The 121,201-nt window shown below is 39.7% G+C and overlaps 3 protein-coding genes across 5 annotated transcripts in view; 2 read left to right on the forward strand and 1 right to left on the reverse strand.

Annotated features, from left to right (window-relative positions):
• LOC108708850 (transmembrane and immunoglobulin domain-containing protein 1) overlaps positions 1 to 4,681 on the reverse strand; it is a 10,632-nt gene extending 5,951 nt beyond the window's left edge. Inside the window, 3 exon segments of the mRNA XM_041583328.1 lie at positions 98 to 376; positions 2,558 to 2,632; positions 4,051 to 4,681. Of these exon segments, the coding sequence (XP_041439262.1) occupies positions 98 to 376; positions 2,558 to 2,615 (337 nt within the window). The 5' untranslated portion in view covers positions 2,616 to 2,632; positions 4,051 to 4,681.
• Positions 4,682 to 17,142: 12,461 nt separating this feature from the next.
• Positions 17,143 to 57,082, forward strand: cpd.S (carboxypeptidase D S homeolog). Its single transcript, XM_041583329.1, has 21 exons — positions 17,143 to 18,026; positions 21,425 to 21,669; positions 31,410 to 31,552; positions 34,993 to 35,162; positions 35,931 to 36,292; positions 36,423 to 36,614; positions 37,797 to 37,964; positions 39,897 to 40,006; positions 40,710 to 40,812; positions 41,017 to 41,159; positions 42,106 to 42,275; positions 43,705 to 44,022; positions 47,668 to 47,863; positions 49,358 to 49,493; positions 50,717 to 50,866; positions 51,132 to 51,227; positions 51,322 to 51,386; positions 51,518 to 51,649; positions 53,505 to 53,690; positions 55,010 to 55,109; positions 56,470 to 57,082. Exons 1-21 carry the CDS (start codon positions 17,410 to 17,412, stop codon positions 56,694 to 56,696), a joined length of 4,029 nt encoding a protein of 1,342 aa, XP_041439263.1. The 5' UTR covers positions 17,143 to 17,409; the 3' UTR covers positions 56,697 to 57,082.
• A 10,455-nt stretch (positions 57,083 to 67,537) lies between these two features.
• On the forward strand, positions 67,538 to 114,699 carry gosr1.S (golgi SNAP receptor complex member 1 S homeolog). Of its 3 annotated transcripts, none has more exons than XM_018248797.2 (9): positions 67,538 to 67,654; positions 71,123 to 71,243; positions 74,937 to 75,024; positions 76,851 to 76,958; positions 80,179 to 80,270; positions 84,156 to 84,230; positions 101,700 to 101,729; positions 110,653 to 110,735; positions 113,188 to 114,699. In XM_018248797.2, the coding sequence occupies exons 1-9, from the start codon at positions 67,624 to 67,626 to the stop codon at positions 113,310 to 113,312; spliced, it is 753 nt and encodes a 250-aa protein (XP_018104286.1). In that variant the 5' UTR covers positions 67,538 to 67,623; the 3' UTR covers positions 113,313 to 114,699. The 3 variants fall into 3 exon arrangements, with proteins under 3 accessions (XP_018104286.1, XP_018104287.1, XP_018104288.1); XM_018248798.2 differs by having other exon boundaries at positions 71,123 to 71,237; XM_018248799.2 differs by lacking the exon at positions 67,538 to 67,654 and adding an exon at positions 67,698 to 67,818.
• Positions 114,700 to 121,201: the final 6,502 nt, after the last annotated feature.

Raw genomic sequence — 121,201 nt, forward strand, 5'->3', positions numbered from 1 at the left:
GTGTTGCTCCCTCTTTTTACATTTGAATGTGGCTCATGGTTAAAAAGGTTGGGGACCCCTGGTGTACAGCCACCTTCAGTTTGATGAAACAACTTACATCTGACATCCAGCATGACAGATAATTTGACTGTATTGTCCCGCTTCAGCAAGCATATAAAGCTGACTCCATTGTCCTCAGTAGATAGTGGGTAAACGCAGACTTGGCTGATATTCACGTTGTCGTTAGAGGAGACATCCACTTGACGTGTTCCCCGGTACCAAATCAATTCCTCATCCCCAGTGTTATCAAAAACTTCACACTTTAGACTTGCCGTTTCACTGATATTGAGTTGCAGAAGAGAACTTGTATTTTTGCCATTTAGTTCCAGGCGCACCGCTATGGAAACAAATATTATAAAGGGATTATAGTGTCTACATTGTAAAACTGTTCATATAGAGGCAAAGCTTTAGAAAGGAATGACATATTAACAGTAATAACATATTAATACTATATAATATTGATTCATATAAAAACACTTGTTCCTCTCTGCCAGACTGCACCGTGATTTTGGATATTATTTGCTCCACTGTGTCACACTAAGGGGCACATTTACTTAGCTCGAGTGAAGGATTAGAATAAAAAATACTTTGAATTTCGAATGTTTTTTTTAGGCTACTTCGACCTTCGAATCGAACGATTCGAACTAAAAGTCGTTAGACTATTCGACCATTCGATAGTCAAAGTACTGTCTCTTTAAAAAAAAACTTTGACCGCCTACTTCGCCAACTAAAACCTACCGAGGTCCCCATAGGCTTTCTAACCAATTTCTGATCGAAGGTAAATCATTCGATCGATGGATTAAAATCCTTCGAATCGTTCGATTCAAAGGATTTAATCGTTCGAACGAACGGTTATTCCTTAGATTGTTCGATTGAACGAATTGCGCTAAATCCTTTGACTTCGATATTCGAAGTCTAAGGGGCCCATTTACTTAGTTCGAGTGAAGGAATAGAGGAAAAAAGTTCGAATTTCGAATGGTCGAATATGGCTACTTCGACCATCAAATGGGCTACTTCGACCTTCGACTACGACCTTTGACTTCGAATCGAATGATTCAAACTAAAAATCGTTCGACTATTGGACCATTTGATAGTCGAAGTACTGTCTCTTTAAAAAATTCTTCGACCCCCTAGTTCGCCACCTAAGACCTACCGAGGCCAATGTTAGCCTATGGGGAAGGTCCCCATAGGCTTCCTAACAATTTCCTGATCGAAGGAATATCCTTCGATCGATGGATTAAAATTGAATCGTTCGATCGTAGGAAGAGTGGTAAATCCTTCGACTTCGATATTCGAAGTCGAAGGATTTTACTTAGACGGTCGAATATCGAGGGTTAATTAACCCTCGATATTCGACCAATAGTAAATGTGCCCCTATGTAAAAATAATGATCTATGATATTCTTTGCCATATTGAAAATATCATATAAATATGAAATAAACCAAGTAGAATTGTTTTGTGCCCAGTAAAGATTAATTTTATCTTAATTAGGATCAAGTACAAGCTACTGTTTTATTATTACAGAGAAAAATTGAATTATTCAATTAAAATGGAGTCTTTGGTAGATGGCTTTCCTGTAATTCATAGCTGTCTGGATAATTAGGTTGCCAGATAAGAGATACCATACCTGTATCACATATACAGTATTCCAGTAGCAGATACAGAAGTCCCTTAAATTAGTTTGGCCGAGGACCCCCTTATATCTGTCATTTTATTAAAGGGATACTGTCATGGGAAAAAAAAAAAATATTCAAAATGAATCAGTTAATAGAGCTGCTCCAGCAGAATTCTGCACTGAAATCCATTTCTCAAAAGAGCAAACAGATTAAAAATATTCAATTTTGAAATCTGACATGGGGCTAGACATATTGTCAATTTCCCAGCTGCCCCAAGTCATGTGACTTGTGCTCTGATATACTTCAATGACTCTTTACTGCTGTACTGCAAGTTGGAGTGATATCACCCCCTCCCTTTTCCCCCCAGCAGCCAAACAAAAGAACAATGGGAAGGTAACCAGATAGCAGCTCCCTAACAAAAGATAACAGCTGCCTGGTAGATCTAAAAACAACACTCAATAGTAAAATCCAGGTCCCACTTAGACACATTCAGTTACATTGAGAAGGAAAAACAGCAGCCTGCCAGAAAGCATTTCTCTCCTAAAGTGCAGGCACAAGTCACATGACTGGGGGCAGCTGGGAAATTGACAAAATGTCTAGCCCCATGTCAGATTTCAAAATTGAATATAAAAAAAATCTGTTTGCTCTTTTGAGAAATGGATTTCAGTGCAGAATTCTGCTGGAGTAGCTCTATTAACTGATGTGTTTTGAAAAAAACATGTTTTCCGATGACAGGATCCCTTTAAGGACTATAAAACATTACTGTATCAGCCATTGTTACTATAGTATAACAAAGAAGTATCAGGGAAAGCAAACATTCTTCCCATATGTCACCCTAACTTCTCTTTAGGATGCTCCCGCCCACTGCTCCAGCCTCCCCCAAAGTGGGAACCCAGACTTACCTGTCACAAGGTGCATAACAAGTAGGGGTCCAAGGACCAAACACCAGCAGAGATTCATTATAAGAACAAGGTCAACTGGAAAAGAAAATCATTGGACAGTTTAATCCGAACTTGAAAAGAGAGTGAAAATAGAATAACACAAAGCAACAATACATACAGTAACAGATCTGGCCAGATATTGATGCTGCTTTTTATACAATGGAAAAATTGAATTAAAACAAATACATAAGCCAGTAGTATACTGTTTTATATTCTACCTACAATTCAACAATAATCATAAGCCCATTTTGTATTCCACTTACATCTCAATAATAAACAAAAAACAAAGTCCATGTGTAGCCAATAGACATTAAGGGGCCGATTCACTAAGCTCGAGTGAAGGATTCGAATGAAAAAAATTCGAATTTCGAAGTATTTTTTGGGTACTTCGACCATCGAATTGGTTAAATTCGTTCGAATTCAAACGAAATCGAACGATTCGAACGAAAAATCGTTCGACTATTCGACCATTCGATAGTCGAAGTACTTTCCCTTTAAAAAAAACTTCGACCCCCTACTTCGGCAGCTAAAAGCTACCGAAGTCAATGTTAGCCTATGGGGAAGGTCCCCATAGGCTTGCCTGTGATTTTTTGATCGAAGGATTTTCCTTCGATTGTTGGATTAAAATCCTTCGAATCGTTCGATTCGAAGGATTTAATCGTTCGATCGAACGAAAAATCCTTTGATCGATCAATCGCAGGATTTGCGCAAAATCGTTCGACTTCGATATTCGAAGTCGAACGATTTTAGTTCACAGTCGAATATCGAGGGTTAATTAACCCTCGATATTCGACTCTTGATGAATCGGCCCCTAAGGGGCCGATTCATGAAGCTCGAGTGAAGGATTCGAATTAAAAAAACTTCGAATTTCGAAGTGTTTTTTGGCCTACTTCGACCATCGAATGGGCTACTTCGACCTTCGACTACGAATCGAACGATTCGAAGTAAAAATCGTTCGACTATTTGACCATTCGATAGTCGAAGTACTGCCTCTTTAAAAAAAACTTCGACCCCCTACTTCGGCAGCTAAAAGCTACCGAAGTCAATGTTAGCCTATGGGGAAGGTCCCCATAGGCTTGCCTAAGTTTTTTTGATCGAAGGATATTCCTTCGATCGTTGGATTAAAATCCTTCGAATCGTTCGATCGAAGGAATAATCCTTCGATCGTTCGATCGTAGGATTTGCGCTAAATCCTTCGACTTCGATATTCGAAGTCGAAGGATTTTAGTTCCTAGTCGAATATCGAGGGTTAATTAACCCTCGATATTCGACCCTTCATACATCTGCCCCTTAATGAAAGCAGGTTTATGTGAATAGCAAAGTCCAACTCATAGTGGAACATATTATACATCCTGAAAATAAATATTCAGTTGGCAGCTACATTGAAGATGGAATTATTTTTGCTCCACTTTACTCAAAGGAAGGGTAGATTATCTAAGAGATGTTATTCTTACCTTCAGTGGTTCCTTCTTGGCTTGGACTGGCACAGTCTATGAGAAATGAGAGTTTGTAAGTGTGAACTGCAATCGTTTTACATTTAAATTCTCCCTGAATGTTGGGTTCAATGCCAGAGATGTCACAGTTCAAGGTCTACAATGTTTTATGGACACTGAGTAAATATAAAACTGTACTTGAGAAAGGCATTCGTCTTTGCTGAATAGAGACAAACCAGTTCTTGGATTGTTTAATGGCCTGGGGAGAGGCACTAAGTGACCGTGAATGGCGTTGTTTTCTGCATTTCTGTGCCATTCACCCCTTTGGCTTTTGGGTGGGAATGTTCTCTTTCTTTATATTCTTCTTGTGTCTCTGTATAGTCAAGACAATAATAGATTTCTTACTGGCGAAGTCCAATAAACTGAAGGCCAGAGCTTTTATTTCTATCTCCTATAACTATTAGGCAAATTTCCATGGATGCCTTTGTAACTGCAATTGACTCTAAACTAAGGGTGGCCATACCGAGTTGGCAGATTATTGGCCCTTGTGTGGGGCCCTCCGACGGGCTTCCTCGATCGATACCTGCCCGAAAATTGGCCAGTTGTCGATCAGGCAGGGTTAAAAATCCCATTGGATCGTGGCCGCATCTGCCACCTGTATTGCTTAAATTATGATCCGATCATTGGGCCCTAGGGTCCGCGATAGCATCATCCCGACATCACCCACCTCAATGTGGGCATATCAGGGAGAGATCCGCTCGTTTGGATCACTATTATCCAAAGGATTTTGTAGCTATTACATTCTATGGATATAACTTATACTCATATTTATTCTAGGCCCCAAGTAGCAGTGCAATAAAGTAGATTGAAATGGTTGTGGGTATGTTTAGGTAGAGACAGATGGTCAGATGGCACACTGAGGGGCACATTTACATATGGTCGAATATCGAGGGTTAATTAACCCTCGATATTTGACTGCCGAAGGTATTTTCAATACCACAACCAATTCGAACGTTCGATTGAACGATTTTTCTTCGACCAAAAAAAGCTTGCAAAGCCTATGGGGACCTTCCCTATAGGCTAACATTGAGGTTCGGTAGGTTTTAGATGGCGAAGTAGGGGGTCGAAGTTTTTTTTTAAAGAGACAGTACTTCGACTATCGAATGGTCGAATAGTCGAACAATTTTTAGTTCGAATCGTTCGATTCAAAGTCGTAGTCGGTCGAAGTAGCCAATTCCATGGTTGAAGTAAAGTTAAGAAAGTTTTAGTGTTTGGACAGATAATTCGAATGATAATTTAGAATACGTAGAGAATATAAGTGATTTGTAAAAACAACTGCTATTGAAAGCAGAATTTGCTTAACTCCTAGTTGTTATTATTTAAACAATGTTGTAAAACTGTTAGTTCCCCAGCAGCAAAGTCAGGTCTGTTAATCAGCTCCTTGTCTTACATCGTATCAACAGTCTGAGAATAGAAAGGGACAGACACTGCTTTCAGTAGCAATATATATATATATCTACAAATAACCTAAAAACCATGGAGTATGTGTAATGAATGTATATTTTATAAGTTGCAATGTTTTACTTTTATTAGGCAAAAAATTTTTGGGGCGGAGGGGGTTGATATTCCCTTTAAGGCATGATTGTAAAAGGACCAGAAGTAAAAAAAAAAATGTATGCTTTATATCACTCCTTTCATGGCAAATGATTTGGGTTATATATATATATATATATATATATATATATATATATAATAGATAGTTATGGGTCATGTTATACAGAATGCTGAGTGTTTGCAAAATTCGGAGTGCTCGACCCTTCAAGAAAACCCTATGCAGGGTATCAGGTGCTTACTCTGGTTGACCCTTTCCTGCCCACAGGGTCCAGCATACAATGTAGAAAGTAATCCAGCAGCACACTGATTTTTGATGTGATAAGTGATATTATTTATTCAGCCCATATACATACAAGGTAAGGGCAACATTTCGGACCGCACTGGGCCCTTTGTCAAGCATACAGAATGCTCAGGACCTGGGGTTTTCCGGATAATGGATCTTTCTGTACCTTACATCTACTAGAAAATCATGTAAACATGAAATAAACCCAATAGGCTGGTTTTGCCTCCAATAAGGATTAATTATATCTTAGTTGGGATCAAGTACAAGCTACTGTTTTATTATTACACAGAAAAAGGTAATCATTTTTAATAATTTGGATTATTTAGATAAAATAATCCAAATTTGTAATATAATCCATAATCTATGGGGGACAGCCTTCCAGAAATTCATATCTTTCTGGATAACAGGTTTCTGGATAATGGACAATGTTCTTGCGTGCTTTCTGCTGTATTTAGTAGAATGTCAGTTTTATAATAAAAAAACATTGTAACTGAGAAGCTTTGCTTAGACTTTTACGTACACTTTTTCATAGAAACAATATTGTGGGCACTTTGGACTTTACAGTAGTTTCAGACGGAATTGCCACATAAATGTCTATTTCTGAGAATATGCATTTTTATTAGAGATTCAAATCAGATGAACAGACTGTACAGAGGGAAAAGCCCCACCTTATATGTGTTGTTTGAAAAAAAAAAAAAAAAAGTCACTGTCCTGTTAAAGAGGGTTTCTGGGTGGTGTAAATGAACAGGAGCCTGAGGGGTGGGAAACAAAAGTGTCTGTTGGGTACAGCGAGGCTGAATGCATTACACTATATATACAGTATATATATACATATATCTATATCATCATGAAGAGAGTGCAACTCCTGGGTTGTGTGTGTATATATATATCTATTTATGATCAATGAAGGAAAAGTCCACACTCATGGGTCTTGTGAAAACAAACTACTTATTCCTATAAATAAACACGAAGTAGTTTGTTTTCACAAGACCCATGAGTGCGGACTTTTCTTTCATTGATTGTACAATTCTTTGTTCCAGCACCTGGGCAGTAACCAATGCTCTTTGTGCACCAGGCCCACTTTTCTTTATATCTATTTATGTATATATTCATGTTGCTTAGCCGTGCTGTGTACTTTCCTGAGAAAGACAATGTAATACATTCAGCTAATGGCAAGTGTTGAGGATTTTACTGCAGTAACGGAACTATAATCGCAGGGGCCCGGGTGCAGGTAGAGCAGACTGGTCCCCAGGCCCGGACAGACAATCTGTGGGTTCTGGCAAAAGCCAGAGGGGCTGCTATAAGGTCCCATAGAAAGTCAGTATTTAGTGGGCTGGTGGGGGCTGTTTGAGCCTCTATGTGGGCTGATTGGGCCTCTGTGTACCTGAAATGCCAGGGCCTACTTTAATTCTCAGTCCGGACCTGCTGGTCCCCCACACCCCTCCGCATTTTCCAGTGCTCCTTTGCATCGACGCAAGTGTCCGGGGGGTCCCAAGGTGGTGGGAGAACCCCCTGCTCCACTGGAAGTTCAGCCCTTGATTTTCTCTTATCTTTACTTCTATACAGGACTGTGGCATGTGGATGGTGAAGGGTTATTATTATATAAATATACAGTGCAAATGTTTTCATGCTCTACTGCAACAGCCCCTGTGGTTACTAAATGATGGAATTGTTGGGTGCCAGTTGGGCTTTGCTAAGAAGTTAATTTTCTGCAAATCATTTCTCACACTTGCCATTAACTAAGAACCAAGTTATTGCATCCAGACTTGTTTTGGTTTGTTTTTGTTTGTTTGTTGAGCCCTTCCTCCCCCTGGAAAATGTCCTCCTGGTGCCTATGCAAATGACTTGCGTGGGGACAGGGGTGTCACTGCAGAGGAGGCAGACCCTGCGATTTCAGGGGGGCCCGGGAGTGTAGGTGGGCCCATCAAGGCCATAATTCATGAGCAATTTCAATACAATGTATCTTGGTAGAACAACTCTACTTACCAATGTTTTGGGGCCCTAAATTGAGCCCAGTAACACCTGGTTATATAATTGTATGGGGGGTGGCAAACTGTGGATATTGGCAAATGCCAGGGGGCCTGCTGTAAGATGCCATAGACAGTCACTATTTATTGGGCCTGGGAGGAACTGTTTGGGCATACCTCCCAACTGTCCCTTTTTCAGAGGGACAGTCCCTCTTTTTTGACAGCTCAACCCGCAGTCCCTCATTTGTACTGGAAAGTCCCTCTTTTCTCTGCACTGAACAGCCAGAAAAAGAAACAAAGTTTCTCACTTAATTGGCTTTTAGCAGAGAGCACAGAACAGCTAAAAGGTGCAAATAAGATACTTTGTAACAATTTTGAGACACAAAAACACAGTTTAGATAAGGAGAAATATTTTCAAACTTTCATAACCTGCCAAGTTTTGTAAAATGAACATGGTAATTAGGGGGTGTGGCCACAGAAGGCGGCGTGGTCAAAAATATCGCTGCGCTACGTGCGGAAAAATATTTTGTCCCTCTTTTTACTTCCAAAATTTTGGGAGGTATGGCTTGGGTCTCTGTGTACTTAAAATGCCAGCGCCTATTCTGAATCTCAGTCAGACTTGTTTATGCCCAGGAAAATGGAGGGACCCCTCACTGGGGGTACAGATAGATTTTGGGGGTTTTGATGTGTGGCTTTGTATCTACACACCTTCCAAATGGACAGCAGGACAGTCAACCAGCAGTCCCGCATTTGTACTGAAAAGTCCCGGCTTTCTCTGCACTGAACAGCCAGAAAAAGAGAAAAAGAGAGAGCCCAGAACAGCCATCAGGTGCAACTAAGATACTTTGTAACAATTTTTAGATAAGAAAATAAGTACTGTAATTGTAACAATTTAGATAAGGGTACACTGCTACCCACCCTTCCTTACTACCCGGTAGTCTTCCCACTCCACAAATCCACTGGCACCCACACACCAGCCTGAGGTTATCACATAAAAAAAAATCCTGTTGAACTTGCCATTTTTACATTATCTATAAAATTGCCACTGCATTAATTCAGTTATGTGTTATGAGTCTATTATACATGAAGGGGCAGATGTATCAAGGGTCGAATTTCGAGGGGTTAAATCCCTCGAAATTCGACTAGGGAATAGAATCGAATAGGGAATTCGGGCAAATTTACACGCTGGCGAATAGTCGAATGGGCGAATAGTCGCACGATCGAATATTCGATCGAAGGATTTTCATTTGATCAAATGATCGATCGAATGCCTTTTTATTCGATCAAAAACTTAGAAAACAAGCCTATGGGACTTTCCCATAGGCTTTTAAAGCAATTCAGTAGGTTTAATCTGGCAAAGTAGGCAGTCGAATGATTTTTAAAAGAGACAGTACTTCGACTATCGAATGGGCGAATATTCGCAGCGTTTTTGCGCTCGATCTATTCGAATCATTCTACTCAGGCGAATTTACGCCAATTCGATAGTCGAGGAGCACAAAAAACGATGCGAAATTCGAGCTTTTTTCCCTCTATTCATTCACCCGAGCTTGGTGAATGTGCCCCGAAATGTCTAATACATTCACCCGGCTATGTGTCATCATAATGCTAATATTTTATTGTCTCTCGCCGGGGGGAGCAGAACATTTTGCTCAGTGGGCTCTGATTGGCTGTTGAGAAGCTAAGCTTAGGGCTCGTCACTAATTATCCAGCAGAAAATGAGCTTCCCTGGCTGTAATATAAGCTGATGCTACAGGTTTGCTGATTATTCAATTCTGATGCTAATTGCACTGGTTTCTGTGCTGCCATGTAGTAATTATGTGTATTAATGACTAATCAGCCTTATATTGTGACATTTCTATTCTATGTGTACTGTATATTGTGAGTGGCTCCCTAAGCTCAGTAAGTGACAGCAGCACAGAGCATGTGAATCAGTGAATCAGCAGAAAAGAAGATGGGGAGCTACTGGGGCATTTCTAGCTACTTCTTTAGTTAGGCTTTAGTTGTCCTTTAAAGTAAGAGGAGCAAGAGGGAAGTTCTGGGCAGGCAAGAGAACTGCAATGTATACAGTAAGGACAGGGAACAGGCTGGATCAATACCAGTCAAACAGGACAGTACTAAATCAAAAGACAGAAACAAGCTGCTGTGTAGCCAAGGGGGCAGCCATTCAAGCACAGGATACATAGTAGATAACAGATAAGTACTATTATAGTTTATATAAACAAGCTGCTGTGTAGCCATGGGCGCAGCCATTCAAGCACAGGATACACAGTAGATAACAGATAAGTAGTATTATAGTTGATATAAACAAGCTGCTGTGTAGCCATGGGGGGGCAGCCATTCAAGTACAGGATACACAGTAGATAACAGATAAGTACTACTATAGTTTATATAAACAAGCTGCTGTGTAGCCATGGGGGCCGCCATTCAAGCACAGGATACACAGTAGATAACAGATAAGTACTACTATAGTTTATATAAACAAGCTGCTGTGTAGCCATGGGGGCAGCCATTCAAGTACAGGATACACAGTAGATAACAGATAAGTACTACTATAGTTTATATAAACAAGCTGCTGTGTAGCCATGGGGGCCGCCATTCAAGCACAGGATACACAGTAGATAACAGATAAGTACTACTATAGTTCATATAAACAAGCTGCTGTGTAGCAATGGTGGAAATTGAAAAAAGTCTATATGGCACAGGTTAAATAGTGGATAACATATAATACCATTATGTTCTACAGATCTTATCTGCTGTGTAACCTGAGCCTTTTCTCCTTTGAATGGCTGTCCCATTGCTACACAGCAGCTTATTTAAATAAATGATAGTGTTTCTAAAGCACAAACACCAGTTTTACTCATAGGCCTATGAGTAAGTGCCCCAGTAGGCACAAACGCGTTAGACGTTCATCTGTATTGTATCCTAATAAATGGATTTGAACATTTAACCACTTTTTTGGTTTATTGCCTTTGAAAAAAACACACTCTTTGTTTTGGTATTTTATACATGCACCCATAGACTGGGATGAACTGTGAGTATTTTTTCGTCTCTGTAATATACCCATTTATTAACTTCATTATTATTTTTGTGGTAGTGCCACAAATTGGCTTTTTGCACCTTTTTTCCATATGCTGTTTGCACTGACAGACACAGCATGTACCTATCAGAGCAAACACAGAACAGATTTCAGTGTGAAATTACGCAAACTATGGGAAAGATCCGAGAGGCCTAGAAAATCCAGCAATCAGCTCAGCCCTGTAACTTTTATTAGAAATGTTGGCATTTTATTAATGATCTGTTAACATAACTACTAAGCCTTTAAAGTGAGTTTGCACTCCCAGTACTTCCCGTGTTTCCTGCTCTACACTCCTAGTGCTCTCCATAATCCATATTACACATAATTTAAGTAAACCATGAACCTATCCTTTAGCCAGTAGTGGCCAATAACATCAGCTTTAAACTATAACATAAACTAAATAAACTATTGTAACCTTGAAAACACAAATAATATCTTCATAAGAATAATTCATTAAGAGTAATGAAGTGATTCAGAGTTGGACTGGCCCACAGGGATACCAGGAAAACTCCCGGTGGGCCAAGGTGTCAGTGGCCCCTCTTGCTGCTAAACTTTTGGCCTATTTCATGGCCTTTCCCTATTCTATGAGAACAAAGAGACTAAATAATTATATACCACCCAACATTTTGGAAGTAAAAAGAGGGACAAAAATTTTTTTCCCGCACGTAGCGCAGCAATTTTTTGACCACACCCCTTTCTGTGGCCACACCCCTAATTACCATGTTTGTTTTACAAAATTTTGGCAGGTTATGAAAGTTTGAAAATATTTCTCCTTATCTAAACTTTGTTTTTGTGTCTCAAAATTGTTACAAAGTATCTTATTTGCACCTGTTAGCTGTTCTGGGCTCTCTGCTAAAAGCCAATTAAGTGAGAAACTTTGTTTCTTTTTCTGGCTGTTCAGTGCAGAGAAAAGAGGGACTTTCCAGTACAAATGAGGGACTGCGGGTTGAGCTGTCAAAAGAGGGACCGTCCCTCTGAAAAAGGGACAGTTGGGAGGTATGTTTTGGAATAATAGATTATAGTATGTAAAGAAAACAAACTAGCAGAATAGAGGTTGATTGAGGAGATAAAGAATATTAGTACTGAGAGTGGGCCCCTGGTCTAAGGTTTTTGGGTGGGCCCCTGGTGTCCCAGTCCGACACTGAAGTAATTACTTTGTAGGCACACAAAAGGAAACTGAAAAGTTATGTCGCCCTCTAGTGTTAAATAAAGAAAATGCACAGTGTACTTTTCTTATAAAAGAAAAATGAAAGTCCTAAATCTGTTCTATTGTCTAAAATAGTTAAATATTAAGTAATATTCAAATAGTTACTTAATCTTTTATCTTTTCCAGTGAATTATATTCTGACACTCTGAATTAGAAGTGGTGTTTATATCTGCATCAAGAGATCACAGTGCTACGCAATATGTTGGCGCTATATAAATACATGTTAATAATAATAATTAAGCGTAAATACTAAAGCAAAGAAAATAATTTTTATATGGTCTCCCTGCACAAACCCCAGTCCAAGGGTTACCAGTAACGGAAAAAATCACTAAAGTAAGGAGGCCACTAACAATAAGTATAGTAGCAAGAGTAATTGTAAAATTTAAAGATAGTTTATTAGGACATGTATAGCCTAACACAAAATGTGAATTGTGCCAAAGGAATGGACGGCACTCCACGTGAAGAGGGAAAAAAATCTTTATTGCAAGCTCTGCAGGGATCAAACGGCCCTACCCGTTTCGGGATACAATCCCTTAACAATAGGCATACAGCATAGTGACCCCTGCTGGTTTCACATAATATTACTGTTAAAATGATTTATTTTCATCTTTATAATAAAACCAACATCCAAAAGGTAAGAACCTCAATAGTACTTTAAAATAACATGCTGTAATGCGAATTGTTAAATGGCTAATATATAGTTAATTTGGCCACTAGGTGGCAGTAAGTTTCAATACTGATACGTTTCTATAAAAATCATATGAACGTATAAAAGAGTTGCTGCATGCTAAATAATTACCTCCAAAAGCCCCTCAAACTGCTTAATACCGCTTAAAATGTGAAATACAGAACTTAAAATGAGGAACTTGATGGATGTGGGAGTTTTATGGGTTATGAAGAGGTCTCAGCAATAAACTTGAACTGTTTATGAAAAAATCTTAATACCTCGTGTCTCAAGATTACACCCTGATGTGCCAGATTTCAGCCTTTTTCAGCAGGATTCAGATTCATCTCAGATCAAGTGCCTGGCCGAACTGAATCTGAATCCTTAAAATCATGTGACTTTTCATCCCACAAATAAGGAAATATCTGGAAATACTAGTAAGTCACCCATGGATACAGGCACAGATAGAATCTTTTATTTTAGTAACCTGTCTGATTAAATGATCCATTGCCATGGTACAAAAACAGCCCCATGCTGAAGAGCTAATTACTGTTTGTCCTGCTAACAAACCTGCAATCAGAGGACTCTTTGTGTGGGAGTTGAAACAATAACCTTCCTGTCCTGACCCAAAACCAGCCCTGTGGCCAAAAGTGTACAAAACAGGACAGTGAGAATCACAATGGCTAAATCCAGCAGTTAGTAGCCTGTTGAAATAATGTTAAAGGAGAAGTAAACCCCTTATTAAAAAAAAAACCTACCCCCCTACCCTACATAGACCAGCCTAGCCTAGATGCTACCTCGGGCAAATGCCCCTAACTTTTTACTTACCCCTTAGTGCAGATTCTGGTTATTGGAGTTCACGGCAGCCATCTTTTCTTCTTCAGTTTTCATCAGGAAGTAAGTTCCGTATCAGCGCATCCTCAGTTAGAGCAGTCTTTGGGTTTTTGTCAACTGCGCATGCGCTGAAAGTCACGAAAATTGCCGAAGCGCCAGAAGAAGACCCAATGTAGGGTTTCTTCTGCGCCTTTGGTGATATAATATGTTATTGTACGGTTATTGTACTACAGTAAACATGGTCAGACTGAGCTGGCTGGACACCGGGAAAAAAATCCTTGTGGGCCCCTTGGACCTGCTACTCACTCAATTGCTACTCTGGTGTAAATTGCTGCTCTTGATGTAAAGGCAAAAATAATAAAATCCCATTTTTACTTTCCTTAATGAAAAAGACATCTATCTCCAATGTGTACCAGTGCTGGGCATGCTGTATATCAGTGTCGGACTGGGCCACCAGGATACCAGGATAACTCCCGGGGGGCCCAGGGGTCAGTGGGCCTTTTGCTTCTAACCATTTGGCCTATTTCATGGTCATTCCCTATTTCTTTATGGGGCCTAATAATGGAAGAATAGAGTATAGTATGTAGAGATAAAAGAGTAGGAGAAAAAAAGGTTGAATGAGGAGAGGAGGAATAATAGTTTGTAAAGTGGGCCTATAGCCTAAGGGTTTCTGGTGGGCACCTGGCATCCCAGTCTAACACTGCTGTATATAAAGGCTTAAATAGCCAAATGTCGGCGTCTCCATTGCCTTATGGTTCCGGGTTCTTCCATGATGCAGCATCCGGTCTCCAAGTTCCGTATTACCTCAAGCTGGCGGAAGTGCGGTACTATTTTGCCCTAAGCATTTATGTCCCTGACGAAGCTGTGTAAGCAGCGAAACGCGTAGGGTTGCAAAGGTGGAAGGTGGTGTGTAGTGTTGTCATCTGGCCGCCAGTATTTTACTAATGGTTCATCCCAATGATATTAATAGGGAATAAAGATAAATATATAGGAAGGTCAGTGATCCCAATGTTATTAATAGGGAATAAAGATAAATATATAGGAAGGTCAGTGATCCCAATGATATTAATAGGGAATAAAGATAAATATATAGGAAGGTCAGTGATCCCAATGTTATTAATAGGGAATAAAGATAAATATATAGGAAGGTCAGTGATCCCAATGTTATTAATAGGGAATAAAGATAAATATATAGGAAGGTCAGTGATCCCAATGTTATTAATAGGGAATAAAGATAAATATATAGGAAGGTCAGTGATCCCAATGTTATAAATAGGGGAATAAAGATAAATATATAGGAAGGTCAGTGATCCCAATGTTATTAATAGGGAATAAAGATAAATATATAGGAAGGTCAGTGATCCCAATGTTATTAATAGGGAATAAAGATAAATATATAGGAAGGTCAGTGATCCCAATGTTATTAATAGGGAATAAAGATAAATATATAGGAAGGTCAGTGATCCCAATGTTATTAATAGGGAATAAAGATAAATATATAGGAAGGTCAGTGATCCCAATGTTATTAATAGGGAATAAAGATAAATATATAGGAAGGTCAGTGATCCCAATGTTATTAATAGGGAATAAAGATAAATATATAGGAAGGCCAGGTTTTTTTTTTGAGAAAAGGTGACAACCCTAGTGGTGTGAGTAGCTCCCACTTTTCCCAACGTAGATTTAGATAGGCAGGTTTTGCACGGAGGGAAGGTTGGAAGCGAGGGAAGGGAAATATCGGCTACTTTCGTTATTTTACATAATTACAATGCGTGAATAATATGGATACCAAAGCCTGAACACTAAGGGACAGATTTATCAAGGGTCGAATTTCGAAGTAGAAAGTACTTCGAAATTCGACCATCGAATTGAAATACTTCGACTTCGAATATCGAAGTTTTATTATTTTTCAGCAAAATTGGCCATCCCGTGATCGAAGGATTTAATCATTCGATCGAATGATTTTACGATTCTAAAGACTTAGAAAAATGTTGTAGAAGGTCCCCATAGGCTAACATAGGACTTCGGCAGGTTTAAGATGGCGAAGTATTGAAGTTGACGTTTTTTAAAGAGACAGTACTTCCATTTCCGAAGTCGTAGGATTTTACTTCGAATCAAAGTCGTAGTATACTATTCGATGGTCGAAGTATCCAAAAAATTACTTCGAAATTCGAAGTTTTTTTCTTCACAAATTCACTTCGACCCTTAGTAAATCTGCCCCTAAATATTAGAACCACCGCTGTTCCACTATGCAGGTTTTAAAGTAGGTGTTATTCTAAGGACCTGGTCCTGCACGGCTATGATATGAACAAGCAGTGAGTCGTTGTTGGTATGGGCAGTATTTTTAAATTGGAATATTGATGAAATGGTTTTAGTTACATTGGTACAACTGCTCTCTGAACTAGTTCACTTGTTAGAACAGGAGGGAACTGTGTGTTTTGAATACATTTTGTCCTAGTTTCTTTCAGTTTTGCTTCAGCACATCTGTAAATATATTTGATATTCCCTCAAGCGATGTCAGAGCCTCTCCTGCCAATATTCCAACAACAAGTTGCTTTGTGACAGACTTGGAAAGATCAATCAAACAAAATAAAGACTTGGAAAGATCACCACAGGAGTGCGCGAGGCATTGTGGGAAATGGAGTCCTACGTTTGATCAGTAAGATTTCTTTAAAGGGATACTGTCATGGGAAAAAAAAATTTTTCCAAAATGAATCAGTTAATAGGGCTGCTCCAGCAAAATTCTGCACTGAAATCCATTTCTCAAAAGAGCAAACAGATTTTTTTATATTCAATTTTGAAATCTGACATGGGGCTAGACATTTTGTCAATTTCCCAGCTGCCCCTGGTCATGTGACTTGTGCCTGCACTTTAGCAGAGAAATGCTTTCTGGCAGGCTGCTGTTTTTCCTTCTCAATGTAACTGAATGTGTCTCAGTGGGACATGGGTTTTTACTATTGAGTGTTGTTCTTAGATCTACCAGGCAGCTGTTATCTTGTGTTAGGGAGCTGCTATCTGGTTACCTTCCCATTGTTCTGTTGTTTGGCAGCTGGGGGGGGGGAAAGGAGGGGGTGATATCACTCCAACTTGCAGTACAGCAGTAAAGAGTGACTGAAGTTTATCAGAGCACAAGTCACATGACTGGGGGCAGCTGGGAAATTGACAAAATGTCTAGCCCCATGTCAGATTTCAAAATTGAATATAAAAAAATCAGTTTGCTCTTTTGAGAAATGGATTTCAGTGCAGAATTCTGCTGGTGCAGCACTATTAACTGATTCGTTTTGAAAAAAAAATGTTTTTTCCCATGACAGTATCACTTTAATAATGAGCTAATTAACTGCATGAACTCGTTGGCGACAAAGGAGACTTTTTACTCCACGCAGTTTCCAGCAGATGGCGGTCCTATTATTAGCAAGGCATTGGTCAGGAATGGACAGCTATTTTTTTTTTCGTGCGGGGGGGGCGGAGATTATAAAGTAAAGCGTGCGTCTCTGTTGTTATCCACACACCGGAAATGGATTGGTAGAACTTTGACTGGAACGCAGGTCTGGCTCTAGACGCAGGACGGAAACGGGGCATGGAATATAGAACGCAGTGCGACGGGTGCACTGGGAAGACAGGAAGTGGGGCACAACTAAGGCAATGCGAATGTCAGCGCGGTTGCTAGGCGCAGAGCGGAAGTGAGGCTTGTGGAGCAGGTGTGCGGTATTTGCCGCTGGTTAGTGTGAGTACAGCAGTATGGATAACCCGGCTTTTCCCTGCCTGTGCGCTCTGTTGTTGTTGTTGGGGACCCTGTGCCCGGTGTGTCCCTCCGCCACTAAGAAAGACATGTTGGATTACTCGGAGACGCACGACCATTATTATAACTATAAACAACTGACTGATCTTCTCCGAGCCCTTGAACAGGCGCACCCGGAACTCGCCAGCTTGGGCAGCCTGGGCCGCTCGGTGGAGGGGAGAGAGTTGTGGTACATGAGACTCACTGTAGAACCCCACGCGGTGCCCCCGGAGCGGCCGAAGTTTAAGTACGTGGGGAACATGCACGGGGATGAGACGGTGTCCCGCCAGGTGCTCATTTACCTCACACAATACCTGTTGGCTCAGTACGGCCGGGACGAGCGCGTCACTCACCTGCTCAACGGCACCGACGTGTACATCGTGCCCAGCCTCAACCCCGACGGCTTCGAGAAGTCCCAGCCAGGAGACTGCGGGGGGGACAAGGGAGGCAGGAACAACGCCAACAACAAAGACCTCAACCGAAGCTTCCCCGACCAATTCTCCCCGGACAGTGACCCGCCAGATGCCTCCCTGGTGCCCGAGGTAACTGCCATGATCAGCTGGATCCGGAGCAACAGGTAAACAACCTCTAGTCTCCTCTACCTGTTCAACCTTTCAGTTGGTCTACATTATTCATTGTCTTACGTTTCTGCATTATTCTGCCAAGCTGTAATATTCCGCTGAAAATGTTATCCCACTGTTGGGGGTCACTGACCCTGGCAAAAAAAAAAAGGCTAGTATTGTGAGCAGGGCCGCCATTAGAAATCACTGGGCCCCGTACAACAACATTAGCGCCCCACCCCATCCTGCCCACACTAGCGCCCAAGCCCCACCCCATCTCGCCCACTCCAACCAAGCCCCACCTCATCTCGCCCACTCCAACCAAGCCCCTCCCCATCTTACCCACACTAGTGCCCCACCCCATCCCGCCCACTCCAACCAAGCCCCACCCCATCCCAACCACTCCACCCAAGCCCCACCCCATCCCGCCCAAAGACCACACAGACATCAGCGCTAAAAAAGTAACCCCCACACACAAGTTATAAAAAGCCATTGATGGTCAGGGCCCCCTTATAAGTTAAAAAAAAAAAACATTGGCGCCAAGGTCTCCCTTACAAGTTAAAAAAAAAATTGTGCCCCCAAAAATTTAAAAACAAACAAAAAACATTGGTGCCACGGCCCCCCTCACAAGTTAAAAAAAAAAAAAACATTGGTGGCAGGGGCCTATAGAATATTAAAATAATACATTGGTGGCCAGGGGATTAAAAAAAACCCACATTGGTGTTCAGTAGAATTGAACTTGTGGCTTCAGCACTTCAACTTTGCCTCCTTTCGTGACTTTGGGTCTTTTCACAGCTTCAGGCCCCCCTTCATGTCCGGGACACTTGTCCCCCCTGATTGTGAGGCTTCATCTGTATTGTTAATTATCTATCCTTTCCTTTAGATCAGTGATCCCCCCCCCCCAAGAGCAAGCAATGTAGTATTCACCAACTCATTGAATATTGCTGGCATTGCAAATTTACCGGCAATGTAGTTGCTGGTAAATTTGTAATACCCTTAAAAAAAAAAAAGCTATTGGCCTTCCCCCAATTCGCTCAAAACTTTCCTTTTTTTCCAGCCTTCTGGCCATCGTCCAACGTTGCTCCCCCCTTTTGTGGCACAGTACGTAGCTCCTCCTTTTGCATCACGGACTGCCCCTTTTGTTCCCGCCCCCAACACTCTGGTAAAAACTTTCTAAAAAGGTGGCAACCCTAGTCACAGCTCATAATTGGCATCAGTGTTCCCTCTAAATGTGGCCGTACACAATGAGATCCGCTCGTTTGGCGATGTTGCCAAACGTGCGTATATGCCCACAGTGCGGTGGATGATAGCGGGCTGATCTGATGGTGTGCCCTAGAGCCCAATGACCGGATCAGAATGAAGGCAATACTGGCGGTTGGATCGCAGGACGGCATCAATGAACAGATGCGGCCGCGATCCGACTGGATTTTTTTACTCTGCCCGATCGACATCTGGCTGACTTTTGGTCAGATATTAACCAGGGAAGCCCGTCAGATGGCCCCACACATGGCCCAATAAGCTGCAGACTCGGTCTGTGAGGAGCTTTTATCGGCCTGTGTATGGGGGCCTCAAGGTGTGCGCTCATGCACGCAGATTGAAAGTTTACACACTATATTTTTGCACACACAGCCAAGACAGAATTACAGGGAACATTGGCATCAGCAGGAACTTTTTTTTTCATGCTTAGGTTGCCCTATGGCTTTTTTAACATTTGTGGCTTACGAATAAAAAAGGTTGGGGACTATACATCCTTCAGTCTGACTTTCATCGGCACTACCTTATCACTAGGGTCATAAATCCCTAGCACCCCACATAGCCGCTGCACAACAAATAAGCAAATGTTTTGCAAAACTGCAGGATATAAAACACTAATGGAAAATTGTACTGGAATGCTGCTCTGTCTCTCATACAGCGACACTGCAGGGCTAAGGCTGGACAAGGATGGATAGTAATAAAGTAAGTAATGGCATGTGAGATCTTTGTGTCTGGCACAACATGTTCATTCTTGCATATATAATATACCTATTGATTATGTAAAGACTATAACATTTCTGCCAGCAGCTAACCGGTTGGGTTGCAGATTAACTAGAAAGTCCAAGATGGTAAAAATACAAGTTGTGGGCTAATCTTTTGGGTGTTGGTTTGTCTGATTAGACCCACACAAGATTCTAGACAGGGTTTACCCGGCAACTACATAGTCTTAAAGGCTGAATGGATCTGTGATCAGTATGGAAGGCCACCTCCCATTAAGTCAATTTTAAGCAAATAATTCTATTTTTTTTTTTTTTTAAAAATGATCTCCTTTTTCTCTGTAATAACTTTCCAATATACAGTTGCTTGGTTCCATTTGTATAGAGCTGGAGTTGCCAACCTTTTTTACACATGAGCCACGTGTGTCAATTGTAAAAATAAGTCTTTCTGAGGACGGCTCGCGTTTAAGAGCCGAAACGTTGAAATAAACACATATTCTATTTTCACAATCTAAGACCTATGAGTGCAGACTTTTGTTGCATATAGAGAGAGAGAGAGAGAGCGTGTGTGTGTGTGTGAGAGTGACTAGAGTGGTAGCCGAAACGTTAGTTGTTTTTTGATCCAAAAAACACTTGAAAATGTATTTTAAGACCTGTGAGTGCAAGCTTCATCCGTTGCTGTATGTCTACTTATTGGGCTTTTTGCACCCAGGTAAAATCGACCATGTGACAAGCTGTGCTGGCTTCCACAACCATATATATATATATATATATATATATATATATATATATATATATATATATATATATATATATATATATATATATATATATATATATATATAATCAAAACAGGGGGGTTGTGGGAGCACTCTAAAGGCTTTAAAGTATATATATATAAGTATAATAAATGCTATTGCATATGTACCCAAAACAGGGGTTATTTTGTTACAAAGTTATGATCATAAAATTGATAAGCCACCATACCACGTCAATGTAAACCCCGAATGGCGGTCCCTAACTTATTTTATTTTTTATGTGCATTCTAGCATTACCTGTAATCAATGTCCGTTGAACGCTGTTTTTTCACTGAGGGCTAAAACAACCCCCTGTTTTGATCTTGTGTGTGTGTGTATATATATATATATATAGATAGATAGATAGATATCTCTCATTTCAAAAAAGAACTGCACTCACAGGACTTGATTATAGTGCGAAATAATTTTTTTTGTTTATTTCAACGTTTCGGCTCCTAACTCAAGCCGTCTTCAGGAAGACTTCCTGTGAACTGTGATTTGGTATTATGTTGGTAAACATCAACAGAATAGCAACAATACCCAGGGAGGGATATAAAGCACAAAGAGATGCAGTATTGCCTTTTTTTTTTTAAACTTTCCAGTGTAATTGTTTTCTGAAAGTATGCCTTGACTTCACATCTGTTTCAGGTTTGTTCTGTCTGGCAACCTTCATGGTGGCTCTGTGGTTGCAAGTTACCCTTATGATGATTCACGCCAACATAGTATCCCTGGCCACTACAGCAGATCATCTGATGACAAAGTTTTTAAGTACCTGGCAAAAGCCTTTGCTGAAAACCATCCTATAATGAAGACTGGCCATCCAAAGTGTGAGGGAGAAGATGAGTTTTTTCAAGATGGCATAACCAATGGTGCTCAGTGGTATGACGTTTCAGGTAAATATAGTGACAGTAAGTAACATGATTTTTGTGATTTAGTTTTTATTTCTAAATTACGCTGTTTACACTGCAAGTAATTCACTCTACAATATAAAATGTCATTCCTGAAACAAGTGTATTTTTTAGTTGTACTATTGGTGTGTAGGTGCATCTCAGGCCTTTTGCCTGGTCATGTGCTTTCAGAAAGAGCCAGCACTTTAGGATGTAACTGCTTTCTGGCAGGCTGTTGTTTCTGCTACTCAATGTAACTGAAGGAGTCTCAGTGGGACCTGGATTTTACTATTGAGTGTTGTTCTTAGATCTACCAGGCAGCTGTTATCTTGTGTTAGGGAGCTGCTATCTGGTTACCTTCCCATTGTTCTGTTGTTAGGCTGCTGGGGGAAAGGGAGGGGGTGATATCACTCCAACTTGCAGTAAAGAGTGACTGAAGTTTATCAGAGCACAAGTCACATGACTGGGGGCAGCTGGGAGACTGACAATATGTGTAGCCCAATGTCAGATTTCAAAATGAAATATAAAAAAATCTGTTTGCTCTTTTGAGAAATGGATTTCAGTTCAGGTTTCTGCTGGAGCAGCACTATTAACTGATTATTAAATAGATTTACAGCAGTTAAACTGAGACAATCTGAAATACATTTATGCATAAAACTGGGTATGTATTAGGGAATATAAAGGTTTTTTCCCGTCTTTTATACCATGTCCCCTTGTAGAAAAAATACCTGTACCTTCAGGGCTGAAAGTATTGGTAGGCAGAAGAGGCACCTGCCTAGGCCACACCTTTTGCACATGGGGGGGGGGCAAGGCTTTTGGCCAGGTTGCCTAGGGCACTTGGTCGGCTTGGCCCACCTCTACGACCTGTAATTGTCAGTGCAAAACTGAAACAATAGTACATGCTGTTCTAGTTTAAGCTACAGAATTTGAAATTAAGCACCCTGTCAAACCTTTGATTCACCTACTTTAGAGATAAAATGAGATCAGCGAAGTTTCCCTGCATGAAGAATGAATATTAGCCGCTGTATTGGCTACCATTGGTAACAAGTTATTTATCTGTAAGGGAAATGGCCCACTTGGCATTTTATGAGCACATTATAGCTATCAAATCTGTCCTATCGCTTTTTGTTTATTTGAGGAGCTGTTTAACCAATGCCGTGAGCTCTAGTTATTGTAGCATTCCATTATCTCTTAGGGTCAGGGCACACAGGCAGATTCAGGGAGATTAGACGTCCGGCGACAATCTCTTCTTCTTCGGAGCGACTAATCTCCCGAACTGCCTCCCCTGCCTTCCCGCCAGCTAAAATGCAATTCGTTTTCCGAAGTCGGAAAACGAATTGCGCCTTGTGCCATCCCGCCGGCGATTTGCATTTTAGCCGGCGAGGAGGAAGTTTAAGTAGATTAATCGCCCCAAAGAAGAGGAGATTTGTCTCCGGGGCGACTAATCTCCCTGAGTCTGCCTGTGTGCCCTGACCCTTGGGGTAAGGTCATACTGGGAGATTCGAGGGAGATTTAGTTGCCAGGCGACTAATCGCCTCTTCTTTGGGGCGACTGCTTTCCCCTACCTTCCACTGCTAGAATGAAAAATGGTCAGTGGTATGGTACTCACGGCGCTTCGTTTTCCGAAGTCGTCCGAAGTTTCCTCATGGGGCGACTTTGGAAAACGAATCGGAGCGAGTGCCATGCCGCTTGCAATTTTTCATTCTAGCAGGGGAAAGCAGTTCGAGGAGATTAGTCGCCGGGCAACTAAATCTCCCCGAATCTCCCAGTGTGACCTTACCCATATAGAACACCATATGAGACAAAAGGAACCGCATGGGGGCATACATAGGAAATTGCCTTGACTACTATATTTCGCTTTGTCATGTTTTGTAGCTCTCCATATATGATGTGTGTGTTGAGAGGTTTTTTTGGTACTTTTAATGTAGCCTTTATACTGAGCATAACATCAATACTTTCAACTTGGGACGCAAGAAACCTATTTTATATAACAGTTTTATATTTCTCACATTTTAATGTACAAATTAGGGTTCTGATAGGTTTCCCTGTTTTGCGGACTCTTTCATTTTTAAAAGCTAAAATTCAGGGAGGCTTAGCAGATCATACAGCAGCCATATTCAGTGATATAAAGCGTCAAGCAAAAGTACAAATTTAGCATTTGCTGCCATTTAAAAGAAGTTCAAGTTGATATAATTTGTTATAAGTCTGATCTTTCAGTGGATATGTATACTTTAAACTTCCTGTTAATATAGAATCATCACTCATTTTGCTTAAAGGTTATTTAAATAAAACCGACAAAACATGACCTCTAGATGAGGAATGAGAGGCATTTACTACGGGGCACATTTACTAAGGGTCGAATATCGAGGGTTAATTAACCCTCGATATTCGACCATCGAAGTAAAATCCTTCCACATCGATCGAAGGAAAAATCTAATGATTAAATCCTTCGAATCAAACGATTCAAATTATTTTAATCCATTGATCGAACGATTTTCCTTCAATCAGAAATTGCTTAGAAAGCTTATGGGGAAGGTTCCCATAGGCTAACATTGGTGCTCCGTAGGTTTTAGGTGGTGAAGTAGGTTGTCAAAGTTTTTTTTAAAGAGACAGTACTTCGACTATCGAATGGTGGAATAGTCGAACGATTTTTACTTTGAATCGTTCGAGTTGTAGTCGATGGTCGAAGTAGCCAAAAAAAACCTTCGAAATTCAACTTTTTTTTCATTCTAATCCTTCACTCGAGCTTAGTAAATGTGCCCCTTCATGTGTGCTTTTTGTTAACAGTACAGTAGTAATGATTTTATTGCTTTGTTTACTTGCCAACTGTACTGTTTGCTCTCTCAGTCTCTGTTGGAGACATGGGTGGGTGGGATGTTAAAGGAGAAGGAAAGCTACAGAAGCAGTTTATTGCCAATAAATTAGCCACAATAGTACAAGCTATAACACTATATTTATTCTGCAGAATGCTTTACCATACCTGAGTAAACAGCTCTAGACAATATCTCTGTTTGTTTAGGATAGAAGCTGCCATATTAGCTTGGTGTGACATCACTTCCTGCCGGAGTCCCTCCCTGCTCACTCATAGCTCTGGGCTCAGATTACAGCAGGGAGACGAGGTGGAGGACTGAAAAGGGAGGGAGAGAGGAGCAAACTGAACATGCTCAAGCCCATGTCAAAAACAATAGAAGGGAAGAAATGTGCTGTTTCTTTTGAGGACTCAGAGCAGAATTACTTTGAGTGTTTACTGGTGTATTTATATAGACCTTTCTGATAAAGCTTACGTAATTTTAGCCTTTCCTTTAAGACAGAAGTTTAGTGACTCAGATGATTGCACCAGGATATCCTGGAAAAGAACCTTTGGTCTGGTGTAAGTTTAAAGTAAATAATATGACCAGCTGTACTTTCCTAATTGGTTTACTAACTTACAGTGAGGTCAGCAAAGCAAGTCTTATTATCACTGTCTGTGGTGCCCCATTTAACCCTTTCACTGCCGGCCAAGTTGGTACTTTTATTGCCAGACCATTTTTGAACATTTTGTGCTCTTTCACTTTAGGGGCCTTTCCTGGGGGGGGTCTTTTAGTTTACCCAGGAAAACAAGATATTTTTTTCAGGACCACCTAAGCTTTCAGAATATGCTAGAATTTTGTTGTAATTCCACTCCTGTAAAAAGATTTGGGCTTCTAAGTGTATAAAAAAACAAAAAACTTTCGCATGATACAAACGTAAATATCAGAAACATAATTTATTTTATGCACGAGAACACGGCAGATTTGGAAAGTTCTGTGTCTCCACAGAAACCAAATATATATAGTTTTATAGAGATTTCTCACTTCTCTAGATCAAAATCTAGAAGCCGCAAACTACCAAATTTCCAAAGCACCGCTCCACAAAACTGCATACATCTGATTTCAAGGCCAAACATTCCACTAACAGTAGGTTTACCCTACAAAACTACAAATTATTGGAAAGAACAGATTCTAATGATTTCAAAATGGGTAAATATATATTTGTACTCAAACCTACAAGTTGCAATTCTTTCCTGTGTTACATTTTTTAAAAATGACCTCAGTGTCCAGTCTACAGCACCGTTTCGCCAACATATCAATACATACCAAGATAAAAAAAAACCTAAACATGAAAGCACGGGGACCGCTGAACAGTTTGATGCCCAATATGCATAGGTACACCTAAGTATGTGGCGTATAGGGGCCCCAGAATGACGACACCCAATACGAGTTATCAGTTCTGTAATTCCAGCTACTGCAAAATCAGCATATTTACAGCATTTTTCAAGGGGCAAAAGTACAAAAATGTATGTTCACCCCATAAAACCATATATTTTTGGAAATTACACATTCTGACGAATCTAAAATGGGTATGTATGCCTTTCTACTCCAAAGTACCAAGCCGCAAAGCTTTCCTAAATTTGGCAATTTTTATGACATTTCCAAAAATCACCTCAATACTCCAAATCTGAAGCATCGTATCTCCCACATATCAATCGATACCAAGATAAAACTTTGGGGTCTGCTGAACAGTTTGATGCCCAATATGCATAGGTACACCTAAGAATGTGGCGTATCGGGGCCCCAAGGACGTAGACACCCCAAACGAGTTATCAGTTCTGTAATTCCAAATACTGCAAAATCGGCACATTTACAGCATTTTTCAAGGGGCAAAAGTACAAAAATGTATGTTCACCCCATAAAACCATATATTTTTGGAAAGTACACATTCTGACGAATCTAAAATGGGTATGTATGCCTTTCTACTCCAAAGTACCAAGCCGCAAAGCTTTCCTAAATTTGGCAATTTTTATGACATTTCCGAAAATCACCTCAATACTCCAAATCTGAAGCATCGTATCTCCCACATATCAATAGATACCAAGATAAAACTTTGGGGTCTGCTGAACAGTTTGATGCCCAATATGCATAGGTACACCTAAGAATGTGGCGTATCGGGGCCCCAAGGATGTAGACACCCCAAACGAGTTATCAGTTCTGTAATTCCAAATACTGCAAAATCAGCACATTTACAGCATTTGTTGAGGGGCAAAAGTACAAAAATGTATGTTCACCCCAGAAAACCATATATTTTTGGAAAGTACACATTCTGACGATGTAATTATGTCTTTCTACGCCAAACTGCCATACTGCAAAGCAATGCTAAAGGCAGCGGTTTTTATGACATTTCTGAAAATTGTCTAAAAATATTGCAATTGGCCGCATTTGTCTCACGTAATTTCGTACATACAATTGTAAAACACCCTAAATATTGACGACAAGGGTCTACTGAACAGTTTGATGCCCAATATGCATAGATATACCAAAGCAGCTGGCATGTGCGGACCCCAAAAATAATTAGTGCATTTGAATTTTCTTTGCTGTCTTTTCGCCTTCTGTGAAAATAGACGAGTGACTGTGTATTGTGCCACAAGACCCCCCTACTTGCGAAAACATTTTTTGTCCCTCTTTTTACTTTCAAAATGTTGGGAGGTAAACATGAAGCAGCAAGTGTATTTAGTTGTAATATTGGTGTGTAGGTGCATCTCAGGTCATTTTGCCTGGTCATGTGATTTCAGAAAGAGCCAGCACTTTAGGATGGAACTGCTTTCTGGCAGGCTGTTGTTTCTCCTGCTCAATGTTACTGAATGTGGACCTGGATTTTACTATTGAGTGCTGTTGTTAGATCTACCAGGCAGCTGTTATCTTGTGTTAGAGAGCTGTTATCTGGTTACCTTCCCATTGTTCTGTTGTTAGGCTGCTGGGGGGAAGGGAGGGATGATATCACTCCAACTTGCAGTAAAGAGTGACTGAAGTTTATTAGAGCACAAGTCACATGACTGGGGGCAGCTGGGAAACTGACAATATGTCTAGCCCCATGTCCGATTTCAAAATTAAATATAAAAAAAAATCTGTTTGCTCTTTTGAGAAATGGATTTCAGTGTAGAATTCTGCTGGAGCAGCACTATTAACTGCTCTAAAATTAGGAATGCACCAAATGCAGGATTCAGTTCATGTATAAGATATTTTTTTCAATTATGAAAATCTACCTGGAATAGCTCCATTTATACCAAGCAAATGGTACATTCCCTACTAACAATTGCATATACTGTAGCTGATTGTAGCCCTTTACACAACTGCTGTGTATTCCGAAAAATACTTGACGCATGAACCCTGCACTGGCCAGGGTTTGGTTTGTCAGGTCTCCGTACATTCATTTCCACTAGGAAATTGTGCCCTTCTGCCCTCGATACGTCAGCTGTGTGATCAGCCCACATTTAACGTTGGTTAACAGGCTGGAACAGATATTTGGAGATTAAGAAACCCTTCATATAGCAAATATTTGCATACAAGAGGAGGCTTTTCTTTCTTGAGCTGTGTAAATAAGTGAAAGAAGGACAAAATTATAATGAGCAAACAGAAAGGCATAACTAAACATACCCACCCCTTATGTATACCCAGGTTTATTTTCTATCCTGTAGCGGGTGATTGCTTCCAGGCACACACACATACCTATTACACAACATCTGCAGACTCTTACTTCCCATGTTTTTATTCAGCCTTTGATGCATATATATCAAGAAGGTTTTTTGATTTTTTTTTGTACAAAGAATAACCCTTTAAATACAGTTAAAAGACAGACTTTTTACACCACCACATTAAAGTGTCATCTAAAGTATACCAGAGATATGTTATAAATCCTTACCAGAGTTTTGTTTGTGCAGGTTTGGGATCCGTTGTCCGCAAACCCGTTATCCAGAAAGCTCCAAATTACAGAAAGGCTGTCTCCCATAGACGCCATTTTATCCAAATAATCAAAAATTTTAAAAATTATTTCCTTTTTCTGGGTAATAATGAAACCGTACCTTGTGCTTGATCCAAATCATTAATTCTTATTGAAAGCAAAACAATCCTATTGGGTTGATGTAATATTTGCAGGATATTCTAGTAGACCTAAGGTATGAAGATCCAAACTACAAAAAGATCAGTTATCCAGAAAACTTCCCATTATGGAAAGGTCCATCTCCCATAGATGACTTTTATCTCAATTTTTTTTAAATGATTTCCTTTTTCTGTGTAATAATAAAACAGTAGCTTGTACTTGATCCCAACTAAGATATAATTAATCCTTATTGGAAGTAAAACCAGCCTATTGGCTTTATTTAATGGTTACATGATTTTCTAGTGCGCTTAAGATATGAAGATCCAAATTGCAGAAAGATCTGTTATCTGAAAAGCACCAGGTCCTGAGCATTGTGCATAAGAGGTCCCATACTTGTATATATAATCCCCTAGTTCAAGCATTCAGTATATCTCCCTGGAGTTTCTAGTTTTTGTATGAAGGAAAATCACTATCTGCAGCCTTGTAACTTACTATACTCAAAGAATTTAGCAAAGGCTTATATTATCTTTATATTAATATCTCTGTACCTCTAAGGTTACTATCTTATTCTGTAAGCTCCCTATTTGTAATTTGGTGGATTCTATATAAATAATCAATGACAATTTTACATTATAGGAGGATTTTCCTTTTGGCCACTTCTTATATGTGACATATTCATGTAACATATGGGTAGCAAGGTAGCAACTTTTTAATTGTTTTTATTCAGTGTTTTAATGTTTTGCAGCCTTCTGACTTTTTTTCAGCTTTCAGATGGGGGTCACTCACCCTGCAGCCAAAAAACAACTGCTCTCTTACTTTTCATTTTATTACTTATCTTTCTATTTCGGCCTCTCCTGTGCAAATTTCAGTTGCTCCAAGCCATTGTCTGTGACCCCCCCCCCATTTGAAAACTGAAAAAAGTTTTATAAACTGCAACTGGCCTTCATTATTTCTTTTTATACTTTTTGCAAAGTTGCTTAAAATTAGCCATTTTATAACATATTAAAAAGTAAACTGAAGGTGAACCATCCCTTTAAAATACCCAAAGTTGCCCTTTACTTCCCTTTAAGTAGAGTCCTGCGCGGGTCCATTTTTTAGGACTCGTACCCGCAACCCGGACCCACAACCCATATTCTTACCCGCTTGGACCCACTACCCAACCTTATCCGCGAGCCGCTGACCATCAAGTAACAGGAAGTGCTGTCATTGTAAACCGGAAGTGACATCATCGGAAGTAGACGTGACCAGAAAAAGGAGTAAATATCGATATCATTTTGCCTGGTCATGTGCTTTCAGAAAGAGCCAGCACTTTAGGATGGAACTGCTTTCTGACAGGCTGTTGTTTCTCCTACTCAATGTAACTGAACGAGTCTCAGTGGGACCTGGATTTTACTATTGAGTGATGTTCTTAGATCTACCAGGCAGCTGTTATCTTGTGTTAGGGAGCTGCTATCTGGTTACCTTCCCATTGTTCTGTTGTTAGACTGCTGGGGGGGGGGAAGGGAGGGGGGTGATATCACTCCAACTTGCAGTACAGCAGCAAAGAGTGACTGAAGTTTATCAGAGCACAAGTCACATGACTGGGGGCAGCTAGGAACAGTGGCGGAACTACCGGGGGAGCAGGGGGTGTGACCGGGCCAGGGCCTCGACCCCCTCAGGGCCCCCCGGCAGTCCGTTTGCCTCTGTAAAAGACCGGTAAATGCGGCCGTACGGAGGGGGGCAGGGCCCTGGCTGCGCGTCACGCACCAGGGAGCGCCCCCCTCTAGGATCGCCACTGGCTGGGAAACTCACAATATGTCTAGCCCCATGTCAGTCTTCAAAATTAAATATAAAAAAAATCTGTTTGCTCTTTTGAGAAATGGATTTCAGTGCAGAATTCTGCTGGAGCAATAATATTAACTGATGTGTTTTGAAAAAAAGTATCCCTTTAACATAAGGCTAGTGTCCAGTGGCTTCCCACTGCAGGAAAGTTGCTTGAACAAAGATCAATAAATGGCTATGGCTCATTGCTGTATGAGACATGAGATTAGAAGTGATGGAGAAGAGGGTCTTGTCTGCCTTTGGCCATAGCCCTAAAAGACAAAAAACTGAAACACCAGAAAGCTTCAGTGAGATACAAGCCGTTAGATTTTAAAACTGCTTTGTTATGGCTGTTATGGCAGAGGTAAAATATACTATATATGTGTATGTGTATATATGTATATGTATATGTATGTATATATATATATATATGTATATGTATGTATATATATATATATATATATATATATATATGTATATATATATATATATATATATATATATATATATATATATGTGTATATATATATATATATATATATATATATATATATATATATATATATATATATATATATATATATATATACACTTTCAAATGAGTATCCGCACTCCAAGACAAAACTGCAAACAGGGGTGCACGGTAATTTTGTATACATTAATTATCTTCAGACCAGCACTTAATTTAAAATCTTGTTTATTATTGCATGGTATCAAATGCCCGACGTTTCGGTCCTCATTAGGACCTTTTTCAAGGATGAAAAGTAAAACTCCCAAACAAACTTGCGTTTTACTTTGAAAGCAGCAAGTAAGTTGCAGGTAAAACTTTATAAAATGTATAATGATGCAATAGAATTCTTAATGAATCCGATGCAAGTTGAGTGTAGGACTGGCCAGATATGGGATGAGTGTGACGTAGTTGTTCAGCTTAAATATATTGCAATATATGGACAAACATTCCCTGTGTTGTTTAAAGGGTAATACTATCTCTCTGATGCAAACTACCTGTGATCTATTGTGATCATTGTGTATAATAATATTTTTGTCCTCTTTAGGTGGGATGCAGGATTATAATTATATATGGGGAAACTGCTTTGAGGTGACATTTGAGCTGTCGTGCTGCAAATATCCACTCGCTTCTAAACTTTCCGAAGAGTGGGAGTACAACCGGGAGAGTCTCATCACATTCATAGAAATGGTAAGATCCATTATTTGTCTGGCTAAATCTAAAAAGTGACTTGTGGGATAATATCCTAAACAAGTGTTTTAAATGGCTGCACCCGTGGCTACACAGCAGCTTATTTATATAAACTATAGTAGTACTTATCTGTTATCTACTGTGTATCCTGTGCTTGAATGGCTGCCCCCATGGCTACACAGCAGCTTGTTTATATAAACTATAGTAGTACTTATCTGTTATCTACTGTGTATCCCGTGCTTGAATGGCTGCCCCCATGGCTACACAGCAGCTTGTTTATATAAACTATAGTAGTACTTATCTGTTATCTACTGTGTATTCTGTGCTTGAATGGCTGCCCCCGTGGCTACACAGCAGCTTGTTTGTATAAACTATAGTAGTACTTATCTATCTACTATGTATCCTGTGCTTGAATGGCTGCCCCCATGACTACACAGCAGCTTATTTATATAAACTATAGTAGTACTTATCTGTTATCTACTGTGTATCCTGTGCTTGAATGGCTGCCCCCATGGCTACACAGCAGCTTGTTTATATAAACTATAGTAATACTTATCTGTTATCTACGGTGTATCCTGTGCTTGAATGGCTGCACCCATGGCTACACAGCAGCTTTATTTATATAAACTATAGTAGTACTTATCTGTTATCTACTGTGTATCCTGTGCTTGAATGGCTGCCCCCATGGCTACACAGCAGCTTGTTTATATAAACTATAGTAGTACTTATCTGTTATCTACTGTGTATCCTGTGCTTGAATGGCTGCCCCCATGGCTACACATTAGCTTGTTTATATAAACTATAGTAGTACTTATCTGTTATCTACTGTGTATCCTGTGCTTGAATGGCTGCAGCCATGGCTACACAGCAGCTTTATTTATATAAACTATAGTAGTGTTTTTGAAGCAAACACATCAGTTTTACCAGTGCAGGGCACCAGTACATGATATTTTCATTACTTTAAAACACTTAAATTTTTTTGGTGTTACTGTTCCTTTAACTACTGAACGCCACATAACTAGAATTAATGCTTGTAGCAGTCTGTGTCTGATCCCTTAATTACTCAAAGATTAGGTTACACCGCTAGATAATCTACTCCATATAATCAGTTCCTTAATGTATAATTTTCCAATCTAATACTGCTAATCTTTTTGCCTAACAAATGAATGTTGTTAATCTTATCACTGTAATTATGGCATTTGCATGCATTTTAGATAAAGTTAATCTCAGTTATGGAGCAAAAGTATGTAAATAGTGTTTTTTGTGCATAACCTAAAGGCCATTATTTACCCTGCTAACACAAATGCCCCCTATTTTGATTATGGAGTTTTATCCTCATGCCAGTTTTATTCACTTTAATGGATTTGCAGTGGTCCACTTAAAAGGTCTACAATGGAAGAGATTGGAGATGGTGCTTTGTGTATGTGGGTGGTTTTATCATATATTTCCAAGATGTCTCATTCGAAATATGTATATAGAAAAATATCTTTATTTAATTTACATGGCCCCCAAATGTTTTCAGCCCCCAACAGTTTTGAAGTAAATATCTTTCAATGTGCAGAGGTAAACATGGCTTTTATTGAATGGGTTATATTGCTTTCTGCTTTTGAGATGCAACACATCCATTATGTTTGGGTTCTGCCAAATTTCAGTCACAAACTTCAATAACGTGATATAAAAAATGTTGTTTCGATGAATACCAAAAAATAAATACAGGTATGGGATCTGGTCTCTGGAAACCCATTATCCAGAAAGCTCTGAATTACGGAAAGACTCCAATTTTATCTAAAATACAGTTTTTCTCTATAATAATAAAACAGTAGCTTGTACTTGATCCCAACTAAGATATAATTAATCCTTATTGGAAGCAAAACCAGCCTATTGGGTTTATTTAATGTTTATATGATTTTCTAGTAGACTTAGGGTAAGGTCACACTGGCAGATTCGGGGAGATTTAGTCGCCTGAAGACCAATCGCCTCTTCCTTGGGGCGACTAATCTCTCCGAACTGCTTCCCCCTGTCTTCCGCCTGCTAGAATGAAAAATCGCCTGCGGCATGACACTTGTGGCTTCTGAAATGACTTCTGAAATGAATAAAATCTCCCCAAATCTCCCAGTGTGACCTTAAAGGGGACCTGTCACCCTAATAAATAATTTCAAATTATTTTCTATCATGTTAGTTGAGAAAAATAAACTTTACTTACACTGTATTTATTATTTAAATTTTGTTTCCTTCTGTCTTGGAATTATACAATCACAGCAAGCAGGCAGCTGCCATTTTGTGGACACGGTTATTAAGGGAAATTGTGTATCACCCCAAAATCTTGTGTGTGCACCAGAATGGGGGACATAATGTCCATGTGCAGTGCCCTACACAATTATAGAGCCTGAGGAGGGTAGGGGGAATGTGGGGAGAGCAGTGGCATGTAGGAAGTGCTGAATGGAAAGTGAAAGTAATTGACTGCCCCTCCTCTCTGCCACGGGCATAGAGGCGGGGCAGGTAATATTTGATTGACAGTTTAGATATTTAAACACCTTTATAACGGGTATGGATGTTTTAATGAAAACATTTTTTGGGATTTCATATTTAAATTGCAAAGGACTTTCATTATGCAGCTTTTTATGTGTAGGTTACAGGTCCACTTTAAGCTGGCCATAGACGCAAAGATCTGATCGTACGAATCGAGGATTCGTACGATTTTCGAACCGTGTGTGGAGAGTCCCGACATTTTTCGTCCGGCAGAGATCGGTCGTTTGGTCGGACAGGTTAGAAAATTTCTGTCGGCTGCTGATAATATCTCTGCGTGTATTGCCGATCGTACGATTTTCGGTGGGAGACTGTCACTAGCTTTGGTTGGACATAGATATCGTACGATTACTGTCAGGGGCAGAACATTGCTGATCTGTTCTTTAACTAATCTGACTGGTAAGACTTTGATCTGAATGGTTAGTGGCGGGTCGGGAGATGGGAAAGTCCGATCGTACGATGATTCGTACGATCGGATCTTCGCATCTATGGCCAGCTTTACCCAGGCAGATTAAAACTGCTAATATGGGTCCTTTAGACTGATTCAGCATCTTATCACCGACTTCATTGTGGGCATATCGGGGAGAGATCTGCTTGTTTGGCAACATCCCCAAACGAGCGGATCTCTACGTCTATGGCCACAGTTACTTCATTTTCAGTGTAATATTTACAGCTGGACAAAGGGAACTTTGGCCGATACATATTTCTATCAGATTATAGAGATGGTTAAACTGCTCAGTGTAGCATATCCCGTAAATTATTTCTAATCATGCATGTATTTTTTTCTTTTTTGTTTGTTTTGCATGGTATATAAACACTCCGCAATACTATACAGTGAGACTGATTTACTTTTACAATTAATGGTGAAATATGATTGATTGTAAATTAAATTTTATGCATGTTTATATGTTCAGGTGCATATTGGAGCAAAGGGATTTGTGACAGACTCTGTCACAGGGAAAGGAATTGAGAATGCTGTTATTTCTGTGGGAGGAATTGGCCATAACATTACAACTGGCAAACTGGGGAACTTCCAGAGATTGTTGGCTCCTGGGTTGTACAATATCACTGCTTCAGGAACAGGGTAAGTTGCCATTAGGTTATATTACATCCAGCCATCATTTCAGGCACATAGGTCTCTAATTCTTGCAAGTCAATTGTGCCCATAGATGTAACCCACTAGTAGAACACTGGATTTACTGTCGGGATCAGTGCATGCACCTGTGTATAATTCACTAGCAGACTGAAGGGGGACTGCTGTTTGTCATGAAGCATATACTGTATAGACACACATACTTATGAATATAGTCAGTGGGTAGAGTCCTGCTCGGAACCAATATGTTAAACCCGGACTCGCAACCCCACTTGGACCCGTTACCCGACCTGCAAGTACCTTATCCGCAACCCGCTGACCATCAAGAAACAGGAAGTGCTGTCATTAGAAGTTGGCGTGATCAGAAAACAAGGAGTAAAACAGGAAGTGCTGTCATTGTAAACCAGAAGTGACATCATTGGAAGTAGGCGTGATCAGAAAAGAAAGGAGTAAAACTCGCTATTGAGAAGACCCACCACCCGCAAACCCAGGGAACCGCCGTCCCACATCTATACCAGCGCCCAAAATTTCTATCTGCAACCCGCAGGGTAGCACAGGTTTTTGCGGGTACCCGACCCGCTGCAGGACTCTTTCAGTGGGTTCTTCAATTTGCATCCATGTTTGCACTTGTGAACTTGTAAATGAATATTAGTATTGTTGTTAATGTTTGGAAGAACTTGCTTTATTTCCTTCAGAAAAAGTTATAGTAGCTTTCTGTATGCAACGAATATAAATATATGTACCTTCTATTTATCCTAGGTACTTGCCAGAAACTCTAGTTGACGTTGAAGTAAAACAAGGACCAGCAACTACGCTTGCATTTTCCCTTCATCCAACAGAATTAATTCCAGATCCAAATATTAAACCAGAAACAACTACTAGTAGGATTACCACTACTACCGAGGAACTGAATGTGAAAACAGAAACCACTACAACCCCCCGAATAGCAATCCAGCCCCAGGATTTCCGGCATCACCGTTACACTGATATGGAGATCTTCCTGCGGAAGTACAGTATCGATTACCCAAGTATCACACGTCTTTACTCGGTAGGCAAGTCTGTGGAACAGAAGGATCTTTATGTAATGGAAATATCTGATAACCCTGGCATTCATGAGGCAGGTAGGAACCAGTTTTACCTAAAACGATGCTGACATTCGTAATTACTTAAGCAGATTTACTTCTATTAAAATGTTTTATTAACTATGAAACATTTGGCACAAGTGCAACTAATGGTCTTTTTTGCTTTCAGGTGAACCAGAGTTCAAGTACATTGCAAACATGCACGGCAATGAGGTTGTTGGGAGGGAACTACTTCTGTATCTCATCGAATACCTCTGTAAAAATTATAACATTGATCCAGAAGTCACATACCTGGTTCAGAACACCAGAATTCACATTATGCCTTCTATGAATCCCGACGGCTATGAGAAGGCAGAAGAAGGTACGACAGTCGTTTACATGATCTTTTGCAAAGAAGTATTTCTATTATATACAAAAAATATTAATACTGACAGGCAAACTTTTGGCTGTAAGCATCCGGGAAACAGACCACTTTCGGCTGCTGGCTGGGAAAAGACCAAATAGGAAGGCTAATAATTAAACAAAAAAAAGCTAATCAAAATTTAAATATTATAGCATAGTCACACATACTGATTTAAAGGTGAATGTCCTTCTTAAAGGGATACTGTCATGGGGAAACATGCTTTTTTTAAAAACGCACTGAAATCCATCTTTCAAAAGAGTAAACCGGTTTCTTTTATATTCAATTTTGAAATCTGAAACGGGGCTAGACATATTGTCAGTTTCCTAGCTGCCCCCATTAATGTGACTTGTGCTCTGATAAACTTTAGTCACTCTTTACTACTGTGCTGCAATTTGGATTGATATCACCCCCCCCCCCCCAACAGCCTAACAAAAGAACAATGGGAAGGTAACCAGATAACAGCTGCCTGGTAGATCTAAGAACAACACTCAATAGAAAAAGCCAAGTCCCACTGAGACTGAATCAGTTACATTAAGTAGGAGAAATAACAGCCTGCCAGAAAGCCGTTCCATCCTAAAGTGCAGGCACAAGTCACATGACTGGGGGCAGCTGGGAAACTGACAATATGTCTAGCCTCATGTCCGATTTCAAAATTGAATGTAAAAAATGTTTGCTCTTTTGAGAATTGGATTTCGGTGCAGAATTCTGCTGGAGTAGCACTATTAACTGATGTGTCTTTGTTTTTCCTTTATGTAAAATGTTAAATTTTTCACACATTACACACTGCTTTGATTGGACAAAAGGGTGTTGTTGAGCACATAGCATCTTGGAATTTACCTGCATTGCCTTGCATGGTGATTTTTACATGCCCTCCATTTGCTTATTGACACAGATACACTTTTAATGACATATGTTGCCGTGAACTTGCTTTTTTAAAAACGTTCAGCAGGCTTGGAAGCAGTGCCTGTAAAAATACACCTTGATGACATCCCTTACATAGCTTCTTACATTTGTCCATTGTTCCTTTAAAATGATTTTTGTTCCCACCCTCCATGGATTTTGCAATTATTTTTTAGTTAATATTCTCTTGTTACAGGGGAGCACAATGCTGACTTTGTTCCTTAAATATATTCTGTGCAGGGGACAAAGATGGTTTGGTTGGCAGGAACAACAGCAACAATTATGACCTGAATCGTAATTTTCCAGACCAGTTCTTCCAGATCACAGAACCTCCGCAACCTGAGACCTTAGCTGTAATGAACTGGCTGAAAACCTATCCTTTTGTGCTCTCTGCAAACCTGCATGGTGGTAAGTTTAATGTAGCTCTACGTCTTTAAATAACCTACTGTATATTTCTAAAGGCATATCAAATGTACACTTTCATCAAAATTTATGTAACGTTTATGTTTCCGTTAATACATTACTCTTAAGCTAATTTTGCAAAACCCATGGGAAGCACATGTATCAAAGGTTGAATTTCAAATCCTATGAATTTGATATTCGACCAATCGAAATTTATTAATAAAAATAAATTCTTTAAACTCGGATGAATTAATTCGAACTCAAATCGAAATCAAATCGCATTCAATTTGAATTTTAAAAACTTAATTGGAGTTTTTTCTCCAAAATAGAATTGAATGTCAGGAAGGCTGCAAATAGCTCCAAATTGATCCCTGGACCTCTCCCATAGACTTAAACAGCAATTCGGCAGATTTTAGGTGCAGAATCATCTAATTCAAGGGGGCCATAGTATGATAAATCTTGAAAATCTAATTCAAATTTTTAAAAAAACTCAAATTGAATTTTAATAACTCCCTAGTCTAATTTGACAGATTTTAGACAATTTTCGAATTTTTAATTTGACCCTTAATCTCCATCAGGTTAACAGGCATTTGGCAACAAGCAAGTCTGGTCAACAATTGTACCTATTGCTGGACAATAGAATTGCACAGAAAGAATTGCGTCTTTGCATGATCAGTGAGATTATATATGCAGGTATGGGATCCATTATCTGGAAACCCATTATACAGAAACATCCTTATGGTAGGGCCGTCTCCCATAGACTCCATTTTAAGCAAATAAACTAAAGTTTTTAAGAAATTATTTCCTTTTTCTCTGTAATAGTAAAACAGATCCTTGTAGTTGATTGTTTTTGGAAGCAAAACCAGCTTATTGGGGTTGTTTACATGATTTTCTAGTAGACTTAAGGTATGAAGATCCAAATAACAGAAAGACCTGTTGTTGAACACTCTGTTTTTTTTTTTTTTGTGTGTATTCCCCCAACATCAATACGTGCCAGTGTTAGCTGGGAAAGTGAAGAAATATGGCAGTTCAGCGTAGGAAAAGTACCCCAGAACCCTAAAAACGAATGTGGCTAAAAATGGCCTATTTTATATAGTGAACTTATTGCACAAGGCTAAAGTTTCAGCTTGTCAATAGCAGCAATGATCCAGGACTTCAAACTTGTCACAGGGGGTCACCATCTTGGAAAGTGTCTGTGACACTCACATGCTCAGTGGGCTCTGATTGGCTGTTGAGAAGCTAAGCTTAGGGCTCGTCACTAATTATCCAGCAGAAAATGAGCTTCCCTGGCTGTAATATAAGCTGATGCTACAGGTTTGCTGATTATTCAATTCTGATGCTAATTGCACTGGTTTCTGTGCTGCCATGTAGTAATTGTGTGTATTAATTACTAATCAGCCTTATATTGTGACATTTCTATTCTATGTGTACTGTATATTGTGAGTGGGTCCAAAAGCTCAGTAAGTGACAGCAGCACAGAGCATGTGCAGTGAATCAGCAGAAAGCGAGATGGGGAGCTACTGGGGCATCTTTGGAGACACAGATCTTTCCTGCTAAAGGGCTGTGGTTGCCTTGGGCTGGTACAGAAGCACAAAACATCATGTACAGCATTTCTAGCTACTTCTTTAGTTAAGCTTTAGTTCTCCTTTAAAAGAGGGTGCCTAACCTTTTTGTACTCTGCGGTCATTGTACCTTTCATATTCCTTTAAAAGATATAATAATGTTATACCAAGATTATATTCTGTCCAAATGAGTATTTCTGAGGCTGGGGGACAAGTGTAGCCTCTGCTTTAAGTCTAATGGCAAAAGGATAATTTTTGCCATCACTGTGTGGCAGAAAACCGCAACTCTTGAATATTTTACGGCAGAGGACCGCTTGTCCGTGCTTGGGGGCATCAGCCAAGGTGTTTATTATTCATTTATTTAATTTTTTTGCAGGCTCCCTTGTAGTTAATTATCCTTTTGATGATGATGAAAAAGGTGTGTCCAAATACAGTAAATCCCCAGATGACCCAGTGTTCCAGCATTTGTCTCTTTCTTATTCCAAGGTAATGATCAGCTATTGCAAAGTCTACCAACTTCCTCTGCTGGGAGCCTTTGGTATGTTCTTCAAGTAAACTTGTCCCTGTATTGGAACAGTGACTTAAAGGGGAAATGTTAATTTCAGGTTTACATTGTACATTTATAAAAGAACAGTAGCACCAAAAGTATAATGCACTGCTGCTCTTCGTTGGTAAAACTGGCGTGTGTGCTTCAGAAAGATTACTATAGTTTATATAAACATGTTGCTGTGTAACCATGGAGACAGCTATTTCAAAATGGCTGAAAATGCCCAGATTTACAGATTCACTCTGTTTTAGAATACAGTTGAATTATACAGAGCTAGAGAGAGAGAGAGATACAAGAGGTCCTCTGCACTCAACCCATATATATTTAAATAGATATGTTTTATTACTTTATTAGCGCCCCCCCATGTGCTATTAAATGGAATAACATGCAGTCCTGCCTACAGTTCAATGGACATGTCTTCAGAGTTTAGTTCATTATTCTTTATACATCACCAACTTGTTAAAGACATTTTTTTATCATTCACATGATTCCCTGGCCTTGCTTACAAACTAAGGTCCCTGCTATGATGCTGTATTTTTTTCCATCTGTTTTTGTATTTACTGCTGTGCAAAACATGTCCCAAAAATGTAGTTCAGCTAATGCCTGAAGTGCAGTTCTTTAATATTTGCCTTCCTCTTTTAGGAAAACCCCAAGATGTATGAAGGATTTCCATGCAAGGAAATATACCCCAACGAGAATTTTCAACAAGGCATTACCAATGGTGCAAACTGGTATAATGTGCCAGGTAAAAGAACAATTGCTGTCTGGGTAACACAGGTTGCATAAATCGGTGCCAATCAGTCCTCTGTGTGTCACAGCTGTGTAATTCTATACACATTTGTTTACTGATATTACTTCACTTATTCCCTTTCAAATATTCTCCTAATATTAAAAAAATATATATAATATATTTTTGGTGAATAATTCTGTACATTTTCTTTCTTTGTAGGTGGAATGCAAGACTGGAATTATCTCAACACAAACTGTTTTGAAGTCACAATTGAACTTGGCTGTGTGAAATACCCAATGGCTGCGGAGCTCCCTGCTTACTGGAGAAGCAACCGCCGCTCTCTGCTGCAATTCATAAAGCAAGTAAGTTTGAAGGAAAAACATAGCAGCCTTTGACATGATTTCATTCAGTTGGACTAATGTAGAAAAGATGCCTAAACACTGTCTGACCTGCCGTAAATAAATATAATTTTTTTTTTTTTACACAGACATACATACATACGTCCTCCAATTTATCCAGGAAACCATGATACTCCAATAAACCACCTCCCAACATCCTTTACTATTTCAATATAATGCACCTCTGTTGTAACTAGGGATGCACCGAATCCACTTTTTTGGATTCGGCCGAACCCCCGAATCCTTTGTGAAAGATTCGGCCGAATACCAAACCAAATCAGAACCCTAATTTGCATATGCAAATTAGGGGTGGGAAGGGGAAAACATTTTTTACTTCCTTGTTTTCTGACAAAAAGTCACGTGATTTCCCTCCCCGTCCCTAATTTGCATATGTAAATTAGGATTCGGTTCGGCCAGGCAGAAGGATTCGGCCGAATCCTGCTGAAAAAGGCCGAATCCTGGCCGAATCTCGAACCGAATCCTGGATTCGGTGCATCCCTAGTTGTAACATTGTTCCATAGTGAAGTGATGGATTCTGGGGGGTTGAAATGCCCATGGATGCTCTTACGGTTTCTTTCCTTTACAATGACAAAACTCAACATAGACGGCACTTCTGGACAAAATTTAATATAGCAGGTTGCTGGACAGAGACCTAACGCGTTTCGGGATCTACTCCATTAATCATAGGTACCTATGGTTAAGGGAGTAGATCCCGAAACGCGTTCGGTCTCTGTCCAGCAACCTGCTATATTAAATTTTGTCCAGAAGTGCCGTCTATGTTGAGTTTTGTCATTGGATACAGTGGGGACACTGAAGACTGAGCACCTGGCAAAGGGAGGAATTAGCGGTGAGCTTGAGCGGTCTCCCTTTTTTTTATTTTGTTTCTTACTTTCAGTTCTTTCGTTTACAGGTGCACATTGGTATCAAAGGATTTATACTGGATGCAACTGATGGAAGAGGCATACCGAATGCCACCATAAGTGTTGCCAGCATTAATCATGTAGTCACGTCCTATAAGGATGGTGATTTCTGGAGACTTTTGGTCCCAGGGGCATATAAAGTAACAGCCTCAGCAAGGGGGTAAGTAATGCTTCCACCAACCTTTGTACCATCTGTTTTGTAAGTTTATTTATTTTCAATACACTTGGGCATATTTTATTATGCTGTGTAAAATGAAACTCGCTGAAAAAAAAAAAAACGGTGTAAAATAAATGGCGAATGTGTGTGCAATTTTACTCCATGTGAACACCAAATTTGGCACCGTTATTTTACATTTCTGTCGAAAGTCACATTAGAAGAAATGTGTAAAAATGTTACGCCTTTTAGTATATGTTAAATCATGGCAAATTATACCACCGTTTTTTCACAGCATAATAAATATGCCCCTTAACATATATCCTAATTTGAGGTGTATTTTGCAAGGCACCCTACTTACAGTATATGACATTGAGAAGCAGTATGGCTAAAGTTGAGTGGCAATACTCCTTACCATTGAAAATATACAGAACTACAAATACATCAACTACCTTCCCAGGATATTCAGACAGTGAACATGGCTGGAGAAGTGCTGCCATAAATTGCCATTTCTGTTACCTTCATAAGCATAGTTTTTCACTTGGCAAAAGCAGTGCTGCCACAATGTTACTATATGTGCACTTTAGATTATAGCTGCTGTGCATCCACCAGCAACCTGGTGTAATACAGTGGTGGATGCACTAATCTGTGATAGACCATGAACATTTTTAGATTCTGGGGCAATGTGTCTTGCAAAATATTAAATGTTATGAGCGTTTGAGACCCTGTTGTTTTGATTTTAGTCTTTGTTTCGTGAAAGGCTGAAGGTAACTTTTGAGTTGGCTTGTGTTTGTAATGGTACTAGCCATGTGTCTTTGTGGCCCCGTCCTTTACACCAGACTATGCATGTGCCTTTCTTTGTTTATTGGCATTTTAGGATATTCACACTCTTCAGACGTTACTGGACCCCTCTTACTGGACTTAAGGTGGCCATAGATGTTACAATTATGATGTTTCCTGGAAAAGATCTTTCCAAGAAAGATTGTTTGCTTCAATACACACATGTAGAGCTGAATGGTCAGATATACATATAGAAATAATAGAATTGTACCTGTATCTGACCATTCAGCACTAACAATGGCCAATGCCTTCAAAGGCACCCAATCAAAATTTTCCGCCAGCCTGATCGATGAGCCGACCGTTATCAAAGTCTTCTGCCTATATACTGTCCACAAATCACATTGCGAATATTTATAATAGGCACGGCTGATAAATGACCCCAGTGTGCAAGATTATTTAGTCTCAAATCCATCCTCCTTGTTTATTTTGAGGATGCACAAATTTGAAATGAAAAACCTGAGGTGTTTAACGTTATGAAGCTTAGGCTGGCTGCATAATATTTTGCACAAGTGGACATTTTATAATATAAAGTTTAATGGCGTGTACAGCAGAAAGGGCCTAGAAATCTTGTGCTAATGGCTTTTATTTCCCTTAGATATGTCCCTGTCACTAAAAACGTCAACGTCACAGAGAGAGAAGCTGCGTTGGTAAACTTCACCCTTGTTCGTTCAGGGGCAGACTTCCACAAAGAGGATAAAGGAAAACCATTCATAACTGAAGTAGAGAACCCAGATCCCAACACTAAAGAGTTTGAGACACTGATAAAGGACCTCTCGGCAGAGAATGGCTTAGAACACTTTTTAATGTCCACCTTGGTGGATATCGATCGATTCCGCTACAGGCCTTATAAGGATTTGTCTGGGTTTCTCCGTGGCCTGAACCTTAATTACCCACATATTACAAATCTGACCAGGTAAAAAAAAAAAATCTACAGTTATACAATACTATTTAAAAAAAAACAAAAAACCATTCCTTGTTGATGAGATGAACTATATTAGCTGAATATTTTTATTTTTGCGTTAATAATAAATATAAATAAATTATATATAAATAAATTATATATAAATAAATAATAATAATTAAATTGCAAGATGAAGTTCTTCTGGCTACAACATTGATAGCAGATCCGATTACTTCTGGCGCCTGCTAGTGTAAAGTCCTGGTGAAGATCCTAACTGGCATTAACTGGCAAAACATTGTTTGCTAATTAAGTGATACTGATGCTGTTTAGTTACTTTTCACAGGATTGATTCTGTATTACACTCACCTCCCAAAGTCCTGGCTGACTTGAAGCCATTTACCATTCTTCTCTATTTGCCACATTAGCAATGCATCACACAGAACTTTTGTGGTGGTTTGTGTGCCGAAGATATGGTTATCCTTGGTACCCCAGCCTCTCTGATCTTTGTTTTCACCAGGCCCAAACTGGCAATCTGTAGGTTCTGGCAAATGCCAGAGAGGCTGCTGTAAAATGCCATAGAATGTCACTATTAAAGGGGTTGTTCACCTTTGTAACAAATTGACAAATCTAACAGTTCACATGAATAGAACAAACTTTTCCATAGAAATAGTTAACAGAAAAAGTACAGTTCAAGAGATATTCACCTCAGAAGTGTCCCTGTACTAATCCTTCAGTTCCACACAGACCCTGTGCTGGGAGGGGGTCACTGACCCCCAAAAACACTACAGTGTTCACTTCCTCTTCCTTATATGACATCACACATTGTACTGGCAGCTAACTTAACTCCTATTGGCTATGTCTGCTGTCAATCTGCCACTGCTTCCTGTGCTGGGGAATTTGAGCAGCATTCAGGTACTGAAGAGAAACTGTTACAAGTTTGTGAGAGGGAGGGGGAGTGTGGGCTGTGTGCTGCAGAGACTTCAACTGTACAGATGGGGGGATCGAGGTGCTTGGGACCTGGAGTTTTCCAGATAATGTATCTTTCCATAATTTGGATCTTCATACCTTAAGTCTACTAGAAAATCATGTAAACATTAAATAAACCCAATAGGCTGGTTTTGCTTCCAATAAGGATTAATTATATCTTAGTTGGGATCAAGTACAAGGTACAGGTATGGCATCTGTTATACATAATGCTTGCGACCTGGGGTCTTCCGGATAGCAGATCTTTCTGTAATTTGGATCTTAGTGCTAGAAAATGGTGTAAACACTAAATAAACCCAATAGGCTGGTTTTGCCTCCAATAAGGATTAATTATATCTTAGTTTGGATCAAGTACAAGCGACTGTTTTATTATTACACAGGAAAAAGAAATCATTTTTAAAAATTTGAATTATTGGATTATAATGGCTACTATGGGAGATGACACTTGTACTTTTTCAGAAATATATATATTTTTTTTTTTGGGGGGGGGGGTCCATGTATTATTTTGTGTATTTACTCATAAAAAAGGTAAAATATTTTTCTGGTATAGATCCCTATATCATGAAAAATATAACTTTTTAATTTTTTGGTATTTAGAGCTCTAAATCTTGTTCCAGAAGTGGAACACTTAAAAAAGGTATCGTTTTCCTAGGTAAATCACCGCCCCCCCCCCCCCGGGAGAGCGCACAAAATGTTCAAAAAATGTACCTGCCCTCATCACTGCTCTGCCGGTCACTTAGGGCTGCCACCTCACCCTTTTAAAACCAATCACATATGAAATCCACAGCCTGCATGGCTAATTAGCAACTCATTTAGATGCATGATACATGGCTGCACAGAAATCAGTTCAGTCTGCAGCATCTAAATGAGTTGATAATTAGCCATGCAGCCTGTGGATTTCATATGTGTTTGGTTTTAAAAGGGTGAGGCGGCAGCCCTACTGTCCCTGCTAGATGTGTAAGTTACATACGTTTCTAAGCAAGTCACTGCTGGTTTTGTTGCAATTTTGTAAATAACTGACATTATGCTTAATGCCAAAGGTTGCCAAACAATGTTGCTCCTTCCTTTTCTGCAGTATTTGTCTGCATGGCTGTGTGATTGTTACAAGGCAGGTTTGTTTATATGCTGCGTCTGTTAACCTCTGCCATTACAATTGAGTAATCAACCAATGACCATTCAAATTATGTGACTGGTTACAGTTCACAAGCACCCAATAAATTACTAGGAGGAGGGCAGTATCAACATCCAATAGGAAACAAGTAAGGGCAAAGCCTGGGCATGATGATGTCATCATATAGGAAGTTCTTGGTGTGTCAGGTTCAAAATAGGCCACTCCCATCACTTCAGAAAACTGGTCAGAGAGACAGGAGAAGGACTGAGTTAATAGGTATAAAAATTAGCTTTACAATGGCATTTTTACTTTTTGTTATGGAAAATGGTTTTTCTAACACATTGAGAGCATTGTTAGTGGTTTCATAAGATTTGTACATTGAAGGTGAACAACCCCTTTAAAGGAGAATTCAACCTGTAGTTTAAAAACCCCTCCCCCCCTACCCTGGGTAGACCACCCTACCTGCCCCCCCCCCAGGCAAATTCCCCTAATTTTTTACTCACCCCTCCGTGCAGATTCTGGCATCAGAGTTCACGGCAGCCATCTTCTTTCTTTCTGCCTTTTTCTGAAGTTTCAGCGCATGCGCATAAAATTCTGATCCTAAAACACTGCACATGTCCCGAAAGTCACGAAATATTTTCAGAAATTTTGGTGACTTTCGGCGCATACACAGTTGTTAAGGACCGGAAATTTACTCCAACTGCGCATCCACCGAAAATGCTGTCAATACACGAAGATTATCAGAGAAGAAGATAATGGCCGCCGTGAACTCCGAGGCCAGAATCTGAGAGGTGAGTAAAAAAAATTGGGGACATTTGCCTGGGGAGGCAGGTAGGCTGGGGGGGAGGAGGGAGGAATGATTTTTTTTTAATTTTTTTATTATGGGTTGAATTCTCCTTTAAGTGGGCTGCTGGGGGGCTGTTTGGGACTCTCTGTACTTGCCAGGGCCTATTTTAACTCCATCCAGACCTGGTTTTCACTGTCCCTAGGCCAGAGTTGTGATATATGCCTAGAGGCACATTTATCAAGGGCCGAAATTTCCAATTCATGTGAGTTCTTAAAACTCTCATAAACTCGACCCGTCAAAATTCGACCAATCTCCGAAAAAACTCTTATCAGGAAGGCTGCAAACATCATTAAATTGATCCCTGGATCTCTCTCATTGACTTACACAGCAATTCGGCAGGTTTAAGGTGGCGATTAGTCGAATTAGAGTTCTTAAAGGGCAAACTATGATAAATCTTGAAATTCATATTAAAACTCTAATCGAGTTTGGATAATTCACAATTCGAATTTGAGAGTTTTGACCAAAACAATAATCGAAAATTCGAATTTTCACTTTGACCCTTAAGACTCAACCAAAAGGCACAAATGACCTCAAATTAGTAACCAAGTCCTAAACATAATATTAAAACAGGCTAATATAAGGCTAACTTATTAGTAAGTGACATTACAATTGTCACTGTTCTTCATTCTAATAATGATGTTGCATTAAAATGCAGCTGGTTTATACTTATATTAATGTTTGCTATTTCTCTGGGGATTTTTTTTCTACTTCTCAGCTTGGGTCAGAGTGTGGAATTTCGGCACATATGGTCCTTGGAAATCTCCAATAAACCAAACACATCAGAGCCTTCAGAACCAAAGATCAGATTTGTTGCAGGAGTTCATGGCAATGCTCCTGTGGGCACAGAACTTCTGTTAACATTCGCTGAGTTTCTCTGCCTAAACTACAAAAAAAGCAGCGCAATCACCAAGGTTGGTTTATTTATAGGTTTTATTTATATCTAAATATATTCTGCTAAAACCTTGGAAATCATAAAACAATTTTAATTGCTAGATAAAAAAAAAAAAAAAAAAAGAAAAGTAGGACGGCATATAGTAAAAAAAAAAAAAAGCTCAACAAAATCAGCTGAAATGCTGTAAAGACATAACCTAAGCAGAGTTAAAGAAACAGTAGCACCAAAATTTTAAATTGTTAAAATAAAATGTAGTGTTTCCCTGCACTGGTACAACTGGTGTTTTTGCTTTAGAACCACTATTATTGTGGTATACTATAGTTATAAAAACTACTATAGTTAATATAAACAAGCTGCTGTGTAGCCATGGGGGCAGCCATTCAAGCACAGGATACACAGTAGATAACAGATAAGTACTACTATAGTTTATATAAACAAGCTGCTGTGTAGCCATGGGGGCAGCAACTCAAGCACAGGATACACGGTAGATAACAGATAAGTACTACTATAGTTTATATAAACCAGCTGCTGTGTAGCCATGGGGTCAGCCATTCAAGCACATGATACACAGTAGATAACAGATAAGTACTACTATAGTTTATATAAACAAGCTGCTGTGTAACCATGGGGGCAGCCATTCAAGCACAGGATACACAGTAGATAACAGATAAGTACTACTATAGTTTATATAAACAAGCTGCTGTGTAGCCATGGGGGCAGCCATTCAAGCACAGGATACACAGTAGATAACAGATCAGTACTACTATAGTTTATATAAACAAGCTGCTGTGTAGCCATGGGGGCAGCCATTCAAGCACAGGATACACAGTAGATAACAGATAAGTACTACTATAGTTTATATAAACAAGCTGCTGTGTAGCCATGGGGGCAGCCATTCAAAGCACATGTTACGTAGAAGATAACATATGCACTCTGTAGAATCCCATTGTATTCTATTATAGAGCTTATCTGTTATCTATTAATTAGCCTGTGCCTTTTCTCGCTTTTAAGTTTGAATGGCTGCCCCCATGGCGACACAGTAGCCTATTTATTTAAACTATAGTAGTGTTTCTAAAGCAAACCCATACCTTTTACCAGTGCATGGCAACAGTACATTATAATTGAATAACTTTAAAATGCTTTTATTTTTTGTTATTACTGTTTATTTAAATTGAACCATTGCCTTTGAAATTTGATAATCTTAAACTGTGCACTTACTTTCTTTCCAAATAGATTTTCATTGGTTCCACTTCATTAGGCAATCGCATTTTATTGTGGACACAGACCGGTCCTCCTCCAGATATCTCCTTTTATAGCAACACTCCTTTTCATAACTTTCCTTAATAGACAGATTTTCCATTATCTAATACAGCAACTTGATTTAAAAGTTCCGTAGAATTTTTTCTTTACCTTGCTAATATCTTTATCCCTAAGCACAATAGTAGCATCTGCAGTAATGTGAGTATATTAATCACGGGTAATATTATCTCCCTGCCCTTTTCCTTGTATTTAGCTCATTGACAGAACAAGAATTGTGATTGTGCCCATGGTAAATCCTGATGGACGGGAGAGTGCAAAAGAGAAGGAATGCACTTCGACTATAGGACAAAACAATGCAAACGGCAAGGATCTGGATATTGACTTTATAAGTAAGGAAATTGTTTAGGAAAATATTGAATGATAATTAGCACTATTGAATTATTATAGGACTATGCTCAACTTTGTTAAGGCAAAGTGTGTACCCACTGGAGCTTACTGTGCCACTTTTTGGATGCAGTAGAAACTTACATTGGGATCACACCTGAGGTTCCTCTGCAGCAAAGCCCAAAATCACACAATTTAATCTCTGAAGTGGTTCTCTAACCCACTCCACAACGTGGTTTATAATGGTGGTACTTAAAGGATCAGTAACATAATTTTTTTTTTATTAAAAAATTTGCTGGTGTAGAACGAAAAAAAAGCTACAAAGACATATTAAACTTTTAAAATCGCTAAGTCTTTATCAAGAAATAACTTACCGAAACTCCGCTTGCGCTCCTCTTCAAAAAAGGCGACATGGCGATGATCCATCGTGCGGCGCTCGATTTCTCCTCCCTGGCTATCTCCTATACGGAAAGCAAGGAGAAGAAATGGAGCGCCGCATGACAGGAACGCCAGATCGCCTCTGGGACCTGAACAGCTGTTGAGAAGCTAAGCTTAGGGGTCGTCACTAATTATCCAGCAGAAAATGAGGTTGGTCTGTAATATAAGCTGATGCTACAGGTTTGCTAATTATTCAATTCTGATGCTAATTGCACTGGTTTCTGTGCTGCCATGTAGTAATTAGGTGTATTAATTACTAATCAGCCTTATATTGTGACATTTCTATTCTATGTGTACTGTATATTGTGAGTGGCTCCCTAAGCTCAGTAAGTGACAGCAGCACAGAGCATGTGAATCAGTGAATCCGCAGAAAAGAAGATGGGGAGCTACTGGGGCATCTTTGGAGACACAGATCTTTACTGCTAAAGGGCTGTGGTTGCCTTGGGCTGGTACAAAAGCACAAAACCTAATGTACAACATTTCTAGCTACTTCTTTAGTTTAACGTGTCCTTCAAACTGTTCCCTAGCCAAATTGCATGGTGTAGCTGAAAATAGAGGCAACTGGGAAGAGCACTCGGCAATTCTGAAAATGTCTCATCCTTTTATTAATAGCCACAGATTTGAGAACGTTAGTTTTATGCATGGTTGTCTTGCACAAGAGCTTCATGTATAGCAGCTCTATATGTTAGTATGTACAACAGCCCTTTGCAGTAATCCCTGCTGATTAAATAAACCATTTTTTGCTAACTAAAAAGTGTTACCAAGCACATGCCCTGATTTTGTTTGCTAGGTAACTCTTCTGGACCTGTGGGAGAGCGAGAGAAAGAGACCAATGCTATTATCGATGGTCTCATCATGAAGCAGGATTTTACCCTTTCAGTTGTACTAGATGGAGGATCTATGTTGGTCACTTATCCGTATGATAACCCAGTTCACACAGGTGAGAGAGCTTAATGGCTAGGCCAAAGTTATTGCAGAGTACAGGCTAATGACAGTTTAGCCCAGAGTTTTGTATTTTGAGCAATAATGTACTTGTTTTAATCAGCAAATGAAACCTATTAATACCAAAAGTAATAAGTGGCCACTTTGTCTCATTCCGTTTCAAGACTTTACATTAAAGGGGAACTATCGTGAAAATGAAAATTTAAGTTATGTTAAATACCATTTAATTTTCCTGTTTTCTGGTCACTTTTTATTTTTTGCAGTGGAGAATAGAGATACTCTGAAATATTTGGCTTCTATTTATGCAAATAATCATCCTACAATACATATTGGACGTCCTGGGTGTCCCAACATGTCAGGTCAGTAGAACAGGCAACGGCCTTGGCTCTTTGCTGTCCAAGAGAGTTGCTATTGCTTTATTATATCGTATTCTCTTTTTTTTTTTTATTTCAGATGAGAATATCCCTGGAGGAGTCATCTGTGGTGCTGAATGGAGAGGTCATCAAGGAAGCATGAAAGTAATGCCTGTTTAACAGCTTTGTCTTGCATTGGTTTATATCTATAAATGTACCATGCAGCATTACCATTTGATTGTGTTCATTGAAATGAAAAATACCATTTGACTGATAATGTGATGATCATTTTTCAGGATTTCAGTGTCATTCATGGCCAGTGTCCAGAGATCACAGTGTACACCAGTTGTTGCTTTTTCCCCAGTGCTTCGCAGCTGCACTCACTTTGGGCAGATAATAAAAAGGCACTTCTTAGCATGCTTGTGGAGGTAAGACATAAAATCACAGCCATTCTGTCTTTTCTGTATGGATACACCGAATCCGGAATTTGGGTCTGGATTCGGCCAAATCCTTTTGCCAGCTGAACCGAATAATGCAAATTATGGGCGGGAAGGGAAATTGCGTGACTTTTTGTCACAAAACAAGGAAGTATACATATGCAAATTCGGATTCAGAATCGGTTCGGGCGGGCAGAAGGATACTGCTGAATCCGAATTCTGCTGAAAAAGGCAGAATCCAGGAAATTAGAATTCGGCTCGCGAAGGATTCGTGGTTGTCAGCTGAATACAAAATAGTAGATTCGGTGCATCCCTTATTTTCTTAGTTAAGAAGATGGCATTGAAGACGACATATAATCTCTCTTCTAAATTAATTTACTGTTGCTCTTCTGATTCTTCTTTTCCAATGTACTTTTATTTTCAATTTATTTATTGGTAATATTGAAAATGTGTAACCAATGCAATTCCTGCTGTTCAGCCCGTGTGAGGGCAGGCAGGACCACAAAAGCTGGATTTACTGTTTATAGAGGTATAATACATTATAGTTTAAGCAGCAATTTCATTGATCTTCATTTTCTAATTATTTGCCTTCCTGTTTTGTCACTTCTCACCCTGAAATTTGAAATACTTTCTGATTGTTGGGGTCATTGATCTTTGAGGCTAAAATGTTGTTGTTGTTGTTGTTACAGTTTATTACTTCTCTTTCTATTCTCTTTTCTTCTTTCCAGTTTTTCATTCAGACCTCTGCTTGGTTGCTTGGGCAAACTGAACCCTAGGTGCTGAGATTCCAAACTAGAAAAGCTGCTGAACAAAAAGCTAAATAATTCAGAATCCCCAATTTTTTTTTTTTTTTTAAATGAATACGAATTGTCTCAGAATATAACTGTCTACATCATACTAAAGATAAACTACTCCTTTAAAGCATTTTTCCAAGCTTGTATTCACCAGCATAGTTGCATTGACATCAAGAATGCATCTGAAACAGCAGAAGTAAATGAAGCTGTTCATTATTTACTTGCTGGAGAACATTATTATTTGTTTTGTAGCAGCTGATGGTTTTAGGCATGGCAGGTTCACTTTAAGAGACACAAAGAAGTAGAGAAGCTTACAACGTAAGTGGAAACTGAACATGTAAAAGAAGCAGGGAAACAGTGAGGATTTTAACATTTACATTAATAAGTGATAGTACCGCATATACTCGAGTATAAGCCGAGGTACCTAATTTTACCTCCAAAAACTGGGAAAGCTTATTGACTTGACTATAAGCCTAGGGTGAGAAATGCAGCAGCTTCTGGTAAGTTTCATTCAAAAAATTGAGGGTTTCTGCTCCCATTGGAGATGCCGGCGACCATTCTTGGACGCCGGCGAATATTCTTGGAGACTATTCTCAGGCACTGGCGACTATTCTTAGGCGCCGACTACTATTCTTAGGCGTGAGCGACTATTCTTAGGTGCGGGCAGCTATTCTTAGATGTGGGCGACTATTCTTAAGCGCCGGCGACCGTTTTTGCGCTTGACCCGAATATAAGCCGAGGTAGAGTTTTTCAGCATATTTTGGGGGCTGAAAAACTCGTCTTATACTCGAGTATATACGGTAACTGAATACTGGCACCATTGCTCCTCTGTGCTCTACCAATATCCAAGCGGCTGAAAAGCTAACGACTGTTCAATGAGTTTACGGCAGAGGCAAGAGCAAAGTGTTTTGTTTTCTTTGCTTAGATACCTGTATATTTTTTTCTTTTTGTCAAGTAGTAAAATAAGACAGTAGGTGGTGTGGAAGTGCAACATTTTTGTGTGTCATTATGTGCTGTGATCTGCTTTTCACACGAGTGTTTTCTTCTTTCAGGTCCACAAGGGTGTGCATGGGATTGTGAAGGATGAAACTGGAAAGCCTGTCCCCAAAGCTGGCATCATTATAAACGATGGAGTAAAAGTCTATACCAAAGCAGGAGGCTTCTTTCATGTGTTACTTGCCCCCGGATTCCATAATATTAACGCCATTGCTGAAGGATATCAGAAGCAGCACACTCAGGTTAGAACAGATAATTGCTGTTCATTGATACAGATGATCTGTAAAGATTTCCTCTTTGTATTCAGTATTACCGTATATACTCGAGTATAAGCCGAGTTACCTACTTTTACCTCCAAAAACTGGGAAAGCTTATTGACTCGAGTATAAGCCTAGGGTGAGAAATGCAGCAGCTTCTGGTAAGTTTCAATCAAAAAATTGAGGGTTTCTTCTCCCATTGGTGGTGCCAGCGTCTCGTTTTTGGATGCCGGCAACCATTCTTGGAGACTATTCTTGGACGCCGGCGACTATTCTTGGACGCCGGCAACCATTTTTGCGCTTGACTCGAGTATAAGCTGAGGTAGAGTTTTTCAACATATTTTGGGGGCTCAAAAACTCGGCTTATACTCGAGTATATACGGTATTTGAGTGTGATTTTTGGATTTGTTCTTTCAATCTTTGTTTTTGGTTTTTAAGCCACAAGCAGTGTGTAAGTATACTGGTCATAGGGTTGAGAAATGCAGCAGCTTCTGGTAAGTTTCAATCAAAAAATTGAGGGTTTCTTCTCCCATTGGTGGTGCCAGTGTCTCGTTTTTGGATGCCGGCGACCATTCTTGGAGACTATTCTTGGACGCCGGCGACTATTCTTGGACGCCGGCGACTATTCTTGGACGCCGGCGACTATTCTTGCGCTTGACCCGAGTATAAGCCGAGGTAAAGTTTTTCAGCATATTTTGGGGGCTCAAAAACTCGGCTTATACTCGAGTATATACGGTATTTGAGTGTGATTTTTGGATTTGTTCTTTCAATCTTTGTTTTTGGTTTTTAAGCCACAAGCAGTGTGTAAGTATACTGGTCATGTACGTAAGAAATTTTTTTGGCTGTGATTTAGGGAAGGACACTGACCCTTATTTAGTAGGTCTGCCAGTCCCATGAGCTGGAGGTTACCGTGCTCTTGTCCCTACCATTCATAGTAAAACCATTCCCATTCCAGTTTGACTCAGCAAAACTTCAATCCATTTTAACAATTGCTCAATGTCACTTTAACTATCTCTCCAGGGGCACATAGACAGGTGCAACCCCTAATATTCATATTTTTTTTTTTTTTTCTACTGGGTGTATTTCTCTGTGCCTGTGAGTAGAAAATAGCACTGTTCTCATCTGCCTTACACAATAATTTGGCAAGTTGGGTATATAACTTAATAACTTAATAGTGGACTATTCGATTTAAACCTACTGGCTTGGTATGGTTCTTCATTTTTTCTTTTTGTGGACTGAGATGTGTATAAAAGATGTTAGCCTACCTTGCACACAATACATAAGAAACATCTCTTTTGTTTCAGGTTCTCATACGACATGATGCTGCAAGTTCGATAGAAATAATATTCAATATGGACAACCGCATCTTTGGCTTGCCGAGGGAGCTTGTTGTAACTGTTGCGGGTATGGAAGAACAATTGTCATGCAAACAAGTCAATGACGCACTTCATTTACCTGAGGATAGTTTCGCAGATGGAATTATAAGCTGCCATGCCATGTGTTAGCAACTGTTGTATGACTAAGGATGTCCAGTTTTCATTCGATTACATCTTAATATACAACTGCATTGCTAAACTTGATTACTCTGTTATTTAGTCCTGTTAAGGGTTCTTAATTCTTTAGGGATTGTTTACAGAGGATATTTTGAACATTGCTGGGATCTCGGCTATATTGTTTGAGAGAAATTAAGAATGTCTCCATTTCATTACATTTCCGTGGCACGGTCACCGCTAAACCTATGATTCCAACACCCAAATACGGTTTATTCTAAGCAACACTGCCATTTGTTATTCGTAAATTTAATTTCTGAAGCAGAATCTGTCTGGTTGTTCACATTCTCTGCACAATGTTGCAAACCAGCTGATAAAAGCTGTTCACCTACATTTATTTCTATGGTAAACTGGACCCTAGAAACCACATAACTTTAAAGGAAAACTATACCCCCCAAACAATGTAGGTCTCTATTAAAAGATACTGAGTTAAACAGCTCATGTGTAAAACTCTGCTTCATGTAAATGAACCATTATCATAATAATAATATACTTTTTTAGTAGTATGTGCCATTGGGTAATCATAAATAGAAAATTGCCATTTTAAAAAATTAGGGCCGCCCCCTGAGATCGTAAGATTCACTGTGCACACATACAAACCACATGTAAGGTCACATGAGCCAATTAACAGCCTTTTGCTTCAACACTTCTTCCCGTTACAGTTAGAGTTGTAGTATTTCTGGTCAGGTGATCTCTGAGGCAGCACAGATAGAGTCACGAAATGGTGGTTCAAGGCAAGAGATGTAAAAGGGCAATATTTATGTAAATATATATTCCAGTTTAATAAGATACTTTAATATGTCATTCAATTTTATATAAACTATCTGTTGCTTAAGTATTCATTTTGGGGTATAGTTTTCCTTTAAAACCAATGAAAACCTATAATCAATGTGTATTTGGAAAAGTTGTTTGGAATTATATATTCTTTCATTACGCAAAACATAAAAACAGTTTTTTTGTGCAGGACCTCTTTAAGTAAATAAGTTATCAAATGATATTATCTTCACAAATATTATATAGGGTTCTCAGGCATAAATATAAATCATCCCTGTCCCTTCCTTTATCTTTTGATTTCTCTACGTGGCTCTGTTTCTAAACCTAAATGTTATATCCCTGTTGATGAGATTTTTTTTTAGGATGTCCTATATGTAAGTAGCTGTGTGCACTATTCTTTGCCATTTTTATAGACTTGTACATACTCTCTTTATATGCAGGTGCTACTATGTCAGCCCTTTTACTCACAGCCTGCATCATCTGGTGTGTATGTTCCTTAAAATCCAACCGGCACAAGGATGGATTCCATCGACTTCGACAGCACAACGATGAATACGAGGATGAGATCCGCTTGACGTCAACTGGCTCTAAAAAATCTCTTTTGAGCGATGAGTTCCAGGATGAAACGGACACAGAAGAAGAGACACTGTACACCAGCAAGCATTGACTGCACAGAACAAGTTCAACTTAAGACTGGATCCACCAGCAGCGGGGTTAAACCCCACCGCCACTAAGCTGAGAACTGCCCGTATCGGCCGTGGAATGCAGTTGCAGATACTACCTGCACATTTGCCATTGATCTTCACTTCCAAAAACCTCTTTTGTGTTAAGTGCTCTTTAATTTGTATATGATATATTTTTTGTGCGTGCCTGGCTGGGCCCAGAGGTGTGCTCAAAAACTTTCATTGTGAAAGATTGTCAATAGCCTCTCAGAGGCCAACACGGGATAATTATAATTTATTGCAATACCTGGCAGGTGCTTTTCTGAGCCTCCCACAGATATCTCCGTTGTTAATGCATCTTACTAAAGAGAAAGTTGACTTTCAAATTTAAGATGGTTTCATTTAATTTTTCTCCTCCCTTGATTTTGTCTTCTGCTGGAATAAATCCCAATTATCACTGATGCCTAAAGAAACAGAAGATGGATGTTCAGCCAGGATGCCGGCAACACTAACTATCACAGATTACACAGCAGACGCGTTTCGGCCTAGACATCAATTATCCCTGTGTCCATTAGCTGACTTCATGCATTTTAAACAGATCCGTCCTTAAATTTTTCTAAAGTGAACAATGGTTTGGCCATCAAATGTCTTGGTACTGGCATCCATTATGTCACCCATTTGATGTGATGAATGTTTACAAATGTTCCTCCCAGCCACTTGAATAGACTGTAATGATTGTTGTCAACACATTAGTTAGACGACTAATTGCTTTTTGTTTATTTCAGCCCATTTAAAGAACAACTAAAGCTCCTGACCAAAAAAATACCTATTGCTTTATGATGCGTGCAATCAAACACTTGGTCAGTATTAGGCCAGACTTCATGATCACTTGTTTGTTTTGCCTCTGTAACCATCGGCTTACATTGCAATTGCTCCAAAGCTGCCAGGCCAAAAAATATATATAGCTGGAACATTTATAGGGAATTCATTTGGGCTTAAATTTCATAGGCCTTCTCATAGGCATCCACTAGTATCTAGATTGCACTTAAAGGAACAGTAGCAACAAAAAATGAAATTGTTTTAGAGTAATACAAATATAATGCAGTTTTGCCCTGCACTGGTAAAAAGGGTGTGTTTGCTTCAGAAAATCTACTACGTTACTATAGATAAGTACTACTATAGTTTATATCAACAAGCTGCTGTGTAGCCATGGGGGCAGCCATTAAAAGGAGAAAAGGCTCGAGTTACACAGCAGATAAGCTCTGTAGAACATAATGGTGTAATCTGTTATCCACTATTTAACCTGTGCCATGTAGCCTTTTTTCAGTTTCCACCATGGCTACACAGCAGCTTGTTTATATAAACTATAGTAGTACTTATCTGTTATCTACTGTGTATCCTGTGCTTGAATGGCTGCCCCCATGGCTACACAGCAGCTTGTTTATATAAACTATAGTAGTACTTATCTGTTATCTACTGTGTATCCTGTGCTTGAATGGCTGCCCCGTGGCTACACAGCAGCTTGTTTATATAAACTATAGTAGTACTTATCGGTTATCTACTGTGTATCCTGTGCTTGAATGGCTGCCCCGTGGCTACACAGCAGCTTGTTTATATAAACTATAGTAGTACTTATCTGTTATCTACTGTGTATCCTGTGCTTGAATGGCTGCCCCGTGGCTACACAGCAGCTTGTTTATATAAACTATAGTAGTACTTATCTGTTATCTACTGTGTATCCTGTGCTTGAATGGCTGCCCCGTGGCTACACAGCAGCTTGTTTATATAAACTATAGTAGTACTTATCTGTTATCTACTGTGTATCCTGTGCTTGAATGGCTGTCCCCATGGCTACACAGCAGTATGTTTATATAAACTATAGTAGTACTTATCTGTTATCTACTGTGTATCCTGTGCTTGAATGGCTGCCCCCATGGCTACACAGCAGCTTGTTTATATAAACTATAGTAGTGTTTCTGAAGCAAAGACACCAGTTTTACCAGTGCAGGGTAACAGTTCATGATATTTCCATTACTTTAAAGCACTTACGGTACATTATTTTAACAGCTTCAGGGATAAATAGTTCATAGGGCAGCTGTACTTCTAGACTCGTATAGCAGCTGACTGACAGGTCTAAAATGCCATGATATAATGCAATGAAGATTTTACCTATAATTTTGCATAAACGCTTGCAAGATGGGATTTACGCAAAACCGCCTGTGTTGACTATTTTGCCGTCATGTTTTAGAAGTGTGCGTATCCCTTTAGGCTTTGCATGCTCTTACATGAGTGTATAACCTAATGCATTCAAATAGTGCAATTCTCAAAGCACCCCAAATGTAAGCAGTGTGATATTGCAATGGGGAACATTAGCTTCCTTCTCTGACTCTTTGCTAAAGATGCACTACTGTTCCTACTACACCATTCCTACTACACCATTATTTGAACCTTTATAGAGGGCTGCTTTCTGAATGAAATTTAATGTGGTACAACCCTCACTTTGATGTTACTTTGTGATGCCATTTCATTGCAGTATACTTTTGTTTTTTTGTCATATCTAGTCTGATCTTAATGGATTTAGGTGTAACAAGAGAAAAGCTTTGGACTGATATTCACTGAACTTGTACACTATGAGCTGCCAAATTCTACTGCCTTACTTTGCTACTTCTCCACCTGCCCAGCAAGGAGATGTCGTTAATCCTACATGCCAGGAGAGCAGCAGAGCTTGCACTTTTTTGGAGTGTTTGTAGGAGATTTATGTCTTTGGTATTAAAATATTTTTCATGGGGCACAGCAGGGGAACTATATGTCTCTATGCACTTTTAGTGAAGACTAAAGACCAGAGCTGAAACATCTGAAGATTTTGCTTATTTATTACTGTGTATATTTGATGCTAACAACTGCTTTGAGCCTGAGATATACAGATCAATCAGCCAGTGTGTGGCTTTCCAGCTCCTGCTTGCAGTTGCCCTTACATAGTGATGCTAGTAATGGGAAACTGAGCCTGTTCCTGTTGCCACAGGCTGCCTTTCTTTGTTCTGCTGCTTACATTCCTAGTGCTGCTGAACGTTCAGCCAGAAATATTTATAAGTAGTTTTTATCTTCCCCTTTGCTATCCCTCTGTTGTACAGTTTAGAGCTCATACCCTATAGCTTAAAGGGGTTGTTCACCTTTAAAGGAGAACTAAAGAAGTAGGTAGAAATGTTGTACATTATGATTTGTGCTTCTGTACCAGCCCAAGGCAACGACAGCCCTTTAGCAGTAAAGATCTGTGTCTCCAAAGATGCCCCAGTAGCTCCCCATCTTCTTTTCTGCTGGTTCACTGCACATGCTCTGTGCTGCTGTCACTTACTGAGCTTAGGGAGCCACTCACAATATACAGTACACATAGAATAGAAATGTCACAATATAAGGCTGATTAGTAATTAATACGCATATTACTACATGGCAGCACATTGCAGTCTCTTATTCAAATCAATGCATGGTTGCTAGGTTAATGTGGACCTTGGCAACCGGATTGCTAAATTTACAAACTGGAGAGCTGCTGAATGAAAAGCTAAATACCATATATACTTGAGTATAAGCCGTCCCGAGTATAAGCCAACGTACCTAATTTTACCTCCAAAAACTGGGAAAGCTTATTGACTCGAGTATAAGCCGAGGGTGAGAAATGCAGCAGCTTCTGGTAAGTTTCAATCAAAAAATTGAGGGTTTCTGCTCCCATTGGAGGTGCCGGCGTCTCGTTTTTGGATGCCGGTGATCATTCTTGTATGCCGGCAAATATTCTTGGAGACTATTCTTAGGCGCCGGTGACTATTCTTAGGCGCCGGCGACTATTCTTAGACGCCGGCAATTGTTTTTGCGCTTGACCCGAGTATAAGTCGAGGTAGAGTTTTTCAGCATATTTTGGGGGCTGAAAAACTCGGCTTATACTCAAGTATATACGGTAACTCAAAAGCCTCAAATAATAAAAAATGAAATCCAATTGCAAATTGGCTCAGAATTTTACTTTCTACGTCATACTAAAAGTTTGTTTAAAGGTGAACATCCCCTTTAATGCATTGCTGTTCAGTTATTTCCATGTAGTTCGTGGCTTATGTGACTTGTGCGCTGGATTATCCAAAAATGATGATGCCATACAAATAATTATGTATAGCCTTTGTGCAGGATACAGAGGACCACAACACATGCCCTGTCTTAATGTTTGCATGGAGCATTCCCTCTACTTATTTTCATTTTTATATAAATAAGCAGCAGAGTCTTCCTCCAACACCAGAGCTGACACTTCATAGATGCTGTTGCACTACGGCTATATCCAACCGTAGACCTATCTGTAGGTCAACGAAATCCGCAGGTCCATCCTTGATATGTTGGAAAGACTCCATTTAATTGTGCCTTTAAAATAATGCAGAGCATTTCAGGAGATCTAGTATCCCTTTGTCAGGCTCATAGGAACCGACAAGATGGAGCCAGGTTCCCATGATGCTGTGCAGTGTGATCAAGCAGCGTTGTTGTATATAAAGAGGCAGAAGGCTATGTAAAAATCAAATAAAGATGTCTGGTTTTGTGCCGTCTTAGGCTCAGATCATTTTATGAGATACTTTCAATTACTTTTGCATTGACGATTAGGGTAATTGTGCGGGCCCTATAGGTGCACCCGGGGATCAGACAATTATAGCTCAATAAAGCTCACTGACAAATTCATAATATAATCTAATACCAGGGTGCTCTGCTCACAAGCTAGAACTCTGTGAATTGCTCCCTGTGCTTTAATAGTAGAAGCTGCAAAAAAAAGAAAAAATGGCCCAACGTTTGCTAATTTTGCCCAGGTGCAGTAACCCATAGCAACCAATCGGCAGGTTGCATTTAATTGTTACCTTATTGTTTTCTATGGGTAACCTGGGCACATTTATATCATTATAGGGTTTGTTTTATGGCAACAGGCTGATATGCCAGTGGCTTATGCCACTTATATGTGCTTGCCCAGCCTATCTATAGAATTGCTCCTGTGTAGCCCTCAACAAGACATGTTTGCCTGGGCCTATCCTTTTAAATCTTTAAGGGGCAGATTTATCAAGGGTCGAATTGAACATTTTAATTCTAAGTTCGAATTTTCGACTTTTTTTTTGGTCAAAAGTGTCAAATTCAACTAGGGATTTATTCAAATTAAATTAGTTTTTTTTTTAAAAAAAAAAATTAGAATTAGATTTATCATACTCTGGCCCTATAAGAACTCAAATTCGACTATTTGCCACCTAAAACTTGCTGAATTGCTGTTTACGTCAATGGTAGAGGGTTCAATTTTGAGTTGTTTGCAGCTTTCCTGACCGTTATATTGTGACGTCTGTGAGATCCCACGCATTCAATGTGTAGCCCAGGAGTATGTCCCGCCCAAAGATCCTGAATTAAAGGCAAAAGCCGTGCAGTATTATGTCCATTATCATTGCCAGTAAGGCCCCTTATTTTACATCTCTCTTTGCTATAACAATATGTGATAACTCCTGAAGTGCCTTATTGCAGTGACTGCAGCACCTGAAGCATTTGGGATACAGGGGCGGTGACAATGCTGCTGTGACTTTGTACAACAAAGATGTTGCCATGCTTTTAAATGCCTTTGTCTTTGCTGAAAGAAACAATGTAAAGAGAAACGTCATGACATTTTGTAGTCCTTGCAATTAACTCCCGTCTGTTACTGAACTTGTAATTAAATGATGTTTTGCTTTCAAGCAGCTGTACAGCCTTCCTATGTTGTCACTGCTTCATCTTTCTTATGTGGGGGTAATACTCTCTCATTCCATTGTTCTATTCAAAAAAAGGCAGGATAGACTTGCTATTTGTTAGGAGACTTTGGGGCTTGAAAGGGTAAAAAGTTTTAGGGGGTTATTTATTAAAGTCAGAATGACAAAAATGCAAAACAATAGAGTTTTTTTCGACACTAAAATCCGAATTTTTAATGAAAAAATGTATCAGGTGATGGTCTGTGATCTGTTGCAATAAATCACCATTCTTTTAATCCGGAGTGCTGCCTTTCATTTTCTCTGAGCAGGTCTAATTACAGTAGGAACGCTGCTGGCGGAGCACCCGGGATATCAAATGGAGCTGCATTAAGGAGAACACACAAGGGTATGTGTAATAATTTTGCAGGCTGAGAGAAACATCTGCTCAGTCCCCCGGCTCCATTGATTTGTATACGATTGCCCCTGAGGTCGGCCAGGAGATGCTTCTTTTCGGATATTTGGGTTGACCTCCGCTTCAGTTCCACGGTGTGTGTGACTGCAAAATAGACTGATTGGATTTAAATCAATGGAGCAGGGGCACTGAGCAGATCTGCTTCTCTCACCCTGGAAAAATGTTATCAAAATGTAAAATTTGAGTTTTCCAAAGAGTTTATAGAGTTTTTGCCTATTGTTTTTGTCGATTCAAGGAAACTGAAGCTCTTGCATGTCTATTTCCCAGAGATCTCTTGCACTTAGCTAGGCTTGCACATGTGCTTTATAGTATATAATGTTCTGAGTTAACTCTACTGCAGCCTTTAAGTGGTTTCTGCTGCCCCAATATATATATATCTATATATATATATATATATCTATATATATATCTATATAATACACAAAAGCCATGAATATCTTGTAAATTATATCCTTATAAACGGTGAGTAGTGATGTCATCAGTTATAAACGGTGAGTAGTGATGTAATTTCTGTCACATGACTCACTAAAATTTGTGTATTATAATTAATAAAGTACCCCCAGTTGTAAAATATGAGGATATTATAAGTTACCTTGGAGTTCCATGACCTGTATAAAAACACTCGGCCTTCGGCCTCGTGTTTTTATATGGTCATGAAACTCCTCGGTAACTTATAATATCCTTATATTTTACAAGAGGGGGTACTTTATTCACTATATATTTATTCAGTGATTTCAGCAGTATCCCAGACATGATGATGGGCACATAATCATCATCATTGATTGAGATCATATCATTAAAATGCAACTTGGGTTTTTATGCTTTGGTATCTCCTAATAATAAAACATTATAGATATATGTCTAATTCAAAAGTCAAAGTAAACTTTATTGTCATCTCAGCGGTATACGAATACACAGTGAGACGAGACGACGTGGCTCCAGCTATTACATATAAATGAAAAAATAATAGAGTTTTCCTACTGTATTCGCTGGAGCACAGTTAGCCGCTGCAAGTCGTGGCGCCGCCGTCTAGAGGAATAGATAATCTCTTATAAAGCTATTGGTTTTACTGACCGTTAAAATGATTAAGCAGCCAAATTGGAAAGATTATTATTGTTATTATTAACATGTATTTATATTGCGCCAACATATTGCGTAGCACTGTGTTGTCCAAGGGTTGGTGGTGTAATAAATGAGAAGATAAAGAGCATTATAAGATAAAGTGTGAGAAGCAAATGGGGGTAAATTAGGGTAACCAGATCTAAAAAATCCACCTAGAAGGGCCACACTGATTGCAGTTTAATTTAAAGGCAATCCAAGGCATTTATGAGATGTGTCCCTGAATTTTCAAGTTATCTGGTAACCTTAGGGTAAACAGGGTATAGCAGAAACGATTGGGGAAGTTAGTGACAAAGGTGAAAGAGGAATGTATTAGAAGGGCAGAAGAGTGAACGAATGGAAAGAAAACACATTTCTGGGCATAACTGAGCATATGCTCTAGAGCAGTGATCACCAACCAGTGGCTTATTTTTGAATTCCTGGGCTTGGGGGCAAGTAGGCTGCCAGTCTACATAGGAGCTACCAAATAGCCAATCACAGTCCTTATTTGGCCTTTCTCATTCTTGTGTTGCTGCCCAGCTCTTTTTGAATGTGGCTCATGGGTAAAAAAGGCTGGGGACCCCTGCTCTAGAGATATTATGTGAATTCCCAGGGTTCCTCCATGTCCCTCACCCAACTCCTGGAATCTCATCCAACCAGGGCCATCAACAAATGGGCACAAACGGGAGTTTTGCCAGGACCCCAGTTAGGTCTCTGCTCCCTGTATTCTCAAAAATATAGGAATAATGATTGTGCATTAAATCGTATCAGTTTGACTTCTTCTTGTTTGTTTGCAACAAACAGGTTGTAATTAAGAGGAGGTACAGACAGGTACAGTATGACCAGAGCATGAGGACTACAGTGAACTGAAGCCCCTAAACTTACCTGGAGTATTTAGTGCAATTTTAGTACATTTTGGCAAGGTTGCAACCAAGTCCACGGGTCAGATAACGTGGGCAACGACAAATAACAGAGTGCAGAGAGCTGTGCTGCTAATGAATGGGTTACTGACCTGTGATTTGCTGATGTCTGCATGGGACTATTGATCACATTAATGGGTGCTGTGCTGATCATGACGAGAGCCTCATTCACCTAATGAGGAATAACGGCGCAGGCTTTCTGCCTATTCTTCCTATTACTGGTCAGGAATCTGCAAAATGAGAATTGATTGTGCTGTAATCACTTTTCTATACAAGTCGTCTCTGTGCTGATGGGGACCATTCATTATTGTCTGCAAGTGGAAAGGAGTTATGGGGAAATAAAGGTGCAGAGTAGGTAGTATACCAAATAACAAAAGTGCAGATATTCACAGTGTATATTTCCAACCTGCAGCCCTCAAACTATTATTATTATTAGTATTATTATTAAACTGCAGTTTCCCTGCCTCCCTCAAACAGATAGTAAGTCCTGGCATGGCCATTACTCTCTGCCACTCCTGAATCCATTTGGGAGAAAAGGGTGATGTTTAGTCCCTCCCATCCAGAGAAAAAACTATCTTTGAACATTAAATAAACCCAGTAGCAGGGGCATACTATACAGGCAGACCTCGAGGACCTGCGCATAGGTTAGATGCCTATATGATAAAAAAAAAAAAAATGACTTACCCTGCCGCCGAATGCTTTTCTATTAAATCCGGCAGCAGAATTGGAGGTAGAGTCCTGCGTGGGTCGCATTATAAAAGCATATTTAATTCTAAGCAACTTCACAACAGAAATGAATTACAGATCTTTTATGATTTTAAATCAATTTATTAACATATTTGATATTAAAAACAGTATCAGGGATGTCTGTTACTATCTCTGCACTGCTGGTTCCAACCACATGTACCAGTAAAACAGGCTGCAAATGCTGCAGTTGTCAATTCTCCTCCAACTAAGACACAATTCCCACAATGTCTTGTATGTTGTATGATAAACAGACCTGTAAATATGGAGAATAACAGGCACAAGTGGCAAATGCAGTTTTAGCGGGAAGAGACTTGTTTATTGTATACTTCATAAATACACTCTGATAAACATTAAAATATATAGAGACATATTAAACTCAATGATGAGCCCATCAGCAGTTTAATCACAAACTGGGTCAGAACAATGGCCGGGGTCAGTATCCAGGTCATTGGAGTGTTAGAGGAATAATAGAGAAATGCAGGATGAAGGAGAGAAGCAGGGAATAGAGGGCAGATGACTGGATGGTGCTGAATTATTATAACTGCAGGAGAATATGAGTTTCTTATTAAAAGTCTTTAATACTTTTTCTTTAATACGATTTCTCCTCCCTGGCTATCTCCTATAAGGAATGCAGCGAGTGCCGCACGATGGATGGCCGATCGACTTTTCTGAAGAGGAGTGCAAGTGGAGTTTCGCTAAGTTATTTCTTAATAAAGCATACTAACGAATTTTTTTTATAAAAATGTTTTGCTATTACTGGTCCTTTAAAGGAGAACTAAAGCCTAACTAAAGATTAGGTAGAAATGTTGTACATGATGTTTTGTGCTTCTGTACCAGCCCAAGGCAACCACAGCCCTTTAGCAGTAAAGATCTGTGTCTCCAAAGATGCCCCAGTAGCTCCCCATCTTCTTTTCTGCTGATTCACTGCACATGCTCTGTGCTGCTGTCACTTACTGAGCTTAGGGAGCCACTCACAATATACAGTACACATAGAATAGAAATGTCACAATATAAGGCTGATTAGTCATTAATACACATAATTACTACATGGCAGCACAGAAACCAGTGCAATTAGCATCAGAATTGAATAATCAGCAAACCTGTAGCATCAGCTTATATTACAGCCAGGGAAGCTCATTTTGTGCTGGATAATTAGTGACGAGCCCTAAGCTTAGCTTCTCAACAGCCAATCAGAGCCCACTGAGCATGTGAGTGTCACAGACACTTTCCAAGATGGTGACCCCCTGTGACAAGTTTGAAGTCCTGGATCATTGCTGCTATTGACAAGCTCAAACTTTAGCCTCGTGCAATAAGTTCACTATATAAAATATGCCATTTTTAGCCACATTCATTTTTAGGGTTTAGTTCTCCTTTAACAACCAGGCAGGGGCTGGTATAGGGTTGCCACATGGCTAAATACTGGCCTGGCTGGTAAAATTGTTGCTACTGTTATTTATAAGGAAAAACCATAAAAATATAGGAAGGCCGCTATTTATTCCCAGTGGCAACCCTAGCCTGTAAGATAAACAAGAAAGAATGTGAACAGGAAGATGTGTATGAGAATAAGCTCAGGATGCATCTGTTTTGTAGTTGTTGGGGTCAGCGACCCTGGTAACAATATGATTTATAAATGTCATGCTGAAGAGAAACAGAAAAGTAACTGGGGGCTACATTATTAATATGAAGTAATAGCAGATATGACGCTGTGCCAAGAATGATTCTTATTCCAGAACAGAAATGGTTCATTTTACTCCCACAATTAGTCAATAAATCGAGTGTAAGTGTAAGAGATCTAGTGCAGCTTTACAGCTTTCAGGATGAGCAGAACTATAGCCGCACTGCGATACCAGAACCGCCAGGCGTCGCTGCATTGGTTTTACTTCAGCTGAGCGCTTTAGCTGCCAGTGTGCGGACTTTCTACCCCTGCTCCGCCTCTCTATCACTTGCCGGCTGGATTGGGTGACGTTGGACAACAAAGATGGCGGCGGGGAGCAGCAATTACTGGGAAGGTGAGGACCGGATGTGTTTGAGAAGTGATACCGGCTGCTTGTTGACAGGTTCACATTAGTGTCGGCGTGTGACTGGCTGTTACGACGCGCTATTGAATTGAATGGCGCTGCCACTGATGGTGGTGAAGCTCCTCGCCTCTTAAAGTGAAAGCTCAGTGTACCCTGTGTGTAATGGCTCTGACTCACATGAATCAGTCCGCAGCTGTACCAGGGGTTGTTATTTGCTTTTAACTGGCTGGAAACACGAAGGCTTAGCAGTCTAATGCTTTTTGTCAAAGAAAACCTCTCAGAGAGCAGATTTGAAGCAACTACAACTCCCAGAATTCCCAGACAGTTGATTTGTGTGTGAAGAAGCCGAGTTAGACTGGGTCACCAGGGGCCAAGCCAGTCATGTTAGACCAGGGGCCCAGCGAGTCGTGTTAGACCAGGGGCCCAGCGAGTCCAGGGGCCCAGCGAGTCGTGTTAGACCAGGGGCCCAGCCAGTCATGTTAGACCAGGGGCCACTCTCAGTACTATTATTCTTCCTCTCCTCGCTCAACCTCTATCCTATCTATTATTCCATCTATTTAGCCTCTTTGTTCTCATAGAAATAGGGAATGACCGTGAAATAGGCCAAATGTTTAAAAGCAGAAGGTCCCACTGACACCTGGGCCCACCGGGAGTTTTTTCTGTTATCCCCAGTCCAACATTGAGCCCCTCACACTGTCAGCAGCATTATTGTACCAGGGATTTTGTATAAATGCACATATGAGGGTCACTAGTGCTTCTTCCTATACTAATCTCTTTATCCACTAATATCATCTGTTCAGCATTACCTTCCCTTATCCACAGCTCTGTGTTCTATATAAGACCTGTTTAGACACCCTGTGATACAATGGACATGTGTGTGTGTTCCACCATTCAGGCACTGTGTTGTAGACTGTAAGCTCTTTGCACACAGCTCCCTGCAAATCCTATTGGTTCCTCCTGTAACCCTTGTATTGTCAGTCTCCCTGTATATAAGAATCTTGTATTGCCTGACTTGCTCTGTAGAGAGTCATAATGATACTGAAAGGTAGAAATCTCGTGTGTTCTCTGTGTAGCAAAGGGCTGTCATTAATTCCACAATCAGTGACACAGTGTGTGGGAAAACACAGATCTTCAGGCTTTATTCTAGTCGGTATTTTGGTTGTTTTAATGTTTACATACCATGGGTAATATTCTCAGCATTGCTATTCAAATCTTGCCATGGGATCATGGCTCTCGTTTATGATCTATTCGCCCTATCTCGGTATGTTATTATGAAGTACAGGTATGGGATCCGTTATCTGGAAACCTGTTATCCAAAAAGCTCTGAATTATGGAAAGGCCGTCTCCCATAGACTCAATTTAATCCAAATAATGCAAGTTTTTTTTAAATTATTTCCTTTTTCCCTGTAATAATAAAATAGTCATTTGTACTTGATCCCAACTAAGATGTAATTAATCCTTATTGGAGGCAAAACCAGCCTATTGGGCTTATTTAATGTTTATATGATTTTCTAGTAGACTTGAGGTATGAAGATCCAAATTACAGAAAGATCCCAGGTCCCAAGCATTCTGGATAACAGGTCCCATACCTGTACAACATTTAGCAATATATTTCAAGTAACTGTCAAGATTGCAAAATAAATACAGTTTTACCAGAAGTCTACTCCAGGCCATTTACAATGTAGACAATAAGCAGCACTGGGTTATGTATTCAGCTGAACCGTAACAACTGCTTCAGTTGTACAATAGTTTCAGCTTAGGAACTAGGTGAGGCTAATCATGTAATGGAAATATTTGGCTGTGCATGTGTGTAATTTTGCTACTATTGATGGTAAGGTAATATAAGTTAAACAATTACTCAATTGAGGGAGTATTTTCACATTGTGCAAATGTACTAGGATGTAGGTATTAACCCGCAGCAGCAACAAGGTTCATATACAGAACACAAATGTAATCCAGCACATTAAAAGACATAGTAGAACAAAAAAAGTCTATTTAATCCAAAATATGAAAGCATATATACCCGGCAGATCAAAGCTTTAATTTTTGTGGTTTGTACGCTTTATTTTACTGTTTTTATTTTATTGTACGCAACTTTTCAATTGGTCTTCGTTATTTATTTTTTGTTGTTTTTTTTAGTTATTTGCCTTTTTCTTCTGATTCTTTCCAACTTTCAAATGGGGGTCACTGACTCCATCTAAAAAAAACCCAAATCCTCCAGAAGGCTACAAATGTATTATTATTACTACTTCTTATTACTTATCTTTTTATTCAGGTCCTCTCCTATTCATATTCCAGGCTCTTATTCAAATTAGTGCATGGTTGCTAGGGGAATTTGAAATTGGAAACTGGAGAACTGCTCAATAAAAAGCTAAATTATTGAAAAACCACCAATGCAAAAGAAATTAAAACCGATTGCAAATTGTCACTCTCTCCATCACACTAAAAGTTAACTCAAAAGTAGGGATGCGCCGAATCTAGGATTCAGCCAAATCCTTCTGCCTGGTCAAACCGAATCCGACCCCTAATTTGCACATGCAAATTATGGGTGGGGAGGGAAATTGCGTGACTTTTTGTCACAAAACAAGGAAGTAAAAATAGTTTTCCCCTTCCCACCCAATTTGCATATGCTAATTAGGATTCGGTTTGGTATTCGGCCGAATCTTTTGAATTGGTCTTCATTGTTTATTTATTTTTATAGTTTTTTAATTAATTGCCTTCTTCTTCTGACGCTCTCCAGCTTTTAAATGGGGTTCATTGACCTAATTTAAACAACGAATGCTCTGAAAGGCTACACGTATATTGTTAATTTTTATTACTTCTCTTTCTATTCAGGCCTCTCTTATTCATATTCTAGTCTCTCATTTAATGGAGAATTCAACCTGTAACATAAACCCTACCCTATGTAGACCCTTCTCCCCCCCCAGCCTACCTGGTACCCGGGGCAAAAGCCCCTAACTTTTTACTTACCCCTCGGTGCAGATTCTGTCCTCGAGAGTTCACAGCCGCCATCTTTTTTTCTTCGTTAAACTTTGGAAGCAGACCGTCGTTTTTGGCGCATGCGCAGCTGGTGTAATATTCCAGTCCCAAACACCTGCACATTCAATTTTTCGGAAATTTTCTTGACATTTTTGTGACTTTTGGAAATTTTCATGACTTTTGGCGCATGCGCAGTTGTTTGGGACCGGAAAATTCTTTCACCCATAAGTGGGTTTCCTATTTCAGGTGAAAACCCCTAATTAATTTCACAGCTTTTATAGTTAAGTGCCCATTGCATTGTACTCATTGCATTGTACTGATCTGGCTAAATTTCATGCTATACACATAAGCAGAGCTAATGCTAAACAGGAGACCGTTTGTATTCTATTATATTAATATGGATTATATGTTTATGGAACTACAGTTAGTCGGCTCATAGTGTTAATCTGTTTGTTTGTTTAAATACCATTCCATTTTCAGATTTGAGGAAACAGGCCCGACAGCTGGAGAATGAACTTGATCTGAAGTTGGTGTCTTTCAGCAAACTGTGCACCAGTTACAGCCACAATAACTCCAGAGAGGGAAGGCGCGACAGGTATAGGTACTACATAATTTCTTTTCTTTTTATTTCTATTTTCTCTTATAGCTGTGGTTATTTTACATACTTTGTTTAAATCATCTTTTTATGTGCTACGCTGTAATTCAATGCCAAGAACCTTTTTTATGTTGTGCCACTCAGATACAACTTGATCTCGAGTGTTTTTGTTTTTTTATTTGTAAAAGTTGTAGAGGGATGTGCCATGCTAACCATAAATATTACAGGAGACTGGTGGCAGTTTGTGATACCTTGGCTGACTGAGTTATAGATCTGCATGGTTTTATAAAAAAACTCAAACCTTTCCAGCATTCTTGCCAGGTAGGAACATTTTAGATGTGCATTCTGTAAATGGAGTCTGCAGAGCACATAAAGAACATATTTCCTCATATAAGAAGATAGTTACACCAATAAAAGACAACACCCTGTACCTAAAATAGACATGTTAATATTGAAAGCACTTGAAAAGATGAATAAATGGAAAACAACCTGCCGTCAGCGAATGCTGTGTCCTGATCTGACTTTAGCCTCAAGGATCATGGAGACAGGGACAGTCCAAATATGGTAATTAATTTTAAAGGGGAACTATCACGAAAATAACAATTTAATATATGCTTCCTCATACTGAAGTAAGAAACTTCTAAATATAATCAATTAAATATTCTGCATTGTTTCTGAAATAATCAAATTTATCTTCACTATCCCTCTCACAGCATCTGTTTCTCTTCATTCTCTCTTCATGCAGCAGTTGGGTGTCAGATGAATGATCCAATATATCTTATAGGGGGGCTCCTTTCCTAGCAGATGAATTAGATCTCACTCAAATAACTGATTCTAGTACAAACAAAATAACTGCCTTTTGCACAAATTCTGCATGTAGAGAGACAGGATTTCTGGTGTTTTTTATAGAGTGAGCTCTAATACATCTTCTAGGCAAAAGGAGCCCCCTATAAGATATATTGGATTCATTCATCTGACACCCAACTTCTGAATTAAAGGACCAGTAACATTAAACATTTTTTTTAAAAAATTTGTTCATAAAAAAAATAAACACCAAGAGAGTTTATACTTTAAAATCGCAAAGTCTTTATTAAGAAATAACTTAACGAAACTTAGCTTGCGCTCCTCTTCAGAAAATGATTGGGCGATCCATCGTGCGGCACTCGATTTCTCCTCCCTGCCTTCCTTATAGGAGATAGCCAGGGAGGAGAAATCGAGCACCGCACGATGGTCACCTTTTCTGAAGAGGAGGGCAAGCAGAGTTTTGGTAAGTTATGTCTTAAAAAAAGACTTCGCGATTTTTACGTTTGATTTGTCTGGTTTTTTCGATGTATTCTTACGAATTTCGTAAAAAATTTTTGAGATGTTACTGGTCTTTTAAGACAGTATGAGGAGAAACAGATGCTGAGCGAGGAATAGTGAACATAAACGAGAAACAGTATAGAATATTTAATTGATTATATTTAGATTTCAGTATGCTTTCATTTTCCCAATAGTTCCCCTTTAAGAATCACCATCTATATGTTGGAGCAACCAGATGTCACACTGATTTAAAAGCTTTTAAATTTTTCATGATTTTTTTTTTTTACTAAGGCTGTCTCAAGCCTGTCATTCATACTGCTATCTGGTTACTGATTTTGAGACCCTAGCAGCCATATAGACATTCCTTTACCAAAAAGATAGTAATTGAATAACATTGGATTCATTACAATGAAAATACATTTTTCTGCTAAGTTTCTAATTTAAACAATATTACGGCTTCAGAGCGAATTAGGTTGTCAGTGATATTTTCCCTTTAAAGGGACAAGCTAGAGATTTCATGCATATAGGGGATATTTGAGGTGTTTAAATAGAAAGCTATTGCCAGTAAAAGCCAAGCAAGCTTTATGCCATTCTATCTTTTGTTAATAATACGGCCTGATGATGGGATTAAGAATTGTTTTAATTTATATTATGGCAGATTTTACACATATCAGGTCATGTAGTAGGGGCCACAAGCAGAATTATCTATATGTTTCTTTGCTTTACTGAAGTCTCATTTGAAGATTAAAGGTAAGTGACGATGCTTTGATGTATTTGCAGATATTTTCTGCTCTTAAAGGGTTTTTTCACCTTTGAGATAACTTTTAGTATGATGTAGAGATTCTGAGACAATTTGCAATTGGTTTTCATTTTTTATTATTGAAGGTTTTTCAGTTATTTAACTTTTTATTCAGCAGCTCTCCAGTTTGCATCTTAATCTGGTAACTAGGGTACAAATTGCCCTAGCAACCATGCATTGGTTTGAATAAGAGACTGGAATATGAATAGGAGAGGCCTAAATAGAAAGAGAACTAATAAAAAGTAACAATAACAATACATTCGTAGGCTTACAGATAGGGATGCACCGAATCCAGGATTCGGTTCGGGATTCGGCCAGGATTCGGCCTTTTTCAGCAGGATTCGGATTTGGCCGAAATCCTTCTGCCCAGCCGAACGGAATCCAAATCCTAATTTGCATATGCAAATTAGGGGAGGGAGGAAAATTGCATGACTTTTTGTCAGAAAACAAGGAAGTAAAAAATGTTTTCCCCTTCCCACCGGTTCGGTATTCGGCCGAATCTTTCACGAAGGATTCGGGGTTCGGCCGAATCCAAAAAAGTGGATTCGGTGCATCCCTACTTACAGAGCATTTGTTTATTAGAAGGGATCAGCGACACCCATTTAAAATCTGCAAAGAGTCAGAAGAAAAGGGCAAATAAAACTATAAAAAAATAAATATTGAAAACCAATTGAAAAGTTGCTTAAAATTGGCCGTTCTATAACATAATAAAAGTTACCTTAAAGGGATACTGTCATGGGGAAAAAAATTTTTTTCAAAATGAATCAGTTAATAGTGCTGCTCCAGCAGAATTCTGCACTGAAATCCATTTTTCAAAGGAGCAAACAGATTTTTTTATATTCAATTTTGAAATCTGACACGGGGCAAGACATATTGTCAATTTCCCAGCTGCCCCAAGTCATGTTGACTTGTGCTCTGATAAACTTCAATCACTCTTTACTGCTGTACTACAAGTTGGAGTGATATCACCCCCTTCTCCCCCCCCCAGCAGCCAAACAAAAGAACAATGGGAAGGTAACCAGATAGCAGCTCCCTAACACAAGATAACAGCTGCCTGGTAGATCTAAGAACAACACTCAATAGTAAAATCCCATGTCCCACTGAGACACATTCAGTTACATTGAGAAGGAAAAACAGCAGCCTGCCAGAAAGCATTTCTCTCCTAAAGTGCAGGCACAAGTCACATGACTGGGGGCAGCTAGGAAATTGACAAAAAGCCCCATGTCAGATTTCAAAATTGAATATGAAAAAATCTGTTTGCTCTTTTGAGAAATGGATTTCAGTGCAGAATTCTGCTGGAGTAGCACTATTAACTGATCTGTTTTGAAAAAAACACGTTTTCCGATGATAGGATCCATTTAATGGTGAACGACCCCTTTAATGAAAATGTAAGAATTAAAGCAGTATGTGTGCTGAATGCAAGTCTAAGCAGAGTCTTTCATTTGGTTATAGTTTCACTCCCAGTTTTTTTTGGCATGCCTGTTTTTTATTTAGCGTTAGCTTTTTATAGCAATGATAGTAATTGTCGTGTGGTGAGTTTAAAGCGCTGCATGTGTAGTTGCTTGTTTTTTAATCCACGCATCTTTTGTTTCCACCAGCTCGGACACAACTCCACTACTAAATGGATCAAGCCAAGATCATATGTTTGAAACAATGGCAGTGGAAATTGAGCAGCTTCTGGCAAAGGTACATGTAATCTGAATTCCATGGAGCTATATATTGTACCAATCAACAACAACATGGTATTTTAATCACTTAGCAAGCCAAAATCACAGCAGATATTATTAGAATTAGTGTCAAACAGTGACTTGTTCCTCTCATTATAATTTGTAAGATAAATTATTTGTGTAATGTATATTTGTTTATTTTATCCTATTTTCAGCTCATTTGCTGCTTTCGCTCAAGGTTAAATTATAACCTGAGCAAAACCATAGTTACTAATCAAGACTTTGCTTTTATGGATGTGGGATGCAGTCTCTGCGGTTACCATGTGATTTCATGGTATACAAAACCATTGAGAAAAGAAGGACCCTTTAGATTGCACCTACCCATTCTATAGTTGCTAATTCCCATCACAGAAAATAAAACTTAACTTTATTTTCTGTGGTGGGTATTAGCAGCTATAGAATGGTTAGGTGCAACCTAAAGGGTCTTTCTTTTCTCAATGGTTTTGTATAGTATCTCATTTGACCTTGTACACCATTCATTGTTTCTCTAACTGATGTGCTCCCTACTCTAAATATTTGTTTACATGGGATTTCATGCACTTGCTCTACTGGATTTAACACAGAGAGAGCGAATTAAACACACACAATCTAAAAAACTTCCTCTGCTCCTAATGCCACACACTCTCATCCTGCAGAAAAAACGCTGTCAGAGAATCAGCCCCCTACACTGGCATCAGCCATCTTGCTTGCCTACACCCGGAACCAATGTGTTTGGCCAAATGGAGGCACATGCAGTGATTTCGGCACTGAAGCAAGTGTCAAAATTCACTGCACCCAGGCAGACACAGTGGAAGAAAACAATACAGAAATTGCAGAGTATTTCGACAGCTGAATTCATAAAATCTTTAAATATAATTAAAAGCATATATATCATAGCAGTGACATATACCCCATGCTTGACGCGTTTCGTGGCGTCTAGCCACTTCCTCAGAAGGCTAGAAATGCTGCATTTTGTATACTTAACATAAACATGAACTTACTGCACCACAAGCCTAATCAAACAAATAATTTATTCTTTCAAAGTTGGCCAAAGGGGGTCACCATCTTGTAACTTTGTTAAACATCTTTGCAAGACCAAGACTGCGCACATGCTCAGTGTGGTCTGGGCTGCTTAGGGATTGTCATAAATCACAAGTCAAATAATATCTGCCAGAAGCTGATACAGCAAGACTGATTAATAATCAGAATATGCAGACTGCACTGGGTCCTGTGTTGTCATGTAATCTAATGTGGATTTTATAGTTTTTGTATTGTTTGATACAAACTTTCTCCAACTCTCCAGTGGCTGCAGCAAATAATCCTCCAAATAGAATCCCAGTTTATCTGTTAAAATGATCTTTGTCCCTGCAGCTGGAGTTGGAAACAGTAAAGGGGATGTAAAGGCAAAAATAAAATCCAAAACAAATCTCTACACAGTCGCCGACTGCTCTACAGGGAAACAAACAAAGCTGCTTGAGTTCTGGAGATAGATTTCTTTTTCATTAAAGTGAAAATGGGATTTTATGTTTTTGTCTTTACATGCCCTTTAAAAGATGGAGTAAAAACAATCTGGGTTTCATATTAATTTGAAGAGCGTTTTGATTTTACAGAGCCTAGGAGACAAGTCCCCTTTAAAATGTGAGTTAGAGAATGTATTGCAAATTAAACTTCTTACTTGGATTTAATTTCACCTAGTCCATTATTCAAATATTGGTAAAAATATAATGCTCCGTGCCAGACGATTGCCCTTTTTTTTTTGGTTGCAAGACATTGGTTTACCTTTCTGTACTCAAATATCTTTTTCAGCTTACCGGGGTAAATGACAAAATGGCTGAATACAGCAGCACGGCGGGTGTGACGTCTATAAATGCTGCATTGATGCACACGTTACAGAGGCACAGAGATATCCTGCAGGTAACTGTACAGAAATGGATCATAAACTCCACTAAGTATATTTATAAAGAATTCATTATATGACCCTTTTAACGGTGCTGTAACCCCCAAAGATGTCAACACCATATGATTTAACCCTTTAAGTGCTAGACAACATGTGTGTGCTGTAGGATTTGATAGAAGCAGAAAGGCTGATGGTATTTCCACATCAACATAGTGGATTCTACAATCTGTGACACTTAAAGGGTTAAGACTAATGATAACTTTTTAACCATATGTAATATATTTTACTACATTTAAATGGTATATAATAATATCTGGTTACAAAGTGAGAGCGATTCGTAATAAAGGCGGAAATGTACACTTTTATTTAATTTAATCTTTATTGGTACAGTCAGTAATCCAAATCAATAGCAACCAATAAGCAGAAGGCAGCTGCAGACCAGTGAATAGTAAAGCAAAGGGGCAACCAATAGTGTAGTATTATGTTTATATTAACTACCAGGTCCTAGCTGCGCTGAATCTTGTTTTAACGCTTAGAACACAAAGACAAGTGGCAGAATGTTGCTAAATAAATGTACAGTTTGTGCTTCTGTTGAAAGATGAGGATTACTTGCTGCTTCTCATCTAGTGACAGAAGGATGTTCATTAAAAAGGATTGATGGTGGCTTTTAGTGGACACACTTGTTTTGATTATGCTGTTTCTCCCAGAGAAGACTGTATCTCTCTAAAATTAATGTGTTATTATTGTAATATGGTAAATTGTGTTGTTTTTGTCATGGGAAAAAAGATTTTATATATAGTTAGGTCCATAAATATTTGGACAGAGACAACTTTTTTCTAATTTTGGTTCTGTACATGACCACAATGAATTTTAAATGAAACAACTCAGATGCAGTTGAACTGCAGACTTTCAGCTTTAATTCAGTGGGTTAAACAGAAATATTGCATAAAATGTGACGAACTAAAGCCTTTTATTAACACAATCACTTCATTTCAGGGGCTCAAAAGTAATGACAGGCTGAAGTGTTGAACTCATGGACATCACCAGATTCTGGGTTTGCTCCTGTTTAATGCTCTGCCAGGCCTTTACTGCAGCCGCTTCTTTCACTTGCTGTTTGTTTGTGGCCTTTCTGTCCCAAGTTTAGTCTTCAACAAGTGAAATGCAGCTCAATTGGCTTCAGATCAGGTGACTGTCTCGGCCATTCAACAATATTCCACTTCTTTGCTTTAATAAACTCCTGGGTTGCTTTGGCTCTATGTTTTGGGTCATTATGAGACGCCTCCCAATCAATGTGAGTGCATTTAGCTGGATTTGAGCAGACAGTGTCTCTGAAGAGCTCACAATTCATTCTTGTGCTTCTGTCCTGTGTCACATGATGGATAAACACTAGTGTCCCAGTGCCACTGGCAGCCATGCACCCCAAGCCATCACACTGCCTCCCAAATCTTTTATACACAACTGTGCTATGCTTTGGATCATCAGCTCTTCCTCCCCTTCTCCAGACTTTTTTCTTGCCTTCATTCTGATAGAGGTTGATCTTGGTTTCATCTGTCCAAAGAATGTTTTCCCAGAACTGTGCTGGCTTTTTTAGATGTTTTTTAGTTCAATGTAGCCTTTCTATTCTTGATGCTTATGAGTGGCTTGTACCTTGCAGTGCCCCCTCTGTATTTACTTTCATACAGTCTTCTCTTTATGGCAGAATTGGATATGGAGACTCTACCTCCTGGAGACTGTTGTTCACTTGTTTGGCTGTTGTGAAGGGCTTTCTCTTCACCATGGAAATGATTCTGGGATCATCCACCATTGTTGTCTTCCGTGGACGTCTAGGTCTTTTTGCGTTGCTGAGTTCACCAGTGTTTTCTTTCTTTCTTTCTCAGGATGTACCAAACTGTAGATTTTGTCACTCCTAATATTGTAGCAATTTCTCTGATGGGTTTTTGCAGCTTAAAGGGATACTGTCATGGGAAAAAAACATTTTTTTCAAAATAAATCAGTTAATAGTGCTGCTCCAGCAGAATTCTGCACTGAAATCCATTTCTCAAAAGAGCAAACAGATTTTTTTATATTCAATTTTGAAATCTGACATGGGGCTAGACATATTGTCAATTTTCCAGCTGCCCCAAGTCATGTGACTTGTGCTCTGATAAACTTCAATCACTCTTTACTGCTGTACTGCAAGTTGGAGTGATATCCCCCCCCCCCGCAGCCAAACAAAAGAACAATGGGAAGGTAACCAGATAGCAGCTCCGTAACACAAGATAACAGCTGCCTGGTAGATCTAAGAACAACACTCAATAGTAAAAACCCATGTCCCACTGAGACACATTCAGTTACATTGAGAAGGAAAAACAGCAGCCTGCCAGAAAGCATTTCTCTCCTAAAGTACTGGCACAAGTCACATGACCAGGGGCAGCTGGGAAATTGAAAAAATGTCTAGCCTCATGTCAGATTTCAAAATTGAATATAAAAAAATCTGTTTGCTCTTTTGAGAAATTGATTTCAGTGCAGAATTCTGCTGGAGCAGCACTATTAACTGATTCATTTTGAAAAAAAAATGTTTTTTCCCATGACAGAATCCCTTTAAGGATGGCTTGTTTCACCTGCATGGAGATCTCCTTTGACCGCATGTTGTCTGTTCCACATACAAGCACCCCCCCCCCTTCAAATCAACTCCAGGGCTTTTATCTGCTTCATTGATAATGACATAAGGAAGGAATTGCCCCCACCTGCCCATGAAATAGCCTTTGAGTCAATTGTCTAATTGCTTTTGAGCCCCTGAAATTAAGTGATTATGTTAAAAAAAGGCTTTAGTTCCTGACATTTTTATACAATCTTTTTGTTCATCCCACTGAATTAAAGCTGAAAGTCTGCAGTTCAACTGCATCTGAGTTGTTGTTTTTTTTTTCTTTAAATTCATTGTGGTAATTTACAGAACCAAAAACATTGTCTCTGTCCAAAGATTTATGGGCCTAACTGTATTTACATATTAATTTCTTCTGCAAAATCTGCTCTGCCTTTTGGCAAAAAAAAAAAACAACACCCTTTGCCACCAGCAAGCCTTTTATTTTCCCACTGTTCATCTATTGTGTGTCAGGTTTGCAGTGAGCTGTACACTTTGTGTGATGGGAAAGTCTTTTTATAATAGATTGACATTACTAGTGCCCAGTCTGCTTGTGCTGTTGAAACGTGTTCTGTCACTCTAGCATTACATCAATTGATATGAGTGTTGCCTTATAGGATTACACACATGAATTCCACAAAACTAAAGCCAACTTCCAGGCAATCCGAGAAAGAGAAGACCTCTTGGGATCAGTACGAAAGGATATTGAGTAAGTCTCAAATTACTTCAGTGAATTTCTGCAGAGTCCATTAATGGTCACTGCACTATTTCTGTATTCCGTACTTTATGACCATATTAAATCTGTATACGAGTTTGCACTGATATTCAGTTTTCTAGCTACCCTTGGGGGCACATTTACTTAGCTCGAGTGAAGGATTAGAAGGAAACAAACTTCAAATTTCGAAGGTTTTTTTTGGCTACTTCGACCATCGAATTGGCTACTTCGACCTTTGACTGCGACTTCGAATCAAACGATTTGAACTAAAAATCGTTCGACTATTCGACCATTCGATAGTCGAAGTACTGTCTCTTTAAAAAAAAATTCGACCAACTACTTCGCCACCTAAAACCGACCGAGGTACAATGTTAGCCTATGGGGAAGGTCCCCATAGGCTTTCCTAGCTTTTTTTGATCGAAGGAAAATCCTTCGATCGATGGATTAAAATCGTTTGATTCGAAGGATTTAATCGTTCGATCGAAGGATTTTTCCTACGATCGTTCGAACAAATGAATTGCGGTTAATCCTTCGACTTCGATATTCTTAGTCGAAGGATTTTACCTCGACGGTCGAATATCGAGGGTTAATTAACCCTCAATATTTGACCAATAGAATAATTTACTTAAAATGGACTCTATGGGGCACATTTACTAATTGTTTTTTTTTTTTTAAATTATACCCTTTTTCACTGTAATAATAAAACAGTACATTGTACATGATGGTAACTAAGCTGTGTGAATCCATATTGGCTGCAAAACAATCCTATGGGGTTTATTTAATGTTTAAATGTTTTATTAGCAGACTTAAAGGAGAACTAAAACCTGAAACCCCTAAAAAGCCCTACCTACTACCCTAGATAGTCCCCTCCCCTGCTCCTCGGTAACTTATAATATCCTTATATTTTACAAGAGGGGGTACTTTATTCACTATATAATTTCATATTGCAGAGGTATATACATTGCTTGTAGTGCCTATGAGGCTTATGCAGCAGTTTTATTTAATCTGGTCTAAGTTAAAAAAAAAAAAAAAAACACATGCCAAATGAAGGCACTGAAAATGGTATAAATAAAAAAATACTGCACATTATATGGTTGATGATGTTTATTGGCTTCCTTATGCAGGAAGAAAATCCTTTTAAACACAACCATGAATTCAGCCTAATGATCCTTTACTGACACCCACAGAGCAATAAGTATTTTAAGGTCTTAAATCATTGAATCATGACAACAAGGAAGGCAAATGATATCCTGAACATGTAACGGTCTCTTAGCATTGCTTTATTCTCTCATAAACCCTCTCTGCAATGACAGCACTATGTGTGTGTGCTCAGTTACACACCAAACCCATAATCACTTTCCCAGATTTGCTACTACAGCATCAGACCTACTGCCATTAGGGAATGGAGCAATCGCTTACATAATATTGTTGCATCTTCATGAGTTAATGCTATACTTGTGCAAAATAGTGGTTGCCCATAAACAAATTAAAAAGCAGTGTATCATAAATAAATGTTTAATCTGCTATAAATCTGACTGTAATATCTTGGTTTTCTAAGCATGAAAATATACATTTTACTGTAATGTTTTTCCTTCAAGTGTTAATATAGTTTAGTAGAAGCATAATGGACAGTTTGGCTCTTCCCTTACCTTTTGGCACTCTGTGACAGCACAAATTTAACACCCCAAAAAATGACTATACATGTAGCTGAATTGACAAAATAAAGATTTAAAGAAAGTGTTTTAAAGTAATGAAAATATAATGTACTGTTGCCCTGCACTGGTAAAACTATATCTATATATATATATCTATATATCTATATATATATATATATATATATATATATATATATATATATATATATATATATATATATATATATATATATATATATATATATATATATATATATATATATATATATATAAATAAGCTGCTGTGTAGCAATGGCGGAAATTGAAAAAATGCTATATAACAGATGACACCATTATAACCTGCTGCTGTGTAACCTGAGCCTTTTCTCCTTTATATTGCTGCCCCCATGGCTACACAGCAGCTTATTTATATAAACTATAGTAGTACTTATCTGTTATCTACTGTGTATCCTGTGCTTAAATGGCTGCCCCATGGCTACACAGCAACTTGTTTATATAAACTATAGTAGTACTTATCTGTTATCTACTGTGTATCCTGTGCTTGAATGGCTGCCCCCATGGCTACACAGCAGCTTGTTTATATAAACTATAGTAGTACTTATCTGTTATCTACTGTGTATCCTGTGCTTGAATGGCTGCCCCCATGGCTATACAGCAGTTTGTTTATATAAACCATAGTAGTACTTATCTGTTATCTACTGTGTATCCTGTGCTTGAATGGCAGCCCCCATGGCAATACAGCAGCTTGTTTTTATAAACTATAGTAGTACTTATCTCTTATCTACTGTGTATCCTGTGCTTGAATGGCTGCCCCCATGGCTACACAGCAGCTTGTTTATATAAACTATAGTAGTACTTATCTGTTATCTACTGTGTATCCTGTGCTTGAATGGCTGCCCCCATGGCTACACAGCAACTTGTTTATATAAACTATAGTAGTACTTATCTGTTATCTACTGTGTATCCTGTGCTTGAATGGCTGCCCCCATGGCTACACAGCAGCTTGTTTATATAAACTATAGTAGTACTTATCTCTTATCTACTGTGTATCCTGTGCTTGAATGGCTGCCCCCATGGCTACACAGCAGCTTGTTTATATAAACTATAGTAGTACTTATCTGTTATCTACTGTGTATCCTGTGCTTGAATGGCAGCCCCCATGGCAATACAGCAGCTTGTTTATATAAACTATAGTAGTACTTATCTGTTATCTACTGTGTATCCTGTGCTTGAATGGCTGCCCCCCATGGCTACACATCAGCTTGTTTATATAAACTATAGTAGTACTTATCTGTTATCTACTGTGTATCCTGTGCTTGAATGGCTGCCCCCATGGCTACACAGCAGCTTGTTTATATAAACTATAGTAGTACTTATCTGTTATCTACTGTGTATCCTGTGCTTGAATGGCTGCCCCCATGGCTACACAGCAGCTTGTTTATATAAACTATAGTAGTACTTATCTGTTATCTACTGTGTATCCTGTGCTTGAATGGCTGCCCCCATGGCTACACAGCAGCTTGTTTATATAAACTATAGTAGTACTTATCTGTTATCTACTGTGTATCCTGTGCTTGAATGGCTGCCCCCATGGCTACACAGCAGCTTGTTTATATAAACTATAGTACTGTTTCTAAAGCAAACACACCAGTTTTACCAGTGCAGGGCAACACTGCATTATATTTTTATAATTAAAAACTTTTATTTTTTGATGTTACTGTTTCTTTAAGGTCAAGCTAGGCAACCTTCATTAAAGCTAGCGAAAGCAGTTACAAGAATAAATTTAAGGAAACAAATATTATTTAGGTGACAGTTTGGAAAAGAAACTGAAAGAAGTTGAATGAATGTTGGAAGATGTAAGGTGATAATTCACCGATTGATAAAAGCTGTCAGTTTGATCCTTCTGGACCTAATTGAAAGCTTATTAGCCCATGTTTGGGGCCTGCTGACAGGCCTGTCCAACCAATATTTACATGTATGGCCCCCTGTTTAGCAATCACTGAAATGCTGGGAGTAATAGTTCATCTGTAGGGCAGCATTAGATAATATTACTTTAGAGCAAGTAATGGGTACCTGTCTTTTTAGTTTTGCTTTGCATGTAAATAAGCTTGTTGGTTATTTTATTTTTAATTTATTTTTTTACAGGTCCGTAACATAATTTACTCATTAGGCAGGCGTTATCCCTCACTTTGATAAAAGGCCTATTTTCTATTTTTTCTGAAAGGTCATACAAAAGTGGATCTGGAGTCAACAACAGACGAACAGAACTATTTTTAAAAGAACACGAGCATCTCCGTAGGTAAGTTAAAGCATTTAGCACTCACAATAACCAAGAAGCACCTCTATATGCTGCCGTGTATTGTTATACTATTCAGATAAGATTGCAATATGCATAGAATCATTTTAGTTTTAATAATTTTAGATTTTGGGCATGTGGCATATTGCAAGATACACTCGTTTTTTTTACAATTAATTGAAAAATACTGATATTGCAGACAGTTTGCACTCAGTTTGACTGGGGACAGCAAGTGTGGGGGATAATTATTTATGTAAAGAAGGTTTAAGACAGAGTGAGTGAAAGAGAATTATACATCAAGAACAACTGGAGGGGTACAGGTTGGGCAATAGTAATTAAAGTTTTACTGTCGCCACCTACAATACCTGCTGATTCCCATTTTTCCTATCTACGGCTGCTGCTAATTTTATTTAATTTTTATGAACCCAAATAATAGAACTATAGTATGATGTATGGGTTTAAAAGGACAAAACTGCCTGTTGAGCCCATATATGTCGGGGCAACTAACTGTCATCTGATTCTGCTTGTAATCCCTCATTTTAATTCTTCATATTAGCTCTAGGGGGCAGTGTGTGCTCATCGGTAATACTGTTGTGTCCCTATATCTATATGTACAAACAGATATACCAGTCAGCAGTCTTTAGGTCCAGCAAGGAAAGCAATTCCATGTAGTTAAAACTCAGGCTGTTAAGTAGCCAATATGAATCAAAGGCAGCATAGAATTATTTTTAGCTTGTGTTGGGTAATTGGTTGAATACATTACAGGATAAAGCACTCTATGGTAACAGATCCTATCATATTGCAGCAACATCTCTTTCTATATACTGTAGCCTATCTTTTTCAGTGGGTAATACCCCAGAATGTTTTGTGGGAATTTACTCCTAGTATTGGGTGCACATTCAATACTGGATAGAAAGACAATATCTGTGGACATTTTCCTATCCAGCTGACAGTTAGTTGCCCCCGCAGATGACAGTTACTCCATTTTATTCTGCTCAAATCCTCCCGTGAGAACAGTGAAATATGTCACAGATCTACTAACATAACTGTTGGTAAGTCATCAAGCTGAGGATGCTGTAAAAGTACTGATTGACAGCAACACACAAAAACATCATGGTTTTAGTATTCCTGCTGTTAAAAGACTGTATTAATATTTTATTGGGTTTTATTGCTGTATGTGCTGTCTGGTTTTGCTGTGTTCAGCCATATTTTACTGTAGTCTAATCAAAGCCCCACCCAATTTATTATATTTGATTGGGTCTTTCATACACTATGGGGGTTATTTATCAAAATACAAATTTTTCTGATTCTTTAAAAAAAAAAGCCAGCGCAAACTGGCCCTTATTTATCATTAAATAAACTTGAAAAAATCGGATCAGGAAAAACCTTGACTTTTTCGGATTGTTGACACAAAACCCCCCCCGGATTTTTCACATTTGACGCCTGAAAACCACAAAACATTCACGTTTTCGCAGAAAAACCAATGTCACACCCTGAACACTCTGAACATTTCATGTGTGATTAAATATCTTCAAATGGTTATGGGGACATCTGCCATTGACTTTTACATGAATTCAGCAGCCATTTGGGGTAGAGTCCTGCAGTGGGTCAGGTGCACGCAAAAACATGCGGTATCCTGCGGGTTGCGGGTAGAAGTTCCGGGTGCGGGTACAGACGCAGGTCGGCCGTTCTGCGGGTCATGGGTTGTGCCACGGGTCTTCTCAATAGCGATTTTTACTCTTTTTCTGATCACGCCTACTTCCAATGATGTCACTTCCGGTTTACAATGACAGCACTTCCTGATTCTTGATGGTCAACGGGTCCGGGTTGCGGATAAGGTACTTGCGGGTCGAGTAGCGGGTCCAAGCGGGTAAGAATGCTTGTTGCAGGTTGCGGGTACGGGTCGGTAAGGGTTCCAAATGCTGGTAAGCGGGTTGTAGATAATCGGGTAGGGTTTGGGTGCAGGTCGGTAAAAGCAGACCCATGCCGGACTCTACCTTATATGATCCACTCCCCCATAGTTAACGATATACAATATAAAGCTAAGGGTCCCAAATGGGTTAATATGTCTTTTCCATGTGCCCAAACAGACCAAGCAAGGCGACAGACATGGCTCCCAATGTACATTCAACTGAGTGGACTTATTTTATTATTATGGATCAAAAACAATGTGCTAACATGATTTATGAGAGCAGTCAATTGGACTCCCTTAAATGAGTGCATTTTTTAAAACCAAAATGTCTTGTTAGAATGTGACAAAGTGTTTTTGCCAGCATTCACATTCATAAACTGCTGCTGCTGTTTTTGCTGACTTTGTACTATAAACACAATATTTTCATGACTTACTGTAGGCAACAACTAATCCATAAAATTGCTTTTAGACATAAGTTATAGATTGTAAAGAGACAAAAATATATATGAATGCAGCTTTGAGAAGCATAAGTGACTTTGCTCCTTGTATTGCTGTGTGTTCCAAACACTGAACCCCAGGATAGAGTCCTGCAGCGGGACGGGTTCCCCGGGGTTACGCGAAAAAAAAACGGTACTCTGCGGGTTGCAGGTAGATGTTTCGGTAGCTGATATTGAAGCGGGTCGGCAGTTCTCCGGGTTAGGGGGTCATGGGTTGGGTCGCGGGTCTTCTCAATAGCAAGTTTTATACCTTTTTTTTCTGATCACGCCTACTTCCAATGATGTCACTTCCGGTTTACAATGACAACACTTCCTGTTTTACTCCCTTTTTTCCTGATCACGCCAACTTCTAATAATGTAATTTCCGGTTTTCAATGACCGCACTTCCTGTGCTTGCAGCGGGTTGTGGATCAGGTTGCGGATAAGGTACTTGCGGGTCGGGTAGTGGGTAAGTATGCGTGTTGCAGGTCCAGTCGTGGGTCGGGTTAAACAGATTGGTTCCGCGCAGGACTCTACCCCAGGACAAAAATACAAGAGTAAATGACAATCCCTGTATATAAGAATACATTTTGTTTTGAAAACAAGGGCAATACTAAATCTGTATTTCTTCAATGTTTCATGTCTGGCAGAAAAGATAGGATAGCAATAGGGTAAGTAAAGAGGAATTTAGAGATTGTAACCGTATGCACCAAAGAATGCGAGCCATACACCAAGTTATATTATCATTTCTCAATGTGGGGAAATTTGGTAGGTCTGGAGTATCCCTTCTGTCTCCATTCATTGTTCACGGGAGTTCAGCAGCTGATTTGGAAGTGACCCTACAGAATGTTTTTTAAGGAGACATTGGGTGTTGGAGAGACCTCTCTTTATTGATGCTCTCTATGGAGCTGAGCTTTTACATTCTGGATACTTACATTATCAAGCCTTCCGAATTTAAACACTTCTGCTGCCAAAACATTGCACATTGTTATATAAGATCCTTTCAAGTGATATTCAGCATATTTACAGAATGCCAGAAGCACTTCTACTGAGTGCTGCATGAGCAGAGCATTAACATTTTCAGTTAATAGTCAAATACTAAACTGAAGTGATAACTGAATTTAATCTCAGATTTGTCTATTAACAAGTGCGTAAGCAATTCTGTCAATTCTTCCATAAACCAGCTGGGAAAAATATGGATCTGCTCCCATCCAACGCATCTTGTGTCCCTACTGATAGGAACACCAATTGCCCTTAAGTGCACAAATGGGATATTGCCACAAAAAAATGGATAGTTTAATGTTTCTGTACCAAAATCCGCCCTCCTTACTCTGATGGGCCAGTGGTGTGTCTGTGCATACACAAGAGAGGACCAATGGGAGATCAGCTTTTTCTGCCCTTGGGTACAAATATTGTGTGTGCCACTGTTCTAAATGTCTGGAGAGGGGGCACTTCAACCTAATTATCAACACTATTACTAAAACCAGCAGAGTATCTGCAGAATTCTTTCATCTTCCTTCCCTTTGTTTTATCCCTGAGGTCCCAAGCTCCTTGCAGCCGACAAATAAGAACAAGGAGGCTTTAGTCTGTCTTTCTTAACTGGAAATTGCTCATTCTTATGCCGGCTAAAGCAATTTTCCTATCACATTGCTCTGTAACCTTCTAACCCAAATATTCCATTCATGAACAGCTTGATCATGTCTTAAAGGGGGAAAAAGAAAAAAAAAACAATCTGCTGCTTTTTCATGTCAAATATGAAACCAGCTTTTTTGAAATTCTCATTAAATTCCTCAAACATACATTTTGCTCAGTAATGCACTCTATTTTTGTGAGTCTATTAAGTCTTGATGCACACGGACAATAAGGCTCATTTGTGAATGCAAGTGCATGTGTGCAGAAAACCACAAATGTGGCACTGTTTGTAGCAATATTTATCATATTACATCTATAGGGGCTACTTTGCCTTGCTCACTGCATTTAGCATCTGGAAGTTTGTTATGGGACCACCTATGTGTAGTTGCATCTTGCACAAAGCAGTCTGCTGTGAATTTGGCACAAATGTGCCTCAATTGCAGCATTGCATTTATCTTTAGTTGTGTTTTTTGTCGGCAGTATAACCAATTAGGCTTTGTTAACTGCCTTGGAAACCTTTGGGCTACAACCAACCTGGTCCTGGGGGTCGAGGGTTCCCACAGCAGTTTGCATCATAATTACACCCAGTGAATTGGATGCAAAAGCTTTTTTGAACATGCACTTTGGAAATTACACTTTGAACATCCACTCTTAAAACGCTAGCTGCAACTTGCAAATAAACATGTCAATTTAAAACAAAATTGCACCTTATACTAGAGTTCTGCAGTTGGTCAGGGGCACCCTGGGCTTATGGATTGCAGGTTGGGTTGTGGGTTTTATCTATAGCAAGTTTGAATCCTAAAGGCCCCCATACCTGGGCCGATAAAAGCTGCAGACAGACAGTCGCCAGCTTATTGGCCCGCGTGTCGGGCCATCTGACGGGCGTCCCCGATAGATATCTGGCTGAAAGTTGGCCAAATGCTGATTGGGCAGGGTAAAAAATCCAGACGGATTGCGGCCGCATCTGTTTGTTATAGAGGTCCTGCGATCTGACCGCCCGTATTGCCTCCATTCTGATCCGATCATTGGGCCCTAGTGCCCACGATCGGATCAGCCTGATATCACCCACCTCAATGTTGGCACATAGGGGAGAGATCTGCATGTTTGGCGTCATCGCCAAGCGAGCGGATCTCCCTGTGTATGGTCACCTTTACTCTTTTTACTCCTTACACAATTTTTAAAAAAAGGTTGGAGATAAGGCAGTTGTGGGATGGGTAGCGGGTAGAAATGCCAGTTGTGGGTCAAAGTTTGGTCCAGTTTTTAAGGATTGGACCCATGCTGGACTATCCTTTATGCACTGCACTCTCATTCATAAATGCCCCCTATTGTTTTATGAAGCCAAAAAAGTAGGGTGAGAGATTGCTTATCTAATGGGTCCCCAGGTAAACATAGAGAATAATCTGATGTATAGGACACTTATTCTTCCTGGAATTATCTCTTGCTAAATTCCCTCTTAACTTAGTTGCTGTTATTACTAGGGATGCACCGAATCCACTAGGGGTGGGAAGCGGAAAAAATACTTTACTTCCTTGTTTTGTGACAAAAAGTCATGCGATTTACCTCCCTGCCCCTAATTTGCATATGCAAATTCGGATTCAGTTTGGCCGGGCAGAAGGATTCGGCCGAATCCCGAACTGAATCCTGGATTCGGTGAATCCCTAGTTATTACACTCTGTATCAGTGTTCTAGTTGACCCGACAGCCAGTGAGAGAACTTCAGCAGTACCTCCCAGAGTGCCATGTCTTTTAGACAGAAACTGACCCGAATCTTATCTTGTTCACTCATTACATGCGTTATCAGTTTCCTAAATCAGTAGTTGACCCTGCTTCTTTAAACCTGGTTAGTCAGGTCTAATACCTTTTGGCTCAGGAGATTGTACAGAAGTGACCAGCAGCCATTTTTGGTCCGTTTCAGACACCAATTTTAAGGGGCATGATGCATCCTCTGACGATTGCTATTCCCATACTTACATAATTTATAAAGTACATAATAGTATCCATCTAAAAGAGTGACCGGAAAAGGCTATTTTTAACGAACACGGTATTTCATTTTGTGTTATTGTGTTAGCGTCCATTTATATTTCCTTTAATCCATTACTTTGCAGAGCTATGCATTTTTTGCACCGTGTAATTGCTTACTGGAAATAACACATGGATGGCTTTCATTACAATACATCATCTATGCTGTTTATAGGAAAAGCTTGCATATCTAGTTTGCTTGTGATTACACTCTTTTTTTTTAAACCACTGGAATCGTACAAAAAAATCCTGTGCCGCTGAATGCTTAGAAAAGTTTTAGTGACTGATACATTAGATAGGTATAAGAAGGGTTGGATGGTGTTTAGCAAGTGAGGGAATACAGGGATATGGGAGATAGCTCATAGTACAAGTTGATCCAGGGACTAGTCCGATTTTGGAGTCAGGAAGGAATTTTTCCCCCTCTGAGGCAAATTGGAGAGGCTTCAGATGGGTTTTTTTTGCCTTCCTCTGGATCAACTGACAGGCAGGTTATATATAGAGTTAAGGTTGAACTTGTTGGACGTGTGTCTTTTATTCAACCTAACTTACTATGTTTACTTAGACGGAGAAAAAAAGTACCTAAAGCAAAAGGTGTTGTGTGAAACAATAGTAATAATGTTTTCAGTTCTCTCTCCATAGGTATATATGGTATATGGGTCAGTATGTTGACATTATCTATGGGGGGGAGGGTTTACACATTTGTTTTTTAATAGCCATTGGGCAATAATTACAGGTATGGGCCTGTTATCCAGAATGCTCAGGACCTGGGGTTTGCCCAATAAGGGGTATTTTTATTATTCAATAAAATAATTTAAACATTAAATAAACCCAATTGTATTATTTTGCCTCCATTAAAGATGAATTATATCAATTTTATATTATTTGGCATCAAGTACAAGGTACTATTACAGAGAGAGTATTTTTTTTTTTTTAATTATTTGATTAAAGCAGAGTCTATGGAACATAATTTCTGTAATTCTGGGAATTCTAGATAATGGGTTTCTGGATAAAGGATCCCATACCTGTGCTACTGCAGGTATTGGGTCTATGAAAATGCTTGGGACCTGGGGTTTTGCAGGACGTTTGCTCTGCGATGCTACAATTTTATTGATATTGTTAGTTTTAATTACTTATATTTTATTTACACTTTTTCCTATTCATCTTCCAGTCTTTCAGTCTAATCACTGCCTGGTTGCTAGAATAAACGGAACTATAGCAGATAGCTGCCAAACTAGAGAGCTCCTACACAAAAAAACTAAATAATTTGAAAAAACACAGAAGATATAAAAAAAAAGCAAGCCCAATTGCAAATTGACTCAGAATATCACTGTCCCCCCTCATATTACCTCTCAAGTTATTTTCAACTAGCGCTACCCTATTAAGCCCCATTAACCATTCTTGGGCTGGCCACAAGTTTCCTTGTTATTTCTTTCAGCTGTCTCTGTGTTTTACAACAACAGGCTGGTAAAGGAGTCACAACATAGCCTTGTAGGTGTAATGAGATTGCACTGAGTTTTCAGTGATTAAATTCTGTACAAGCCATAGAAGCATTATACAGAGGCAAAGAAAGAAATTCTGCCACAATTCTGTACAGTTCTGCAGGGGAATATGAGGGTGAACTTGCGCTTTAAAAAAATCTCTAACCTTTATCTGCAATAAACATATTTCCATTATAGATTCCACGTCTCCGGAAATGAGAGAACTCCATAACATTTCAGCTTTTGGCAGTGGTATAAATCATAACCAAGATGCTCACAGCAAAGCAAATATTAGTTTTCGAGATTAATTTTCACTTTTTCAGCATTAATTATTTTTGCAGTTGATTCAGGAAAAAAAATCTATTGTGCATTATTAAACATTGGGGCTATATATATATATGTGGAGTTTCAAAATAAAATATCTTTAAAATTAAACTTGTTTTCACTGCAAACAAGTGATTACTTACAAGCCACCCTTAAAGGTGGCCATAGACACACAGATCCGATCGTACGAATCGAGGATTCGTACGATTTTCGGATCGTGTGTGGAGTGTGCCGACATCTTTCGTCCGGCGGAGATCGGTCGGTTGGTCGATAAGTCAGGTTTCAATAGACCCGACCGATCTCGCCGGAGCACATGGCACATCGTAATTTGATTACCCCCGATATAGCCATGCCTGTTTATGGCATATCGGGGAAAGATCCGCTCGTTTGGCAACATCACCAAACGAGCGGATCTTTGCATCTATGGCCACCTTTACTGATAAGTGATATTCTATCCAATCATTACTTGTTGATACAAATCCTGATAAATGTTGAAAGCCTTCTGTGCTTGTTTGCCCCGTATATTAAGATCTCTCTGCTGCTAGTTTAGGCCGCCAGTCACATTTAAAACAACTTTGTTTAGCTTTCCCCCACAATGCAATCGATAGGAGTGGCTCAATAATGCCCAGAAAACACCCTTGCGGAATTACACTTTCTGTCTGTTCTCCTTGACTGATACACAGGAGAAATGTAGTGTAAGCTTCAAGTTTCTCAACTGCCTTGAATCCAATCCTTCAGGGCTGTGGTGATGTTGAGGTGTCTATAACAGTCATGGACAGAAGGAAAATCATTACAGTTACCAGCGGGACCAGAACTTAACTTCAGATTTGCTAAAGATGACGCTATTTCTTTCTGCCCCAGACAAACTCACCTACGAGAGATCTCTTGCCTTTGTCTGCAGGGTCACTTAAGTAGTTTAGTGGTAAAATAACGTCAACGTTTTTCCAAAATGTTTTGGGCACTGTATAAATCATGAATAATGAGCTGCCAATAGTACAATTAATGCAATTGCTGAAACTTGTTTTATTGGTTTCTGAAAAATCTATTCTCGTTTTGAATTTGATGGCAAATAGCTGCTAAAACGCAAAACCAGAGAGTTGCTGAGCAAAAGCTGAATAACGGTAAAACCAAAACAAATTGTCTCAGAATATGAATGTCTTTGTCATACCTAAAGTTTATTTAAATGTGAAGAACCCCTTTAAGTGCCACAAATGCACCAACTGGTTTATGTGCTTTGATCATTTCTGCCTGGTCTTCATGATCACCATCCCATAAGTGTTGTTTACTATTAGGAAGGCAGTGTGCTAAGCAACTTAGACATAACATACCGACTTTCTTGTATAAAAAAAATTGCTGTAGGACTTTGAGTTTCGCTTTGGAGTTCAGAGACCCTCCTGAATACAATGCTGCCTTTGTTTGAGTTGGCTGTATCCCTGAGGGAAGGGTGGAGAGAGATGCATAAACGACCAACTCCTACCCATTCACTAATGCTGTTCTTATGCAAAAGTGCAGAGGACACTGCAGTTGGCAATGGGGGTGCAGCCTTAATGAGCACCAAGGGGTGCAAGTATTTCTTAGGTCATCATTAATGACTCCTTATCGGTGTGATATAGAAATAGAAGCCTCGTCCCTTCCAAATTTAGATGGATATATGGATTACTCCATAATTTGAAGTAATTCACGTTTCCCAACAACTGACCAATCAGCCCATATGCCTTTAAGCAGAATGAAGTGTATAGGAACATTAGTGTTGAGGTCTGTGTTCACCAACTTCCCCTATCTTCCTTTGTGCAACAGCAGTGTTACTTCTTTGTAGGCAGGGTTAGCAGTCTGTAAGCAGCTTCTCAAATCATGGCTCCCTACCACGTGGTGGGATGGCTGTTATCTGCTCTGAGACAGGAGCCTGGGGCTTCTAGATTTTTCCAACTTCATTATTCCCAATATTCAGTCCAGTCTTGTTCCACAGTACAACAGAAATGGTATCAGTCTCTGGTCTGTGTTGAATTTCCAGCAGAAATCAAATTCACTCAACCTCACCCCTAATGCTGGCCATACACGGGCAGATAAAAGCTGCCGACAGACCGAGTCGGCAGCTTATTGTCCCTTGACGGGCTTCCCAGATTGATATGTGGACAGCATCTGTTCGTTGATGTGGTCCCACGATCCGACCGACTGTATACCTGTCATTATTATCCGATTGTTGGGTCCTAGAGCCCACAATCAGATTAGCCCAATATCGGCCACCTCATGATGGGCATATCGGGGAGAGATGTCGCCAAACGAGCGGATCTCTCTATGTATGGCCACCTTTAGTGTCTGTCCATTTACGTGTCAGCTGTGGAAATGAGGGTTCATTGTATGCCTTCCATTAGAACTTCAACAGTCATATCCATTCCACACCTTGTAGTTTTACTCTCGATCTTTTTATTCCCTTCCATTGTTTATGTATTTAATATTGAGCTTCAAAACAAGGTCTGTGGCGAATATGCTTTTGATGTAATAAGGATATGCATCAGGATTATACATTGCTGGGATGGAGGTGACCAGTCTTGGGCCTATACTTTTGCGGCACACCTTTGTATAGAATATGGAGATGGACAGCGTTTCTTGCCTTTGTTCTCCCCTTTCTTTGCATGATCTTCTAAATAGCCATGGGGTATGCTAATGATACTCCCACACAACTTTACAAAATTAAGGGTAATCTCACATCTGGGAGATGCAAAATTAAAGGGGTTGAAAAGACCCACAAATAAAATGTTGCTTATGGAAGAAAATCTCTTGGGATGCACCAAATCCACTATTTTAGGATTTGGCCAAACCACGATTTTTTTTGTGGTTCAAAGATTCAGCTGAATACAGGACTGAATCCAAAATTTAATTTGCATATGCAAATTAGGGCAAGTAGGGGTCATAGAGAACCATGCTCTTTGTTTGTGCAATGCAAAGTCACGAGAATTTTCAGATTTGGTTCTGCCAGGCGTTTGGATTCACCTGAATCCTGCTGAAAAAGGCTGAATTCTGAATCAAATCATGGATTGGGTGCATCCCTACAATTACAATATAATTTCAGTGGTTTTAAAGTTATTTGTAAATTTTAATTATTTGTAAAGATCATGCCGTGCCCTTAGTTGATCTTCCTAGTAGGGTGACGTCACTGCAACTTATAATGATGATGAGACTCTGCGGGTCTAATTCAGGTTGTAGATCCAGATCAGGCGCGAGTCTGAGACCCACAGGTCTCTATCTACCCCAGGATCAGGGCAGCCATCAGGGGGGGGACAGGGGGGAGAGTTGTAGGGGGCCCGAGAGTAAGGGGGGCCTCGGCCATGCCACACTTAATTGATTAACCGGGCCCCCCATCTTTCTGAGAGCTGCTGACTTCGGGAAGACTTGGACGTTTAAGGGGGCCTGGCCACCATTTTCTTATAATGTGTGGGGGGGGTCTGGCCACCAATTTTTTTTTCTCATGTGGAGTCCTAGCCACCAATATTTTTTAATGGGAGAGCCCTGGCCACAAATGTTTTTTTTTATGGGGGGCCCTGACCACCAATATTTATTTTTTATTTATAACATGTGGGATCCCTAGCCACCAATATTTTTTTTGTTTATTTTACTGTGGGGTGGGGAGGGAGGAGCTGTAGGTGGGGCTTGTGGTTCGCGCAGCCCAGGGGGCCCAGGAAATGTTGTCGTATGGGGCCCTGTGATTTCTGATGGCGGTCCTGCCCAGGATATACAGTGCTACACATTCTTTCAGTATATTTATCCTACAGACAAGGAAGTACAGGTAGGGGACCTGTGATCCAAAATGCTCATGACCTGGGCTGTACCGGTTAAGGGATCTTTCTGTAATTTGGATCTTTTTACCTTAAGTCTACTAGAAAATCATATAAACATGAAATAAACCCAATAGGCTGGTTTTGCTTCCAATAAGGATTAATTATATCTTAGTTTGGGCCAAGTACAAGGTACTGTTTTATTATTACTGATAAAAAGGAAATATTTTTTTTTTTAAAATTTGGATTATTTGCATAAAATGGCCTTCCAGTAATTCTGGATAGAGAATCCCATACGTGTAATAGCTAATAACAAGTAGAAGTGACGTATATACACAAACAAGAGTTTCTATCATAGGTTGGTTAGAGAACTGAACTCAGTCCTGGCACGTTTGCATTATACAACCGAGGCATCAAAATAAATTATTTTGCTTTGCATATTGCTGAGTTGCCAAAACATTGTCATTTCTTCTAGTCCAGCCGATGCGCTTTAAATGCGAGTAGACTGGGTATCTTTTTTTCCCTTTTTGATGACGACTTTTCTTGGTGAAGTGTTTGGGGCTTCTGAACTAGAATTTAAGTGCTGGTTGTGGGCGGCACAGTGTTCTCTTGCTGTTGGTGCATATGTTAATCCCTCTTTTATAAGGGAATAAGCAAATCCATTAGACTGGTTCCTGGCATGGCTGGAACCATTGCGGTTAATGCTTTCAGTAATGTTTTCTGCCTGCTCACTTTCACTACTTTGCAGAAGGGCTCCTGGGTAGCAAATGACATAGAAGGGCTGCACATCGGCACTCGGATCTCTGCTAATTGTTTTGCCAGCAGAAATGGGAGGATTTATTGTATGGATATACCCATATAGCTCTACTAGAATACATAGCCCCGTACAGTTTGACATTCATGGTACAGACAGGCGAGGAAATGTTGCAGTGAATAAATATAAACACTTAAAAATGAAGCGTCACATGACTAAAGGGTATATAAATAATATTCTTTCATGGTTTATCAGTAGGTCTTCAAAAACCTGCCCCTGTCAGCAAACCGTTTCATTATAACAGCTTTTTGGATACTTTGCAGTTAGGTGTAAATGATGGATCCTGCCTTGGTAAAGTACATAATAAAGTTATCACGGTTGTTATAACCATAGGCTTGGAACCAGAGGGGCCCACGGATTATAATCGCTTCCCGGATACCCTGGCTCATTGCTTCTGTTATCCGAAAACTGCCGCTGAGCAGTCGTCTTCTTCAACTTCATTGTTGGCAGATGCATGTGTAGTGAAGGGAAAAGGCCGACATTTTGTTTGACTTTTCACTCGCCCCTCCTGAGAATAAGGAATAAGCAGGTAGAGGATTTCTTTGTGGAGTCTATAGAGAAATACCAAAGGCCAGTGCCGTTTTCTGCTAACAGGTGCATAAAAATCCTACCCCATGATTATAACTTTGCTTCTCCTTAAAGGAGAACTAAACCCTAAAAATAAATATGGCTAAACATGCCACATTTTAAATAATGGCCTTATTGCACGAGGCTAAAGTTTCATCTTGTCAATAGCAGCAATGATCCAGGACTTCAAACTTGTCACAGGGGGTCACCATCTTGGAAAGTGTCTGTGACACTCACATGCTCAGTGGGCTCTGATTGGCTGTTGAGAAGCTAAGCTTAGGGCTCGTCACTAATTATCCAGCAGAAAATGAGCTTCCCTGGCTGTAATATAAGCTGATGCTACAGGTTTGCTGATTATTCAATTCTGATGCTAATTGCACTGGTTTCTGTGCTGCCATGTAGTAATTATGTGTATTAATTACTAATCAGCCTTATATTGTGACATTTCTATTCTATGTGTACTGTATATTGTGAGTGGCTCCCTAAGCTCAGTAAGTGACAGCAGCACAGAGCATGTGAATCAGTGAATCAGCAGAAAAGAAGATGGGGAGCTACTGGGGCATCTTTGGAGACACAGATCTTTACTGCTAAAGGGCTGTGGTTGCCTTGGGCTGGTACAGAAGCACAAAACATCACGTGCAACTTTTCTACCTACTTCTTTAGTTAAGCTTTAGTTCTCCTTTAAACGGCTGTGATACCATACTAAGTAATTCCCTACTAAGGGAATATTTACTAAGAGTTATCTCTTCTTCTTGGTGCCACAAGTTTCCTTTCATACCAGGACCTTAATATTAAAATATGAATATATTGTACCACTTTAAGACACAGCAGAACCTGCAGGTTTCTTCATAATTAGCCGTTTATCTGGAATAGTAGATTCTCAATGTCCATGCTTATTTGGGTTTCCTCCTACACAAACATACAGGCGGCTTAATTGACTGTTGATAATAAAAGACTATAGTGTTGGTGTTTGGGATCTTATATTGTAAGCTCCACTCCATGTGCAGGGACTGATGTGAGTGATCTATAATCTCTGTGTAAGTGCTGTATAAATAAAGGATAATAATGATTTCATTCAGTCTATTAGAGTCACTGCTAGTGATCCAGCTCGTTTCTGTTTGAGAGGGCAGACTCAAGCGTCTGTTGATGGAACATAAATGGGTTCAACTACAGAGACATTTCAATCTCACCCTGACAACTTTGTTTAACTGGGCCTCCATGTTAACGTCCTCAGACAGGTCATTTATTTCTCAGACTGGCACTCAGACTAACCAGTTTGTACATACCTGTCGATGTATATGCAGCTACAGCTCCGTACCAGTCACATTATATAGATGGATAGACACTATTTATTTAAATATTTTAGAGTTTGCCTTACACAGTATGCTGTATGTTAAAGGACAAGGAAAGTTAAACTAAAGAAGTAGGTAGAAATGTTGTACATTATGTTTTGTGCTTCTGTACCAGCCCAAGGCAACCACAGCCCTTTAGCAGTAAAGATCTGTGTCTCCAAAGATGCCCCAGTAGCTCCCCATCTTCTTTTCTGCTGATTCACTGATTCACATGCTCTGTGCTGCTGTCACTTACTGAGCTTAGGGAGCCACTCACAATATACAGTACACATAGAATAGAAATGTCACAATATAAGGCTGATTAGTCATTAATACACATAATTACTACATGGCAGCACAGAAACCAGTGCAATTAGCATCAGAATTGAACAATCAGCAAACCTGTAGCATCAGCTTATATTACAGCCAGGGAAGCTCATTTTCTGCTGGATAATTAGTGACGAGCCCTAAGCTTAGCTTCTCAACAGCCAATCAGAGCCCACTGAGCATGTGAGTGTCACAGACACTTTCCAAGATGGTGACCCCCTGTGACAAGTTTGAAGTCCTGGATCATTGCTGCTATTGACAAGCTCAAACTTTAGCCTCGTGCAATAAGTTTAAGTTGATGGAACATGGCATTTTTAGCCACATTCATTTTTATAGTTTAGTTGTCCTTTAAATGGAAAATAACAAGCTCATCCGTTTAGGGTTATGTAGAAAAGGTACATGATATAAACTTCTAAAAATAAATAAACATTCTTTTACACAAACATACCTACAGATTAAAAAAGAAACCATGTTACTGTGATGAGCCGTTTCCCAACATTCCCTCATAATATAATGCCACCCCTCCCTCACCTTGATCCATTGTGAAATGATGGATTCTGGGACTTGAAGTCCCTTTGCTTTCCATAGTGGGTGCTATGCGTGTATAAAAAAATACATTTATATTTATTTCTGGAAGTCCAAATATGCACCTCCTGTAAATAAGCCTTACTAAATTAGTTCATCTATAAAAGGGGGTATATTTTCCCTTTAAATGTAATGAGGCAGGAGATTGAAATCTGTATTTCTATGTGTGTATTTCTGATTAAAACATTCTCTTATTTATTTCTCCTATATAATGACTTATTCATTCATTTAATGGACTTGGCCTACAGGGTGAATGATTTGTATTTCCAGCTGACTCACATTATTTGGCAGCACAATTATTTTCCCTGCAGAATTACAGGCTCACTTTCTGGCTGAGCGCTCACCTTATTCATTCACTGAAGGGGGAAACATGTCAGGGGAAAGCTGCTTTGCTTCATTCTGTGAATAGAAGGGCTCATGTTCTTATCACTGAGCTAGATCCCCGAGTGATGTGAGTTAAGCACAGTATCGATAGCTGAAATTGTTCTTTTCCCACAATGCAGCATTCTGTCCCAGAATTAACGTTTTGTGTTGGTGCAATACAATGCAGAGAGTTTGCCTGTTGGCCTTCACTATATTAAAGGAATTTTTATGCAGATCAATTTATATTCGTTATAAAGATTTGTTCATAGTCTGTACTTTATATAATCTCTATAATAGTAATTATCCTTTATAATAAAGACCCTGTGCACTGTATGGCAGCCACTAGATGTACTCTGAACAAAGGAACAATAATAAGCTTCAATCTCACTATACAGGTATGGGACCTGTTATCCAGAATGCTCGGGACCTGGGGTTTAACAGAGCTTTCCGTAATTTGGATCTTCATACCTTAAAGGGATCCTGTCATCAGAAAACATGTTTTTTTACAAAACTCATCAGTTAATAGAGCTACTCCAGCAGAATTCTGCACTGAAATCCATTTTTCAAAAGAGCAAACAGATTTTTTTCCCAGCTGCCCCTGGTCATGTGACTTGTGCTTGCACTTTAGGAGAGAAATGCTTTCTGGCAGGCTGCTGTTTTTCCTTCTCAATGTAACTGAATGTGTCTCAGTGGGACATGGGTTTTTACTATTGAGTGTTGTTCTTAGATCTACCAGGCAGCTGTTATCTTGTGTTAGGGAGCTGTTATCTGGTTACCTTCCCATTTTGTTTGGCTGCTGGGGGGGAAAGGGAGGGGGTGATATCACTCCAACTTGCAGTACAGCAGTAAAGAGTGATTGAAGTTTATCAGAGCACAAGTCACATGACTGGGGCAGCTGGGAAATTGACAATATGTCTAGCCCCATGTCAGATTTCAAAATTGAATATAAAAAGTTTGCTCTTTTGAGAAATGTATTTCAGTGCAGAATTCTGCTGGAGCAGCACTATTAACTGATTCATTTTGAAAACATTTTTTTCCCATGACAGTATCCCTTTAAAGGAGAAACAACTTCCTTGTTAAAAAAAACCCTACCCCCCACTGGGAGATTCAGGGATCGCAGTTCACGGCAGCCATCTTCCGGATCTTCGGTAATCTGAGAATGGGATCAGCGCATGTGCAGTTGGAGCAATTTCCTGGTTTGCGACAACTGCACATGCGCCTAAATGGACAGAAATTGCCGAATGGCCAGAAGAAGACCCGGAAGATGGCTGCCATGAACTCCGATCCCTAAATCTGCACCGAGGGGTAAGTAAAAAGTTAGGAACATTTTCCCGGGGTAGCAGCTAGTCTGGGGATAAGGCGGGGGGTTATGTGTGGTAGGGTTTTTTTTAAGGGGTTGTTTCTCCTTTAAGTCTACTAGAAAATCCTATAAACATTATATATACCCAATAGGCTGGTTTTGCTTCCAATAAGGATTAATTATATCTTAGTTGGGATCAAGTACAAGCTACTGTTTTATTATTACAAAGAAAAAGGAAATCATTTTTGAAAATTTGGATAAAATGGAGTCTATGGGAGGCAGCCTTCCCGTAATCGGATCTTTCTGGATAACGGGTTTCTGGATAACAGACCCATTACCTGTATAACCTACTCCAACATCCTTGATTAAAGATGTCGGGAGTGGAATAAAGAAATCAGAAACTAGATATCTGCCTCACACAAATTAAACATTTACTTATATCTGGACAAATTAACGACAATGTTCTCTCATTCTTATTGTGTGTGAGTAATTATGGTATATATTGAGAATGTTTATATAATGAAGCAAACAAATAAACAATTTATACAACCTTTTCTTTCCTTCTTTTACAGCTCGGATCGTTTAATAGAAGAAACCATAAGGTAAGAATCCTCAGCAGTCTCTATATTGGGGGTGATTACAGGGGATAGATCGTTCCCAGCCAAAGTGCTTCATTGTTATGTTTATAGTTAATAAGGCTAATGCCACGGTTTTATCTCATGTTTTTAAAAATAACCCCAGCAGCATCATTACACCAATAAGGTATTTACATTGAAGAAATCATAACAACCAGTCGGCAGTTAGCTCACAACCGCCCTTTGCAAGTTGGACTATAATAAAAGTGGTGCCTAATTGCTCTGTCACTGCCTGTGTTTGTGCTTCTCTCTTAAATGGAAAATGTCCTTATTATAAACTTGTACTTAAGTGTAGCAGATGTTTAATACTTTTTTCATAAAAAGCATTTCTTGATTTTTCATATTCATATATAAATATATATATCAAGAAAATGAAAGCAATCACGGCTTCAATTTGTAAAAAATAACTCTTTACTTAGATCAAGGCAAAACGGACATTGATGCGTTTCCTCTGCGGACCATAGTCAGGATTAGACCTCTCTCTCTCGAGAGAGAGAGAGAGAGAGATATATATAGAGATATATATATATATATATATATATATATATATATATATATATATATATATATGCATAAGCTGACGCGGCTCTTCAAGGCAGTGTCCATGCGTCAGTCCTATCCTAAGTGAAAAAATAAAGTGTTATCTTTGGGGGGAGAAAGACCATATCTGATTTTCTCTTTATTTTACATGATCTCTTCCAAAGGCACCATTGGGCGGGGGTTGGGAGAGCGAGCTTTTAAGGAGAAAGACACCTCCCAAAAATATAAAGTATGTAAATTAAGCCTTGCCCACGTGCACCCAATAAGAAAGGTGAGGAGCGGCATTTCAGCTTGTTTTGTTTTAAAAAAACTATATGTATGTGTGTGTGTGTATATATATATATATATATATATATATATATATATATATATATATATATATATTTATATTCATATTTATATTCAACAGTCCATGAAAGCACTCACAGCCGACGCCATCCAGCGTGTACACACACACACACACACACACACACACACACACACACACACACACACACACACACACGATAGAGGTGCACTCGAGACCCCTGAATGGCAACTGCCTGGGTGCAGGTCAAAACATTGATGCATGCATTACCAAGCAAACCGCCCTCCAAGGTCTTGTATAGGTGAAAAATAAAGTAAAAATGTATTTCAATGTTTCTGCTCACTCACTTGGGCCTTCTTCAGGATTCTAAATATGATTTATGAGTGTTCGTACGAAATTTAATAAAATCATACTTTTAAAAAATCACTAATTTTTCAGAATTTATTAAACCCTGAGGATGGAAAAATCTGAATCTGAAAATCCAGCATCTGACCTGTTGAGGTTGCATATAAGTCAATGGTGAAATATCGGATGAAAAAATAGTGAAAATCTGATTTATTTTTTTTTCCCCACAAAGCAAATTTACGGGAAAATGTAATAATAAATAAGCATAAAAAACCCGAGCGGATTTGATCGGCGTTTGTAGCCGAAAATATTGAGATAAATTCGGACTTTGATAAATAACCCCCTTAGTTTTGATAATAGCAGTGGTTCAGCCAGGGCAAAGCTCGGTAACAATCTGCCCATGTCATAGACCATTTGAGTTTTCTGTCCCTTACCCATTTGCTTCTTGACTCTGGAGTAGTATGAGCAATATGGCAGGGCAATATTCAAAATACAGTAGAAATCTGCATCTATTTTACATGACTCTTAAACGGAACAGTAGCCGTTGTGTCTCGGATATAAAACCTGTACCATCAGCATTTTCCACTCATTTTCCCCTAACAGGCTGCATAGGATATTGTGTGTGCGCAGAGCTGTCCCTTTCCGCATATCTCTATAAGGGAGCATATACTCCCCCTTGCTGACATGTGCTAATTTAGTTGGGTTTATGTGGAAAAGCTGCATAAACACTATCGGAACTTCCGGATGAAATATGGATGGATTGTGGGGCTTGAAGTCCCTCTCCCCGCTTTCCAGTGCATTTGTGCAGCACCCAAAATGGAAAGCAGAGGGACTTCAATAGAATGGAACAATGTGGGCTTGTATTACACTGTGAGCCTAAGGCATGTTGGGAAATGGTTCAACGGAGTATCTAGGGTTCTACCTAAACCCAAATTACTGAGCTCATGTCAAAAGGGGGATATATTTTCCCTTTAAAGGAGGTGGAAAGGCTGTATTTACTTGGTATGCCAAAAGTTAGGCACCCTAAGTGATTGTATTTACTTACCTGTCACCTTGGGCTGGTGCTCCTATCGGGAGAAAACTGCACTAGCCTGGGATTCTTCCAGTGAGCACCACTTAGTGATTGGCTTCCTGCGCCTTTTTGCATGGGTCCGCATGTGCAGTATAGTGAAAAGCCAAACTATAACAAAAAAGTTGCCATTCCATTCTACTGCACATGCGTCTACCCCGGGAAATTTGAAGAAAGAAGATGATGGAAGAGAATCTGTCTGTGGTGCTCACTGGAAGAGCCCCGGACCGGTGCAGTTTTCTGCTGATAGGAGCACCCACCTGGGGTGTGAGGTAAGTCAATATATTCACTTGGGGGTGCATAACATTTGGCACCCCCCTGGTAAATATGCCTTTCCTTCTCCTTTAATACATATTGTGGCGGAGGGTGATATTTCACACATGTAGCTTATAAACGATTATAGAGAATTGTCCTCTATACTGTTACATTGACTAATACTTTATTGAATGGAAATTAGTAGCAGAATATATACTGCAGTTATATCGTTTTTTTGTTTTTTTTTAGCATTTATGAAGCCAATAGTCACTCAGTCTTTTCCAATTTCCCATTGTTTTCAGATGAAATGGTCACCACTGTCCTATTTTCCTTACATGATTGTCGCAGTAGGCATCTTAAAGGAATTGTTCACCATAAAAATAAAAACTGGGTAAATAGGCTGTGCAAAATAAAGATTGTTTCTAATATAGTTAGTTAGGGAAAAATGTAATGTATAAAGGCTGGAGTGACTGGATGTGTAACATAATAGCCAGAACACTACTTCCTGCTTTTCAGTTCTCCTGGTTTCCACTGATTGGTTACCAGGCAGTAACCAATCAGTGACTTGAGGGGAGGCCACATGGGTCATAACATAATCTGAGCTAAATGCTAAGGATCAATTACCAACTCACTGAACAGTTATGTCCCATGTGGCCCCCCTTCAAGTCGCTGACTAACTCAGAGTTAGAGAGCTGAAAAGCAGGAAGTTGGATTCTGGCTGTTTTATTAGACATCTGTTCACTCCAGCTTTTATACATTACATTTTTGGCTAACTAACTATATTAGATAGATTTTTTATTATAAACTGAACTATTATTTTAAGCTGGCCATTGACGCAAAGATCCGATCGTACGAATCAACGTGCGATCGCACTTTCCCATCTCCCGACCCTCCACTAAACATTCAGATCAAAGTCTTACCATTCAGATCAAATAAAGTAGTAAAAGAACAGATCAGCCGATGTTCTGCCCCTGACAGTAATCGTACGAAAATTATGTCCGACCAAAGCTGGTGACAGAAATTTTCTAACCTGTCCGATCTCCGCCGGAAGAAAAATGTCGGGACTCTCCACACACGGAATCCACGATTCGTACGATCGGATCGTTGCTTCTATGGCCAGCTTTTAACAGCCAGTAATGGTGTTGCAAAGACTTTGTTTTAGCAGGGACAAGCTTCCTTGTTTGCTTATGGCCAGGGCCAGACATGGGCAAATCAGCTTGATGAAATCAACCCCTGATTACTAACACACTCAACGGATTTTGTCTCAAAATGCAAAGTTTCGTTTTTCTTCACCATAATCCGCCAAGTGTGTTTGAGCTGGAGCCAACACATGCTTTCCAGACACGAACAGTGAAGAGGATTATGTTGGCAGTTGAGGGCTAAAATGGGCCTATGGATTGCAGCAGATTTTGGCCCCGTCTGACTATAGCCTCTTTAGAACAGCGCCCTTGCACTCATGCATGCCTCCCCTTAGGCCATCAGTGCGTGTCTGAAGTGGGAAATTATTCACTGTACCTGGGGCCAAATTCTAATAAACTTCTAATGATAAATAATTCTTTTCTTTCAGCTAAACAGCAGGCGTTGGTGATGTTTGGGGCAGTTCCCCTCAATGAATATGTTTGAGGAGAAAACCCCATCAACCTTCAAAGCTAAACAGGGTATAGGAGTGTTTTGCCATATTTATTTAGAAATGTGTGCAAATGAGTACAAAAGATACTGTATGGCAGTAATAAAGCATCGATTCACTCCGAGTGCCAGCAGGCTGTGCAGCGGAAGGTCAATGGCTCTGCTAAATGGTCAGGGCTGATTTATACCAACCAAGCTGCGTGTCATTTACTCGGGGAATTACCTCTGCAGGGCTTTCCTTATTAGATATGCTGCTCATTGCTCTTACATTCCGTAAGTGCTCTCAGCATGCCCGTTTCATTAGAAATTCCTTTTTTTGAAGTAAAAATGTTCCCCAAACGTCCAGCTCTGCACTACTTAAATGCACAGGTTTGAGAGCAGCGAGCCTATGCCTCCCCGGCTTACTGAGATTTGCCTTTCAGATGCTAAAAGCACTTTCTCACAGGATATATCCTAACGAGCTTTTATAATTGTGTCCCTCGGGGGCTCTTGGCATAAGCCAGCAGCACTCTGTGTGTGTGTGTATATATAAATATATATATATATGAGCTCCTCGGGAGAATCATATCCTCTGGAATGAGTGCAGGGACACAGCAAAGACTCGTTAGTGGAATAAATGCTGCCCAGCCATATTGGATCAGTGTCGTATATTATACTGTTAGAGTTTGGCTTTAATAAGGAGCATCTATATGAGAATCTGGGGCCCTTCACATAGGGGGTGTCCACTGAAGCCTATAGAAAAAAACACCCTCTCTGGGGTTGCTGGTACCCCACTTCTACATGATCACCATAGGCGCATATAATGTTTTATACCTGCCCCAATCATGTAGGACAGGTGGAGGGTAAAGGAGCAGCACCTTATAAGGTGACACTGGGGCTCATTTATAAACACTGTGCAAATTGGCACATGGGCAGTTACCCATAGCAACCAATCGGTGAGTGGCTTTTTTTCAAGCAGCTGCAGGTTGAGCAATGAAAGCAGGCCTCTTTCACCTGCAGGTGAAACACATATAACCACACCAATAAAAAACCAATGATACACCTGCTTAAAAAGTCACAATACATTACATCAATTAAATTGATGTGATATAATCCATATATTTAGCAGCAAACTGACATTGATTGATATTGTTAGAAAATTAAATAAATATCAGTGAAAGATAATGCAATGAGGATTGGTTGCCAGGCCTGGACTGGCAATCTGTGAGTTCTGGCAAATGCCATAGACACTGTATATTGGGCTGGTCAAGGCTGTTAGGACATCTTTATACTTGCAATGCCAGGGCCTATTTTGACACCCAGTCCAGACCTGTTGGTTGCCATGGGTTACTGCCTAGGTGCAAATTTGCTCAATGTCTATAAATGAGCCCCACTGAGCGTTATACTGACACCGCCAGAACCAGTCGGACAGTACAGCTACAATGCTGCCTATGAATTGTATCTGCCCCCCTGCATTTATCCATTGTGTTACCCGGCCTCTGAGCTGGCAGTTAGGTGCGACATCATGTGCACACATTTAGCAGTCCCTATCCAATGGCAGCGCAGTTTAAGAGATGGTCACTACTGGCAGGTCGATGATCATACAACAGATGAAGCTGTCCTTGTATCCAGCACTACTGAAAAATAGATTTTGTTGCAGGAGTCGCTTCCCCGCCGCAGAGCTTGTTAACGATTCCTATTGCGCTTTTCCATCGGTTGCACATGGCTGCCCACACAGACCTTGTTCTCACTAAGTGCTCTAAGTGCATTGTCTGTATCCTCTGATGTGGGCAGCCTCCCCAAACTACTCTTTCATTCTCATCTACAATATTCAGTCTTTTTCCACTTGCTTCTCTTGTGTGTAACCTGCCAGGAGGAAGCTCAGCAAGAATGGCTCTTAATTCACTGAATTATAAACCTTTAGGGCAGACTTTTTGGATTCTTCTGCCACCCACTTCATGGTCAAATATTAGGTATATCATGGTATCCGTGTCACATTTAGTACACTAGCCAATCAATGATCATGTTAAACTGTCCGTATCAGACTAGCAGCATTCATGCACTTGCATTACAGAGGATTCTGGGATGTGTAGTTCACAAGGACAGTCTTTTTATGCCATTCCCTGTTCAGAGCAGGTGTAAAAAGAGTATTGCCTATCTCTGTATTCTCCACTGCTTGTTCTGACTCCTGCAGCAGAATTCAGCTGACCAGCACATGTTGTTGGGCTGACATGGTGCTGTTACTGCTGGGGAGAGAGGCTTTAGATGAAAGCAAATACACAGCACTGAGAATATGCCCCGTGTGTTATGTTTTTGTTGTGTTGTTGCTTAAATTGGGCAGATTCCTGTGTCCCTGAGTGCAGTTCCAGGCTGCAGCCCTTCCCAGTCAGACCATTCTGTAACTGTCACCAACCTTGCACAGTGTTATGCTCCAGCTGGCGCTTGTACTGACTGCCAACGTATACATCTCTCTACTCTAATTGTCACTGTCTCCAGAAATTCTTTGTACAATTTCTCTCCTGGACGCCCTATCTCCTACCCCTTCTTACCGGTTATTCCTTCCCCTCCGGCTCCATCGCACCTTTCCCCATCATTGCTACTTCTGACCCAATGGCAGATTGCTGGGCAGGGAAATTGTGTTCTCTCTATTCTCATTAGCACACACTCCTATACATGCAAGTCTTATGGTGGCCCCACACGGGACAAGGGATGAAAACATAATTATGCCTCTTTATAGGTCCCTGGTGAGGCCTCATCTGGAGTATGGGGGCAGTTTTGGACTCCAGTCAGTCCTTAAGATATAAATGAGCTGGAGAGAGTGCTGAGACTAAACGCCCCCTTACATGGGTCGATAAAGGTTGCTGACAGACTGAGTTGGCAGCTTATTGGCCTATGTGTGCAGGGTCATCCAACTGGCTTCCCCGATCGATATCCGTCTGAAAGTCGGCCAGATCTCGATCAGGCAGGTTAAAGAATCCCGTCAGATCGTGGCCCCATCTGTGCGTCTATGCTGTCCCACTGGCCTTATCTGATCCATTATGATCCGATCGTGGGGCCCCAGGACCTTTTTACCCATAAAGAGGATCACCGTACCAGAGGCCTCCCCTTCAGACTAGAAGAAAAGAACTTTCATTTGAAGCAACGTAGGTGGTTTTTCACAGTCAGGACAGTGAGGTTGGGGAATGCACTGCCGGGTGATGTTGTGTCAAAGTTAGTACATCTGGCAAAGAAGAAGTACATCTTCTCATTTGGATCTTTCAGTGTATGACAGCTTGGCTATGGAGCCTGCGGAGAAATGTAGATGGAGAATCCTCTCATTGCTGCTTCTCTGCTTGGGTGCAGGTAGATGCGTCGTATTTTGGTGAGAAATCATGTGTTTCATCTCTGATATCCCTGTCTGCACTTGAGCCAAGGCAATGTATCCGGGGGCAGACACATTGCTACTTCTCCTGTACATTTAGTTTTTGCCTGTGACTCTCCAGATCTTATTTATCTGGATTGCCACTTGCTACCACTATACTGTGCTCAACCATCACACTTGCAGCCATAAGATTTCTGTCACTACAGTAAAGCTAAACATACGTGCAAAGATCCATTGGCCAATGTCTGAAATTGAGCGAGCGGATCTTGTCCACCTTGAAGTGGCCCGACTGATCCAAACAGATCACATCACTGGGGACTGCAGGTCGTCTAATAAGGAGCATGTGAACAAGTCAATGCAATACTCACCCTGGTGGAATGTTTAAACCTGTCTGATTGATATCTGCCCAATTTTTTACCTAGATATTGGTCAGGCAGGCCCCCCAGAGGGCCCCATACATGGGCCAATATGCTGCCAACTCAGTCCACTATCAGCTATTCTTACCTGTGTATGGCCACCTTAAAGGATAAGGAAAGCTACGGAGGCATTTTATTGCCAATAGATTAGCTGCAATAGTACAAGCTGGAATACTATATTTATTCTGTACAATACTTTACCATACCTGAGTAAAAAGCTCTAGAAGCTCTCTGTTTTTTTTAGGTTAGTAGCTGTCATATTAGCTTGGTGTATTCTGTGGATTTTCCTATAGCCCCGATTATCTCCCAGTAGCGATAGGCTTGAGAATAGTTGGAGGGGTCGGCACCTCTCCCAATATCCGTATAAGAAGAAAAATGGTTTGGTATATTCTTCTTATATGGATATTAGCTCGGTGTGACATCACTTCCTGCCTGAGTCTCTCTCTGCTCACTCATAGCTCTGGGCTCAGATTACAGCAGAGAAGGGAGGGGGAGAGAAGCAAACTGAGCATGCTCACACCCAGGGCAAGGAGTTTTAAGCTGAAAACAGGAAGTCAGATACAGAAGCCCATGAGTACACAATAGAAGGAAAGAAATGTGCTGTTTATTTTGACAGAGGACTCAGAGCAACATTACTTTGAGGGGTTACTGGTGTATTTATATAGACCTTTCTAATAAAGCTTACTGAATTTTAGCCTTTCCTTCTCCTTTAACAGCTAAAAGAAACTTAATATGTTGTAAGAAACTTTCCATCATACAGTCAATTTAAAATGATCAGTTGAATTTGTTTATCACTTTCTGTTCTATACACTCACTGGTTCTGACTCATGGAACAATGTAGAAGAACTGCCATTTCCGTTCTGATCTGTGGCTCGAAGGACAGACTCCTACTCATGACTATGGTGTCACATTTATAGCAAAATACTCTGCAGTTTGTGCCGTTGATTCTAATCACATTAATGACCAATTTGTTTTCAATCCTTATTTTTCAGTATTGCTATGGCCACAAAGGAAAACATGACGTCGCAGAGGGGAATGCTGAAGTCTATTCAGAGCAGGGTCAACACCTTGGCCAGTATCCTTATGCAGTGACATATTCTACGTGCTTAACATTGGTATATAATGTACAGGTATGGGATCCATTATGCGGAAACCCGTTATCCAGAAAGCTCAGAAAAACGGGAAGGCCATCTCCCATAGACTCCGTTTTTTGCAAATAATTCAAATTTTAAAAAATGATTTCCTTTTCTGTGTAATAATAAAACAGTAGCTTGTACTTGATCCCAACTAAGATATAATTAATCCTTATTGGAAGCAAAACCAGCCTGTTGGGTTTATAGAATGTCTACATGATTTTCTAGTAGACTTAAGGTATGAAGATCCAAATTACAGAAAGATCCATTATCCGGAAAAGCCCAGGTCTCAAACATTCTGGATAACAGGTCCCATACCTGTATATATCTGGCAGCGGAGTACAATAGGGTTCATACATAAAACGTACGCATTTCATGCAAACACTGCAACTGATAGAGGAGATAAGGAGGGTTTTACTCTTCAGAGCTTACAATCTAAAACATGTAAAGTCCACAGTCTCCTGGGAGCAGCCTTTGCATTCCCACAATTGCTTTAAAATGGAAACATGTTGTGAGTGATCACATGACATGATGCAGTGCTTTTCCCCTGGCAGTTATAGCTGCATATCCACACTAATCACCAGCATTACACCTACTTACATTCACCTCTCTCCCGTGGTACAATATATAGTGAATAAAGTACCCCCTCTTGTAAAATATAAGGATATTCTAAGTTACCGAGGAGTTTCATGACCATATAAAAGTACGAGGCCGAAGGCCGAGTGTTTTTATACAGGTCATGGAACTCCGAGGTGACTTCTAATATCCTCATATTTTGCAACTGGGGGTACTTTATTTATTATAATACACAAGTTTTAGTGAGTCATGTGACAGAAATGACATCAGAACTCACTGTTTATAACTGATGACATCAGAATTTACCGTTATAAGGATATAATTTACAAGATATTCATGGCTTTTGTGTATTATACCCTTATAAATGCCTCTTAGTGATGTAGTCACTTATAATTGGTGTCAAGTGATGTCATTTCTATCACACGACTCACTGAAACGTGTGTATTATAATGAATAATGTTGTAAAACCTGAGGATATTAGAAGTCGCCTACATGACCGCAATAAAAAACCTTGTGATTTCATATGCTCATGGAGCACCTCGGTGACTTAATATAATAATTATTAATAGAATAATATCTCTATATTTTACAACAGGGGATACACTATATCATACACAGGAGCCATGAATATGCTGTAAATTATATACTTATAAATGGTGTGATGTCATCAGTTATAATTCATGCTTAAAGGTATACTGTCATGGGAAAAAACATTTTTTTCAAAACACATCAGTTAATAGTGCTGCTCCAGTAGAATTCTGCACTGAAATCCATTTCTCAAAAGAGCAAACAGATTTTTTTATATTCAATTTTGAAGTCTGACATGGGGCTAGACATATTGTCAATTTCCCAGCTGCCCCAAGTCATGTGACAGGAGGGGCATTATTCACTATATTATTCACTATATTATCAGGTGCTGAAGAATTACATCTACATATAACAATTGGAATAGTGGCCATGCAACTCTTTATCTTGTGCAACAGACAGAACATTGATTCTCCCATGACTGGTGACTTCACACAACTCACATGACGAAAGACAAAATCTATTTTGCAGTTTATGAAAACCCTGGAATTCCCACCATATTCAGGGTGGCAGCAACCTTTCAATTGCATTTCATTATTTATAGGTTTTTTTTATTATTTGCCGCCATCTGATTCTTAACCCCTTTCAAAGGGGGGTCACTTACCCCTTCTAAAAACAAATGCTCTGTAAGGCTACAAATGTATTGTTATTGCTACTTTTTTATTACTCATCTTTCTATTCAGGCCTCTCCTATTCATATTCCAGTCTCTTAATCAAATCAATGTATGGTTGCTAGGGGAATTTGGAACCTAGCAACCAGACTGCTGAAATTGCAAACTGGAGAGCTGCTGAATAAAAAGCTAAATAACTCAAAAACCACAAATAATGATAAATGAAATCCAATTGGAAATGGTCTCAGAATATCCCTCTCTACATCATACTAATAGTTAATTTAAAGTTGAACAAACCCTTTAAGGAGGAAGGGGCAGGACAGACATAATTGTGCTTATCACAACTATACACTTTTTGTACCTTTAATGAAGTACCAGCAACATTTGAGCTCTTTTTAATGCAACTCTATGGGATTCCTTATGTGATTATGTATGGGATTCTTTATGGGATTGGGAGAATTTAGAGCTGTCCCTGTGTTAGTGTTTATCTTCTCCTTGAATATTGGAACACTGACACACAAACGCAACTCGAGTGCCATGCTAGTGTATCCGGTATTGTGTGTCTGTGTATAGTGTCCATATTCTGTGTGTTTGTTCCAGCCCTTAACCATTCATTCTCCAGATCGTTTTCCCGCACTCAACAGCCTCATCCAGAGAATTAACCTGAGGAAGCGCAGAGATTCGCTCATCCTGGGAGCAGTTATTGCCATTTGCACTATTTTGTTACTGCTCTACGCTTTCCATTGACGACTGGCACTTCACAGACTAATCAACCACAACCAAGGGCGCAATCCAGCCGTCAGCCCGACCCGCATGGTGAGCGGAAGTCCCAGTTGAGTGCTCACAACCTGTAGATAAGGGAGCGGGATATCTTAAACCAATTTACATTTTCTATTGGAAATCATCCTAGCGCTGGCAGTATCCCTGTGTTAGCCAGCCCTACGCACACACGCCAACCTGTTTATTGTAGCCATGATGTATCTGGACATATAGACGTGTTCTATATAAGGGATTGAACATACATTGTGCTCTGCTGATTGCCTGAACAGTCACTGCAGAATAATTCTACAGTTACTCATTTATTCACAAATTCATTCCCCCCAACCGCAATGGTATCTACTAATGTCACTGACTTTGGCTTATGGGAGTCAGAGAACTTAGATGAAGGTAACTTCATCATATTCTCTATCAGACAAATAGGTGTTTCCCATTGTATAAGCCTGACCCCCCCCTCAGGCCACACATGGGAATTCTGCCAGAGAACATCCATATTAGTTACATCTTTGTACGAAACTTGACAGGAGTTACTTACCATATACATTTGGGACCATCCAATGTTGCTTGTGAGTGCCCAGAATATAAGTTATACAAATGCAGGTAGTTCTCAATATCAGAACAACTCACCAAGAGAAGAAAGAGGCCCAGGTGCACCACCCTGTGCCTTCAGCAAAAGAAGCGGGTTAAAACCCAAAAATTGTAGAGCAGGCCCTCAAATTGTCTTCCATCAGGCAAAGTATGGAAAGTAAAAATTAGCTACAAATACTTAATCCTCTAAAACGAACGGTCTCTCCCCAATCCGGCAATCAAAAAAAGGTCCCTCCTGCACCCTCAAAACGACAATTTCCACAAATACATTTCTGTATGACTCAAAGACCATAGCTCATTGAGAGGGAAACAAACAGAAAAATAATATAGTGTAGTATTTAAAAATAAATGATTTCACATGCACTGGGATTTTTATGTGCATGTTTTGTTCCGTGCCACCTCAAAACATATATATCCTGTGAGATACAATTCCTTAACAAAGGGTGTTGTACTTTTTATAGGTTAAATTTACACCCGTGGTGTCTAGTTGTAGTTCAACAAGAGCCCGCACTCCGGTTCCTAGTGAGTCTGGCAGGCGATCATACTTACAAGAGGCAAGTTAGAAAAGGCATTGGTAATGATAAGCGTTCCGGTTTGTTTCTTATCTTCTTGCATCCTTAGTGGGTAAAATGAAGCAACGTGTGTGTTTATACAGTTTTAATGAATAAATAAGATTACACTCTTCAGTAAAATCGCTTTCAAAACAATGCAGCACATTCATATCCTATTCTTTAGCGTCTTTCTCTGTCCAACTCGCTGATCTCCGGCTTCTGCACTCCTTTGTCAGAGCTGACGCGTTTCGCCGACTGGCGAGGGATGTCCTTCCTTCCGGATGGTTGCTTCTTTTACCCACAAAGTTCCAAATCTCAAAACTTACTCTTTACCAAAATACAAGTGCAGCTAAGAATAAGAAATCCCCATGTTCTCTTGTGCTATATTTCGGGAAGTTCCTCTCAATTTCTGCTATGAGATTCTTTACAGAGTGATATGGTGAGAAATTTAACCTGTTAGGGAATTGTATCTCACAGGATATATATGTTTTAAGGCGGCACGAAACAAAACTTGGGTGTATTTAAGCAATAAAAATCACTTACAGTGCATGTGAAATTAGTTATTTTTAAATCCTACACTATATTATTTTTCTGTTTGTTTCTTAACTTTGAGTCATACAGCAATCTATTTGTGCAAATGGAAAGTAAAAATGTTTTATTATGTCATATATGCAGCCTTACGCGTTTCATGTTATCAGCACTTAGTCATAGGCTAACTGTTCACAATTTCAAACACGATATTTGAACATAGGTGAACCAATCACATACCACTTTCAATATCCCAATTAACAAATCAGCACCAGACAGTTAATTAAGAACAACCAATGATTCTGAAGTTAAAACCACACCCATTTTGGTACACATCCATGACTTTATTGAAAGTGTTAATGTGATTAGTTCACCTACCGTATATACTCGAGTATAAGCCGAGGTACCTAATTTTACCTCCAAAAACTGGGAAAGCTTATTGACTCGAGTATAAGCCGAGGGTGAGAAATGCAGCAGCTTCTGGTAAGTTTCAATCAAAAAATTGAGGGTTTCTGCTCCCATTGAAGGTGCCGGCGTCTCGTTTTTGGATGCCGGCCACCATTCTTGGATGCAGGCGAATATTCTTGGACGCCGGCGACTTTTCTTGGACGCCGGCGACTATTCTTAGACGCCCACGACCGTTTTTGCGCTTGACCCGAGTATAAGCCGAGGTAGAGTTTTTCAGCATATTTTGGGGGCTGAACAACTCGGCTTATACTCGAGTATATACAGTATGTTTAAATATCTTTTTTGTAATTGTGAACAGTTAGCCTATGACTAAGTGTTGATAACACAAAATGTGTAATATATATGACGTAATTAAACATTTTTACTTTCCATACTTTGCCTGGTGGAAGACTATTTGAGTGCCTGCTCTACGATTTTCGGATTTGCCCAGAATATACATAGAGCAGAATATATGCAGAGCAGGTATTATACAACTGGGATCCTGTAATAATCATGTTTAGCAAATGGACCTTCCAATTCATAATTGTGACAATAAATGACCCTTCTTGAGTCCTGTAGCTGGGTGGAAATGCAACATTCTGATTGGTTACGTGAAGCCTTCAGGCTCAGAGAGGTGAAAGTGCAGCTCAGTAGGACCGGGTGTATTTGGGAGCAAAGAGTATAAATGGCTTATGTTGACGCAAGGTATTTTATCATCCAAAAACTGGAATATCCTCAACATTACATTAAATTCCAATCAATGCTACTGACATGAGTGAGGCTAGTAGCCTGGTTACTCTGGTTACTTAGTTGACCCATTGGATAGGAAAGTGTTAATCTAATGAAAGCATTAAATCCCAAAGCATCTACCTGTATATACCCCCACCCCCCTCCTCCTAATGGCACTTTCTCATTCGCCTTTACAGATAGTGAAACTAATGATATTTTATTGCTCTTGTAATTATTTCCCCATTTCTGCACCTAATGTGCATTTTGGGTCTGTAATAAAGAAGAAAAGCTTTGTTATGTAATTTAATAATAAATGAGAATTCTACATATCTCTGGCAGTGGGGTTTTCTTCGGATCGGGAGTATTGATTGCTTCTGCTGGAAAGTAGCAGCGCAGTCGGTTTCGGATGAATTCCTTGCGGTTTTAAAGCAAAATGAAAAGAATGTGGCAAACCTGTATTATTTGTATCCCCATTCTCCTTGGGACAACGAGAAATGCCCCGTGCCTCTCTTTTATGATTTGCACCAAGACAAACTGCAACTATTGGAGTCAGAACCAGGTGTGGGAATGTAACCTATGTCCCTCGCTGTGTATCCTTCATAGTCTAATAGAGAACATTACGTAGGTAAGTGCTGAAATTTGCCTTCCCCTTGCAACGCAGGCGATTGGATCTGCATGGACTCAGGCCAAAGTGCGGCCGTGCCCTTCTCTGCTGAGGATGCTGCACAGTGAAAGTATCGGAATGTAATTACACTTACACGGCTTTTAGGTGCCGTTTCTTCTTTCACTTCCTTCCCGACATTTGTCTGGGCCCCTCCTTTCTTTCTTCTGCTTTAACTGCAATGTACTGAAAGTTTAAACAGACCTCATCTCCCAGATGCTGCATTATTCTATAGACACGACTGAGGCCAGAGAAACACTGCTGATATTTGGCACTCTACTGAGACAAAAGCTTTTTCCTTATCAGAATGTCATTTATTCAAGCAGCACAGAATGTAGAAGATCAGTCCTTCTTTTACCGAGAGCGGACAATTGCTGTGTATACTGTCGGGCCCTTTATTGACTACACTAACTGAATGTTATCCTCCTTAGGAAACTGGAAACTTACATTGTATTCCACTCTAAATTGACAGTCCAATACCTTTGTGGCTCCTTCAGACTCAGAGAACCTGCAATAAGTGCTCCAGAAAAAGGAGAAGGAAATGGTTAATCACTTGCTAATTTGTTAGGAACCCTGGTCATCCGCTTTTCTGAAAAATGAACTGCCCTGGGATACTCTTTAGTGACCATCATGCGGCCATCTTGCCTCCTGTCCCAGCAATCCCTTGCGGCTGCCCTGGGCTCTGCATGTACAAACTGGAAATGGTAAAAGGTATTAAGACGGGGAATGGTGACAACATGGTGCTCACGAGAATTCCCTCAGGGCAGTTCATTTTTTACTGAAGAGGAGCAGTGTCCTGGGGTCTGTGGTTACCAGGGGGTGTCTACCAAATTGACACACACCCAGTGATTGTTTTTCCTTTGATATGGCATCTTAAAGGAGAAGGAAAGGCATCCTGCACTTGGAGGTGTGAATGTATTTACTTACCTGAAACCCCGGGCTGGTGCTCCTATCAGCAGAAAACTGCACCGGTCCGGGGTTATACCAGTGAGCACCACTGAGAGATGCTCTTCCGTCTTCTTCTTTCTTCAAATTTCCCGGGGCAGACGCATGCGCAGTTGAACGAAATTGCTGACGAGTTCTGCTTTTTCACTCTAATGCTCATGCGCAGCCGCAAAAGCTCAATACAATCACTTGGGGGTGTCTAACATTTGGCACCCTCATTGCTAAACAACTTTCCTTCTCCTTTAAGAGGTCAATCTGAATTCTGTTGAGTCTTGTGTTACTATAATTGTCTAAACCAGTGGTGGTTGAAGGTCCAACCTCCTAAGTGCATTCCACCATAATACCAAGAATACCTTGGACAACAAATACATTCCACCCTAACTGACCATCAAGCTGGGATTTCAGGTATATTTAGGAGAGCAATTGTACATCACATACTGCCCCGCCCTGTACTGTTGCACTATATGCAGGTACAAAGTCACTTTAGTGATCAAATGGACACTATACAGATGCAGCACAAGAAGTGAATTGTTTCATGATAACTTGTAATTAATGGCCATAGACGCACCAATAATATCGTACAAAACTAGTAATGTGCAATATTGGGTGCGTGTATGGTGGGAGGCGAGCCAACAGATATCGGATATCAGCTCGACGATCAGACCTGCTGGAAAATTTTGATCGGGCTCCTTTGAAGGCACCTGAACATCGGCCATTGTTAGAGCTGAATGGTCAGATACAGGTAGAATTCTATTGTTTCTATATGTCTATCTGACCATTCAGCTCTACACGTGTGTATTGAAACAAACAATCTTTCCTGGAAACATCTTTTTCAGGATCGTAATTGTTACGTCTATGGCCACCTTATTTTGGGACACGAACCGACTGATATTGGCAAAAGACTTGGATATCAATCAGCTCGTTCATTGGGCTGGCCGGAAAATTTTGATTGGACCCCTTTGAAGACACCCGAACATCGGCCACTGATACAGGTAGAATTCTATTGTTTCGATCTGTATATCTGACCATTCAGCTCTACACGTGTGTATTGAAATGAACGATCTTTCTTGGAAACATCTTTTCCAGGAAGATCATAATTGTAATGTCTATGGCCATCTTTTGTGGTATATTATACTGTAGATTAGCCAGAAGATTACATTATAGTTCTGCTTAACATTTCTCCATACCATAAGCCAACTTTATGAATAAATTATCATGTAAAGTCGGCATGTATTAATAATCTAGGCTTTTTTCGGGGCGGTTCTGTTCAACTGTTTTGGTGTTGCCAGTCATACAACAAACTGGTCAGGGAGAGAATTATTTCAAAAAACATTTTAATTCTGTCACTCAAAGACAATGCAGCCTTTAGAGAGGTTGGGTGTAATTTAACTCCCCTGGAGCATTATAGGCCTATAGGCCTCCAGTCTGGTCAGGGGGATGAGCAGTATTTAAATGATCTGCAATAAGGTTTGTCCTATACTGCATTTATTTGCCAGACAGTAATGGCCATCATTTATTCATTTAGTTGCCAGTTTATTGATGTTAAGATTTTAGGTTTCCCATTTGTTGTACACTGAATGGTGTTACTGCTCTGAGATGATTCAGACACTTAATGGTTTATTCAGCCGCTACCCTCGCCGAGAGACAAAATGAGCTTTCAGTAAATGAGGCTGCTGCCCCTAATTGCTTCAGGGGAACAAAGCTAAACTGACAGTTTGTGGTCACACAATAAAAGGAAATATTGCCTCCGATGGGACTGGGAATAGGCCTTCAGGCGGTGTGTAGGGGAGGCTCAGCAAAAGGAATTGAAAGCATTGTACAATTACTCTTATGGTGGATGTGTGAGTAAAGCTGGCCAAACACGGGTACAAGGGTCTATTCTGCTGAGTCTGCATCTTATCTGCCAATGTATGAGTCCTCCCCAAAGCCCTATCCAATAGTTATTTGGCTCAAAACTGGTTGATACCAATAAGGCAGGTTTAAAAATCCCACTGGGATGTGCTCCTCTCATGATGGGCCTGCACAGACACCCATTATGATTCAGTTGTTGGCCCCGGTTCCAAATAATCAGATCAACCTAAATTGGCAGCCTACATTTGACCAAAGGAGGCTGGGCGGATCTTATATCAATTTTTAAGTAAAAAAACATTTACCCCAGTAAAGTCTTTACAGAATAACAAAAAAGGAAAAGTTGTGCTCACCACTAATTTTTCAACCATTAGGGGAAGTAAAGTGTAAAATAGAATAAGGCTAGAAATGCTGTATTTTGTATACTAAATATAAACATGAACTTACTGCACCACAAGCCTAATCAAACAAATGATTTATGTTTTCAAAGTTGGCCACAGGGGGTCACCATCTTGTAACTTTGTTATACACCTTTGCAAGACCAAGACTGTGCACATGCTCAGTGTGGTCTGGGCTGCTTAGGGATCGTCATAAATGATCAAAACAGCACAAGTCAAATAATATCTGCCAGAAGCCGATACAGCAAGACTGATTAATAATCAGAATATACAGACTGCACTGGGTCCTGTGTTGTCATGTAATCTAATGTGGATTTTATAGTTTTTGTATTGTTTAATACAAACTTTCTCCAACTCTGCACAACCAGTGGCTGCAGCAAAATAATCCTCCAAATAGAATCCCAGTTTATCTGTTTAAATCTGGCTCCATGATCTTTGTCCCTGTAGCTGGAGTTGGAAACAGTAAAGGGGATGTAAAGACAAATAAAATCCAATACAAATCTCTACACAGTCGCCGACTGCTCTACAGGGAAACAAACAAAGCTGCTTGAGTTCTGCATGGCTGGGAAGTAAGGTGGGGGCTCCCCCTGCTGTTCATAAGTATGATTGTTTCCCTGCAGCAGTTAGGGACCATCTGACAATTCCTATCCACAGCAGTAAATGAAGGGAGAATTTCACTGCATACAGTCAGGTTTCTTATAAAAACGGTACACATATATATTGGAGATAGGTTTCTTTTTCATTAAAGAAAGTAAAAATTGGACTTCATTTTTTTGCCTTTACATGCCCTTTAAGCTGCTAAAAATGCCTTACCATTTAAACAAAACAGGGATTGTTTGTCCATATATTACAATATATTTAAGCTGGCCAACTACATCAAAGTCATCTCTGGTCTGGCCAGTCCTACACATTCACCTTTTGTCTGTATGAATTCTATATACAAAAATGACCAAATGAAATCCTGTGCAATGGCAGATCAAGGCTGGAGGCAGGTCACGCTGTACATTTTCTGTATATTCTTCCGCATTCATGGGGTAAAATATCCTCAGTAAAAAGAAAGCATCAATTAAAATGTCGAATTTCACCAGCAGCTTCTTATGTAGATGGGACGTCTGTATCACTGTATGTGATTTATTCACTCATACAAGTCTGCGAGACTCCATC

Source organism: Xenopus laevis, chromosome 2S, assembly GCF_017654675.1.
Source record: "Xenopus laevis strain J_2021 chromosome 2S, Xenopus_laevis_v10.1, whole genome shotgun sequence".
NCBI classification, from domain to species: Eukaryota; Metazoa; Chordata; class Amphibia; order Anura; family Pipidae; genus Xenopus; species Xenopus laevis.

Excerpts from the sequence above, each read along its gene's own strand:
- cpd.S (XM_041583329.1), top strand. The coding sequence starts at position 17,410 with ATGGATAACCCGGCTTTTCCCTGCCTGTGCGCTCTGTTGTTGTTGTTG. Across the intron at positions 40,813-41,016 it reads AAACTGGTATAATGTGCCAG|GTGGAATGCAAGACTGGAAT; the intron begins GTAAAAGAACAA and ends CTTTCTTTGTAG. Across the intron at positions 51,650-53,504 it reads TTCTTAGCATGCTTGTGGAG|GTCCACAAGGGTGTGCATGG; the intron begins GTAAGACATAAA and ends TTCTTCTTTCAG.
- gosr1.S (XM_018248797.2), top strand. The coding sequence starts at position 67,624 with ATGGCGGCGGGGAGCAGCAATTACTGGGAAG. Across the intron at positions 75,025-76,850 it reads TTGAGCAGCTTCTGGCAAAG|CTTACCGGGGTAAATGACAA; the intron begins GTACATGTAATC and ends TATCTTTTTCAG. Across the intron at positions 76,959-80,178 it reads GGCACAGAGATATCCTGCAG|GATTACACACATGAATTCCA; the intron begins GTAACTGTACAG and ends GTTGCCTTATAG.